This window comes from Sarcophilus harrisii, chromosome 1 (genome assembly GCF_902635505.1).
Source record: "Sarcophilus harrisii chromosome 1, mSarHar1.11, whole genome shotgun sequence".
Lineage (NCBI taxonomy): Eukaryota > Metazoa > Chordata > Mammalia > Dasyuromorphia > Dasyuridae > Sarcophilus > Sarcophilus harrisii.
Window position 1 is genome coordinate 469,848,889 of NC_045426.1, and position 144,179 is coordinate 469,993,067.

Genomic DNA, 144,179 nt, shown 5'->3' on the forward strand with positions numbered 1-144,179 from the left:
GTGATGTGGATGTAGAATATGCTGGATTCTCGTTCTAGTAAGACCCATGATTAATGATTTCTGTGGGGCTCAGGATTGGGGACAATAATCGGGATCCCATCATTCCCCTTAAAGAGCTGACGTACAAATTCATTTGGAAGAGGGACAAGTTTCTGTGATGGAAAAAAGAGAGGAGACCAAGAATGTCAGAATTTTTAAATGCCAACATAGTTAGATCAGGGCCTTGTATGTACCCAACCATATCAAAGGGAAGAGAAAGAAAAAAAAACAAAACAACTCAGCCCTTATCAGGAATCGTGGGACAGCTGTCTAATCTGGTTGTAAGCTGCTTCTATATCCTTAAGAACATGGGCTTATAGTTCAGGTTCAAACAATGTAAGTTTTTCTCACAATCCCCATATTTGCATAAAGTCAAGTACATAATATTTTACTTAGAGGACTCACAATGGAGTATTTTGTCACCAAAATAACATTCCACAATGTTTCATATAGTTATGTGGTCCCTAGGTATCTCTTGTACAATATACAATATGTATCTCCAGGATAACTCTAAAGGGAACATTGCTTTTCTGATTCCAAATCTGGAGGTCCTGACCTAATCTAACACAATCTATACCACTCTTATCATTATCAATACATTTTGTATATCATTCTATTATAAAAACTCAGATGTTCCAGTATCAGTCTAGTATTTAACAGATTTAGTATTGTATTTATAAATCTTCTTGATTATAGAATTTTGCCATGAAAGGAAAAAGAACACATATCATAACAAGGGAAAAAACTCCCTTAGTTCTCTTTGATTCCAGGCATGATTCACATCTGGCAGTCAATCATGTAATCACAGCTTGTTGATGGCAAGGTTTAAGATTAACCAGTTGGGGAATTTTCCTTTTCATCAGGGAAATAGATGTTACCTAGGTTATTCCCTCAACTTTTCCCAGCCATTTTCTACTATTGTCTTTATGACTTTTCTGATAACTATCTCAGTAATCAAAACTCAAATAGTAAATTTACAGTCCCAGGAATTGCCTATTATCTCAAAACCATATGAAAATTAGGAAGTAAAGTAAAAGTAATCAAAACTTATCAGTGACTAAATTGATATTAGTTAATTTTAAATGTGTTATATTGGGATATATACTTGCAAACCAAATTTTTATGAACCTATTTGTAAAAATTCCATTCAATAAAATATTAATATGCCTTTACTTTTCATATGGCTTTGAGATAATAAAGGCATTCAAAGCTCATTAGTGGCTGAATTAGTTGATATGAATTAATATAAAATTTGTTCTTTAAGGACCTATATCATACGAATATGGCAACAGATTTAAAATTTATATAATTATATCTTAATACTTAATCTCCAAAGATAATTCTTTAAAATTGGTCCCCTTATGTAATAAGAACAAATATGAGAAAACCTCATTTTGTGCCTGAGGACATTTAATTATAGATAGCTTAGTATCAGTACAAACAAATATGTTAAACTGAATAGAATCTATCATTAAATCTCTATCTTGCCCAGTTGGCTTAGAATATGTCTCTCTAAGCTTGGGAATCCCTGTTTTAAGAGTGATTCATTTTTATAGCTGGTTTATAATCCTGAAATAGGGAACTAGTGGCAAAGAAGGCTTTGATGATCCCAAACAATCTATCTCAGTTGCCCAGCTGATCTCCGATCTTTCCAAAGATCTCTGATCTTTCCAAAATCATAAACATTAACATGCCAAGAATACAGATGTGTAGTTTCCTGTTGGTAGAGTGCAGTATAGTGGAAAGAGTATTAGGAAACAGAAGAAAGAATTAAGAAGATAGGACCGAAATCTTTCCTCTGATACTTCATACATGAGGAATATGTATGTCACTTCTCTGAATTTCATTTCCCTTTGCTATAACACAAGAACCACATCTGTACATTTAAATGATCATCTAGAGGCAAAATTATTTTTGACCTCTTTCAAACTTAGGGTTCTTAACCTGGAAATCATGTTAAAATATTAAAATAATTTTTTATAACTTTTACAATGTGATAATTGCTATTATGTAGAACCAATGAAATCCATTAGGAAAACCTAGAAAGACATATTTTATCCAAAATAACTAAACAAGCTATAAAATCAAGATTCACCTATGAATCCAACTATAAAATACTTGCAGAAATAAAGAATGACTGTCTTTTGCCTCTTCTTGTTTCCCCAACTCTTCAGCTATACTTGTCATATTGCTGCAGACTTAATAAATGTTTTCTGAATAGAGAAACATTAATTGCTCATTGGCAAGTCAAACTAATATAATAAACAATACTATCTAAATTAATTTCTTTATTCAATGCTGTACCAAATAAACTCCTAAGGAAGTATCTTAAGTAACAATAATAATTAATAAAAATTCATGTAGGGGAACAAAAAATTATTAGAATCTCAATGGCAATAATGAAAAAGGGAAGTAAGAGGGCTGGTTTCAATCAGAACCAGATCTCAAATTATATTACAAAGCAGTAATCATTGGTTAACAAGTGGTCAAGCAGTAATGAAACAAACAGAAACAAACACAGCAGTGCAGTATTTCATAAAACACCAAACCCTCAGTTACTAGTGGTAGGAGGCAATATTTGCTTGCTGAGAAACTACTGAGAAAAATGGAAAGCAGTTTAGCAGAAATGTGGTTTGGACCAATACCATTCACCAAGATATAAAGTTCCAAATGGATATACAACTCAGATATAAAAGATCATGTCGTGAAGTTAAGTGAACAAGTTTTAATTTAGTACTTATGAGGTGCTAGGCATTACATAAACCCTGGGAATACAAATACAGTCAAAATGAATGATAATCCTTGCTCTCAAGGAATTGCATTCTAATTTGAGAAGACAACACATAAAAAGCTGAAAATTAGGAAGGTGGGGAGAATATGTACTGAATATCTTGAATGGAGTTAGAAGACGTGAAGGAAGTGAATATGCTGGTACCTCCTTAGAATAGAGGTTCTAGAGGAACTTAATGGACTGAATTTAGGAATTCAGGAATGAAATAGGAATTTCATATTCCTATGGGATGAAATAGGAATGAAAGCATCTTTTAGGGTAAACTGAAGTCTGCTGGGCATGGTCTTTAGCATTGTAGGGATAATCTTGTTAATAATCTCTGTTCTTAGACACAGAATTTTTTTTCATAATTAGAATTTTTTATTGACAGAACCCATGCCTGGGTAATTTTTTATAACCTTATCCCTTGCACTCACTTCTATTCCAACTATTCCTAACTCCTCCTTCCTTCCACCTCCTCCCTTAGATGGCAAGCAGCCTTGTATATATGTTAAATATTAGACACACAATTTTAAAAATTTTTAAAAAATCGGAACAAGGCATTGTTGTTTCCGGACTAGCTCTTTGGAGGATCTCAGTCAGGTCTTAGAAGAGGTGGGACTCCCATGAATGGCCAAATATGGAGTCCATTTATCCCAAATTCTCTCACCCCTATATAACCTAATGCCCTTATATAACCAAAGCAACACTGCGCATGAGGGACTGTATAAACAACTTGTTATTGTATGTAGATGACTCTTTGCCACTTGGTATCACTCTGCTTTAATTACAACACGGGTTGTCACTTAGGAAGACTGAGATGAGAGCCCTTAGTGGAGATGGGGAGCTGAACCAGACATTGTTAGCAGGTTCTCTCTGGGCTGAAGGCTTTTATTCCTTGCCCAGAGTTCCCCCACTATCTGTGGCCTTTTACATCTCTTTTGTTTTAATTGAAGCAGTTAAATGCTTCAATACTGATTGTTAAATCGATCAGCATGGGAAGAATCATATAACCAAGTAGTAGAAAGAAAGAAAGGAAAAACAACAAAAACAACAAAACAAAAAATGCAAGCACACAATAACAGAAAGAGTAGAAATGCTATGTTGTGGTCCACACACATTTCCCATAGTTCTCTCTCTGGATGTAGCTGATTCTCTTCATTACTGAACAATTGGAACTGGTTTGAATCGTTTGAATAGAGAGCCACATCCATCAGAGTTGATCATCATCATAATCTTCTTGCTGTGTATAATGATTTCCTGGTTCTGCTTACTTCACTTAGCATAAGTTCATGTAAGTTTTCCAGGCCTCTCTGAAATCATCCTGTTGGTCATTTCTTACAGAACAATAGTATTCCATAGCATTCATATACCACAATTTATTTAAACATTCTCCAAATTTTCTAGCCACTACAAAGAGGGTTGCCACAAACATTTTTTGCACATGTGTCCCTTTCCCTTCTTCAAGATCTCTTTAGGATATAAGCCCAGTAAAAACAATGATGGATCAAAGGGTATGCACAGTTTGATAGTTCCAAACTGCTGTCCAGAATGGTTGGACACAGTTCCACCAACAATGTATCAGTGTCCCAGTTTTCCCACATCCCCTCCAATATTTGTCATTATCTTTTCCTGTTATCTTGGCCAATTTGAGAATAGCTTATATTTTCAAGCTTATATCATCAATTTTTTAAAAAATACTCTAAATGATTAATGATTTTAAAAATGCAAAATGAAGTCAAATTTTTTTAATTCAGAAGTATCTAACTGGAAAAGATGACCAAAAAAAATATTGGGAATAAAAGAAAAAGATACAGCAGTACACTGTTGGTAGAGCTATGAACTGATTAATCATTCAAGAAAACAATTTGGAACCAAGTTAGAAAACAATGCATATCCTTTGATCCAACTAGACTTTATTCCCAAGCAGTCAAAGAAAGACAAACGATATTGATCTATATATACAAAAATATTTAAAGCAGATTTTCTTTGTGGTAGCCAAAAATTGGAAACTATTAGGAATAATTAAACAAATTATGGTATATGAATATAATGGAATGTGATAAGAAATGAAAAATTTCACAGGAAATTACAGACCTTTGTGAACTGATAGGGTAAATGGAGTACAACTTTAAAAAAAAAACACAATTTATTTTTTTTTTCTTTTTCTCTCTTTTTTTTTTTTTTTAATTTAATAGCCTTTTATTTACAGGATATATACATGGGTAACTTTACAGCATTAACAATTGCCAAACCTCTTGTTCCAATTTTTCACCTCTTACCCCCCACCCCCACCCCCTCCCCTAAATGGCAGGATGACCAGTAGATGTTAAATATATTAAAATATAACTTAGATACACAATAAGTATACATGACCAAAACATTATTTTGCTGTACAAAAAGAATCAGACTCTGAATTATTGTACAATTAGCTTGTGAAGGAAATCAAAAATGCAGGTGTGCATAAATATAGGGATTGGGAATTCAATGTAATGGTTTTTAGTCATCTCCCAGAGTTCTTTTTCTGGGTATAGCTAGTTCAGTTCATTACTGCTCCATTAGAAATGATTTGGTTGATCTCGTTGCTGAGGATGGCCTGATCCATCAGAACTGGTCATCATCTAGTATTGTTGTTGAAGTATATAATGATCTCCTGGTCCTGCTCATTTCACTTAGCATCAGTTCGTGTAAGTCTCTCCAGGCCTTTCTGAAATCATCCTGTTGGTCATTTCTTACAGAACAGTAATATTCCATAATTTTCATATACCACAATTTATTCAGCCATTCTCCAACTGATGGACATCCATTCAGTTTCCAGTTTCTAGCCACTACAAAAAGGGCTGCCACAAACATTCGTGCACATACAGGTCCCTTTCCCTTCTTTATAATCTCTTTGGGATATAATCCCAGTAGTAACACTGCTGGATCAAAGGGTATGCACAGTTTGATAACTTTTTGAGCATAGTTCCAAACTACTCTCCAAAATGGTTGGATTCGTTCACAACTCCACCAACAATGCATCAATGTCCCAGTTTTCCCACATCCCCTCCAACAATCATCATTATTTTTTCCTGTCATCTTAGCCAATCTGACAGGTGTGTAGTGGTATCTTAGAGTTGTCTTAATTTGCATTTCTCTGATTAATAATGACTTGGAGCATCTTTTCATATGACTAGAAATAGTTTCAATTTCTTCATCTGAGAATTGTCTGTTCATATCCTTTGACCATTTTTCAATTGGAGAATGGCTTGATTTTTTATAAATTAGAGTTAATTCTCTATATATTTTGGAAATGAGGCCTTTATCAGAACCTTTGACTGTAAAAATATTTTCCCAGTTTATTGCTTCCCTTCTAATCTTGTCTGCATTAGTTAAAAAAACCACAATTTATATACTGTTGACAATATAATAGAGAAAAATAACTTTGAAAGAATTTAGAATTTTTTTCAACCCAATGATAAATCGGGAATCTAAAATAATGAAAATTAAACATATCACTTACCTCCTGGGAGAAAGGTATTTGGCTTAAAATACAGATATACATTTTTGGATATGAACAATTTGGCAATATGTCATAAAGCTATGTACAGTGGGCTTTTTAAAATTTGCTTAGGTAGGGAGAAAAAGGGAGATGGTAAGGCATATTTTTCAAATGATATGATATGCTAATTTCAAAATATTTATTTGCTATGCATTGGAATTGCAAACCCTGCTGAGGTGAAAATACTCTGTATTATATTATTGTGCAATATATATAGATAGATAAATATTTCAAGATTCAGAAAGGGCCCCCAAAATATTGGGGGGCACAGACCAATGTCACAAGGTATCTCAAAAGCATTTGCAGGCATGAAACCAGCTTGACCAACTCAAGGGGCAAAATTTATTGTAATTGTAAGACCAATTGAACTAGGTCAAGTTCCAAAAGAATTTAGCAAAGAATCGGGAGCAAGAAGATTTATAGGACAAAATTAGACCAGAGCTTCATATTACTTATTTGCTAATTTTATGGCTTATAGGTAGATTTGAGGGGTGGTCTACTTACTATTGTCTCAGGAATTTGATTTTCACTGACCAACCGTGACAATCAGTAATGTTTGTAGGACTATTCTAAAGCCAGACAATTTTAGAATCATTGACAGACAGGTTGTTAGGATAATAGCACTCTAAGATTGGGAGACTTCAGGATAATTGATTCTAAAGCCAGAAAACTTTAGAATCATTGACAGATTGTTAGAACAGAATCATTCTAAGGTCAGGGGACTTCTATACTTCTATGTTTCCCCTAGAAGCTGTACCTCATCAAAACCACAGTTGAGTGAGCCTGCTATTGATATTGTTATTGATGAAAGGAAAATATTTTGTTTTTTAAAAATTATGTGCACAGGATTTAAAATGGACACATCTGTATTTTAAATTACTGTATTGCTAAGACATACTAAGAGATATATTCAAGGAAGATTTGAGAGGAATAAAACAACCAATTAAAAAAAAAAAAAGGAATGCTTTAAAAAGCTAGGACATGTATTTATATACTATCTTCATGTAGTTCTCTTTTCTGCAAAGCCTAAATTTGTTCTAAGTATTTTGGGACTTTGACTGGGCATGCTGGATTTTGCCCAGACGTCTACGTTTAGTTTGAAGAGTTGCCAATGAGATTCCCCACAAATGGGTGGGGCTGATGGTGAGATGAGTAAGAAAAGGAGTTTCCTAAACTAACTTGTCTAGGGAAATTTTTACCTTCATTGCTGTAAAAGCCTTGAAATAAGGGAGAAAGCTCAAAGGAAATAGGTTCAAATATCAGGTCCCTTTTTTCATTTTCAAATTAGAAAATTTTAAAAATTATGGTCCTAAGTAAAAACTCCAACCAGTGCCAACAATCTTTAGAGAGTTGCTAGAGTACTGAAAGATTTGTCTTGCTTATGGATACACAGAGAATATGGATCCAAAGCAGATCTTGAGCCAGATGTTCTGAAGTCCAAGACTATGCCTCCATCCACTTTGCCTGCCTCCCATAATACTCATCAGAAAAAAATACTTGGTGTACTGACAAATCTGTGTAAATAATGTAAACAAAGCCTCATTTTTTGATCCAATCAGCCTCTCCCATCTGCCTTAAAAACTACCACACCCAAACTTTATTTAGTAGCTGAGTCAAGAACAAAGCAGGTCAGTTGGCTTAGTTGCCACCATAACACCCTAGTTATTTTCATATTTTCTGTTTAACAGCTTACTCACAATAGTTAATTAATAAATATTTATTAAGCGTCTGTTATGTGCCAGACTCTATACTAAGACAGAAAAAGAAGCAGACAACAGTCCTTGCCCTTAAAGAGTTCATAATCTAATAGGTGAGACAAGCAAATAGATTACAAACAAGTTGGTGTAGGTGGTTGGTGGATAGAATGCCAGGTCTGGAGGCAGGAGGACTCATCTTCCCGGAATTCAAATCTGACCAGATATTTCCTGTGTGACCCTAGGCAAGTCATTTACCCCAGTTTGCCTTGGTTCTCTCATTTGTAAAAGGAGCTGGAGAAAGAAATGGGGTCATGAAAAATTAGATGCAACTGGAAAATGATTAGCATAAGGTATACAGGATAATAGAAAATAAAAGAGGGAAGGAATTAGAAAATGCCCTGAGCTGAAAAAGAGTTTCTGGAAAAGCTAGGAGACAATCATCACTGATTGCTGAGGGATGAAACACCCTAACAGTGTTGAGGGGGAAGGGGGGAGTCTACAGGTCAGTCTCACAGGTTTTGCCAAGGAATTTGTAGTCCCAATCTCCAAATTGGCAAAAAATAAAAGGCGGGGGGGAGGGAATGTTATTTTGACAAGGAGAATTCTCAGCTTCCTAGGATCTTGATTAGGAAAATAGCAGAGAATTGAGAGACAGAATACAGCTTTATCCCATCTTCTATCCCTTAAGGCTAAAGACTACATGTTGATTCCATGACCCGAGGCTAAGAGATTAATCTCCAGATGAATTAAGGATGGAGGTTGGTGGTCTCTCCTTGGTGATTTGTGGGGTTTCCCCCAGGGTAAAAGCTAAGGAGTAATCTCCAGGTAAATTAAGGGGGCAACCAAAGCCAGAAGATTCAGAGTATCCCAATTTCTACCCCCCCAAAAAATCAGGGGACCAGAGAGTTCTATTACATCATTTTTATGAAGTAAAATATATAACAAGATTGGAAAAGTAGGAGGGGGCTAAATTATGAATGCTAAATAATGTATTTTATATTTGATTCTGGAGATAATAGGGAATCACTGGAATTTAGGGTTCTGCATATACCATGAAATTCAAAGTTCAGCACATAGTATACAGCTTAATAATATGTCATAAATCAATAAATGGCAATAATGTTGCTATAAATGCTACCTCCCTTAAGTGTTCCCAAATTCCAGGCAAACTAGACTTGGGGAAAGAGTCAGGAGATATGGGTTCTACAACTGACTCTGCTACTAACCTTGGGCACAATATCCTAATCTACCAATGTTATGCCACAGTCTCCTTGAATTGTTTTACCTTAGTTTCCCTGCATTAGTTTCCCTGAATCTCCATTTCTCTGAGTTGGTATGCAACCCCCCTTTTCTGTTTTTTCAGACATCTTGTCTCTAACCAGACACTTTCTTACCTCCCAGTTAGTAAGAATTTAGTTTTCACCCCCCAACATGTCAGAACCGAATTTATGGTCCATCCCTGAAAATTGCTTCCTGCCTTTTTTTCTCTTCTCACTAGAGTCCTATAAAAAAACCTTGGAGTCTCACACTCACTGCTGGATTCTTGGAGACAATAGTCTCATTCAGCCTTGGGGCCAAATCATGAGTCCATTTGGTCCCAGTAAATCTCTCCTTGTCAAATAAAATATTAGAAGCTCTCTACTCTCTTGCCTCAGTTTCTCTGGCATTACACTCAATTTTTATAAGTAAGGGCATGTTGCATCTGTGAGTAGATAAAACTCACATTCAAGTTTATCTCTAAACTAACTCTTACCTCTTTCTGTATAAAGGTTTTTAAGGTATTAATGACTAAATATTAGTAATAAATATTTAAATTTATTAGTAATAAAATATTGGTAATTTGAAGCATTTGCTGCTAGAACACAAAGTCCTTTTAAATAGTTTCTTGTATGCCCCAATGGCTATAAAACTGTGCATACCCTTTAATCTAGCAGTGTCTCTGTTGAGGTTGGGAAGGGATCCCAAATAGCCAGAGGATTTTTACAATCTTTGACAGATAGCCAGAACACACTACCACTGTGCTGTCTTCCCTAAAAGGTATTCCTTCATTTTCCCTCTCAAGCAGTTAGGGACAAAGGGATGGAGATCTTCTGGAGCTGCTACGTGCTGATAAGGGACATCGAGCTGTCTTTGCCTAGTGGGGTCCAGACTGAGGAGGGGAGACATGCAGCAGCAACATTCATAGGGGTGCTGAGTGTCAGAATCAGTTATCTGATGGTATTCAGGGTGAACAAATAGTCTGGAGGAAACAAATCTACCCAGAGGAATGTTAGTTTTATGGAGGTTATGACGAAACTGCGAGGAAGGTGGTGTAGAAGCATTATGAGTAAGTTCACCAAAATAATTTTGGAATGGATATCCTACAATTATTTCTGGCCCATAGTCATAGGTAAAGTGAACCCCTGACCCAAATGTACAGCTAGTACAGGTCACTGAAGTGAGGCTGTTATGGGTCACAGTGACAGTTTCTGTACCTGTGATAGGATCTCTTACCCATATATCCTTATATCTCTTTCTGACAAGAAAACGGGGGATAGTCAGGTTAAAGTTACTTTCCTGGGGAGGTAGCTAATACAAATGGTAGCATCCAGGGTAGAGATGGTGACATTAGGGAATGGGGGCTTTGTAAATGATGCATCAGGTAGCATATGTGGGCTGCCTTGATGCTGAGGGCCCATCCAACAATCCTGAATGCCCCTACTGTTCCCTAGCCTGACTAAGAAGTTATCTCCACACTGGTGGGGACCCAAAGAAAGGCACCACAAGATCTGGAGAGAAAATACTAGCAGCAGAGCTCTCATCCTCCTCACTGTACACCTGGAAAAAGTGGGAAATAACAGGAGAGTGAGGGAGAGAAGGACACAGGGAATTTCATCCTTTATCCAGTATGTTTCCAGTGTTTCCAGTGTAGTTTTAGCTTCTCTATGGATTCACAAGAATATTCAGGAATATCTGAGGAAGAAATAATAGTAGCAGCATTTTAAATTCTAGAAACATGAGTCCAGCTGGGGAAATCTTCAAGTTTGACTGAAATTAGGGTGGTTAGAATAACCTTATATGGTCTTTTCTAATGGGTGACCCAATCCTTTCTAGTCTCTAGGCAGTTTAGTAAGAACTAAACTAAACTTGAGGTAATTGATTTTCTCCACCTTCCCAGAAGAGTCCACCAGTGGAGATAAGTAATCTTAAATACCTCAGTGTCCTGCAAAGAGCTGGGCAGGATAAAAAGAAATTCCCACTGACTAGCCTCTGGGATTAGAAACTGGCCTGAGGATGTTTGAAATCACTCACAGGGGAAAAAGGTATACTCCCTTTTTGTAGTAAAGGCTTGTTCCTGGGACCTATATGAGTGTAATAGGGAGCTGGGGAATTAAAGGTGCCTTGGTCAGAGGCAAATGGGCAGCAGCAACTGCAACTGAATTTGCAAGTCTGTTCCCTTTGGTCTGAAGTAAATCTCCTTTCTGATGTCCTTTGCAAAACATAATAGTAACTCTTTGGGATTCATGAACAGCTTTCAATAGTTCTAGAATTTCCCTTGCATATTTAATAGGAAATTTTTTTGCTGTCAAAAGTACCCTTTCTTTCCATATAGCCCTATAAGTGTGCTATGAAAAGCATATTTGTAGTCTGCATAGATGTTCAATCTTATTCCTTTCCCCAGCTGCAAAGCCCTAGTGAGGGCAATGAGTTCAGTTTTCTGGGCAGAAGTCCCAGGAGTCAGTGGCTTATCTTCCAGGATACTACTGAAGATCACTACAGAATAACCTGCCTTTCTTTCCCCATTTTCAAGAAAATTGGACCCATCTGTAAATGATTCACTATCTGGGTTGTCAAGAGGAATATCCCTCAAGTCAGATTTATTGGAGTAGACAGAATCTAAAACTTTCTCACAATTATGAATAATGTCACCAACTGAGTGTTGTCACAGAGCACAGAGTGGCAGGGTTAGGAATGCAGCATACCAAGAGAATCAAGTTGGGGATGTCTAGAGCAAGAGAGACACTAGCAAACCACTGATGCTCTTTCCAAAATACTTTGAACCTGGGATGGAGGGGGAAGTGCAGAACCTCCAATAGTTGGTCTAGGGTAAGCTTGGAGGCTCCCTCAATTAGAAAGGCTGTGATAGCTAGCTCTAAGGCAGGAGGGTCACCCCCAAAGACATACAGTTTTTTTGAGAAGCAAGGGATCTGGGATAGTTCCCAGAGACAATCCAGACCCTTAGGATCTGTCCCCACCTTCCATCAATGTACAGTGTAAACGAATTAATTTAGGGCTAAGGCTGGGACAAGAGATTAGTTGAGCTTTTAGGGTCTTAACAGACTGATAAGACTGTGAGCTTTTAGACAAAGTTCATAGCCCTGGGGGTCTTTAGTAGTACCCTGGAAGATAAGAATGATCTGGCCAGAAGTTAGGAGGTTTTATGGCTGCAGATCAAGATCAAGATATCATCTACACATTGGCTAGCCAGGACCTGTCCAAATATGTGGGGCTGTCACAGAAGCTCTGACCTACCTCCATATTATGGACATGATTGCCTATGGTAGGGGTTACATTCCCCTGGAGATTGTAAATCTTTATGCAATGGTATGCAAAAAGAAATCATCTTGAAGATCTAAGGTAGAAAATCATTTTGTCTTCTGGCTTCATTGTATTGGGTTCATAGCTTCTACTGACTTTGAATATAGAAATTTGCTTTAAGAGGAAAAAGCAGGGACATGATTATAATGGCACCAAAACAGGTCATTTAGGCTTCAGGCTGAGAGCACATACATGAGAGGATAAAGTATTCTTAGAATTGTTGGACAGCTGATCATGCATTAATAATTCCACCTCATAGCTAGACTCCGGAATAATCATGAGGGAAACAAACAAACAAAACAGAACTGGGAAATTGAATCAGAAGGATCCATCTTAAGCAGAGACTAAGATTGTCTTCCCAATTCATGCCAATATATAAGATGTTTACCTATGACAGTTCAGGAAAGCATCCCTCTGAGTAACTTAGGACATTTTTCTCAAAAGGTGGGTGACTTAATGATGAGGCAATCAAATTCAAAATTCAAAAGAATATCACTTACTGTCCCAAGAGATTTTATCCCTAATAGCAAATTGTACTAATCACAGTTTAGGGCTAGATTTTATGTTTAAACTTATCCTGGTGCAAAGAATCAATCATTAAACAAGTTTATAGATTTTTAGTAACTTAGTAAACATATTCCTTATTATTCTAAATAGGCTTATTTCTCAGAGCTGATGGTCTTGCTTACCCTGATGGTTTCAAGAAAAAGACCCCAGGGAAGGAGCTGAGCTTGCTGTTGCCCACCCCAATTATTTTTAGTGTTTTCATGGGTGTTTTGTTTGATACCTCTCCCCACTCTGTGAAGAGGGAAAAAGCTGTTGCCTACCTCATACTTGGAAGTGAACTGATAAGGCTTTCACTTCATACCTCTTGTTTCACACACAGTAATCACCAATTTTAGGTTTAACATGACAGCAATAACTCCAAATAATTTAGTTGGAAATTTTTCCAATATATAAATATTTTCCCAAAAGGAGATAGAGCTTCCTTATTAGAACTATCTATAAATGTATGTATATACATCTGTATTGTGTAGTAAGCAGTATCAATTTATAGTTCTTAAAGTGAAAAATATTATTTCAGTTACAAACTTCTAAGAAGCAAACACATCCTTATACATAAAAGGGGTAACAAGTCACATGAATATTATAAAATGAAAGACGGCACAAAGAGATTGATTAGGGATATACACAATATCTTAAAAGGCAAATGATTGCTGAATTGAACTATAAATTTACTTTTCAAGTAAATTGGAAGAGCCCTCTGGATAATATGGAAGAAAAAAAATAGGATAAAAGGACATCGATAGATTATGGAAGGGAATATTGACACAAGCATTGTCAATACTAATATAGTACTCCTAAAGTACTATATTGAAATTTTTTTTAAAAATTTTTTTGCCTAGTCAAAGAATATGATCAAATAAACCATTTTCAATTATGGAATATTACTGTTCTGTAAGAAATGACCAACAGGATGATTTCAGAAAGGCCTGGAGAGACTTACACGAACTGATGCTGAGTGAAATGAGCAGGACCAGGAGATCATTATATACTTCAACAACAATACTAGATGATGACCAGTTCTGATGGATGGATCAGGCCATCCTCAGCAACGAGATCAACCAAATCATTTCTAATGGAGCAGTAATGAACTGAACTAGCTATACCCAGAAAAAGAACTCTGGGAGATGACTAAAAACCATTACATTGAATTCCCAATCCCTATATTTATGCACACCTGCATTTTTGATTTCCTTCACAAGCTAATTGTACAATAATTCAGAGTCTGATTCTTTTTGTACAGCAAAATAATGTTTTGGTCATGTATACTTATTGTGTATCTAAGTTATATTTTAATATATTTAACATCTACTGGTCATCCTGCCTAAATGGGGAGGGGGTGGGGGGTAAGAGGTGAAAAATTGGAACAAGAGGTTTGGCAATTGTTAATGCTGTAAAGTTACCCATGTATATATCCTGTAAATAAAAGGCTATTAAATAAAAAAATAAATAAATAAATAAAAAATAAACCATTTTCAGATCAAGAAGTTAAATCCATTTCTAGTCATATGAAAAAAAACCACTGTTGAAAAATGTAAATTAAGACAACTCTGAGGTAGCATTTCACATCTTTCGGATTGGATGACAGGAAAAAATGATAAACATTGGAAGGGATGTGGGAAATCAAGGACACTGATACATTGTTGGAAAATTGTGAATGATGCAACCATTCTGGAAAGCAATTTGGAACTATGCTCAAAGGGCTATCAAACTGCATGCCCTTTGATCCAGCAGTATCTCTAATTGGGCCTGTATCCCAAAGAGAGCATAAAAAAGAAGAAAAAGTTTGTAGCAGCTATTTTGTAGTGGCAAGGAACTGGAAACTGAGTGGATGCCCATCAGTTGGAGAATGACTAAGTTATGGTATATGAATGTAATGGAACATTATTATTCTGTAAGCATGAGCAGCAGGATGATTTCAGAGGCCTGGAGATACATGAACTGAACTAAAGAGTAGAACTAAAAGAACATTGTACACACCAACAATAAGATTATGTGATGATCAATTGTAAGGGAATTGGTTCTTTTAAACAATGGGGTGATTGTGATGTAGACAGCCATTTGTACCCAGAGAGAGGATTATGAGTATTGAATGTATATCACAACATAGTATTTTCACCATTTTTGTTGTTTGGTTGCTTTCTTGTTTTTTCTTATTTTTTCCCCCTCTGATCTGATTTTTCTTGTGCAGAATGATAAATGTGGAAATATGTTTAGAAGAATTGCATATTTAACCTATTTTAGGTTTTTGCTATTTTAGGGGAGGGGGGAAAAGAGAATCTAGGGGAAGGAGAAAGAGAGAAATTTGGAACACAGGATTTTGCAAGGGTGAATGTTGAAAATTATCTTTGCATGTATTTTGAAAAATAAAATTTCCCAAAAATTTTTTCTCAATTTTTAAGGTGTGTATTTTTTGTCCCTCTTAACTAGGTAAGGAATTGTTTGAGTATACTCAACCACACCCAGATACCTACCTCTGCAAAAAAAGGAAGGAATCACATTTTCTCATTTCTTCAGGTACAATTTAGCCATTAAAATAATATATATCCTTCAGTTTTGATTCTTATATTTTTAAATTCTACTAACATTATTGTGATAACTCAAAGTTCTGCATATGCCTTTGTTTTTCATGTTCTTCCTTAAAATCTTTGAGATATTGTTTTTACAACTCTAAAGCATTTTTCCCTTCTCCTCCTCCTCCCCCTCATCCCTTATAAGCAAAAAGTGAAAAAATAAAAATAATGCAAAAGTAACTTGGGAAATTATTCTGACACATGCAGTGTTATATCCATTGTCACCCATCTCTGCAAAAAGGTAAGTGGTTTTTCTTATCTTTTCTTGGGGACCAAGCTATTCCAAAGGTTGTTTATAAAAATTTTCACTTACATGTTTTATAATCATTTTTGTTGTTTTCCTAACTCATTATTTTGCATCTTCAGTTTATACATCTTTCTATGCTTCTGAACAGCATGTCCATTCTCACAGTACTGTAACATTCTGTTAAATTTATGTACCACATTTTTGTTCAGCTATCCCTTAGTTGACAGGCCTCTACTTTTGTTTCTAGTTCTTTGCTACTATAAATTTTCTTTTTCTTTTTTGCTATAAATATTGGATGCATAAGATACTTTCCTTCTGTTCCTATCCTCCCTGTACTATGTATATAGTTGTGAGATCTTTAGGTCAAAGAGTATAAAAAAATTTAATCACTTTCTTGCCATATAATTCCCATACTTTTTTCCAGAGTGTTCCAGAATGTTCCAGAATGATTGCAACAATTTATAGCTTCATAGTGCCATTAGTGTATTTTCTCTTATTCTGGCCTATATTTTTTCACTGGGGAGTGTAAAATTGTCTACTTGACATTTTATTTTATTTTTTTAATTACAAACTATAAAATTATCAGCAAATATACACATTTCCATACAAAAAATTTAAATATTTAAAATATTTAAACAGAGATTGTATTTAAAACTAGTGCATCTACTATGCACAGCTTGTCCCTTTAAAAATACATTAAGTGAAACATGGAGGTATCAGTTTTGGGCTGTAAAATGTTTCAGGGAACAAAAGTTCCATTTCCTTTTCTTATGTAACTATTATAATACTTCTATATTCTCTCCCTCACACCCATAAAAGCCCTCTCAGATAAGTGCATATGTATAAACATGCATGAGTGGCCCAAGAAATGGGGAGATATAGAAAAGGGTGGGAATTCTACTGAATTAACCCATGAGATCAGAAAAGAAATGAAAGGAGTCTTCTATATCATTAAGAAAATTTGGAGGGAAAGATAATGTTTAACAAGTTGTCTCTAGGGTATCCTGTTTGAAATATCCAAAAGGTATTAGTTGATGGGGATCTGAAACTAGTGAGATTGGGACCTGATAAGCAACCTGTAAAAAGCGATAATTAAATCCATGAGTTCACCAAGAGAAAAGAGGACCCTGTCACAGAGCTTGAGAGAACCCACATTTAAGACAAATAATTTGTCAAAGGAGCCTAAGGAGTGGTCAAACCTAGGAGATGTAGGAAAGAGTATCAAGATGAAGAAGGTGGTCAACAATGTTAAATGCAGTACAGATATCAAGGAGACCAAGAAAAGATGACATTTGGCCAAAAAAAAAAAATCATTGTTAACTTTGGAGAATTCAGCATCAATCCAGCATCAAAAGCTGGATTGCAAAGAGTTGAGAAGTAAGAAAAACAAAAACAGGAAGTGAACACAATGGGTATAAGCAGCTTTTTTTGCTGTTAATGTGGAACAAGAAGTAGGTTAATTTATCCATCTCCCAGGTTTCTATGTCATATTATAAGAGAAATTGCTGTTTTATGACTTAGACTGCTTTCTTCTAGAAATTTTAAGAAGAAAGGAGTGATATAGTTGGCTGGGGGGGGGGGGGGGAAACCAACTTAGCACCTATATTCTTTGTTTTTTTTAAATTAGCTATTTTTTTTTTTTTACCTATATTTCTGTAGAATGAATAATTGTTGGGATTTGCTGGTTCCCCTCTTGACCCCTTTTCACCCAAGAAGTATAGAAAATAGATTTACTGCTTTCTAGAACCCCCAAGTTGGAGTGACAAAACGTACTGTGCTTTCTAGAGCCCCCAAGCTGGGGTGTTGTGTGCTTTCTAGAGCCCCCAAGTTGGTGACAATATGTACCGTACGTTTTAGAGCCCCCATGTTGGGGTGGTTAAAACATAACATGTTGGTGGAGGAGTCATGGGGTAAGATTCCCAAGGATGGTTAAAATATGAGTCAGTTTATTCCAAGTTCTAATAGCCTCATATAACCAAAAGAACATTGGGCATGTGCCAAGTATATTCTGCACAAGTGGGACCACATAATCTTGCTATTGTATGCAGTTTGCCACTCAGAAGATGGGAAGTGGAACCAGACATTGTTATCAGGTTTCCTCTGGGCTGAAGGGTCTTATACCTCACACAGAGTTCCCCCACTGTCTGTGGCCCTCTGCAACTGATTATAACATTTACTGAGAATAAATCATAATTTCTTGACCCTCACTTTCAGTTATGAGATTCTATATGAAGAAGAGGATTAGGGTTTGGCCTTCTCATATATACCTATTAAAAATTTACATCAGTGTTATCCTTAAAGAAGACGCTATGTCTGGGTATTGGTTTCCTCATTTATAAAATGAGCTAGTTGAAGCAAATGACTTGTATGTAAGATTACTCTCAGTTCTAATAATCTGACACTACTGAATTACTAATAATGACCATTTTCCTGGAAAATAAATATAGTGTAGTCATTGATTTAAGCAGTCCAAAAAGGAATGTACATTTTATTACAAACACAGCATTCTATAAAAAACCAATTTATCATGCCTGCTGATTTTGCTTATTTTAAACTTGGGAGTGCCTTTTCAAATATGCTTCATATATGGATGGGCTCATTACTTGTTTTACAAGTTAACTTTGGTGTTTCCACAGGTAGAATTTAGTCATTATGCTGAGGGGAAGAAGGATTCTTTTTGTTTTCTTATGCCAGTGCTTAATACAGTATTCTATATATGATAAATTTTTCTTTTGGGTTTTACTATATTAATTGGGGCAGGGCATGAATTATTATCTAAAACAAAGGCATTCGTGAATTTGGAAAAAATGAATTGTAGAGATCATTATTTCTAACTATCCAACTATCCAAAAGTAGACTGGGCTACTTCAGGTACATAGCAAAGTACTTTCCTTAGATGTTGCAGAGAAGATTTTTATTTAGCTTCATGTTAAACTAGATGGCTTCTGAGGTCCTTGCCAACACTGAGATGATGTTCTCAGTGTTCTATGAGCTATCATTTTCAATACCTTTTTTGTTTCATGTAAGCATTTCTTGGACAGAATAGTTCATTTAATTCATAAATTCATTTAAATGCTCTCATCTAAGTGACTTTATTCAAAGTCACACTGCTTAGAATTTTTCCAGGACAGATAATTTTCACAAAAGCCAAATGAATTCCTTTGTTAAGGACTAAGAATGTATATTTGCCCATCCAGGCTAAGACTAAAGAACAAAAATCTTTAAAATTAAATTACTTTTATAATCCAGTCATTAAAGTGATTTTCCTAAAATGATTTTCCAATCATGTGATTACTTTTCCCTCCAGCACCTATTTTCACCCCCTCTCAGTAACCTCTGGAAGCCTTAGTTCCCTCCAGTCTTTTTACAAGAAGATACTGGCTTCCTAGCTGTTCTATGAATAAGATCTTAAGGCTCAGAGAATTTTCTTTGACTGTCCCATTTGTCTGGAATGATCTCTTTCTTCCGCTCCAATTACTGATCTTCTGGAGCTGGAAGTCCCAACTAAAATCTCACTTTTCACAGGAAGCTTTTCCTAACCCTCTTAATTCTGGTGCCCTGTTATTTCCTATTTATTCTACATATAACTTGCTCTGTGTGTGCGTGTGTTTTGCATGTTGTCTCCTTTATTAGAATGTAAACTTCTTGAGGACATAAACCTTTTTGGCTTTTTTTTGATCTTCAATGATTAGCATAGTGCCTGGCACATGGCAAGCACTTGAAAAATGTTTATTTGAAACCATATTCAAGCTTTGTTGTTACAAAAATCTAAGGAGACCTGGAGTTTTAAGAACAGAATAAAAAGTTGCTCAAAATGGGGAATAAGGTTATAGTGGATTATCACTGTGGCCCAGAAGGGAAAAAATTATTTACATTGTTACCAATATGTGGTTCAAAAAGAATAAATAATAGCAGAGATAAAACTAGCCGGGTTTACTAGAAAAAATGTTGAATTTGGAGTCAAGAGAATCTTAGGTTTAATTCTACCTGTCTCTTACTAGTTACCACAAAGAAGTATATATTTAGAATTGTAAGAATTTTCTAAGTCATTAAGTTCAAATCCCCATTTTACAAATAAAGAAATTGTGTCTCACAGAGGTTGTGACTTGTTTGGGATCTCCTAACTATTATCTGAAGTGATTTTAATTCCATCTCCAAGGAATTTTACTAGCTATCCCCCATGTCTATAAAGTTCTCCTTCCTCATTTCTGTCTTTTGGTTTCTTTTAAGACCCAGTTAAAATCCTTTCTACAGGTACCATCCTGATCCTCCTTAATTCTAGTATTTTCTTTCTGCTCATTATCTCCAATTGATCTCCTATATAATTTGTTTGTACAAAGCTTTTTGCATGTTATCTTCCCAGTTGAAGTCAAGGATTGTTTTTTGACTGTCTTTGTATTCCTAGCACTTGGCATACTACCTGTAAGCACAAATGAGCCCTTCCTATTGCCAAGTCCAGTGCCCTAGCACATAAACTTGACTCTCAAGACACTTTGCATTATAGAACTCAAGTCTTTTTGCTTCTTTACAAAATGAATGTTTCTACAGTATTTACCTCACGAAACACTTAACAGTAGAAATAATCCTTTTGACCCTGTTAACTCATTTGTGAAACTCTGTAGGACCTCACTGGTTTGTTCTGATAAGAGAATAGTGATTTAATTGGTGGAAGAGGAATTTTTTGGTGCTATACAGAATTACTTCCTGGGAATAGTTGAATTATGAAAATGTTTAGATAGTGATTAACAACCTACAGTATGAATGTAATAGACATTGAAAAAATAATTAAAAAGATTAATAGTATACCTTCTTTTTACTTCTTTCAAAGAGTAAGTGAAAACACCAAAAAAGACACATCTGGTAACTCAGTGTAGTGATTAACTACAACTAAACTAGTCAACTAGTTTAACTAGATTAACTAGTCAACTAAACAATTTTCTTTTTGATAGTGTGATTCTGAAAACAATATTGCTTCTCAATTCACCAGATTCTTTAATACCTTTAATGAGCTTTGAAAATAACTATTTGTAAGTTATTATCATTAATTATAGCTATATGTGGTATATATTATACCAATAAAGTATAGTAGTTGGAAGCTTTGAAAATATGAGCTTAGTGATTTTATGATGCCATATAGCAATCTCTAAATGACATGACTACATGACCAGTTGTAAGCATTAAAATAGTCACAACACACCATTGTTTCCTAGTAAAATGTAAGGAATTTTTATTGATTCTTTGAAGACATACATTTATAAGCTCTGTATTGTTTAAACATTAGAATGGGTCCAGTAAGAAAACCTGGAATGAAGATTCTTAAGATAGCATTCTTATGTTGAAGGAAAGCACACACCTAGTACTTGGACATTTATGGATTGTTTTTGAACTTGGATCCTTGTCTTGGGTTTGAAAGGACAAATCTGGCATAAACTTTTTTCTTAAACTACACCAGTACTCTTTACAAAGATGCTTAATATTTACTGAACTGAATAATGACATGGTTAACATCTGCAAATTTTCAATGGCTTTCCACTATTAGGTTGAAGACTGATCACACACAATATTCAGTGAATACTGAAGTCAGATGTTTTATCACAGTTGCTGAGCACTTTGGAAGGGTGTACAAAATTATATTTCCTACAGCTGCTAATTTCCAATATATATCCTTTCCCATTCCCCCTCCAAAAGAGCCACTTTTTATAACAAAAAGTACAACAGTTCAGCAAAAAAAACCAAAGAACATATCATTCAAATTTGTTATTATAGACATCCAGGTTTTTTCCACATTTGCAAAGGAAGGAAGGTGCATTTTCATCAACAATTCTGGGAGATAGGTATTATTAATACTTCAGTCAAATGTCTTGACCATGAGCATATAACTAGCAAGTATAAAATATAGGATGTGAACCAAAATCTTCTTTATAAATCCAATATTCTATCTGCTAAAGGAGGGAGGGGAGAGTGCTAAGTGGCAGTTTTATCGAATAGATGTTATTCCAAAAGAACTCATGATCTGCTCATCATTTCCATCTCAATCCAAAAAAAAAAAAAAAAAATCAATTTGTTCTGAATGGCTTCCCATCTATTTCTAACAAAAATCTCTATTTTCTTTAGAAAGCTGAATCAAAGCTTTCTCTATAATCCTAACCTTCATTTCCTGTTATAACCTTTTTTAATCCTTCCTTTCAGTCTTTTCTTCTGCTTTCAAAAGTGGTCTTCCTGATTCTTTGTAGGCTGGCGAGATTTGGAGGCTTAGTGGATGGACTACTTGACTTCAAGTTAGGAAGCGTTCAATTGAACTCAGATCCTTAGCCAGAGTGACTTTATTCAAATCACTTAAAACTACTAGTAAAAAAGGGAATCACAGCACCTACTTCAGAGAGCTCAACCTAGATAATATATGCAAATGCTATTGTTTAGTAGTTTCATTGATTCAAAATATTTAAGCAGTTTGAACACTATCCCATTTATGAAAGATCTGAAGCTGATTATTGAGTACATCAAAAAAAAAAAAAATCTACATTCACTGGGTTTTCCCCTTTTCTGAATTTGATCAGATCTCACACATTATTTCTATCAAATTAAACATAAAAATTGCTCTTTATAGACTTTCATCCAATGCCTTTTCAAGACAGAGGCAAAAATTCTCTTAACTCCTCACCTTCTATGCCCATTTCTTTGCATAATAAGCATATCTAAATAATTTGCAATTATCTTAGCTTTAGCATTGGCATTAAAGATAAAGAGAAAATCTCAACTTTTGATGAGGCTCATCGCTATCTAAGTTTTCATATACTTTCTACGGATGATATAATTATCATTTTATATAATGGCTGAAATCGGCCATTCTTTGTAATTCACACAAGAGTGCCAAGTATGATAGTTACATACAATAGCCTTAGTTATTTTACATGTAGTTTTTAGTGAAGCTTCAAGAAGTGAGAAAAGAGAGGGCTGGACACCAATTTTTTTCCTATCATTTTTTTAGTTTTTAATCTATCATTTTATCAATTAATAGCAGCTCATGCAGTTGCACTGGCCCTGAATAAGCAATGATTAAAAGAGTTAAAAAACAAATACTCAAAGCCAAAAAGACAGCCATAGCTGAAAAATCTTATTTTAAAAGCTGGCAGAACCAAAATTTTTTTAACTTTTAACTTGAATAATCTTAACACTCCAGTGAAAATAGGATACAAAATTCCCTACCAATATTGATTAAAAATAAACATAATATATAAATATATAAAATAATATAATAAAATGTAATAATAATATAATAAAATATATAAAAAATAATATATAAATATATTATTTTTATATATTATTTATATAATATATAAACATATAAAAGAATAAATGTATAATATATATTTAACATTATAAACATAATAAATAATATATATTATCAGAATGGTTCTCTAACCCCTTTCTCCCCACATCTGTCCCCCTCTGCCCATTGCAGACACATATCCACTTGACACCCCACAATGCCATTACAACTGGTTACAGCATCCTTTTGGGAACTGCAAACCAAGCTTTCAAACCTGGTTCTTGCCTTAAAAATAGGGAAAGGGGAAGCTGAATATCCATTCTCACATTCAGGGGGGAAGGGCCACCACCTGTAGGGGTGTGATCAGAGTTTCCTTAAAGCATTTAAGGAAATGCTTAATATAATATAATTATTAATAATATAATATAATATATATTATATATATATTATAACTAGATTTACTATATTACTATTACATATATAACTATAACTAGATTTACTATTTAACTATAACTAGATTTAACTATAACTAGATATAACTAGAAACCTATATGCCCCATAATTAAATATATTGACTGATGGATGATAGAATCACAAAGAGCTGGAAGGTACCCTAATAATTCTGCAATGCAACCTTTCTAACTTAAGAGTAAAATGCAAATTGAAGACTGAAAAAGTTGAGACCTAGTAACTAGTAACTAGTAACGCTAGTACTAAAGAAAAACGACCAAGCATTTCAAAATAGGCTTTCTGACTCCAAATCTGGCTGTTTTTTTCACTATACCAATTCTCGTATACGACCTCACCAAAAACAACAGCCATCTCCGGAAAGCTGCTCTCCTTGTAGCTAAATAAATGATCATCTCCATTTGGAAGTCACTTTTAAGACGAGGCTACTACTCTTTCCAAAAAAACTTCCTTTCGTGTTTAGCCTAGCACTTAATAAATAAAATAAATAAATAAAATAAAAAAATAAAAATAAAAATAAAAAATAAAAATAAAAAAAATAAAAAAATAAAAAAAGTCCGACTTAAGTGGGACTTAGTCCTATGTATTCAATAATTATTAAGACGATGGACACACACTCTTTTAGGTAAGAAATAGTCTCCTAACTTTAAGGACTGCTTGATCTCAGATCTCGTCACAATCCCTTCCTTCAGTTCCTCAGGCCCGAGGCCGTCCTTGCCCCAGGATCAGAGGTGTCTCAGTCCCCAGGTGGTTGAAATCCAGGCAGTGAGATGTCAACTTGCAAGGAGGCCGTGCACTCAGGAGCCAGGGAGTAAAGGTCAGGGCGGCAGAGATCCTCAAGTTAGGACCCCTCCCCCACCGAGGGCTGATCCCCAAAGCAGGAGGGAACAGGCCCATTCCACCGTCCCCATCATGAAGGGCAAATGCATCAGGTAGAAGAACGACCCCGCTATAGGCGTGGCTCAGGCCCCCGCCGCGAGTCTCACAAGCAGCGCCAAGGAGACCGGGGGGTGAAGGGAAACCAGTCGCGTCTCCAAGTCCTACGGTGTTGGGGAGGCGGAGTTATTCCGTTTCGCGTAGGCTCCGCCGACTTCCGGCCATGCGCCGTGACACCTCTAAACCTCTCTGGGTTTCCGATGCTCGTCTCTATGGTGTTACTCACAACTCCCCTCCCCCCATCCTTAGCCCGAGCAGTCCTTTCCCAGGTTGCACCGCGGCGGAAGAGACGGACTCGACAATAACAAACCGAACCCCGGCTGTGGCGGCGACCAGGGCCCACTAGTGCCCCCAACCCGACAAGCCGCCTCAGCCCCGGGGCTCGGAGCAAGCCCCGACTGTGCTGTGTCTCCGTCGCGTTAGTCTCTGACTAGAAGCCGGAGGGCTTGGCAGCGCACCGAAGGCTGTCTTTAGTGGCCTGAACCCCTCCCCGCCCGGAGCCCGGCGGGGCCGGGGGAGACCCGCCGCCGCTCGTGTCGGTTAGCAGCGCCGAATGGGCGGTTTGGAGCCGCCGCCGAAGGAGTAGGCGGCGGCGGAAGATGGTTCCGGGGGCCGCCGGGGCTGCCCGCGGAGGAGGAGGCGCTGCCGCCGGGTAAGAGGGCGACTCTGCCGCCGACCGCCTTCCCCCCTCAGCAAGGCAGCTGCTGCCACCGCCGCCGGGGTTGTCAGTCCCTGAAGCGGAGCACGCCTGGGGCCGGGGTAGGGGGCGCTCGCTGGGGTCCCGAGGTCCTCGCCCGGCAGTCTCCCGGGGGTCTGGATCCCTGGGGTAAGGGGTGGGAATGCTGCTTGGACCCTCTAGCGAGCTCGGGCACCCCGGACCGTACGCTGGCCGCCCTGGAGACAAAAGCGGACAAGTCGCGAATTTTGGGAGGAGCTGGGGCTGTCTGACGCCGTATGGGACGGAGCTGACATTTGGGTTCTCGACGCTGCTCGTGTTGGGGACTCCCCTACCCCCAACTTTGCCGCTCTGAGGAGGCCGGCGAAGTTCAGGGGGAAAGGAACCGATGGCAAGGGAGACCCTCCCTGGTAGGAGGACCTCTCTCCCTTTCCTCCCCTCTGGGCGGAGAACGGATGGAATGGTGTTTTTTTTTTTTTTTTTTTTTTTTCTGTTGGAAATGTAAAGTTGATCAGATGTGGGCTGAATGAAACTCTGGTTGGGCTGTTGAGACAGACAGCCCTGTCTTTGTCCCCTTGGAGTGAGTGAGAGGGTCGGTATAAAGTTACTTCTAGGAATGACTCAGCCTCTCCGCACATTTCCACCTGCCCCCACTAGTGCCTTTTTTTTTTTTTTTTTGAGGGGGGGGGAGAAATTGGAGGGTATTCACGAGTTGTCTCATAGATGCAGACTGTTACATGTGAGAAATTCAAGGATAAAGAATCTCCTTCCACTTTTTTGGGTGACTGTGCAATGTTTGTAGCTTACAGTTTTGTAATCTTTTATTTCCTTTCTTGATTCTTACAAGTGTAGTTACATCACACGAAGTAGGATAGGCCTAGGTATCCGGAGTAATGTGCCTGCTCTTGATAGTCATGCTGCCTCTTGATAAGGGGGAATGTTTTGTTCAATTTGACGGTCTAGTTTGCATTGATTTCATTAAAATGCCTGGCTGTCTATAAGTGCTTCTCCTAATTTCCTCTTTTCTAGTTTTTCACCTGTAGCTAAACTTGCACATTGTTTTCATAAGTAGATACCGAAGGCTGAGATTTAGAAAGGTTTTTTTTTTTTAAATGTAAATTATATTAAGCAGGCTTAAAATTGCTAAAAGACCGATAAGGATTGATGCACCAATCAAATAAATGAACCATTAATGGCCTAAGGATTAGAGATGTTTTTTTCCATTTATTGTAATAGAATAAACATGTATAAGTACCTTCTTTTTGTACCATTCCTCTTGTATATAAACTCGATTTAAACGTTTTGTTTTTTTGGTTTTTGTGTATAATGAATTGGCCTACCTTGTCTTCTAGTAAAGATCTTGAGTAAAGTAGATAATCAGATTCTTTATTGCTTCTGTTAAACATATTAGGGGAAAACAGGTTTATGTTTGTATTTTAGAGATGTTGGAACTCATTATTTAGGGTATTGACTACATTTTCAGTAGTTTTAGCCAGTATATATTTTAAAATCTACAATAGAATTGTTTGATTCTCCAACTATATGTTTAAGCAGTGATTCTCCAACTATATGTTTAAGCAGTATCTTTAAAAATGTAGTATGGAGAAAATTATATACTAAGGGGAAAAAATGGGCTTTGCTAACCAACAAGAAGTCAATGCATGACAGCATTTTGAACTTTTGATTCTGATTTTTTTTTAAGGGCAAGGAACACAAAACCTTTGTTCAACTAAAACTCCACTCCATGACCATGACAAGCTTTGCATTCAGAACTACATTAGAAGTCAGGATCCTGATTAGAATCCATCCCTATCCTGCTACTTAACCTCTTTGGGCCTTAATTTCCTTAATTTCCTTATCTGTAAAATTCAATGGCCCTAAGGCTCTTCTAGGTGCTACAAATCTATGGTGCTATAAACTTGATTGTTGAAATTTGCTATAGACATGTAATAATATCTAGCATTTATAATGCTTTAAGGTTTGAAAACATTATAATTATCTCATTCTATCCTCTCAACAACACTGGGCAATAGGTGTTATTGCTCACATTTAAGAAATGGAAAAATTTAAGCATTTACAAGTTAAATGACTTGCCAAGATCATGAAGTTAAGTGAAACATGATTTGAACTGATTCAGTTGACCAGTGCTTTCTATCCATCCACTGTGACCCTATTTCTTGCTATTTAGAAAATTTTATTCTTAGATAGTAAATTTTTTAAAAAATAGTCATCTTTGAAATTTTGTAAGTTTATAGCAACAAAAGAACTAATATGAGAATAAATAGATGAACAAACATTTAAGGTCTTATTGTTTGCAGTGTTAAGTAAAAACAGTCCTGTCTTCACATTCTAAAGGAGAAGATAACATGTAAATAACTAAATACATAGAAGATAGAATGTAATATTGGGGAGAAAAGCAGCTGGAGGTGGAGGATGCTGACTGGCAAATCCTTCCTTTATGAAGTGGGATTTGAGCTTTTAAAAAGAAAGCTAAGAAAACTTAATCAGAGGAGTCAAGGAAGAACAGTATTTTGGGCAGAAATACTAGTGATTTTGCCATTCTCCAGCTGATTTTACAGATGAGGAAACTGAGGCAGACAGGGTTAAGTGATGAAGTGTAAATTTCTGGCGAGATTGGAACTCCGAGTCTTCATGAAATCATATTGTGCCACCTAGTTGGCCATTTCAGGCCCAGTCAATGTAAAGGCAGGGAGATGGCTTATCTGGAAAAATCTATGTAAATAGAGTGGAGTGGAGAATAGGGTAGAAGACTGGAAAGGAATGAAAGGGATCAATTTGTGAGGGGGGAATTTATGAAAACGATTTTTCAGGTAATAGGGAGCAACTATGGCACATATCTTTACAATAATCATTTGACAGCTAAATGAGGAAGATTAGAAATTTGGTTTGGGAAGAGACTCGAGATAGGGAGACTGACCTAGCAAAAGGCTTTACCTATCTAGTTGGGAAGTTGGCCTACATTTTTATAGTGGTTGTGTGAGTTGAAAGTAGAGAAATTCTATGTAAGTAGAAATGACAAACTTTCCTAATGTGAAGGGAATGAAATGTGTTTGGGAGAATGGTGGTGTCCTGGATAGTGATGAGGAAGTCAAGAATAGGGATTTGTTTTGGGGGAAAATTCAGTTTTAGGGTTTTTGATTCTTTACATCTCCTGTTCATGATTTAGGACTAGAGCTCAAGTGGAGATGTGGTCAAAATATTCTAAATAAACTTTTGACATGCATTGAGAGGTTTGTGGACTATCAGTATTGCAAAGGTGTTTAGATTTTTCAGAAATATTAAGATTAACTCCATTCCATCTGATAATTTGTAATCTAGTTATCAACAAAAAATACTGTTGCATAACACTGTGCTAAATCCTGTAAGGAAAACTAAAGAACCCCTACTTTGAAGGAGAGAAATTGGAGAGAAAAGTGATAAAATGCAAAAGGAGCCCATAATTTGTTGAGGGAGTCAACAAACTAATATATACAGGATAAATAGAAGCTAATTAACAGAGGCAAGGCACTAGAATTCTGAAAGGTTGGGAAAGGCTTCTTATTAAAAAAAAAATTGGGGATTTAGTTGGGACTTAAAGAAAAGCTGGGAAATTAATAAATTAAAATGAAGATTGAGGCCATTCTAGGAATAGGGGACAGCCAGAGAAAATGTTCAGCAAGTAGCTATAGAAAAAGAGGTAGGGGAGATTATTAGGATAGAAAGGACTTTAAATGATTATGGGAATTTTTCATTTCTGTTTTGACTATTTGGAATCCAGGGCCATTCGCCCTGACTAAATCCTGTCCTATGTAACATGAAAATTTATTTAAAGGATTAAATTGTGTTTTGGTTAGAAGCCAGAGGAAGAATTTTAACGGCCCCTGACAGTATATAAAACTTTCTTCATCAGCCTATTTTTGACCCTATGCATAAACATAATAATAAAAGGCACGTTTTTACTTCCATAATTTGTGTTGTGATAATTAATATTTGGCAGCAGTTACCCACCCAGGAACTCGGGAGATTCTCCTGTAAAAGAATGCTAAGTCCATGGTTTTCTATTTGATCTTGGAGGCAATAGGGAGCCACTGGAGTTTATGGGAATTGGGAGATAGGGATGACCTAATTTGGCCTGTGCTTTTGGGAAAGTCATTTTAGTAACTTAATAGAGGCTAGATTGGAGTGGGGAGAGATTTGAGGCAAGCATATCTACCCAGCTATTTTATTGCAATAATCAAGACATTGGTGTAATAGAAACCTTAACATCATAAGCATGATATATATTTTCTCTCATTCTTCAGTTTCATATTGTGTTTCCATACTTCTTTATTTTAATCACTATACTGTATAGTATATATAGTATATATATATATATATAAAATAATCACTATACTGTATAGTATAGTAATATTTGCTTATACTTTGTTTAGCCATCTCCTTGCTTATACTTTGTTTAGCCATCTCCTTGGTATCTACTCCTGAGATAGCTATATATTTTTGTTGTCATTTTTCAGTCAGTTCCAATTTGTTTTTCACATTTTTATTATATGATCTTTAAGAGTGTGTATATATATATATTGTGGATTAAGAATAATTTGAGTGCATTCTACAGGCAGTATTCCGACAACTCTGCTCTATATTCTTGATTTCCTTTAGATACTGACTTTTGAAAGCATCAAAATGTGGATAATAAGGTTCGGTTAAGTTTTTTTCAGTCTATGTCCAATTCTTTGAGACCCTATTTAGGATTTTCTTGGCAAAGATGCTGAAGTAGTTTGTCATTTCCTTCTCCAGACCATTTTACAGATAAAGAAACTTAGGCAGAGAGGGTTTAAGTGACTAGCCCAGGGTCACACCAGATTTAAACTCTGGGACCTGGATCTTTCTGATTCCAGGCCAGGTATTTCTCAACTGGCCACTACCTGTATTTACAATACAATGCAAATGGTGCCTTATTGTTAGAGCTTGTTCTTCCTACTTAAAGAGGACCATGAGATCAGGGAAGTGATGCCATGAGATGCATGTGAAGGAGGGCTGAGCAAGGCCACCTGCCTCACTTTCCCCTCCAGAGCCTTCTGGGTCCAGTGGCCAGATAGAGCTCAAAACAACTGGAGATAGCCCGAATGAAATAAGAGACCTTGGCCTTTTTAAAGTCTTCAACAGGTTTCAGTTTGACTATTGCCGTGTTTAGCTCTGGTGTGAGTTTAAGCCCTAGGCCTACAAATAAGGAGAAAGTGAAAAAGAGAAGAGAGCTAATTGATGGTACTGGGACTAGGCCTTCTTTAAATAGACACTTTAGGAGGAGTTGGCAGAATACAAAGAGTACACTGGTAAGAAAATGAAGAATTGAGAGCGTTTTTGAATAAACTGCTAGATATTATCATTATAATTATTTCTTTTCTTTGCTACCACAAAAAGTATTGATCTGAAATACTTTTTTGTGTGTAGAAGGATTTCACTGACCTTCTGTATACCTGTGGATTTTCTGGAACAAGAGTATGGATAGATATTTTTGTTGCTTTTCAGAGTGCCTTGATCAGTTTATAATCGCACTAAACATTTGTTAGTGTGTCTTTCCAAATTGTTCTAAAACTTATTTTTCCTATTTTTTTGTCATCTTTACCAGTTTGTAAAATGAAACCTCAGAGTTTTGAATTTTATTTTTTTTCTTACTGGCAATTTGGAATATTCTATCTTATGGGTGCCAGTAGTTCACAGTTCTTTTGAGAACTGGCCATTTTGGTTTTTTGGTTTTTTTTTCCATCAGCAAAAATTTCTTATCACTACCATCCCCCATCATTACCCTGTCTCCATTTCTTACAGCAAAATAGTATTTTATGCATTTATATACCATAACTTGTTCATACATTCCTTAATGGAGAGCACTCCCTCACTTAACAAGTCTTCTGTGCTACAAAAAGAACTTTTTATATTTTTGCACATCCTTCAGGTTTGTTTTTCTTAGAACTGATTAATCCTGACTACTAGTTAGTCACCCTGGATTAGGTGGAAATTAAAGAAATGGTCATAATAAAACACTGTGTATCTGAAATATTAAATTCCTGCAAATCTAATGAAAGATGTAGCATAAAAAGCAGTAATAATTTTGGATTGGTATAGACATGATCAGTTGAATACTGATAAATACTTAATAAGTGAATAGTTAAAATCTCAAAGGAATTTAAATTACACAGCAGCTCAAACCTCTTTGGAGATAGAATAGGATAAAGAAAGAACACTGAATTTTGCATCAAAGGATCTTAGTTTGAATTTTGGCTTTATTGTCTTAGATCAGAAAAAAAAAAAAAACTTCCTCTAGACCTTAATTTGAAGGGCTTGCATAGATTTCTATTGCTCTTGTTAGCTTTAAATTCTCTGAGCCTCTTGTGAAGATTGATCTGAAGTCATCAATGCCCTGATTTATAGAATGACAGATTATTTTTACTGATACTTACCTTGAACAATTGACCTGTTAGTCTGATATTTTTGTGTATTGGGGTTTTTTTTATGCCTTTTCCAACTTCTATAAACATAGAAACGAAATACTCCGATTATCACATTACATTAATAGAATCGGTACATTTTTTTTAAAAAAGCGAAATTTGCTTTTTATGTCCTGACTTTAGTAGATGTCAAAGAAGTGACCATTTATATATAACAAAGTAGAACATGGAGGATTGTATATGAAATTGAATATTTCATACTACTAGTTTGTATCTAAAACAAATTCAACATGTTACTTTGAAAATTATTTTGCTTGCCTGTACTTCTTAATGAGTTTAATATAAAAAAGTTTGTTGGCTATTTTTTTCAGAAAGTGGGCACACTTCATCTTAGCATCTCTGGTCAGAGGACCTTCTGGATTGTTGCTTTGATGAAAGTTCAAGTTGATGTTCTTTACAGTGTTAAAATTTGTCAGTGTATAAATTATTTTTGTTCTGTCCACTTCAATCTGTATTATTTCACTCTACCCAAGATTGTCTGACATCATATTTCATTTCATATAGAATTTCCAATACATCATCCACATGCCATATGCTACAATTTATAGTTGTTCCCTGTTTGATAGACACCTCTCCCTTCTCTTTTTACATTTATTTGTATTTTTCTTTTATTTTCTCTCTGGGTATCAGCGCATTAAGCTTTGAACTCTTCCCTTCCATTCATTGTCTTTCCTCTTTATTGCTGTTTCTCCTTATTCCTCACTTCCTTCCTACTGATACTAAGGTACTTTCACCTTAAATTCTTCAGGTTTTGCCTATGTTTACTTGTTGGGTTTAGCCTTTATTTGATTCAATCATAGTAAAGTATCAGGTATCCACTATCATCAGCCCTTTCTCTATTTCATACTTTTACCCCATTTATGAGAATTCTACCTCTTCAAGTATATTCATCATATTCACTTTTTCAGTATGAAACTGTAATTTTCAATTTCCTTCTTCAGTAAATTAAGGTGTTATAGGTTAAGTGGCTAGTTCAGGATCACACATCTAGTAATGTAGTAAAGCCAAATTTGAATTCGGTTTTCCTGTTTCCAGGCCCAGCTCTCTGTCCACTGAGGACAGTTTTATATTCCTTATTTTTCAATTCCTAAAACCCTTAACAAAATCAGTCCATCCCCTTCTTATTTTATTTCTACATTTCTTGTTAAAAATACTAAGGTTCTGAAGGGACATTGTATCTTCTAATAGAATGTCAACCCTTGGTTGTCATACAGTCCTTTCTGAATGCACAAATTTCGCTTTGTAAGTTCCTCTCTAATCTTGTGATTGTATTTCAAGGTTTTTTACTTGGCTCTGATTTTTCATCAAGAATATTTTTAATTCCACTATTTATTCCCTTAAAGGATTTATATATACTGTAAACTTTTATATTTATATTATACATGTATATGTGTGTGTGTGTGTGTATGTATGTATGTATATATATATATATATATATATATATATATATATTTACATGTACTATACACTGTATATATGCTGTATTTATATATGTTGCCAAAAGTCACAGAGGTAGTATCTGAGGCCAGATTTAAATCCAGGAAGTCTTCTTGACTTCAGGCCTGACATACTATATATATATATATATATAGTATATATACATAGTATATATACTATGCCATATAGCTGTCTTTAGGGAATCTTTATCCTTTGATTAATGTGGACATATTACTGCCATAGGAATTGAATCTTATCCTATTATAAATGAAACTAGAAGAAAAAAGGCATTTACAGCAAATGGAAGGGTGATATAAACTTTCCTTAGGTTAAAAAAGGGAGAAGGCAAGGTTTTGTGATATTCCATATTCTTTATCGTCAAAATTTACTGTAGAGAATGCAAAGGCCATTGGTTTGTCTTTTCCATGAAGGTGTTGATTTTGGAGAGGCAATATTGAGTAATATTGGAGAGGCAGTGTTGAGTAAGTAGAAACAAAGCTCAGCAACTATTTGATTCTGGGGGATGAATGAGAATGAAGAATTGAAAATGACTAAAGAACCTGGGCAACTGGAAGAATAGTTATGCCTTGGCAGAAGTAGTGAAATTAGAATAAGGATAAGTTTGGGGGGAAATAATGAATTGTTTGGACATGTTGAATTTGAGCTGTCTATGGGCCATCTAGATTGAGATGTCTAAGAGGTAGTTGGATTTGTGGGTCTCTAGTAAAGGTGAGGAATGAGGATTTTATATATAAATTAAATGTAAAAAATACTTACATAAAGGTAATAGAATCCATGATTTTTTGGGAAAACAAGGAGGGCCCAGGACAGAATCCACTTAGAAAAAGGAGATGGGACATGGGTGATTAATTTGCAATCATTGTACCCAACATGATTCTTCCATCAAGTGTAGACTACCTATTTCCTTCTATTTCTTGAAGGCTATAGTTGATTAAATTAGTAGTTTGTTGATACGTTTCACTATCTTTTTTGAATGTTGTTAATAGTCTTGGTTTTTCTTTTTCATTTTTTGGTTCTTCAGTTAATATTTTCTGTGAATTCCTAATTAGTATAGCAGTTCTTGATTTCCTGATCTTGTGTCATTTCCATTTCCTTTTATTTTCTTTCTTTATGAAATTTGGATAACATAATAGAATCAAGTGCTAGTTCTGCTATAATAATAGAAAAAAAATGCTCTTGAAACATTGGCATATATTGGTTCCATGTTGAGTCTATTTGTTGTCTTTCAAGTTTCATATATAAAGACTCTAGGAGTGATCAGAGAATTTAGCTGATCATGCCAAACTAAAGTCTCATTTTCCCTTCTACTGCTTTTAGCTATGAGGTACTATACTATTTATTATCTCTGTTTTCCTTCCTCAAAAAAAACAGCCAGAGTAGTTGCTTATTATTGCTGTCCTTATTTGCACTTCTGTTAGGTTTTGTTTTTTTCCCCTAAATTTGTGTCAGTTTTATGAGACCCAAAACATGAAAATGCCCAGAAATGAAAAGGGTAAATTCTGTAATTTAATTCAGAAATGAAAAGGTAAAGTCTGTAATTTGTTTGATATTTTATGCATTAAAAACAGTAGTAGTACTTTGATATGTAAATTTAGGAATTACTTGGATGGAACTTTGAATGGAATAAATCACAGTAAGGACAGATAAATAAATTGAAGGATGGGCCAATACACACTGGCTTATCATGTAGCAAGAATGAGGGGCAACAGATGGACAAGCTTCAGTACCTTAAATACAAGGTTGAAAAAATGTTAAGAATTATAAAAAGTAGCATCATGTAATTATATAGAAGAATTGCACAGAATAAGAAATTACAGAGATCCATTAGAATGAATCCATGGAAGAACTGAAGTAAAAGATTGCAGTTTTATATTTATTTAATTTAAAATTTAAAAAATATTTATATTTAATTTAAAATTTAAAAAATATTATTATCTGAATGTTGGTTAATAAGAATCTCAGTCTTGAAATCTTGCCAGATTAACAAAAAAGAATAACTGAAAATGTAGCATTACTGATTAATAATGTTGCTAAAATACAAATGGACAGGAATATAACAAGTACAGTGTTTATTAAGTGCAAGGTAATTCATAGAAAAGAGCACTAATTAAAAATGTTTGATACAAGGGCTAGCTATTTGATGAAGGATTTTAAGAATTTTTAAAGATAAAGAGTGCCATAGGCCAAGAGGACTATGCTAAGAGTAGGATTTAGAGGTTCATCCTACCAACATACCCCTACCTCCCTACCACCATCCATTAAAAGTTGTTGTTAATGGCTCCCCTAAACTTGAACAAATAAAAAATAAGAAACAATTTTGGCAAATTTGGAAAAAAATGGCATGTGTCCAGCAGACCATCAAAATATATAACAATAAATTTCCTTTTCAAGAAACTATATATAATCCAAGTTATATTAATGAATGTCTTTTCTTTGCTTCCCTTTGCATGTGTAAATTTGCATCTAAAACATGGCCAACATAGATTTCTCTCTTGACTGAACCTTGATTTTTGTCTAAAATGAACAATTAATAGCTCTGTATTCTGGATTAGTCGGGCCTTTCTCTTGCTAATCAGTTGAGATAGTAACCAAATCTCAGCTTTGTGCCACCCTCTTCTCTGTTAAAACTTGATTATGCTAGTGAATAAAATGAGGAAAACTGCATACCATGAGGAAGTACTTTAATTTGTGAGAAAGCCAGAGTATAAACCTGGAGGATAGTAATCACATATGGGCCATTAAAATATCTGGGGGGAAAAACATGCCCTGGCCATAGAGAGGAGTACCTTGAATAGATTAAACAAGAAATGCATAATGGAAAAGAGTGGCAAGGATAATTGATATCTCAAGACAGTGAAAGGTCTCACCCAAGAAGTGAATGACCTGAAAATTAAATTAAATTAGCTAGACAGAGTTGCTAAACAGACTACCTAAAAGTCATAGTTCCTGGATATTGTATTTCTTTTTTTCCCCCTCTTTTTGAGGTAATTGGGGTTAAGTGAATTTATCCAGGATCATACAACTAAATAGTTCAAGGAATCATGAAAGAGAAGTACCCAGACGTGTTAGAACATTTGGGCAAAGTGAACATTTAATTTACTGAACATATCCTGAAAGAAACTCCCACACTGCATAGCCACAAATTTGTTTTGTTTTTTTTTTAAGTATGGCAAGTAGCAAGAAAGGAAAAAAAAAATCAAGGATTACATAAAGACTTAGCAGCTATCAGAGTAATGTAGAGGAGAACTTGGAATACAATATTTTAAAAGGAGAAAAGTATGCAGCCAAGAATAACCTATGTGACAAAATTAAATATAGTAGACAAGAAAGGTGTGTGCAGGGGGAGCAGAAAAGACTTTTAATGGAGTAGAAGACTGTCTAAGAATTCTTATTTAAAAGGGCAGAACTGTGCAGGCACCAAGAGAAACACACAAAGGTTCATATAATTATTTAATTCAAAAGAAATGGTGATGACTTGTTTACACACTGATGGCAGGGGAAAAGGGGAAATAAAAATTTCTTCCTGCTGTGCAGGTCATAAATTTTACACAGTTATTTTTTTACTGTTGTGCAGGGAATCTACAGGGTTCTGTGCATCAGTTATTGGTTTATTTTTATTCATTTATTTGTATAATATATAATTAGATTATCATATGTTATATATTATTATATTACATATTATACACAATCATAATTTTATAATACTTATGTATAATTATTATTATTTATTCGGATGTTTGGACTTGTTTAATTGGTCTAGAATTGATACTGCCTATTGTTACTAGTTTTCTGTGTTGGTTTATCTGCTCTTGCTCAAGATTTTTCACTGTTTTCTTCCTCATGAGAACTTTGGTAGTTAAAATTTTTTCCCTATCTCAAATGCTACTTGTGATGGAGAATTCTGGGAGGAAAGGACTGATCTCAGCTGGATTTCAGTCTCCTTTCCTTCAGGCCTGGTAGAGCTATATACATGCTGTTAATACTACCTTTGCCTTGTTTCTTAGGTCTCTGACAAAGAACTACATGCTATCTTTAGGGGGAATAATACTTTTTTCCCCCCTGTACTTTTTTTTTCCTCATAGAAGAGATTGTGTTTTGTTGCTTGTTTCCACAGAATAGTAAGATGAAAGCAAAGATAAAGGAGTGTGCTAACATGGATTGTATATATAGCAGTAGTAAATGAACTATTAAGTGTCCAACTCTACCAGAACACAGCTTATTGTTGATGGGGGTTTTTAGTGATTTCCTTTTTAAGACCTTTAAGATTTTGCCTTTGTTCTCTGTGTCTTAGACCATGGATGTAACTGTAATTGCTTAACTCTTAACCCATAGAGATATTTGAGCAGTTTGAGAAATTAAAATGTTTTAGTTCTTTGTCATGTGACCTGGACATCTCTGATGCATTACAGGTGTCTTTGCTTAAAATTGCTAAAAATTGGAAAATTCTGAACGGATATACTATTTGTTAAGGAACTGTAATGACAAACCTGCCCTCCAGAATTTTCTCCAAAGATATGGGTCTTGGACATATGTGCTTTTTCTTAATAAATGAACCCAAAATATTTTCATTTCTAGGTCACCAGATTTCATTTTGAACAGTAATGTCATTCTGTTGCCAATATCAAGCAAAGGAAGCATACACCAGTTTCTAGTCTCTTACAGTTAAGAAAAGTGGTAGCCCCTTTAACAGTGCCTGAAGGTAAGTGAAAATCTTATTTTTATACTTAGTATTTGACTGGAATATAAATAAATTTCTTGTTTATTTTTAACTTGGAAATCTTTGTGATAGACAATAAATTCAATGATAGAAGGGGCTGCTTTAATTTTCCTTCACATTCCCAGATTGTACACAGTGCCTTGCATTTGAAAATATTTAATAAACATGTGATTTTTTAAATTGTTAAATATTTTATTTGTAATAGAAACATCATTATTATTGTACTTAGAAGAACTAGATTAAGTTTGTCTTCAACCAGTATTATCCCACTTGCAAGGAAACTTTAATTATTAAAAAATTACTTTGTCTTTAAGTATGTTAAATGTCTGAGACCAGATTTGGTCTCAAGATCTATGCTGAGTCACAGCAATCCACTTACTTACTCAGCATAGATCTATAAAACATGAAACTTAGCTATGGTTTGAAGGGAAACCAGGAGATGGAGATGAGGAAATAGCATTTCAGATATGGGAAAATGAATAGATATGTGCATTCTGATATTGGCATGCGAATTTATCAGTATCAGTATCATTGAATGTTTGGAGGAAAGATGGGAAGGGTCAAAGTTAGCTTAAAATGTCAAAAAAAAAAATGAAATTTTTTTGATCCTGGAGATAAGAGAGCTACTGGAGCTCACTCAACAGAAATGTTTATGGTATATGGTAGATAGTCACTTTGTTAAAGTGAAAATTCTGATTTACATGGAAAATAAAGTAACAGTTTGACTCTGGTTGCATGTCTACTCTATCCTAAACATTTGTGTTTAATATTGTGTTTAATATATTACCTTTATGTGTGAAAGCTGACTAATTGTCATAAATGTGTATATCTAGTTACTCTCTAATAAGATGATTTTTCTTAATGAATGTGCTATATATTAAAAATTGGTCCCTGTTTCTGAATTCTTTTTAGTTCTTAAATGACCATATCAGAGTGAGAGACAAACAACTAGAATCCAGAGAAATCATCATGAAGTTATATGTATTTTTGGTCAACACTGGAACTACTCTAACATTTGATACTGAACTTGCAGTGCAAACGTGAGAATATTTTACTGACAGAAATGTGTGTGTGTGTGTGTGTGTGTGCGCGCGCGCGCGTGATTAAAGAAAATGCATATTACGGTAGATTATATATAAATGCTTATTCCCTTCTTTTTACTTCTCCTCAAACTTCCTGCTCCCACCCATTATTGAATAAGACTTCTTGGCAGGTATGAAGCCATTCATTTTGTTTAGCAAATCACATTTTGGTCAAGTATGATAAATTTTGCTTATGGTTTGTGAATGCTTTATTGCTTCAAAAATCTGATTTCATTATAATTTCTTAAAACTTTAAAAGACTGCTTCATGAGTTGCTGCTGGTCAAAAATTTTGAACACCTGCATATATACTGTATCTAGTACAGTATATACATATATATACATGTTGGTAGACACGTCAGGACTCAACCAACTTAAATTTTAAGAATAGCTATACAGAAGATGGAAACAATAGTAGGCATTGGACAATGAATAAAAAATATGAAATGGTTCAGATAGGATTGTGAAACAGGCTAATGATGGCAAGAAAAGGTAAGAATTTTTGTAAAACTATACTAGGGGAACTAAAAGGATCAAAGAAGTGGTTGAAATTGAGATGTCTTGGACATAAATTGAAATGACAGTCATTAAAAATTAGTCCAATTCTTAGTTTCTTTCTATTTTATGTTTTATAATTGGGTGTTATCGGGTATAATAAGAAATTTTTACTTTAGTTTTGTTTGTACAAAAATATAATCAAAAACGATCAATAATGGTCTCTAGTTCTTCTTTGGTCACATTCCTTCCTTCCTCCACAAATCTGAGAGGTTAAACTATCCTATGTTCATCTAATTTGTTTATGGTATCATTCTTTATGTCTAGATCATGAATCCATTTTGACCTTATCTTGGAATACAGTGTTAGATGTGGGTCTATGCCTACTTTTCTGCCATACTAGTTTCCAATTTTCCCAGCAGTTTTTGTCAAATAGTGAATTCCCAAAAAGTGGGACCTTTGGGTTTGTCATATTAGATTGTCATAGTCATTGGCTATTTTGTTCTGTGAATCTATTCCACTGATCAACTTTTCTTAGCCAGTAACAAATGGTTTTGATGACTGCTACTTTATAATATAGTTTTAGATCTGATACAGCTAGGTCACTTTCATTTGCTTTTCTCTTCATTTTGAAATTCTTTGAAATTCTTGACCTTTTGTTCTTCCAGATAAATTTTGTCATTTTTTCTAGTTTAATAAGTTAATTTCATTTTGTAGTAGGTTACAACTTATACCAGACTATATTGAGAATTTACCTTTAGAAAGTAAATCATTTTTTTGTTATTAAATTTAAAAAGATGTCATTAAAAGGAAAGCTTGAATTGTTTACTTGTCTGTGAGTATGTAGTCCCTTGTAATTATTAGAACTTTTATAATTTGAATTTAGCATAAACCACTTAAATTTGTGTATTTTATATATGAAAGATACTCTCATTGAGGCAACTGTGAAATAACTTGCTATCTTTTCTCTTAGTGTGGCAGACCTTAAACATGCAATTCAAAGCAAATATAAGATTGCAATTCACCAGCAGGTACTGGTAGTAAATGGAGGAGAATGTATGGCCTCAGATCGAAGAGTATGCACTTACAGTGCTGGAACAGTAAGTATACACACCTTGTGTGTCTTCTATTATATATACATATTTCATCTGAAGAGGAAACACAGTAGAACCTTAAAATTCTTAAGCTTACATAGATTATTTTGAGGAGATTGGAAGGATTTTTGTTTTTATTTTTTGTGTGAGTGTAGTGAATGTGGAAGAAATATAGCCACAAGAAATACTTTATGAAGTATCCCTATGCTAGTAAATCATTTTGCTATCAGTCTTATAATAATATTTTGAATAACATGTTACTTAATTTTAAAATTATGTTCCTTTTATAATGTAGGACACAAATCCAATTTTTCTGTTTAATAAAGAAATGATCTTATGTGATCGTCCTCCTGCTATTCCCAAAACAACATTTTCAGCAGAAAATGACATGGAATTAAAAGTTGAAGAGTCTCTTATGATGCCTGCAGTTTTCCATACGGTAGCTTCAAGAACACAGCTTGCTGTGGTAAGTTGTACATAATACCTTTTGAACTTCAAATAATTTCAACTTGCTTCCAGCAACATTATTTTATAATATAATTAGAATCTTTTATTAGAGCCTTCACATTAAACACAGATTTTTAGTTTATGAAAATAAAAAAGGAGAAAAAAATACTCAGAACTGATTGTTTCACACTCTTGTCCTTCCCTCTCTCTGGAGAAGAGAGGGTCTCCTTTGGGGTCATATTTATTTTTTGTAATTTTATAACATTCATTTTTGATTATTGTGTCATAGTTTTTGTTTTGTTTTGGTTTAGTTTTTTTTGTTGAGGCAATTGGGGTTAAGGAACTTGCAGCTGTCAAGCAAGTGTCAAGTGTCTAGTCAAATTTGAACTCGGGGCCTCCTGATTTCAGGGCTGTTACTCTATCCACTGCACCACCTAGCTGCCCCATGTGTGTAGTTCTTTTATGTATGTTAACATAGACAAAATGAAGAAGGGAACCCCAAAACTCTTTCTCTTTCTCTCTGACTTTGAGAATGAGCCATGAGCTCCTTGCTGCTCCTTGAAGGAGAAAATCTCCTTCAACCCTGCATCAGTGAGAGACTGCCCCAGGGAATCAGATAAAATGGTTTATCTAGGTGGGGCTGGTTGAGTCCTGAGCTAAAGAATTCCAACCCCATTCAACTGAAAATCTATTCAATTCTGCTCAAATTGGACCCAGTCCATCAAGAGCAACCCCCAGCTTGTAGCCAAGGCTTATAAGAGTCGATCTAAAATCCTCTCTTTGCAGAGGTCCTAACATGCTATGCCAAGGAAACCTCTGCCTGCTGGAATAATACTCTCTTCCAGTGCTACCCTCTCTTTATCCTCACCTATTTCCCTAACAAGACTTTATGCCTCTCTGTCGGGATTTCTCTAAACTTCTCTGTGAGACTTTGCCACCATGGAATTCAAGCTTCCAAAGCAAAGGCTGACTTCCCAAAGTCAATAATAAACCTCTTTTATCAATCTTGGTTTTTGGATTCATAAACTCCTTTATGAAAAATGCTCACCTTAATGGGGTTCCCCAGAACTCCCTACCCATGTGCCAAATCCCAAGGGGTGGAGGGAAGCCAAGCCTCTGCATTTGGTTCCCTGAATCCCGAACCTGCCACTAGATAGATCTCTTCATTTGGTTCCCTGACAGAAGGGAACCCCTAAATCTAAACTTCATCAATTGTACATAGACTTTTTGTTGTGCTTCACTTTATCAGTCCATTTCTTTCCATACTTCTCTGTACTTGTCATATATTCACCACTTTTTACAACACAATATTGCATTACATTCATTTAACACAATCATTTTCTAATTGATGGACATTTAATTTTGTTTCCAGTTCTTTGCTAGCATAAAAAGTGCTGCTTTACAGCATGCCTTATTTTTATCAATATTTTTTTTTATTCCAATCACTTGTTTTCTCTTTTAGATGAACTTGCTATGGAGAGAGCATGATTTCATTTGTTATTTGTTTTTGCTGTGCAACACATAATCTGTCATTTTGTTCCTTTTTAACTTCTTTCAGGAATCATTTAGGAAAAATTTGCTGCTATTCAGTTCTCTCAGAAATCCATTGAGTTCTCTGTTTCATCTGGAATTGGTTTAATTTTATTTAGAGATGTTTGCAGTCATTTAAATCTTTTGGGAGCCTTTTTTCCTTATGGATTTCCCTGTTGATTTATATATTTGAGCTTCAGGCTGCCTTCTTCCTGAGATCTTTGATTTGTTTTATTCTCCCCCCCCTCCTTTTTATTTCCCTGTCTTTCATTTCCTGATGCCTTTCTATTTGATGGATGATCTCCCAGAAGTTGAACCAGACTCTGTGGCTCTTTATTTTACTGTATTGGTTATGTATCTTTCACCAAGGTAAGACTTGCCCCTAGTGTCTTCTGGGGAAGTGGGATTATCTCCATCTGAATCCTTGTCTTACTCCCTTTTCTTTCATGCTTAGTGTCTTTTGATAAGCATGTAAATTAGATTTTAGTGAGGCAGAGTTGTACTCTGATCTAGTTCTCTTTGTTCTTAATTTGCTGGCTAAACATTGCTGCCCTAGGCAGAACATGCTTTTTACCTTTTTCTGCTTCCTCCTCTTTTGAAAGTAGATGGCAGAGTTCAGTTCTACTGTGTCTTCTCATAGAATGGGACAATGAGGGCAGGGACAGGGTATGCTGGAATAGACAGAACAGGCAAGGAAATTAGTATAGCAGAGCACAAGCTACATCTTGCCAGAGTTTGTGGACTCATGACCTCACCACTGTATGCTTTTTGGTGTTTTGACCAATAAAGATAGCTGGAATTTCTCATAAGTTAGTTTTTTTCTTTGATACTTTGTAACCAGCCCTACCATCTTAGTTTGTCTTGTAGAATCTTTTTAAATTAATGACTTTCTTGGTATTTGCCTTCAGTGGATTTCTGGGTCAAAGAATATGGACTAAAGTTACAATAAGTTACTAAAGTGTCTTTAAATAACTGCAAATTGCTTACCCATATAGTTGAACCTGTTTACATCTCCACCAATAATGCATGTGTGACTATATTTTTGAAGTCTTGGGTATTCAGTTGGGCATTATCTGAGAAAACCTGAAATTCCCGCTGGGTATGGAAATCTGCCTCCTTCCTGAAACAAGCTGGGAGGACCTCTGATAGGATAATCTCAGCCTTAAGTGGGACTTAAACTGGGCTTTTGATTATAGTCCTACCCTAGATGGTCTCTGGAACTCCACCTTTACTGTTTCCAGATCTGTTCATACTCTAGATGCTTGCTAACATCTCTGAATTTAGCCTGCTACAGATATGCTCCTTGTAACGGATTTTTTTAAAAGGCTACTCTGGCCTCATGGTATCTTTCTCTTTGTTACAGCTAATTTCTTTGGTAAATGTCCTAACAGCTAATGCTTATTAACACCCTAACTTCCTTTTAGGGTTAGCCCTATAATTCTTTACTTGTCAAGTGTTCTTCTTCCTGTTTACTACTAGGGACTTGTTTTCCCCCTTTTCATTTCTGAAGACAGTATTGGATTGCCTGCTCTTATCCTGATCAATCCCATAACACTAATCATCCTGTACCAGACATTTTGGTGGTTTGGTACAAGGAGAATCTGACTGCACCTCAACCCCTTAATACTGACTATTCGTATCTTTTGCCATTGTTGTCATTATCTTAGTGGGAAGTGTTTTGTATTTTTCTAGCAGTATATTTCAGCTTTCCTTCCTTCCTGAAAAATTCTTTGCTTTTTTTTTTTTCTTCCTTTCTTAATGGTAGGTTACAATCTTGATGACCTTTTATCTGCCAACTCTTAGGTTGGCCTTAAAAACCTTATTTCTGCTTGTCATTAAAGTTGATTTCTAGGAATCTTCTTAACTAGCCTAACTTAATTTTACATGCAAATAATTTATCCGATTTTAGTGTATTTGTTTATCCTTTATTATAATTTAGTATATTCTTTAGTAATAGTATTCTGTTGTTGTTGACAGTGACTACAGATAAAGTGTAGTCACTGGAGGGCTCCTCCATCCCCCAACCCATCCAGTCATATACACAACATGCCACATGCACAGTGGTTAAAAGGGAATGCTTTGTAGTTTTAAATATCTGGGTCTTGACTCTGACACAAGTTTTGTAAACAAGGACAAGTAAACTGAAATACCACAGTGGTGAGAACATCGGACTAGAAATCAGAAAAACCAGAGTTTAAAAAAAGTTTAAAAAAGACAATTACTGTATTATCTTTTGTAAGCTACTTAACTTCTGTCAGCCTCAGTTTCCTCACTGAAATGACAGCACAGAACTAATCCTAAATGCTAATTCTTTGTGAATAGCTGTAGCTTGTGTATAGCTATTTTTAAGTTAAATTTACCCAGATCATTGTCCTGTAACTTAAAATTTTGCATTTTGTTGTTGTGAATAAAGGACTAAATTTTGTCCTTGATTCATAGCACTTTTTTTGCCACTTACATTGCCACTTCATATTTCTAGGCCGTAGCTATTTAATTATAAAGAGGAGACTGAACTAGTTGTCCTTTGAAATCAACATTATATCTTTAGGTCTTATACCATAAGTTAAAGAATTTTTGACTTTTTAATAATTAGATAATTTTATCTCATTCTTATTTATTTCCTTTGTAATCCTATGTATCCCCCTTTTCCCCCCTATGAGTCCATGGTCACAAATGACACATGTGGTTATTAAATAGCCATTAAAAGTTGTCAGTCTTTATATTGAAAGATGTTTTTGCACCTTGATTTCCCTTCATTGAAGAAATGAAATCACAGGTTTGTATATACAAATACACTCAGCCTTTATTTATAGTAAAGCATATTAATAGTTCTATGTGGGCCCATGTATACTTTTTCATTGAAGCATTTGTGAAGAATTAGTCATTTTAGTCTATGCAAAGTCTTAACTGAAAAAAAAAAATAGCCCAAATTTGCTTTTTGTAGTCCTGAGGACTAAGATAATATTCTAGGATTGTGGAATGATTGAATGAGTGAAAGAATAAATGAATGAGTGAAAGACTTATTAAGTTCTTACTATGTGCAAAGCACTGTTTTTAAATACTAAGTAGGATACAAGTAGAAAAATGTCTTTGTTTTTAAGGAGCTCACAAGGCAGATAAAAAGCTACAAATCATATGGAAAAGTCTCTTATACTGGTACACTGGTAATGCAGATAATGCTTTTTGTCATTTGTACTGACAAAATGATAACAGTGTAGTGTTGAACCATTTGGGAATTATAAGGACTGAGGACTATGATAACAAGAACTTTTTTGTGGGGTGGGGCAAGGTCTTCAGTAGTTATGGCTGTGTCACTTGGCAGGAACCCAGGCTGTATCTCTATAAGGTTTGCTTCCCAGAGTAATGACTGGAATTAATTCCCAGAAGTCACTGGTCTAGAAGTATTTCTTTTCTCAAGTCCTGGTTTCACAGTCCTATGCTGTCTGTCAGAATCCTAGGATTCACATGTCTAGAATTAGGAAGGAATGCCAGAGACAATAGTGCCCCCAATACCTTACTGGCACAAGTACTAAGCATTGGAACATGAACTGTAATAACATTCAACTTCAGTGTATATTTTTTGTTGCAGTGTTATTATTTTTAAAATTTTTTATCTTTTTTTTTTTTTTTAAGAGAATTATAGCTTTTAGGGACAGCTAGATGGCATGGTGGATAGCTCATGGCCCTGGAGTCAAATTCAAATTTGGCTTAAACACTTGATACTTAATAGCTGTGTGACTCTGAGCAAGTCACTTAACCCCTAATGCTTTGCGTCTCCCCCTCTCCCCCCCCCCCCCCCAAAAAAAAAAAGGGTGAAAAGCAAACAAAATTAGAATTGTAACTTTGTTTGAAATCTCAGGAGAAACACATTCACAGCTGTTGTAGTTGCCATAAGGGAAATTGTTATTGTCCCTTCCTTCCTAGGATCTTTTGTCATTGCCTTCTCTACTTGAGTAGTATTAGGTTAAAAAAAAGTTATATGCATGGGTAATTTTATAGCATTGACAATTGACAAACCAATTTTTCCCCTCCTTTCCCCTACCCCTTCCCCTAGATGGCAGGATGTGGTCAATACATGTTAAATATGTTAAAGTATAAATTAAATACAAAATAAGTATACATATCCAGTTATTTTGCTGTACAAAAAGAATCGGACTCTGAAAGAGTGTATAATTAGGCTGCGAAGGAAATCAAAAATGCAGGCAGACAAAAATATAGGGATTGGGAATTCTATGTAATGGTTCTTGGTCATCTCCCAGAGTTCTTTCTCTGATTGTAGCTGATTCAGTTCATTACTGCTCCATTGGAATTGATTTGGTTCATCTCATTGCTGAAGATAGCCAGGTCAATCAGAATTAATCATCATATAGTATTGTTGAAGTATATAAGTTCCTGCTCATTTCACTGGGCATCAGTTCATGTAAGTTTCTCCAGGCCTTTCTGAAATGATGTGTTGGTCATTTCTTACCAAACAATAAATATTCCATAATATTCATATACCACAATTTATTCAGCCATTTTCCAATTGATGGGCATCCACTCAGTTTCCAGTTTCTGGCCACTACAAAGAGGGCTGCCACAAACATTCTTGCATATTCAGGTCCCTCTCCCTTTAAGATCTCTTTGGGATATAAACCCAGTAGTAACACTGCTGGATCAAAGGGTATGCACAGTTTGATAACTTTTTGAGCATAGTTTCAAATTGCTCTCTAGAATGGTTGGATGTATTCTCAATTCCACCAACAATGTATCAGTGTCCCTGTTTTTCCCACATCCCCTCCAACATTCCACATTCTTTCCCTGTCATTCTAGCCAATCTGACAGGTAGTGGTATCTCAGAGTTGTCTTAATTTGCATTTCTTTGATTAATGACTTGGAACATCTTTTCATATGGCTAGAAATAGTATAAATTTCTTCATCTGAGAATTATCTGTTTACATAAGGTCATTTTAAAAGTGATTTGATGCAATATTTTTCTTTTTTTTTTCCCCACATAGGAAATGCATGAGGTTGCCAAGAAACTTTGTTCCTTTTGTGAAGGTCTAGTCCATGATGAACACCTGCAACATCAAGGCTGGGCTGCAATAATGGCCAATTTAGAGGATTGTACATTATCCTACCAAAAACTGCTTTCCAAGTTTGAAAGTGCTTATTCAAATTATCTACAGTCCGTAGAAGATATCAAGTTGAAGCTTACACAGTATGTCTACTAATAATAGCCATATTATATGAACTAAATTATAGTTTTGATTTTGTAATTTTTATAATTTAATTACTTTTTATAATTTTTTTACTTTAATTACTTTTTCTTTGAGTTATTAGTTTTTGGGCCAAGTTACATTACTTGGGTGATTGTCTAGATGGTCTGTTTTCAGATATTTTGAGAAAGTTGATGATTAACTATGTATCTATAAAGCGTGAAATTTTTTCCTTACCCTTTTCCTTTTCAACTAAAAGGGAAAAAGTTTTTATTAAAATTTTAATTAAAAAGAAAAGAACTTCCCACTGATTTCAGGATGCACAATGTAATATAAAATTTTTGGGTTTTTTTCTGATAAGAAAAAAGTTCTTCCATAATTGCATATTAAACCATTGAGAATAGAAAGGTAATTACAAAAGAAAGCTTTTCAATTACTACAAATAAATTTTATTAAAAAAATAATTTTTAAACCTGATAGTAACTCATCATGTATATATCAAATAATTTTTAAACCTGTAACTCATATCACATGTATATGTTGATGCTATATCAATATATATTAGTCTATTGTAATATATGTAATTATGTAGTAATCAAGTAGAAATTTCATAAGGAAAATATTTTAAATTGGATGAAGAGGTTACTACTTGGCTAAAATAATTTTTAGCTAAATTGGCTAAAATAATAATTATATTTTGAGCACGGTATTAATCTGGATTTTCATGTAGTAGGTTTGCTTAATGTCACTAGTCTGGTGCATGGAAAATAAGAACCCATTAGTATATTTTACCATTAACAGAATCTTTCACTACCTCAGCCCAGTCCAGATTGCATAATATTTATGCTGCTTATTATTATCCCCATTTTACAAATGAGGAAATTATCATATGATTGTACAACTTAGGTAGTGTTGGACCGTGTACAACAATCAAGTCAAAACCAAATTCTAACTTCAAATCTGTTATTTACAATATTATATACTATACCATACCAATTATTTTTCCATTTTATTAAATCAGAATGTCTATTGCATAAAGACTTATGTGTCATCTGTAGTATCAGTATTCAGTAAATTCACTTAGTAGTTCTTTGAAGTTACTTTAAATTAGTGGGTTTTTTGTTTGTTTTTGAATTTCTTGCTATTGACAGTTTGCTTCTGTTTTAAGTTTAGGAACTGCGGTTTCAGTAATGGCCAAGATTCCACTTTTGGAGTGCCTAACAAGACATAGCTACAGGGAATGTTTGGGAAGACTTGATTCTTCTCCTGAACATGAAGAAAAAGAAATGGAGAACAATGAAACTGAAAAATCATCAGAATTGGTGCTTTATCCTGATATGCCTCGGATGACTAACAAATCATTGTTAGCCTCATATTGCAAGTCAGTGGAACAGTCAGCCCCGGACAACACAGATCCTGAAAGTGGCAAAGAAATTAGGGAATCTTGTCAGAGCACTATCCAGGAGGAAGAAATTTCAGTAGAACATAAAGAGAGTGATTTGCCTTCTTTCAATGTTTCCTTATTAGACTGGATAAATGTTCAAGATAGACCTAATGATGTGGAATCTTTGGTTAGGAAGTGCTTTGATTCTATGAACAGGGTAAGTAATCATTTTGCTAATTGTACATAATCAATTTGTTGCTAATTGCAATCCTACTGCTTGGTTCCAATTATTCCAAATAAACTCCTTTTTTCCTCTGGTAAATCTCAGATTAACTCATTTAATTTAGTATCTGAAATTTTTATGAAGATAAATGAAAATGGGGAAATTTTAAGTTACATAGTACTATTAAAAATTAGTGAGATACACTTTTTCCATATTTAAGTTTTTGATTAAAATGCAATTTTATTTATTTTATTACTGAGGCAATTGGAGGTTTAGTGACTTGTCCAGGGTCACACATCTAGGAAGTGTTAAGTGTTTGAGGCCAGATTTGAAGTCAGGTCCTCTGACTTCAGGGCTGGTGCTCTTGCATTGTGCCACTGGAATTTTTAAACATTTTGTATTTTTCTTGTTATTTCATTTCATTTCTTTCATGTTAAATTCATCAGGTTGTGTTCATTATAAAATGATAAAAAAAGATAAAGCCACAAAACTTTGAAAATTCAGTAAGATTATGAGCAAGTTTCATCATAAAAATATACTGACCTATTATATTTATATTTAATCTCTATAGGCAGAAATAGAGGACTCCATAAAGAAATCCTATAAACATGTCCTATAAACAAGTCCTATAAACATGATTGTAACAAGTGAGGAAAGCTCATTTGAAAAGTCTAGAACTGTTTTTTGTTTTACTTTGATTAGTGCTACTTTGAATTAGTGGTTTGGATCAGTTAAATTTTAGATGGTATGTTTAATCTGATACTATAGATACAGTTTTTTGTCTAGAAGACTGAACTTTTCAAAAATAATTTGAATCTTTGTTCTGAATCTTTGTTTAGTTTTTCTTTGACTCTTTCAGCGTCAACTTATATGTAAATGGATATCATAATGATTGTTTAGCTATCAAGGTTAACAACCATTATTGTACTTTGAAAAGAGAAACGAATTTGAAATCTATCATCATCATCATCATCATCATCAATATGAGATGTCATACTTTGTTTTCAAAGGACTATGGAGGGTTGAAACTCTAACCATTTGATTAGAGAAACTTTAACCATGCCCCAATGCATGAATGCTAAATCCCTTACTGTCTATACTCATTTTTAGTCTCATTCTTTCTCCACAATATACCTTTTTATCCATTCTGTTTTTTGGATCCTTGCCCTGCTATATTGTTAAATGGAATCCCCATTATTCTTTGTTTTATATTCTTTCTATCTACTGGGACTTATGGAAGGTTTTTATTTCTCTTAGTCACCCTAACACACACTAGGTTAGGAAGATTCTTTCTTATTGCCATTTACAGACCCTTCCTCTTCTCCAAGTTCACTTGTATCTTTTTTATATTATCTCTTCAAGATTCTTTTTGGCATGATATACTCATGTCTAGTTTATCCTTCCTGCTTTCCCAAGCAGTTAAGTATAATTGGCTTGTGTTTTCTTTTCTTTCTTCTTTTTATTGAATCCTCTTCCCCCAACATTCACATCCTCTCAGTTCTTCAAGTTTATTTTCCCTCATTTTACCTCATCTCCATTCTCTCATCCCAACTAACTTCCTTGCTTCTACTTTATCATTGTTGAATGCCACTGAATTTTTCATTCCCAAAAAGAAGCATTCCAAAATGTTTCTTCGCTATCCAGGCCTAGCAGGCCTCCTTTGTCTTAACACTCTCTACTATCTCCTTAATATATAAATTCACCTCTTTCTTTATTGAGAAAGTCAAGATCATCTCTTGTCAGTTTTTTTATTTTTCCTGGTCTACCCCTCATCACCTCTTCATTTTTTTCCATTTTTCCATTATCCAAGGAACATGTATTCTTTTTTTTTTTTTTTTTTTTTTTGGCCAAACTAAACTATTCAACTTTTCTGCTTGATTCTATTTTTTTTCCTGCAACTTTGTACCTTTTAATCATTGCCTTAATCCCTCTAATCTTTAAATTCTTTACTGGCTCTTTCCTTGTTTTTTTGGAAACTTTTATTTTATCTTGCCATCCTTTCATGATTTTATCCAAGGTTTCCTATCCAGCTCAATTCCAAAGAAAAATTCTTGGCTATAAAGAATTGTCCAAGCTTGCTGCTTTTACTTTTGTTTTAAACATTCTTTAATATAAGCTTAACCCAAGCCTGATTCCAATTAGGCTTCCAACTCTCTGAGTTCCATTGCTCTCCTGAGACTACTTTCTCCAGGATGTCAAGATTGCCAGATTGAAAGGACTTTCCTCATCTTTTTTGACCTCTCTACAATGTCCTTTTTGATGTTCTTTTGACATCAGTGGTAGTTAAGTATCTATGTCTCAGAGATTTGTCCTGAACTTTTCCCCTACTTTATACTCAATTACAATCTCTCTATATATATGAAAATAAAATCCATTTGCAGCTCTATCTTCCAGGTGTCAGTTCCTTGTTGCCAGCTACCTAATAGACAGTTATACCTGAATGAATATAAAATGTCAAGTATTCTGGTTCTTATTCTTACTATCTGGGAAGAATTAGTTGCTAAAAATAGAAGTGATGGGAACTTTTAGAGGGAAGTGGCTCCTCTTCCCCCCCCCCCCACAAAAAAAAAAGAAAGAAAGATTCTATGGAATTCAAAAGGGAAGATAAATCCAATAAAGGTGAGAAACTTTTAAAAATGAAAACTGAAAATATATCTGGAAACAATTGGTGAAAAGTGACAGTATGCTTCAACCAACTTAGATGTACAAATTATTTGTATAAGTGGTGTAAGGAAAAGCAGGTAATAGAACATTTACATATTAAAGTATGTTATACTCTATGTTATTCACTTCTCCCTCCTTATTGATTACCTGACTACTTTGGGGACATTTACCTTTTAGAATTCTTACCTTGAGCCCCGAGATATCCTGATTGTAGAGTGCTTCTCTTGTTCTACTGAATCTAGGTGGCCTTCAGGCATGCTTTACTCTATCTTGGTCATTTTCTCATTGAACTCCCTTCACTCCTATTCCCTCTCTCCCATTTACTCCTTTCCCCTTCAAGTTTCAGAATCACAATCAAATCAGTGCTGCCATTGGTATTTAAAAGACTGTCTAGACTCTGTGGCTTCCCTGATCCTAAGTTCCTTTCCAGGCTATGTATATTTTGGCTCGTTCCCAATCAAATGTAAGCTTTTTGATCACAAAAATTATTTTACTTGAGCACAAAAAAATTTATTTACTCAGGTACTTACTACATTTCAAATACTTGGCACTTAAATGTCTTTTCAATTCATTTAATAAATTTTATAATGTATTAAATAATCAATAATTAATTATAAATAAATATATAAATATAATAAATAAATAATTATAAAAATAATTAATAATACATTAATACATTCAATTCATTTAATACAACATGATAAGAAAAGTAAAAAGTAGAAGTTATTTTGAGCAAAAAAAGATTGAATTATTATTATTATTGAATGCAATAATATTAGCTGACAGCTAATTACTGCTCTTTGTTAATTTCCTGTTCCTACATTATCCAGCCATGAATAAGGCATTCACTGTGACCAACTCCATATCCCCTATTCTTTAAAAGGGACAAACTCCATTGGTATCCCCTGAAGCTAGGCCCTAGGTCACTACCTCCCTTGCCACTGTGTAATTCTCTGTCTACTGACCATTTTCTGCCTGGACCTGGTATAGCCCATTATGCCAGTCAGCTGTTACTGCTGTGTCCCAGGAATAGAGTGCTGTCTTGGAATGCTGTCATTGCTTCATTGTGCCAGGACAGGACAACTGTCAGTAATGGGGCTTGGAATCTGCTCTCTTGTGCTGAGCCAAGCATTGACCTTCCTGTGCCGGGACCTGGCTCTGCTTCTGTATACAGTGTTGCCACTGACCTGTGCTGTCATTGCCTCCTGTACTTGTTAGGAGCACTTGGGTACTGCTACTGGTATATCCAAACTTTCCTCCTATGCTGGGAGCCAGAAAGTCCATAGATTCACTGTCTCTGTTCCACCATAGTTACAAGAGGTCAAGAACTGCTATGCATAAGTTTATGCCAGAGCTTGAATTCCTATTGATATTCTTCTTGCTGCCGTTTGGCACCTATTGAAAGGACACAGAAAATCCCGACATCTCCGACCAAATCTAGACTACCACCAAAACTAGTTGCCACATATTTGGCATCTTTGCCAATTTGCATATTTGCAATCTTGGTCACACTTGACTTAAAAAAAAAATTGATACATTCTATTTTTATATGGCAAAATTTCTCCCACTGATTTTTTCTGTTCCTCAATAGCCATACCATGTAATTACCCCCCCCCCAAAAAAAAAAAAAAAGTTTTAAAAAGAAAAGGTTAAAAAGAGGAAGAGAGAATCGGGTTTATACATTTATACATCCACTTCCCTATTTCAGACCCTTATCTTTTTTTTAAGTAGTATTTTATTTTTCCAAATACATGCAAAGATAGTTATCAACATTCACTTTTGCAAAACCTTATGTTTTTCTAATTTTTCTCCTTCCCCACCTCTACTCCTTTCTAAGATAGCTAGCAATCCAATATAGGTTAAACGTGCAATTCTTCCAAACATTTCTATATTCATAAGTAAAATCAGATCAAAGAGGGGACACACACACACACACACACACACACCCCAAGGAACAACAGGTAAAACAACAAAAGGTAAAAATACTATGCTTTGATCCACATCTAGTCTCTATAATTCTCTCTGTGGATGTCTATGTCACAAGATGGAATTGCCTTGAATCACATCATTGTCAAGTCCATCACAGTTGATTATCATAATCTTGTAACGGTGTATAGTGTTCTCTTTGTTCTCATTTCATTCAACATCAGTTCATGTAAGTCTTTCCAGGTTTTTCTGAAATCAGCCTGCTCATCATTTCTCATAGAACAATTATATTCATATATTATATCTCATATCTCATAGAACAATTGTATTCATATGTCAATTACTTATTCAGCCAACGGATGGGCATCTACTCAAGTTTCCAGTTCCTTGCCACTACAAAAAGGCGAGCTACAAACATTTTGGCACATGTGGGTGATGCATTTGGGATACAGACCCAGTATAGATAACTGCTGGATCAAAGGGTATACACAGTTTCATAACTTTTTGGTTATAATTCCAAATTGCTCTCCAGAATGGTTGGATTTCACACAACTATATTCGTTTCACTTTACTTTTCACAATATATTTTTTACCTTTTGGATATAGGAAGGAAGCTTCCTAGGAAAGAACTATTACATCAAAAGCAAATGTTTTTAGAAAGATTTCGTCTTCAACTCATCCCTTTCTTGGACTAGACTCATCTTAGAACCTCTAGTTTCATTTAGATCTTAGTTTAACATTTTCCTGCATGCGGCCTTTTATATTCCCCTTAAGTCTCTTGTCCCATCCCCACTTCGCAAAATTATCTTCAGTATACTTTCCTTATACTATCCCTCAGTAGATATAAGGTACTTTAAAGCAAGGATTGTTTAAATTTTTTTTTTTAATCTTTTTGTTTCCCTAATGTCATTCTCCTAGAATATAACAATCAACTACTAATAAGAAATGTTTGATTGATTTATGTTTTTGTATAGATTTTTTTTGGGGGGGGGAGCAGTTTATTTTTATCTTGATCTTCTTATATTTTTTAATGCTTAGTTTTCAATAAGTAAAAAATTTAAAATTTCATTAATCCTGATTTAAAATGATAATGATTCTTAAGAATAATAATTTTGATATCACAAATTACTGCATTTTTTCCATATTGGGACACAATTAGGGATTCTAAAAGATAGAATGCCCTTGAATGTTAGTGATTATTTGCCACAATTCTATTTCTATTCTATATTCTATTTGCCACAATTCTATTAAATGTTTTTGTTTAAGTGACTATCTGTATGTGACATGTTTATGTAAGTGACATGTTTAAGTGACTATCTGTATGTACTCGACTTCATTAAATACAACACTGTTGTAGCCATGATTCCTTCCTTAGCAGAACCAGAGACTAAACTTTTGATTTTCTGGATAGATCATCCTAAATCAGTTGGCACTATTTGAAATCATTCTTAAAACACTTTGTGTGTATGTGTGTATATATACGCGTTAAATCTGCTAATGTGTCAGGTAATGTGCTAAATAAATAGGAGGGATATAAAAAGAATAAAAATAGTCCCTCCTCCAGAGGAATTCAGAATCTAACGGGGAGACTATTTGCAAGCAGAGTTGAAGTGAAAGAGGATTCTAGGTATTGAGGAAAACCAGAGGAAATGCCTGGGTTGTCTTATTTAAGGAACAAGGAAGTCTGTGTCATCTAATTGATGTGCCAGGGAGTAAAGTGTAAAGAAGACTGGAAAGGTAGAAAGAGGCTAGGTTCTGAAGGATTTTGATTTCCAAACAGAACATTTTATATTTGGTCCTAGAGATTGAGTAGAGAGTTTGAGTAGGGTAGTGACATAGTTGGATTTGTGCAGTTTAATGGGAGGATGGAGAGAAACTTAAGCCAGGCTCAACCAGCAGGCTAATGGAATATGAGATGATGAGGGTCTGAACTAGAATGGTAGTGGTGTCAGAGGAGATAAAGAAGTATATTTTGAGAGATGTTACAAAGGTTGTGGCAGCAGATTGGATATGGTGTTGGATGTAGTCTAAGAAAGATGATGAGGACTTGAGATTAACTTCTACATTACCTGCTTGAGGGACTGTGAGAATAGTATTGCTCCCTACAGAAATGGAGAAGATAGGAGGGAGGGGGAAGGTATCGAGGAAAAGATAATGAATTGTTTTGGCCCTAGACATCTAGTTCAATTGTCTGAAAGACAATTGAAGAGGGAGAAGAGGACCCAGGATAGTATTCACCTTTTAAACTGAATATTTGTTAATCAATTTCTGATTTTTTTTCCTCTTTTAAAAAGTAAATATTTGTAAAATTCTTTATCTCCATTTTATTTTTAAATTAAATAAATTAGTAATTACTTTTAAAAATTAAATTCCATTTACCATTTTTTTTTGCTTTTCTCCTGTTAATGACAATTTTTGTTTTAAAAAATTTTTAACAATTGATTTTATTTTTAAATTGTCCTCATTTCAAAATTTGTCTACTACCCCATCCATACAGAGAGCCATGTGTTGTAATAAAGAATAAAATATAAGGAGTTGGGGAGAGTAGGAAAAAAGTTTGATAAAACTAATATATGAATCTGAGAGTATATGTCATATTTTTTTCTGAGGCTAATCTTAGTCATTATAATTAGTAACAGCATTTATTTTTCCATTTTACCTTCTTCCTCTTTACCTTATTGTCTTGTGTTTTCTTGGTTTTCAGAACATTTCATATGTCTTTCCCATGCTGTTCTATGTTCTTTATGTTCATATCTTATAGGGCAATAATATTCCATTATGAGGATGGGCCATAATTCATTTAGCTGTTACTCAATGATATCTTTTATTTCTTGTTTGTTACTTCAAAAAGTTCTAATATAAATATTTCCCCAACATTATACTTTTATCATGAGCTATAATTGTAACAATGCCTACTTTCTAGGTCAAAATAGATACTTTTGGGCATAGTTAGTAATTTACAGTTGCAGAAGAATGTTTTTTAAAAGTTTTAGTCATTCTGGTATATATTTAATTTTAATTAATGAGCTCCAGAAGGTTTTGGGAATGAAACACAATTGTATGGCATATCAAAGTTAATAAAGAGACATCATTTAATTTTTAAGTGAAGTCTTTCTATCCTCTACTACTTGTAGTGCTGCCTCAAGTAGAAGTGTCATTTGAAAATTTTTAATTTTTAATTCTTGTGATAACATAGCTTAGTGGTGACAGAAGTAACAGTCAGCTTTAGAATCGGGTCTGTTTTTTAGAAACCTTAACTTTTGTATTTATTATTCAAACTAAATTGATTTGAATTTATGATGCATTGCTATTTTTAATTCCTTTGTAATCATTTGGACTTAGTATTTTAGAGCTGATTTAAGGAAGTGAATTTAAGCAGTATTGCACAGCATCCTGGGTTTATATTAATTACATTTTGAGTGTATATAGTAAAATATTAATCATTTGTTCCTAATGATGAATGTTTTGGCAGTGAAAATGATCTATTTCTTATTTATGATTTAAGACTATGTTTTGATACATAATTTTTGATGTTCATTTCTGGTATATGGAATATGGTACAATATGTCATATAAAAGCATTAAAGACCCAGTTACTAGAGAACATGCTCTAAATCATTCCTAAAGAAATGTAAATTAAATATTGAATAAAATGATAGCTTCCCCTCCCCTCTCCTCTCTTCCTCTCCCCTGCTCCTCTCTCTCCCCTCCCCTCTTTTCTTGGCAGTTGGGGTTAAGTGACTTGCCCAGAGTCTCACAGCTAGGAAGTTTTAAGTGTCTGAGGCCAGATTTGAATTCAGGTCCTCCTGACTTCAGAGCTGGTGCTTTGTCCACTATGCCATGTGCCCCAATAGCTGCATTTCAGTTGGTAATGGCTACATAAACTGTTATGATTATGATGTTATGCGATGTATGAAATGATGAGCTGGTTGATATAGAACAAACATGGAGTGACTTAAGATCTATGAAAAAAGATGCTATGTATCTATAGAGAAACAGATGACAAGTGGAAATTTGCATCGTGTGGTCTTACATAAATGTATGTGTGTATGTTTATAAATATGAATATATAAATATTCTCATTTTAGATCTTAAAGTAGGATATATAACATAGGTTTTTGTGAATAGAAATTTACTGGTTTATGTTGAATGTTATGTTCCAATATGATCATGGAAATGTTCCTTATGTCCTCATTTTGTATTTAAGTTCAAAATAAATTTAAGTCTTTTTTTTTTTAATAGTATAGGAATGCATGTGAATTACTTCCTTAAATACTTCAAAAAGTCATTGAAGTATTTCTTTGCCCTTGTCTTTTAGCTTGATCCAAGATTCATTCAGCCCTTTTTGGTAGAGTGTCGACAAACTGTTGCCAAACTGGATAATCAGAACATGAAAGCCATTAAAGGACTTGAAGACAGGCTTTATGCACTGGACCAGATGATAGCTAGCTGCAGCCGATTGGTAAATGAACAAAAAGAACTTGCTCAGGTAATTAAGGTTCCTCTTACTAGAAAAGAAAACTTAAAATTGTTCTATATAGCATCTATTCGCCATCATCAAAAAACATTATATATATGTGATTGTTATTGAATCCTTATAATAATGAATTAAAGTAAATATAAGATCAGTATAAAAATAGTGGTTTAAAACTAATTGCAAATGAGGATAAATTTGTTGAAGAAAGCTAGGATAGGTTTTGGTAATCTATAAAGGTTTTAGTATTACATTAGAGTTTCATGATTAGATTTATAATGGAAATCTATTTAACCTTAAGGTGATCAGTCATTTTTTTGTATTGTTGCCAATTGTCAATTTTAGAAAATATTTAGAAAATATTAAACCTTCACATGGTGAATTCACACGGTGAATATAGAATGGGCTTTGGGGTGTCAGTAAAACCTTGTCTCTTGACCTACTCCTGACACTTAGAAATAGTGTAACCCCGGGCAAATCGGCTCTCTAAAATGCATTGGTAGAGGAAGTTTTTATAGTGGGATATGATGAGAAGAAGAAAAGATAGACCATAGTAGACCATTGATTCACTTTCTCAACAATTAGAAATACCTCAGGAGAGTAGGGTATCATATCATTCATAAATCATTCCCCTCTCAGAGCAAATAATAGATTTATAGGAGAGATATACATTTTAAGTTAGCAATTGGTTTAGTGATCTGAGGGATTTGAACTACTTCAGTCAACCAAATGGCATTTAATTGTCTATTTTGTGCAAGATATTATCATAGGTAGTTTCTGCCCTCAAGAAACTTGCATTTTATCAGGGGAGCATGTATAAGTGTAAAGGTAGGATTTTTTCATGAGAAAGGATGGAAACAAGCATTTATTTAACACTTAAAATGGAACACTGTGCTAGACACTTAATGGATATTCTCATCTGATCCTCACAATTTTTGAGAGGAAGATACTATTATTTTCATTTTACAGTTAAGGAAACTAAGGCAGATCAAGGTTAAGTGAATTGCCCAAGGTCACAAAGCTATAAGATGTCTGAGAGTGAATTCAAAATCTTCCAGCCAAATGATCTTTACATTGTGCTGTGCCACATTTATAAAAGTTGCATATAGCTAGCTGTTCCCAAGTTGAAATTTGAAGGAAACTAGTATTTTACAACATGATGAGGGAAGAATGCATTATAGGCACCGGGAAAACCTCAGATACCAAGATAGGAGATGAAGTGTCATTTTTGATGAATAATAAGGCCTGTTTGAATTGAAGGAGATAAATATATATAGGTGGAAGGGTAGATTAGATGCAAATTATGAAAGGGTCTAACTACTAGAGGAGTTTGTTTGATCCTACCAGTAATGGAGAATCACTATAGTTGAGCTGTGAAGTGTTTTAAGTAAATCACCCCCTTAGTTATATGTTGAATAAAAACTACTGGTGAAAAATTCTGATGAAAGATGATGAGGTCCTGATGAAAGATGATGAGGTCCTGATAAGGAAGTAGATGATAGAATTGACAAGATATGAAATATTTTTTTTCCTGAGGAAATTGGTTAAGTGACGTGCCCAGGGTCACATAGCCAGGAAGTGTTAAGTGTCTAAGGCAAGACTTGGAACTCGGGACCTCCTGACTTCAGGGCTGGTGCTCTATCCACCACACCAACTAATTGCCCTTAAAATGTGAAAACTTAATGGATATATAAATTCCCCAGTTTGATATTAGAAGGATAACAACTAAAAATAACTAGAAACTCACAGGGAAAGTCTCATAGAGGGCCTAAGACAAATGAGCAAATGTGATCTTCTTAAATTATTTGGTAGAATGAAAGCTTTATTAATTGTTAGACTTTGGTCTAACAATTTGGTACACTACAATGTGCTAATCTTTGCCATTTAAGTTTATGATTATACTTAAAACACTCATTTTACACATTATTTTGATTCTTTTTAAAATGAAGAGATTAGGTTCAAATTAGAAAATTCCAGAAGTTCATTTATAATTTTACAATTAATCTGATTTATTCAACAGTATCTTGTCTAAAGTTTAATTGAGTCTATTTTTGTGGTTTTTAATTGTATTTGTGGGTGTATGTGTATATTTTCCTTTCTCAAAAAATAAGATCAGATTTTCTAATAAGGACATGAGTGTCTTGAATCTGAACAAAAAGATCCACATCAATTCATGAATGCAGGAGAATATAAACTCCTTTGAGGGTAGGGATTGGTTTGTTTTCACCTTCAGCACCTAACAACAGAACTTGATAAATATAAATATTAATGAGTACTTGATAAATTAAAATCAAATCCTATTCTAATAAATATTTTAATTGAAATGTATATCTTTTTAATGTAGTTTTTAAAGATTTTGTTTTGAAATTAATATTAATATTAATTATAAATATTAATATTAATGAAGAAATTATTGAAATTAATATTTTAAGTATTTGTTGACTGTTTTATTAAACTTTTAATTTTAATATGTGGACATATAAATGACACATTTTATTTTTAAAGGGATTTTTAGCTAATCAGAAGAGAGCTGAAAACTTGAAAGATACTTCTGTGCTACCTGATTTGTGCCTGAGTCATGCAAATCAGTTGATGATTATGTTGAATAATCATAGAAAACTGTTGGATATTAAACAGAAATGTACCACTGCCAAACAAGAACTTGCAAATAATCTACAAGTCAGATTGAAGTAAGTGATTTCTAGTGTATTTATAATTACAAAATTTTATTTAATAATATATTGTCATATAAATTGATTAACCTAGAACAAAAATGAAGTTGGGTTTTCTTGGCACTGAATTTTTTAATATCTATTTGTAAATTTAATGAGAAAGTATTTCTGGATAGTAGATAGTATGTGGCTTTTTAATCTATCATCTGCTCACATTTACTATTTATCCATAGGTGGTGTTGCTTTGTTATGCTTCATGCTGACAAAGAAGGAGAGAAGCTACAAGCTTTGCTCCGCCTTGTAACAGAGCTGCTAGAACGGGTCAAGATTGTAGAAGCTCTTAGTACAGTACCACAGATGTACTGCTTAGCTGTTGTTGAAGTTGTAAGAAGAAAAATGTTCATAAAACACTACAGGGAGGTAAGCAGGTTAGAATACATGTAAATATTTGTATGTGCTTGCTTGCACACACATAAATGGGACTTGAGGAACTGATGGGCTACATTAATGTTTGTTTTTTTTAATAGTGGGCTGGTGCTTTAATCAATGATGGAAAGCATTTATATGAAGCTGAAAAGTCAAAAAGGGAATCTTTTGGAAAATTGTTTAGTAAGTATTCTTTTGTAGCTTTTGTATTTTATTTAAATACTGCTTTAATGCACTTATATGTTCAAGGATTCACAAAATGTTTCATGTGCACCAGGTTTACAAAATAAGGGGTTAATATTTGATTTGCTTCATATAGAACTTGATACTTCTGTTACTGGAAAATATTGTGGAAGATGTTCATTTACAAAATTTTATAATTGATTCCTTTTAGCATACATAATTTTATATATGAATTATTGAAATAAATATTCCTTTGAAGTTCCTTTTAAAAGTCGTAACTTTTATATTAATATTATTTTTGGGCAACGGGACTAGGTGCACTCTTTAAAATGATAATTATGGGAAGGGTACTTAGGAAGGTCATATCCTTCATCAGTACATAACATTGCCAAAAAGTAACCTCTGGGTAGACGGTTGTAGAGGTCTAATTCACAAAACTATTCTTTAAGCACTAACTAATGTAAGCTGTTACGGATCTAATAACTAACATAAGCCATTATGGATATATTTTGCCTTTTCCTTTTTTATTCCTTCTCTTGTAATTGTATTGTTATTCTCTTCATACAGGGAAATCTTTTTTAAGAAATCGTCTGTTTAGGGGACTTGACTCCTGGCCTCCTTCTTTTTGTGTATGTATGCATTTTCTTAAACATTAGTAAATTTTACATGTTTAACTAAATTTTTGAAAATATTAGGTATTTTGAAAGAACCTGATGTGGAAATTGTCAGTAAATTTATGTGGCAGCTTTTAAAATAATCCCCATAAGCAAAATAAACTTGGTGCTCAGAGTTTTTTCATTTAGGGTAATCTTTTGGTCTTTTAAATTGCATACCCGGAATACTTTTTTTGCGAGCATATATGTATATTTGTGTATGTGCATATATCCATATACTGTGTGTGTGTGTGTGTATGTATATGTGATACACGTATATAAAACAATTTAGGTGTGTGTATATATATATATATATATATATGTGGTATAAAAATAAGTTAAACAAGGTTTAATAAGTTAAATAAGTTAAACAAGACAAATTGAGAAAATATACGTTTTCTATAGCCTCTAATAGTGTCGCTTTGTTGATCAGATATTGCTTCATAATCCTTTGTCACCATATACCACTGATAAGGCCATTTTAAAATATTGTAATATATTATTGTATATATATTGTAATATATTATTGTATATATGTAATTACAAGATCAAAATTAGCTGAGACTCGGTGACTATTTAGAATTAACAGAAAATTGAACTCTTCCCAAGATTTAGTGTCTTGACAACTTAATTTGATCACATTGAAAGCAATCATGTGTATTTACTTCTGCCTTTTAATTTTGTTATCTTTATTCTATGCCCAATTACATTTTTATGTAAATTTCTTATCCTCAGACTCGAAAGCCTCGTAAGTTTGATGGTGAACTTCCAGACATTTCTTTAACTGATTTGAAGTTTCTGCAGTCTTTCTGTCCTTCAGAAGTACAACCATTACTCAGGTAAAATGGCATTGCTCTTTTAGATGTGATCTTCATTTGTTTACATTATGACACTGAATCAGGTTCTAGTTAGTGAAATATTTTAGAAGATATTGTAAGAAAAAGAAAAGCTGGATCAGTGTCTTTTTTTTTTTTTTTTTTTTTTTTTTTTTTAGTAGAATCCAGTGAATTTCACTGGAGGAATGTTAGTAGAATCCAGTGAATTTCACTGGAGGAATGTTAAGTATCTTGTGTAGGTGAAGGGGCAGGTCAATTCTCCAAGAAATAAAACGAATTATTGAAACAGTGGTCTGTCCTTAAAGACCTTTTAAGTTCAGGAGATAAGCACTTTCTTTGGTATGTTTTAATACTTGATTCCTGATACATCAAAAAAAGTTTTTTAAAGTATTTCATTGTAATTATGTCATAATATTACCAGGAATTCAAAATAAAAATCTCTATTTCCACCCAGGGTTCCATTACTTTGTGATTTTGAACCTCTACACCAGCATGTACTCGCGCTACATAATTTAGTGAAAGCAGCACAAAGTTTGGATGAAATGTCACAGACCATTACAGATCTACTGAGTGAACAAAAGGTAGGGTTTTTTTATTTGCATATTTGTAGGTAAGCATTAAGACTATGCTTTTTAATCCAATTCTGCTTTTCTTTTCCTTTTTTTACTTCAAGGCTTCCATGAGTCAGACATCCCCACAATCAGTTACTACCCCAAGGATGGAAAGTACAACAGGAATTACAACTACTACCTCACCTAGAACTCCTCCTCCACTTAATATTCAGGATCCCCCATGTCCTCCAGTGTGTCCATTAGAAGAATTGTCTCCAGATAGCATTGACGCTCATACATTTGATTTTGAGACAATTCCTCACCCAAATATTGAACAAACCCTTCATCAAGAATCTTTAGATTTAGACTCTTTAGCTGAAAGCCCTGAATCTGATTTTATGTCAGCAGTGAATGAATTTGTAATAGAAGAAAATCTTACATCTCCTAATCCCATAAGTGATCCACAAAGTCCAGAAATGATGGTAGAATCACTCTATTCTTCAGTCATCAATGCAATAGACAGCAGACGCATGCAGGATACAAACATATGTGGTAAAGAAGATGCAGGAGACCATTCTTCTCTAAATGTTCAAATGGAAAAATGTAGAGCTGTTGCCCAAGAATCACAGTTTAATTTACAAAACATAAAAGAAGATCTCTGTCACTTCAGAACACTTGTGCATAAAGAACAGTGTGATTTCTCTAATTCTTTAAAATGTACAGCTGTAGAAATACGAAATATCATTGAAAAAGTAAAATGTTCTCTGGAAATAACACTAAATGAAAAACATCAGAAAGAACTGCAGTCTTTAAAAAATGAATATGAAGCTAAACTCGATGCATTAATAAGTGATAGTGAAGAAAATGAAAAAAAGATTAAAAAATTAAAAGGAGATTTAGTAGGTCTTGAAGAGGTTTTACAAAATAAAGATAATGAGTTTGCTTTGGTTAAGAATGAAAAAGAAGCTGTTCTTTGCCTGCAGAATGAAAAAGATCAGAAACTGTTAGAGATGGAACATGCAATGAAGAACCAAAATTTTGAAATTAAAGAACTGAAGCAGTCACGAGAAATTGTGTTGGAAGACTTAAAAAAGCTCCATGTTGAGAATGAAGAAAGATTACATCTCCTTAGGGCAGAACTTCAGAGTTTGGAACAGAGTCACCTGAAAGAATTAGAAGATACTCTTCAAGACAAGCACACACAGGAATTTGAAAAAGTTTTGAATGACCACAAGGTTTCTTTAGAGAAATTAAAAAAGGAAAATCAACAAAGGCTTGATCAGATACAAGAATCCCATGCAATAGTTGTCCAAGAAAAGGAACAACAGTTGCAGGATTTAAAAGTTAAAGTTTCTGATTTGTCTGACCTGAGGTGCAAGTTAGAAGTTGAGCTTGCTTTGAAAGAAGCAGAAACTGATGAAATGAAAATATTATTAGAAGAAAGCAAAGCCCAACAGCAAGAAACTTTAAAAATCCTCATTGAAAAAGAAACAGAAAATTTGAAATCAGAGATAAGTAAGTTAAACCAGAAGATTCTAGATAATAATGAGGACTACCAAATAGGTTTAGCAGAGCTGAAAACTCTAATGACTGTTGAAAAAGATCAGTGCATTTCAGAGTTAGTCAGTAGACATGAAGAGGAATCAAATTTAATGAGAACTGAACTAAATAAGGTAACATCTTTACATCAGCAAGGTTTTGAAATTGAAACTAAATTGAAAGAACAAGTAATGGAATTGCAGAGTAAGTTGGAGTTGCAATCGAGTATTCTTGAAAAGCAAAACAATGAAAGAATGACCCAACAACAAGAAAAATATGAAGCTATCATCCACAAACTTGAAGAAGACAAAGAAAAAATAATTATGAGTCAAGGAGAAGACAGAGAACAACTCATTCAGAAGCTTAATTGTGAAAAAGAGGAAGCTGTTCAAGTTGCCCTTAAAGAATTTGAATTGCAGAGAGATACTGTTGAAAAAGAACTATTGCAAAAAATTAAACATCTTGAGAGTCAAATAACCAAAAGGTAAGAATTCAGTTGCCTGAAAGCATTTATAATTGAAAATAATAGAATTGTATTTCACCTCTTATATAAAATTATTTTTTTAATATATAATCATGTGCCCTAAACATGTTAATTGTAAAATTGAATGTGTGGATTTTAACATTATTTAAAAAAAAATTGTATTTGGGCTGATATTTTGAATCGTACTCTGTATAATAGATTAAATGAAATGGACCTTTTGTGTGCACATATGTGCTTGTGTACATGTGATTGAAATCACAAGTTAATTTTCAAAAATATAGTTTTTCATAAATGGTTTTTAAAGGTTAGCATTTCTGAGAAGTTTGATATTGTAATTTTCCAGAATTTTCTTCTCAGGTTGCTTTGAGGAAAATGTTGGGAAGAATCATTTGGTTGTATAGGTCAAAATCTGTGTTTTAACTATGCATATATTTATTGCTGCCTAGTCATTAAAGGACTTAATAATTTTGAGCAAAAATGCAATAACTATTTAGGAAGTTTACTGCAGTTATCAGTCAGTTCACAAGCTTTATGTAGCATAGCAAATCAACAACAATAATTAATATTTATATTATATATATAATTATATTTATGTAGTTCTTTAAAGTTATCAAAGAGCTTTGCATAACATTTATGTTATCTATTGATATCTATTGAATTATTTATCTATTGAATCTATGCAGTGAGGCTCTTTTTGTTAAAAAAAATTTTTGCTTTTTGTTTATACATAACTGTGTCTACCCCTGAGTTATAGCATCAGGTATATTATTTTAGAGTTTTAGGGCTTAGCCTAATTATAGTATAAAGAGAGAATTTTTGGTGGTTAGTTACAAGGACTATATCTGTGCAAGTTAAAACTGCCAAAAACTGTGGCTCTGTTCTCAAAAGACCTGAAAACTATTGCCTTAGCCAATATCATTCTGCAATAACATCACAGATAATGCCGCTTTATAACTTTATAACTTAAAGTCCTATGGTCACCTTTCTGTTTACAACTGTTTCCATGGAACCTGCTATGTCTTCTAATGTTGTTTTACCCAATAACATATTTTAATGGAACCTGTTAATGATGTTAGGCAAGCTGTGCCTTTACTTTGAAATATAATCATATAATAGTCATGATATAATTATGCTATCGGTCATAGCTATAAGAAATGTATAAAAATTTATACTTAATATTTACTTTTATATGTGTATAATATATAGATGTTTGTACTTAATAGAAATAATAAATCATTTGTTTGTAGAGGAACTATAATATATGATAGTGGCTGAGCAGCTTCTCATGATGTCTTCAAAGTTGTGTTTAAAAGAATGTTTATTTGCCATTGTGTATGGTTAGTATTGTTCCATATTCATTTACTTATTACTGCATTTTCTTTAATGCTGCATTTCAGCCAAATTCAACCTGTTTATAAATGCCAAAATTTTCCTTGTGATACTAGAAAATAAGGTCTAAACAATCAAAATAATATGATGGATGTTTTTAAACATCGCGGAAGTGGTTAGAGGGAAAAACGAGGTGACTTTTCAGTCTAGTATGTCTTGTTCACAAAAGCATGCACATTTTAAAATTTGTACCTTTAAGATACTGTGTCAATCATAAATTATTATTTCTGTTTTGAGTGTTATTAATAAATCATAAAATCCATTTTTATGAAGTTGTGATTAAAAGGCTATTGTAATTTTATTGTAGACTGAAACCTAATTAGTTACCAAAAGGGAATTATTTACCAAAATCTTTTTTTTTAACTGAAAGTTAATAGGGAAAGAACATTTTATATGTAGAAAATTTCACATTCCTGAAAAATGTGCTGCTTTCAGTTTAGATGCCCATGTGTATCGAATTGATTTAAAAATGATAACTAAGACTGAAACAATGTATATTTGTTTTTTGTTTTTTCAAAAATGAATTTTAGACCATATTATTTAGGGAAATTTAAGATTATCATAGAAACTTAGGTTTTTAAAAAGATCTTTTGAAAATTGAAAGTCAGAAGACGTGAGTTTGAAGTCAGAATTTTTGAGTCAGAAGACGTGAATTAATTAAACCTTCTAGCTCTTACTACTTATAAACTTATATATACTTATATAATATATATATATATATATATATATAATATATAATATCACTTAATCCTGAGGAGGTTTCACTTTCCTCATCTTTAAAACTAATGGTTTGAATTGGATGCCTTTCAAAGTTTTATGTAGCTATTATGTGATCCTGGGCAGTTTGAATTTTGAAAGAAGATAATGAGGATTTTCTTGTTTTTATTATTATTATTATTATTATTATTTTTTTTTTTTTGCAAGTGAGTTGTGATTAAGTTATGGGATTATAAAAGTGATGATAAAGAGGATTTTCAAGAGTAAGAACTGAACTAAGCTGGTGCTGTTGGAGTCACTTTTTTAAAAAGGCTGCACCTGGCCCTTTTCCTTCATTCTTATTCCTTGGTCCACAATATTCTCCTCTGTAACTACAGCCAGATTTTGTCCATGTTGAAATTGCCTGAAAACTTTGATTTTGAGACATTTCTTTTAATGTATTAACTTCTGTGTGGGATCAATAACTAGATGTTTGATCAAATTAATTCTGAGAATAGGTCAGGAGATAGAAATGAAATAAGAGCTTTGAGACAGTGTTGTAAAATGAATAGATCTCTTGTTGAAGTCAGGAAGATGTAGGTTCAAATTTTGTCAAATAGACAAATAGACTTTTGTCAAATAGATTCTTTCTTAGTTCTTTAGTAAACTTCGTCTGCAAAAGAAAAATTGGACTCGATCATTTCTGTCTCTTTTCCATTTCTAGATATGATTTATGACTAATTGTGATTAAAAATTCTATGTAGGATTATAAGATATAGTCACACCTCAGTCATTTCTATGACTTCCTTTTTTATTTCCATTTACATTCTTTTGGTTGTAGTAGAAACGCGTTTTCGTGTTTTGTTTTTTCAAGAATGAAAATGGCAGTTTTGGTGGATAATGAGAATTGGATTTCCACTAAAACTCCTTTTTTATTCTTTTGAAACGTACTCAATAACTTAACCATGATAGAAGCTTACATTAGTCTAGTTCTTCAATTTTTACAAAGACCTTTTATACATACATAATTTTCATGGTCCCTATGATAAAAGACATAAATAAATAAGAACTTCTATATAAGAATCAGCATAATCTGAATAAGAGTAATTATATTACAGTTCTATGTCAAATTTAGTTCAAGAGTTTAAGATAAGTAGGGATATATGAAGGTAGTTCAGTTTCTCTTTAGAATACTAGAAGTATACTTAGCAGACTGTCTTTACTCTGAGATTTCAAAGAACACTGATGACAGCATATTGAAACCTACTTCATTTTCCAGAGGTTTTTGTTGTTTTGGCTAAAAAAAAGATAATGAAGATCATATGGACAATCTTAAAAATTAGTGTAAGAACTGTTGTACTAAAGTAAATAAAAATGATTGACATGATGTACAGTGAAGTTTTAGCCATCATACTTTTCCAAAAAAAGTATGTTTCCTTTATTTTCTTGGGTTTTATTTTAAATTGTACTTAAAACAGTTTTAAGTTGGTAACATTTACATTTCATCTAGAGGTCTAAACAGTTTGGTCATAGCATAATTTATTATTTGTTTGCCTCTTATATTTTTGGTGTTTTATGAATGATACTTAACTGCATGTTTAAAATGTGAAGAATTGTATGGTAGGTATTACAAAAAATTACAAAAACAAGTCATTCTCCCTCTTTCAATCCCAAATCCCATCTTCCTAATTTTCCTATTACTGGTATCATCAGGATATCTACCTTTTCAGTTAGTTCCCTGGGCTCACAGCTTAGGTACTATCCTGGACTTGTTGCACTTTCTCATTCCATATCCAATCTATTGCCACCTTGTCTACATTTTACCAGGACTCCATTCTGGATCCTCCTTTCTTTTTTTATTTTATTTTACTTGGTGATTGTATTAGCTAGCTTCCATGGATTCAGTTATTACTATGCTGATGATTCTTTTAACTAACCCTAACCTTTCTGCTGACCTCTATTATTGAATCTATAACTGCCTATTAGACAGCTCAAACTAGATACACTGTAACTATCTTAAATTCAGCATGATCAAAATTGTTAAGGTCTGTCAGTTTTGTCATTGTAACAATGCTTTGTTTCCTCTGACATTGCCATTGTCCTAATGTAGAGCCTCCATCACCCCATTCCTAGACTATTGCAGAATCTTATGGTTGAACTGCCTTTTCTAAGTCCTTCACCACTCCAACCCATTCTCTACTCGGCTATTACAATTACCTTCCCAAAGTATACATCTGACCATGTTACCCTCCCCCTGCTAAATAAACTGTAGTGGCTCCCTGTTACCTCCAAGCTCAAGCAATCTTTTGAAATTTAAAGCCCTTGACAACATGGACTAGAGCTCTGCCTTTCCAGTCTTTTAATACTTTTACTCCATTTTTTCTTTAATTCAGTCACATTGATTGTTCATCAAGATGCTGTGTTTCCTAACTCTCATGCCTAGAATCTTTTTTGCCTGGCTTCCTTCAAGTACAACTAAAATCATACCTTTTACAAGAAAAATTTTATGATCCTTCTTAATTTTATCTTCCTTTTGGGCATCTCGAGTTTATTTAGATAGATTTTTTTATATGTACAAATAGACTGCTTAAGAATTATCTTTTTTTTTCTTTTTTTGTATCCCTAGTGCTTAATTAACAACCAGATACATAGTAAATACATAATAAAATGTTTAGAATTGGAGAGCTATATTTAAATTTACATATTATTTTATTTATAAATTATAAAGAATGAACAATGAAATGTAGGTACATTACATAGTTAATGTCTAAAAATAAGATTTCCCATTTCATGTAGTCTTTTGACATAATTTCCTCCCCACAACCATGGGGAGTATTATGGCCATCTTATAGATGAAGAAACTCTAATTTACATAGGGTTAAATGAACATAAAACCATCTGCCACTTCCACTGTTGTATTCTGCCATTCCAGTCTCTCAGTAAATGCAATTTTCTTACCTTTGTTTATTACTTGCCAGTAGGAAGAGGAAGTATAGCTAGCAACAGTAGCCATAGAGACTTTACTATACAACATTGACTTTTAAGTGCTGTCATTACTATTTTTTCCTGCTTAGAAATATTACTAGGTCATCCCCACTCCCTAAAATGAAACCCTCAAGGGAAAACAAAAAGTATTAAGAATCTGAATTATGTAAAGGTCCTGTTTGTGTCTTACATACATGCTTCTTAGCTTCCATTAGGTATTATGTATTAGTACAAAAATACTTCAGAACAAGTAGGTGATTTTTTTGTGTTTTGTTTCTTAAAACAACAGATTTTTTTTTTTAACATTATGCTTTCTATACATTTGAAAAGCCATTTGCACATACTTAATTCATGAACTTCATCCATTTTCATGTGAGTTGTTGGACCTGATCATAGATAGGCAAACCATATCAGTTTAAAAGAAGGCTTATAAATTGATGTAAGAAAGCAAGAGAATTTTGCATCGGCTTGTTCTTCTATAAAATTGGAATAATGGCACTTATCTCCTAGTGTTTTTTTGAGGATAAAGTGAAATATTTGTAAATCACTTTAAAAAGTAAAATAGTAATGGTAGTGTATTGAAAATAGATAATAAAAATTGGAAACCTCTCTTGTTCCAGAAAGATAAAGTAAAATTTGATCATGGAGTTACCACTTATTGGTGATGGCATTTTCTTGGTTTAATATGATTATCAGGGAGATCAGTTTTTCTGTTGGTTTGATCAATAGGATAGAACTCAGCACCAATAGGTAGAAGTGGAAAGATAGACAGATATTGATTGGCAAAAATCAGTAGAGTTTTCTAAAATTGGAATGACTACCTTGTGATGAGATAGTGAGTTCATTTTCACAGAAAGGCACGGGCTGCCTTTTTTAGCTAAGCATGTTCTAAAAACCATGTTTCAGGATCGAAGGTAATTTAAAAATTTTTTGTCCTTTTTTCTGTGAGTTAAATATTGCCACAAGCTATGCTCTCTTAACTACAGTGATACTGTATTAACTCATACTACATACTTGCAGTTCCTTTTTGTGAAACATAGGAAGCCAAACTTCAGATAACTATATTCTAACTCAGGCATTACTATTTTGAGGGGGAAAATATATCATCCTTCTTGTTTAGTTGCTAAACTACATTAAAATCATTTGGTATTTAAAAAGGAATTTCAATAATTTAATAGCTTGTTCTTAATATTATATTCACTTAAGTCCTCCCATTGAGTATACCAGTGAAGATTCATCAAGTTTAGTTGCTGAACTTCAAGAAAAACTTCAGGAAGAAAAGGCCAAGTTTTTAGAACAACTTGAAGAACAAGAAAAAAGAAAGAATGAAGAAATGCAAAATGTTAGAACATCTTTGATTGCAGAACAACAGGTAAATTTTCTTTTCTTGGGAATTTACAAAGGGTAAACAGCATCAGGACTTAGTCTTATTTGTCTATGTAGCCTATGTTCTCTAAAAGTGGCAATGGTAATATTCAGGAGATCTAATTGGGGAAATCTTTAGACCGTGTGATACTGGATCTTTCTTGAAAGATCTACCCAAAAAATGGATTTTAATACATTCATGACCTCTTAAGTACACCCACCCAACATTCTATGGTATGGTGAAGTTTTTATGATTTTCCTGGAAATGTCACATTTTAAGTATGGATTGTTTCATTCTTTATACATATCTCCCCATTTAACAAAATTCCTAATACATTTTTTTTGGCTGAACCAATTGGGGTTAAGTGACTTGCCCAGGGTCACACAGCTAGGAAGTATTAAGTGTCTGAGGCCAGATTTGAACTCGGGTCCTTCTGACTTTAGGGCTGATGCTCCACTTAGTTTATCAAGTGGATAACTTGATCCTCACATAATAATTCTTAGTAGATAATTGAGTTCTGATTAAAAACTTTGGACAGGAGTTATGCAATTCAAGAACTTATTTAAACTCTGAGTTTTTTAAAAGATGAGTTTTAACTAATTAATTTCTTAAGGCCCAGCCAATTTTGAAATTCTAAATTAGTTAGCAACTTTTTTTTTTAAATTTCTACTATTTTGGGGCAGCAAGGTGGCACAGTGGATAGAGCACCAGCCCTGAAGTCAGGAGGACCTCAGACACAACACTTCCTAGTTGTGTAACTGGGCAAGTCACTTAACCCCAATGGCCTCAGTAAAAAAAAAAAATTCTATTGCTTTTTACTAGTATTGGGGGATAAAAGGGGAGCAGAGTAGATAATGAAGTAAAGGTAGAGTGGTGTTCTACTTTATAGATAACTATAGTTACACCTTTTATATTGCAGTTGTTAGGGGCAGGTAAGCCCTTTCCATCTGAAAAATCCATGTAAAATGTCTTGGGCTTCACACCAGTAAAATGTCTGGCTTTTTTTTTTTTTTATGGGATGTTTTTAGTACTGTTTTATAAAATTTGGGTTCATGTATGATATCATATGCATATACTATTTTTCTGAGTTTCCTGTGTCATTTGCTGGCTTTTGCATATTGTCTGTGGCTTCTGCAAAATTGTCATTTATTATTGCTCGCAATGGGAAAGGATAACTGTTCTTTTCTATTCTAGAAAATACACTGGACTTTCACCTTGTTGATCTAATTTCAGGTCCTACAAATATGACTTATTGTGCAACAGTGACATGTACCAAAAGTTGCCGCTACTATGAGAAGTGAGGACAAAAACAGGGTCCCCTTTTGTAGCCTTCCAGTTTGACAGTCACTTTCTTTGTTCCTTAGATTCCTCAGTCTGTAAAACATTTAACCTCCTTAGCTTACCAGACTTTTCTAAAGAATTAAAGCACTGTGTATATATAAGCTATTGACTAATATCTGAATCAACATAAATGCAGTAGTAATAAATAACATTTATATAGAACTTATTGTGTGCCAGGCACTGCGCTAAGTGCTTTAGTCATTTCATACCCACATCAGATCTTTTATATTTATATAAGAAGAGACATAGCCTGTTGGAAAAAAATCTGATTCTTGTCATTGAAATAGAACACTCACATTTGCATCATAGTTTTCACAGCTTTAGCAAATTTCAAAAGGAATTTACCATTTTTATTTGATATTAATTACCAAATAAGAAAATTCTCAATTGGATCGAGGATGTCATCAGTTTGACTAATTCTTCCAGGAAATCCATCAGTGCCTGTTCATTCTTTGTACCGCTTTTCCATGATGTTGCACGAGTTTGCCCATAGGAGTTGGAGTCCACCCTTATTGGAGGCCTTCTTTGCATTTTTGTGGAGCATTTTGAACTGTATATTTGTGATTTCTTTCCCTTACTATTTAATTAGTCCATTATTTCTTGCATTTATTTCTCTGATAATCTTTTTATATCTCTTCTTTACCCCACCTGCTTACATCTACAATGTGCATTTTCATTGCCCTCTGAAATACTCATTCCCTGTCCTATTAAAAAATGATGTTCCATGTCTTTCAGGCATACATCAGTAGAATGTAATTAAAGTGTACCTTTCTTTCTAAGAGAAACTTTCCTGAAGGCAATTCAGCTCACTATTACTCATCTGTTAAATCCTAGGCCCAAATTGGTCATCTATAAAATATATCCCAGATATGCTGATCTACAATAAACATTCTATGTGTACTTGATTTTTCTTAATGTAGTTTAGGACATTCTACAATATTCCTAGGCAATATGGCACCAGTACACTATTATATGCAAACAGGACTCTCTGGAGTACCTTTATGTCTATAGAGAACACAGTTTGAATTCTTGCATTATATCCCCTTCTTTCTTCACAATGATGAAAATCTTGGGGGAGCACATTTCCCTTTTTTATGCCTTTATTTATATGACCAGAGAGCTATTAAGTGCTGTCATTTCTGTTGTTAGATCTTAGCAATGAATCTTGAATGATTCTATATGAATAGAATATACTTTATTGGAAGAGAGCCTTTTCTTAGATTTTTTTTTCATTTTCACCTTTTTTTTTTCTTAATCATAGGCACTTTGGAGCCTTTCAATTGCAAATTGGCAGATATGTACTCTTGTAGATTATTGCTTAAGAAAGCCAGTTTGTTTTCACTGAAGATGAGTAGTTGAGTTTTGTAAGGTTTTTGTATATCTGTTAAAGCATGTAGCTCTGTATAAATAAGGGCCAATCCAATTGCTTTTTTTTCCCTTTTTGCCATTTTTATTTCCTATGATTATACTTGATAGAAAATTAAATCTTGCAAATCTTTTCATTTTTCTTTTTGTTGTCTTTCTATTATCATTCTGAAGCACCCTACAGATAATTTTGTTCTTTCTAGGCTTTCTTTAAACTGCTTTTATGCTTCACTGTTTTAGTTTGAGTAAATAGAGAAACATGAAAAGCATTTATTAGGTACTACTCATTGCTGTGTAAACACAAGGGATACTGTACCTACCTATTGTGAGCTTTATTCTAATAGGAGAGACAGCATAGTAGTAGTCAAGGAAGGAAATTATATTGGGAAGTCACAGAGATAGAGAATGGAACAAAACATGGACAGGTTCTATTGACTGGCCTTTCCCAAAGGCAGTAGAAGTGTTGGTTTGATTACTATGCTGAGCAAGAGATAAAAGTAGAAGGCATGGGGTTATAGTGACAGAATATGACCAGATGAAGAGGAGGAAGTTTTGGTCCCAGAGAATGCCAAGGAGAATGAGCTACTAATGCAGATAATCGCCCATTATTCTATTTTGTCCAATTTTGTGAGTTTATATTCTGACTTAGTATTATTTTTGTCCATCATTTCTCTGTTTAGCAAGTTAAGTGAAATGTTTGCTCAATAGGTTCTTTTTGTTGTCTTGTTATTTCAGTTGATTTCATTTAAAGAGTGAACTTAGATAAACAGTTGTTATGGTCAGTATTGGTGAAATTTCCGTTGCCCTTCATTATAATTACTTGTTCAAATATTCCACTATTGCATTGTTCTAATTATATGATTATTTTATTTTATTCTTCCAGCATTTTGTTTTTAATTGTGATATTGGCTCTGAGAAGTCAGTGACCTAATAGTATAAATACTAATAGTATAAAAACAGTTCATTCAGGTGTTTCTCCCACATCAGTTAAATTTTTCCTGTGTGCTAAAATATAATCAGTTTCATTTTTGAGGTGCCCTATGATACTTACCATGAGTGTTGAATAGTAATTATTTTCAAGAAGTAGTATTCATGATGTAGAGGCTTCTTCCTTCTTTGATCTTTGTCATTCTTCCTTCACCGAAGCTCTTTCACCATTTTGACCTGTTCTCACTTTTGTATTTTGTATTATTGAATATCAATATATGTTAATTTGTTAATTAGTTGTTAATAGTGGTTTTCTTTATATCCTCTATAACCAATAGTGGTATATAAGATGTAATTATTTTCATTGTTATCTTTTAAAAAATTTTTCAAATACTCATGTTCTCTAATATAAAATAACTAAATTTCCCTAAAATGAGATGGGTTTTATTGTCATTGTTTACACAGTAAATCTAATTCTTTGAACTCTTCTCTGCCTCTTCAAAGAGTTTGTTAGCTGTGTTTTTTTCTCATTTTGTTTTATGAGTCACACGATTGATGTGCTTCAGCTCCTCTATACATTTGTTTGCTCTCATATTGCTTAGATCTCATATTTAGAATATAAGCAACCAAGGTAAAAGCTATAGACCATCTTAAAAACTTTATAATTCTTAGTGTCTTTTGCTACTCTATTCTATTATTTTGCCTTAATTTATACATTTATGATGCTTGATTTTTGAAGACCATGTCAGTGGTCCATAAGCTCTGACAGGTTCTATCTTGATGAAAAGGTTTTTGAGTATGGCCATAGCAACAAACTTAGTCTGCTTTCTGAGCATGTACAAGCTCATCTTGGGTAGATAGGCTAGGCAATGTCTACTTATATTTCCTCAGTGATGGTGGCATTATTGTGGAAAAGACGGAATAGCAGGAACTACCAAATATTTTGAAGTATAATTAACAATGAGTTTAATACCAAGACATCATTGAATTAAGTTTCTACCATTTATTTTTCCTGGCACTTTTTTGTAAATATAATTGGCAATTTTTCAAAACTATTATGTTAATTTTCTGCCTTTTGTGTCTAGGACTGTTAATTTCAAGTCTTTTTTTCCCTAATCCTAGACAAATTTTAACACTGTTCTAACAAGAGAAAAAATGAAGAAAGAAAATATAATAAATGATCTTAGTGACAAATTGAAAAATACAATGCAACAACAAGAACGAGATAAAGGTTAGTTCGTTTTATTCTAATAGAATATTTTAGATCACTTCTACAGTGATTTTTTGGTTTAAATTTAGAGAAAATTTTGAAATACAATAAATATTAGTTTGTTAATTCTTGTTTGTTATTCTTTATGTTCAGATTTAATTGAATCCCTTTCTGAAGATCGAGCTCGTTTGCTTGAGGAGAAGAAAAAACTTGAAGAAGAAGTAAATAAATTGCGTAGTAGCAGTTTTGTTCCTCCACCATATTTAGCAACAGCCCCTGAACTTTGTGGTGCTTGTGCACCTGAACTCCCTGGTGAAACAGACAGATTAGCCTCAGAAATGGCAGATGAAGGAAGAACTGATTCAGCAATGGAAACAAGCATGATGTCTGTACAGTGAGTGTTCATCTGTGTGTGTATATCCTCCCAACATGGCTAACCAGACCTTTGCAAAGAATTATCTTAGGGCATAGTGTGTAATAAGGAAAGAGTTTTTTAAGTTAAAAAAGAAAAGATTATATTTTAAAATAAAGATTGTAAAATAATTACAAGCTCAGTTATAATTGAATATTAGGGCAACTTCAATGCAGGAGACACAAGAGTTAACATTAACACTGTAAGACACATTGAAGTTAACTGGGACTGGGAATATTGACGTTAACCTCTCATCTTTCTTGGCATTCTATTTAGTAGAGAGTCTATTACACACAAATCATATTTAAGCTATAAAAACTTATTCTTAAAAGGACATAATTGTGTAAAGTAAAGAGCCCTTTTGTCATGTGAACAAAACGTTATTTATATATTACTTGAAAAATTACAAAATCCTTTCCGCATAATAGCTCTGTGAGTTAATATATAGGTAGTATTATGCCTATTTTAAAGAAAAAAATCCTAAGCTCAAAGAAGAGGAATGACTGCACTTTCTTTAGATATCTGAAGACTGTGTCCTTAGCATCTATATTACTTTTATTCCTATTTTATGTTTTGTCAGCTTGGATATATGATTCTTTACTGCTTCCTCCTTAATGTTTAAATAATTTGCTAGAATTCTTAAAGAAACAAAAGTGATGAACATTTCCCCTTTATTTCTAAGGTGTTGATTTTCTTGATAAGGTCTTTTATTTACAAGTAGTTTTTTCTTGGTTTCTGATGGCAGTATGTAATTTGTTTCCAATAGTAGATATATGCTGGGAAACTTCTCACTTTGTCAGTGTTTCTTCCTTTATCATTGCTTTTGCCTTCCATCTTCAGATAAGTTGTGTTTTCTGGCTTATCTTCAGATCCTTGTGATGTTTTTACACACACACCCCCTCCTTTTTTTTTTTCCCAAGAAAGATTTCATTCTGCATGTTGATGTGGAAAGTAAAAAAAGTATTCCTTAGAGCCTTTACTTCCTGAAATGAGGCTAGGATTTTTTTCCTTTTTTTTTTCTTAATATTATAATTGAACAATGTAATTGATTTCCTTTATTTTATTTTATTCTGAGAAAGTATCCATAAGCTTCCTTATTTTTTTAGCTGTGTTTTTCAATCTGGATCAGGATCACACTGATTTTTGGTATTACTGAAAACTGCTAACTTACTGAACTTGCTACGCTTGAATATTTCTAGTTCTTTTTTAGAAAAAACTGATAATTCCTACTACTCTTTTTGTATTTGTGAAGTGATTATTTTTAAACAATTGCAAAATTTTATTGAATTTTCATCTTATTTGATTCAGTCCAAATCCTTAAACCTGTGAGAATCATTTTGAATCTTGACTTTGTGTCACAGTATGACAGCTTTTCTTCTCAATTTGAGCATGCCTTCTCTGCCTTTATCCAAGTTTTTAAGAAAATTAGTAAAGGTGGTCAGTCAGTTTCCTTTAAGAAGCAAGAAATGTTTTTTTGCCTCTTTGAGTCTTCAGTGGTAACATGGTAGACATGTTAAAAATGTTTATTGGCTGAATGATTTGTATTTCTAGTGCCTAGAGCATAACAGCTTAATAATATTTGTTTATTAATTGACATTTTATCAAATTCTTCATTAAAATCTTGTTATATTTTGAACAGGAAGGTACTCTAGAGGCCATCTATTCCAATTACAGAAAAACTGAAACTTCAAAGGATTAAATGATATGTCCAATAGATGGAAGACAAAATGTATGTCTTGGTTTTGAATCTATCAAACCAAGACATACATTTTGTCTTCCATGAACTGAAAGCCATTATTATTCATGTTCACTCTTTATTGTTTTATTCATTTGTTTCATCCTTAGTGGATATTCTTGTTTAGCTTACTGTTCTGACCCAGCCACAATAGAGAAGCATGGATACATACATAACGTATATACATACATATACATAGAAAGAATTAACTGGAATACTATAGTTGTTGAAACTGAATTCATGTTAGTGCTTTTTATATACCAAACATTGTCATTCAAAAGGAAGGAAAAAAATAACATAAATGTTATCAGGGTATTCAACTAGTATTAATATCTAACCCCTTAAATTTCAGGGGTCAATAGTCTTCATTTTGTCATTAAATTTTAAGCTGTAAACATTGGTAGCCTATTCTCAACATAGTATATGTGATAGTAAAAATTTTCTAAATGTCATAAGAAATTTGTGAATCATTGAGCACTGCATAAGTTTTATCAGGATTTGGAAAAATATTTGATACTCTTGTTCTCTATTTTTAAATATTGTGTCAGAGTGTGTCAGAGAGAAAATTTAAAAACCTTCATTTGAAGTTAATATATTAAGAAACTAAAAGATTTTAGAGACGGCAGTTGAAGATAACACTTTTTGAAAGAATTGAAAATTTGAAAGACCAGAATAATTTTTTCATAAATTCCTTTTTTTTTTCTCAGTGAAAATATTCACATGTTGTCTGAAGAAAAACAAAGGATAATGCTGTTAGAAAGAGTAAGTAACTTGCTTTTTTTAATTGTTAAATTAATTATGTTCACTTTGGGATATACTTGGGTATTCATTAACCTATTTTATTCCATGAATATATTTTAATTCTAAAGAATCTATCCATCTTCTTTGCATTTAGAATTTAATGTTTCATTGTTTTTTTAAGTGTCTAGTTAACATTTTGAGGAATCCTGTTTCTTATTAGAGAATAAATGACTTAACAATTACTTTTGAATGACAGTTGCAGTATTGGAGAATGAAATCTGAAATCTTTACATATCTGCTATTTAGTAGTAATTATCTTCTATTAACTTTTTAGGAAATGTAACGTGTTTTTTGTTTTTTTTTTTCCCTTTCCCTGCACTAAGGGTTAAATTACTTGTCTACAACTAGGAAGTGTTACAGGAAGTGTTAGGCTGGATTTGAACTCAAGCCCTTCTAACTCTAGGGAGTGGTGCTCTATCTACTCTGCCATTTGGCTGCCCCTGAATAAACACTTTTTTAAATGAAAAAAATTTATCTTAGTTGGGTTAAAAATATAAAATGAGGACAGTAGTATTTTTGGCAACACGATTTTACAATTAATCCATTTCAAATAGGAATAAATTTAAGTGTTTGAGTAGAATCTTAAAGGTTGGCAATTCTTTTTCATTTTCAGCTGTGACCAAGGGATCAGTTACATACATATTATAGTTTTTATATTTCGGTAAGCAGATGTGTAACTTTTACAATATTAATAAGGAAATTCTTTGTCCATAGATCAATCATCATTCCTTAATTGAATAAACATTTTTAATTTCTATCAAATTAGCAAATATTTTCAAATAGAGCTTAAATGAGTATGTCTATAATTGCTTCGTTTTCAGATAAGTTCAGAGCATTTTGAATTGATTTGTTGGAAAATATCAGTACATAGAGCTATCCTAAAGGACAACTGTTAGGCTTTACTATTATTTTTTTTACTTAATTCAGCATTCTCAAAGAAATGCTATTTGGTTTTTCAAGTGATTTTTATCATTTGGATTGATTATGATTTAAGTACAGAAAAGAAGTTTTTCATTTGTTTTGCAGACTTTGCAGTTAAAAGAAGAAGAAAACAAGCGGTTAAATCAGAGACTAGTAAGTATTTATTACTTATGTTGTTATCTCTAAAAGTGTCATTTTTCTTTTGTTTTTTCCATACAAAAAGAGACTATCAGCACTATATCTATTTTTGAGTCTTTCACAGTTGATTATCTTTACAATATTGGTGTTACTATGTCCAGTATTTTCCTGTGCTGTATGAATGGTGAAAATATACTGTAAAAATATGTAGTCTATAGTCAAAGAATCTAGATTCAAATTCCAGCTCTTTTGCTTACTATCTGCATCATGTTGGACAAATCATCAGTCATATACCACGGTTTAAGCTATCATCCAATTGATGGGCAGCTCTTCAGTTTTTAATTCTTTGCCAATATCTTTACCACAAACAGATCTTTTTCCCCTTTTTTTTTTTTTTTTTTCAATCTCTTTGCGAAACGAAACAATAGCATTTCTGGGTCAGAAGGTATATACAGTTTTATAATCAATGACTTTTTGGGCTTTCTAATTTCTAATAAAATAACACATAGTAGAATGGTGGCTAGGACCAAATATTTTAGTTGGAAAGGTTAGTGAGCCAATCTGTAGAAGAATAGATTTAGGTACTCTTTCCAGTAGTTGATTATGGTTCCAGACCTGGAAAAATGGAGAAAGTGGAAGGTACATAAAACCAGCAAGCAAATAGCCAAGGAATGAAGTGAAAGATATCTAGTTAAACCTAAATTTAGTATCTCACCATGACAACTACATATCAAGATAATGAGGATGGAAAGATTAAGATCTTGTGGAAAATATTTCTTGTTCAGGAAGCATTGTAAGGAGATGACTGGGAAGTAATTTAATATAAAATATACAATTATTATCAAAAAAAAAAAAGTGAACTTACATCTGGAGGAATTCCAGTCTTCCTGGAGAAAGGGGCATATAGGGTTAGAGTTTTAGCTGGGTTTTAAAAGAAAACAATATTTACAAAGTTGTAGAGATAGTATGTTCTAAGCATTGAGGATAATGAATTTGAATGCTTGATAGGAGAACAATAGTTCAGTTTTCTTAAAATTTTTTAGAAGTGTTGTGATATGCTTTGAGTGGAGTAAGGTATAGCCAATGTGAATAAATTTTGGACCCTTAAGTACTGAAATATGAATAGGGTGATGTCAACTTGTCACTAATATTACATTGTAATGTTAAGTCATATACACATAAATATACACACACCCATGTGTGTATCTATGTATGTATGTGTACATATATATTTGTGTATACATAAGATTTTTATCAAGCCCACAATTTGTTTTTTCTAAAGCATTGTACCTATCATAATTGGTAGTAGAATAGAGCCATATATATAAACACTTATACATACATATGTTGTGTATATATATGTTTATATTGATATTATAAAGAGAAATTCGCATGTTCCTGATTCCTTCATTTTTAAATTTAATCATTAAACTATTTGTGTATGTATATGTATAATTTCAAACCTTTTTTAAAATTTATATTAAGTAATTTCCGATAGAATACTACTTGTGATTAATAAATATCAATAGAGAGATCCAGGATGATTTGTCCAACCTAATGCAGATAGTAACAAGAGAGCTGGAATTTGAATCCAGATTCTTTGACTACAGAGACTACATATTTTTCCAGTATATTTTCACCATTCATATAGCCTATTTCTAAAGTACTTCAACAATAGTTTCTTTAAAAGCATTTTTTTTGTGATTTAAAGTGAAATTTTAGCTTAGTTTTCATTTAAACTTTCACAAATTCCAAATTGAAAGGCTCTAAGATGCATGATAATAATTTTCATTTCTTGTATCCCAACTTATATTTAAAATCTTAGATGTATTAAAACTTAAATAATATTGTAATATTAAGTAATATCGTAATATTTTAAGTTTTAATACATCTGAGTATTTTACTATGCCTTATACAGTGTCTGCATTTTTCCAAGTGCTTTATGTTTAACAGAAACGATTAGAAAATCCCCATTTTATTTCATGAGAAAAGAGAAGCCAGGAAAGGTTAGGTGACTTGCCCAAGATCACATTGTTTAAAAGGGTCTGAAACAACATTTATTTTATTTTATTTTTATTTTTTTAATTTTTATTTAATAGCCTTTTATTTACAGGTTATATGCATGGGTAACTTTACAGCATTAACAATTGCCAAACCTCTTATGAAACAATATTTAAAATGAGGTTTTCCCAATTCCAAATCCAGTGCTCTGCCCATTATGCTATGTCTAGTGTTTACTGTATTTATAATTACAATATCCAAATTGTTTTAAAGTCCCAAATCTTGAAGCTCACCAATGAAATTTATTTGCAAAGGAGGACAATGAGAATCATTAACGATCACTTAGTCTTTTTTTATTTTACAAATAAGGAAGTAAATTGATTACCCCACTGTCACATAGCATTCTTACTCTGTAGACACTGAATAAGAGAAAGACTAAAAATAGCCATGTTTGATTAAGGCAAGAGACAACATGATATTAATTCATGAGCTTTGTAAACCTATACTGCAATGTCACTTAGAAATATGTATATTCCTAAGACATAGATCTATTTTTTTGCATTTATATTATGTGTGCACATCAGTACATGTTTTGATCATTAAACCAGATAAAATGTTTATTTCACAATTTTAGATTAACCTCACATAAATATTTCTCATAAAACAAGCTTTTGTTAGTTGAATTCCATAATTTCTACACTCCCTCACTACCACTGCAGAATTTGTAGGTCCTTTGCTTCCACCATTTCGAATTGCATGTTTGCCAAGGTTAATCTCTCTATATATTTGCACAAACTTATTCATTTAACATAAATTAAAGAACAAACTAAATTATAGATCTTCATTTAGTTTTTAGTTCAATTATGTTTAAATAAAAATAAGTTTCACCTCAGCAAAAACTTAATAAAATTATTGAACATAACCATACTAACATTCAGTGACTAAGGAAAGTATTTTGAATGTTTTATCAAGCCTTTTTCATGCTTTTGAGTGATACTTGAATCGTCAAGATAAATGTAATTATCAAATCAAATAAAAAACATTTTAGATATTTTAATCTAAATTTGTTTCTGTTTAGGTACATAAACTATTTAAGGATAATAAACTGTTTGAAGATCATCTCATTTTATATGCTTTACTACTTGTTCAATTTTTTTTTTCCAGATGTCTCAAAGCATGTCTTCAGTTTCTTCAAGGCATTCTGAAAAAATAGCTATTAGAGAGTAAGTATTTACTTTACTTTTGGGAGATTTTTATGTATGTAACCTGTTAGCAAGTAAAATCTCTTAAAAGTGCTAACTTGTTAGAAAAGTCATAGAATTTCAAATTAGAGGAGACTTGAAAAGATATTTAGTCCAAGTTATTGCCTCTGCTATTCAAAAAGTGATTATCCAGCTTTGCTTTTTAAGATAATATGATTTATAAATCACTGTGTTTAGTCAAGTCATCCAAAATAGATAAGTTGTACTTTCTTCCACTTCTTTTCCTAAGCAACACTTTTTATACCTAGATTGTATCACTTTGATAACTTTTCTTTCCCACCATTTGTATATATCTGGGATAAAATATTTTAAAAGGGGAGAGGGAAGTTTTACTGGCACTTTGTTTTATGGAAAGGTCAAATTATAGTGAACTGCTAATGGATCCATAATAATCAGTAAAACTACCAAACGTTTTTAAAAGTTGATTTTTAAAATACCATGTTTACTTATAGATAATAGGTAGGGATAAAATATCAGAAAAATGTTTGCAAAATTACACCATTTTTCTCAGAATCAAATAATTTAAGTGGACTTTTGAGGATATATTTAGTCATATTTGAGGATATATTTACTTACGTGATTTGCTACAATGGAAAGAATATTAGATTTATAGTCAGAGTATTTGGACTCAAATATGATTCCTCCTAGTGATTATAAAGCATTAGACAAGTCATTCCACTTCTATAGATCCTACTTTGTTGATCTCTTAAATACAATTAAATGAGTGTTAAAAATCTTAAATTAAAAAAAGTTTAAAAGTCTTAAAATTAAAATCTTAATCTCTAGGTGACTCAATAGATAACAGCTCTATACCTGAAGTTAGGAAGACTTGAGTTCAAATCTACACTCAAGACACTTAATAGCTGTGTGACCCTGATACTACTCCAGTATCCTAGTCAAGAAAATCTCATTCACAGTATGGTCCATAGTATCCCGAAGTGTCAAGAAGAACTGAATAACAGCAAAAATTTATCTTCAGATCTAAAAATTAGTTAAACTTTCACAATGTGGTTATAAACCACTATCAAGTATAGTAAAACTCTACTACTTTTATTTAGTTTTCAGGTTGGAGATTTGGTTCTCATTATCTTGGATGAACGTCATGACAATTATGTATTATTTACTGTTAGCCCAACTTTATACTTCCTGCATTCAGAGTCTCTTACTGCATTGGACCTCAAACCAGGTGAGTGTGGTAAGTGTCTCATTTTAAACTAAAATATGATGCTTAATTATCAGCAATTATCAGTTTCTGTTTAATTAAAGACAGTCACTTTTTTTTAGAATTGTTAGAGATCTAAAAGTCCCAGAATTTAGTATGCTAATTCAGTGTAGTACAAATATTTACCCCCCAAAAAAATGTCTTGCTTAATAAATCTGTGTTCAAAATAAACAGCTGACAAATATTCTTGAAAGTGTATTATGCCAAGATACTGCCAAACACTGAGATGTCCTTTAGGAAACTTGTCAAATTCAATCTTCAAAGAAAAATATGAAGTAAAAGAAGCCTAGAAATTAGGAATTATAAACCATGAATTCTTGTCCTACCTTGGACTCTGTGTAATCCTGAATATGTTATTTAACTTTTCTGGGCACCAATTTTTCTCAGCTATAAAATGAGAAATAATATGAAAAAATATCATAACTGTTTAGAATACTGTAGTGTATTGTTTGACAGTTTTTAACAGTTGTGATACTATTTTGTAAATTTTAACCAGCATATTTGATTAACTGAAACATAGTCAATTCAGGTCTTAATTTCAGTGTTACTTCTTAATGTAGAGGTAACTGTATTCTTAAAAGCCTGTGCCAGTCAACCTTAATTATCTAACAAATGAGAGAGGCCTCAAATACAGATAAGTTACCCGATTCAGCCTTGTACGTACATAAAAATGACTCCCACAGAATGAGACTGCTTTTGCACAACCGTTACCTCCCTGAGGTTATGGTCTTCTTCGAAAACGAAGGAAAAGCAGTCATATATATTATACATTCTAAGAATTATACATGCTATACCCCATTTTGTTTTTATGAACTTAACATACACTAAATAGATGAGCATTTCCAAATACATATAATAGAATAGAAAAAAAGGATTACTCACAAAACTTCAAGTCTCATAATGTGCTTTTAAATAAGTAAGCATATATAAAATAATTCCAGCATGTGAGTTTTGAAGGTATCCTGGTTGTTTTCCTTTGTCTGTAATGTATAAATGTAAAATCGTATAAATGTAAAATCGTGTAACTGCTTTTTCCCAGGTAGTAAAATTGAGAAAATAGTCATTAAGTTTTTTATATTCATAGCCTCCTATCTGGCTACTCAGGAGTCACTCCTCTGGTATTTAATGTAGTCCATAACGGTCTAAGGTTCGAAGAACTTCTAATCTTTCCTTGAAGATTTCCAGTCCACTGTAGTATCATGGATAGATCTGGACTATCCTAGTAGATAGACTGGAAGACTTGGGTTGAAATTCTGTCCAAGGATTTCATTCTTGTACTCAACTTAAAATCTATTCTAAAAGCTCAGTCTGTCTGGAAGTGCTGCCTATTTTCCTACAATATTCTCAGCTCCACTTTGTTGACTGAGGCGACAGGCTCATAGAGGCTATTTGAATCTGCCTCTATGGTATTTAGCAACAAGTAATTCTACAACTACTTGATACCTGGGCAAGTCAGGTTGAGAAAGTACTGACTAGCATTAATACAAGGAATTTTTTCACTTGGTATTTACACCAATGAAATTTCAAATGCAGTCGCTACCCTTATTCTAGGCCATTATTTTCAGCTTCCATGTAGTATAACTTAAGTTGGTAGGTAGCCACAAAGATCAATCCAGAGAGCTCTATTCCTCCATTAAGCAGAAGTTTAGAGAAATGAAGGAGTCCACTTCTGAGTCCATTGGACTTTTAGTCTAGATTTTTCAATTTAACTTCCAGGCATGAATTAGAAAAAAAAAAAAACTGGGGCAATAGAAAGGGGAGATCTATATACTAACTATCTATGGGCAAATAACTTCACTTCTTAGGGGGCCTCCTTCTTTAAAACGAGATTTAGACTAATGATCTTTTCAGTTTGCTACCTTAACCTTGTATACATTTTACAGATAAAATATGAAGAGATAAATAAATTCTATTTTAAATATCTCCTCCTTGGGTTAGTGAGTTATCTAATGAAATATGCATTATGGGGATGCATTATTGTGCTGAAATACACTAGCTGTAAAAAGAAAGTTTATTATTTAATTTATAATGTGAATATCTGTTCTTTTGTTTTTTATACTTTAAAGATGGTGGGGAAGAGCATTCCACTTGTTAAGATTAGGTGGAGTAGTGATCATCAGAACCATTAAATTTCACAGAATTTGATAATTGAAACGGACTTCAGTAAATATCCTAATTTAGCTTATACAGCAAAGGAAAATTCTTCACCATAACATACCCAGCAGTAGGGACCTCAACATTGTTCTAGGTAGCCCATTCTGCTTTAGGACAGCTTTTTAATTATCAGGAAATTTTTCATGAGAGCAAGCCCAAACTTGCCTCTTAGCAACTTCTATTTACTTTTTCTTGTTTTGTTCTCTAGGACCAAGGATCAAGTGGGGTGGTGGTGGAGGGAATGTAATTATCCTTCTGTATAACAACCCTTCATAATAGTCAAGTGTTCTTGTTCCTAAAGTTGTTCATTCATCTAACAAGTTAGTGCCCCTGTCACTGTCGTCCATCACTTACTCAAAAAAGTGGTAGCTTTGAGAATTGAGGAGAGTTCTTCCATTTCCTTTCATTCTGCCCTTCTCCATTTAATTTGGACCTTTCTACTGTAAAAATATTTTATTTGCTGCACCTGGTAATCTGACTGGCTCTTGTCTATTTTTTTCCCCAGATAAAATCTTGGTTAGTCAGTAGGTGGCACTCTTATGCCATTGTGGAATTCTTCGATGTAGGTTTTCAGACCCTTCTATATTGATTTTAAAATATTGCATATTCCATTCAAGTTCTGCCTTTCTAGGAGAGGTGGTAGTCATTAAAAGCATTGTCCGCAAGTATTTTTCTTGTTTCATGTTATAAATTAATAATTTAAGAATTTTAATTTTTTTTCTTTTTAAAGAACAAGTGTTATAAAAGTGCTTTATAGGAGATCTTATTTTTAAAATGAAATTAATGCTATAACTTATTAGCTTCAGGTACATCTAGAAGACCGTGGGTACTTGGAAAAGTAATGGAAAAGGAATATTGTCAAGCCAAAAAGGTAAAACAAAATATAGGATGTGTTATAAAAAGCATAGAGTTGGTAAAGAAAATGCTTTATGTAAAAATTGTAATAGTCACTTCCTATCCAGTGAAACCCAAGAAAATAAATCCTTTGACTGTAATTCTAATTAATCCTAGCAAATAATCTTAATAGGTATGTACTATTTACCATAAGTAGGATAGACAGATAAGCAATTCTGATACCTCTTGAAAAATTATTTCTTGTTTTGTTCCTATTGAGTCAGTAGTTTATAAAGAGTAGCTCCATAAATTAATGGTAATCAGAAGGGAGCTCTGTTTTGGTACAGAAATATTTTCCTATTTGTCTATCAAACTTCCTTAGTGAAGATGCAGGAAAATTATTTCATGATTTAAAATAAACCAGGTTTATTGTCAATAATTTATAATTGGTATGCATGTATATGTCTCTTTCGGTCTCTCTCACATATCTAGGAAGTGTTAAATGTCTGAGGCCAGATTTGAACTCGGGTCCTCTTGACTTCAGGGCTGGTGCTGTCTCTACTGTGCCACCTAGCTACCCCCATATGTCTCATTTTTAATAGCATCATTCATTCTATTGTTGCTACTGAAGACTCACTCTAATTCTCTGTAATTACTACAGGACTAGTAGTACTATACAGTCCTTCAATTACATGTAGAAGTATTGTCTTACCTTAGCTTCAATAAGCAACAAGTAACATGATAAAATATTTCTTCTCTCTCTTTTAGGCACAAAACAGATTTAAAGTTCCTTTGGGTACCAAATTTTACAGAGTTAAAGCTGTGCCGTGGAACAAGAAAGTTTAACTCTCACAGGAAATTCATTTCATTTTGTCATATTTTCTCTACCTTGTCCTACAGTGTTCATCCATCACTCCAAAAATAGGCCATCTTTTTTATACAGAAGTCAATATGACAATATACTTCATTGATGTACAACATTTATTTTTTAACAAATTACATTTTAGAAACAAGAAATTCATCATATCCCTTGGCTGAATTACAGTTTTTTACCCAGATGACTCTAGAAATGCGGACCAAATTAGTTCATTTTCTCAAAGGGCATATCCTATACATTGTGGCTTACAAATTAGCCATATTAATTGCCTGTTAAATATACATTAGCTCGAACTTAGATGTTAACTGTTACCATTATTACCAGCATTTGTCCTTTTGTGAAATCGTTATCAGGATACTTGCTCTCTTTAACACATTCTTTATAATATATATAAATTCTTCAAAACTATTTAAAAGAGGAGTGTCATTGCATGCAGATAATCATATAATTTTCTTCAACATGAGTTTGCCTCTGTAGATAACTACCACAACTTGTTTCATTATTTTTTTAAATGCCCTTTGATGTTTCAAGAAAGAAAAAAAAAAAACCCTACAATTGGATTGACTGATTTTAAGATCAGCCACAGGTAATCAGCAATCTTCAAAGCACTTTCGATGGATTGATCATATAGATTCTGAAGGGAAGAATCTGTGCCATTGACAGTTTTAAATGTAAGCACATGAACCTTCCCAATAACACAGAAGTCTTGTATTAATCTATTTAGAAAAATCATATTGATGAAATTGTAATTCATGGTTGAGTTCAGGAAAAAAAAAACACTCATTGTACATTAACCATATGAAAGTCATTTAAGTAACAAATTATTGTATTGTAAAAGACATGTAGAATTTTAAAACAATAAAGATTTGAACCTGTAAATGTGTGTGCCTTTTAAAGAAAATGGTAAGTTTTTTAATAAATTTGAGTGAATGCTAGAGAGCGTGACAAGATTTTTCTGTATCATAGCACAGAAAGACATCTGTTACAGAAATGGTATTCTTTATTTTACAGGATAAAGCAGTGTTTTCCCAAGAAATAGAAATGAATCGTGGCAAACTCCCTTTTCTCAAAACAGCAACTGTTAAGCAAAGGCATTTCAATGAGTTATTGAGTTAGAGAGGATAGTATTTCGGTAATGTTGCTATAGGACAATAATGAAGTTACTCATTTGCATAAAATATTTAACAGTATTTCTTCACAAAAGAGTTGAATGTTTTTTTTTTTTAAGATGTGTGTCTAATAGAACAGAAAGTAAATGGAATGAATACAACAGTGTAAAAAAATCCTGAGTTTGACAACATTAATAAATGAATGAATGATTTGAAATGTTTCTATTCAATCTGTCCATGACTTTTTAGTACAAAAGAAATAGCTCACAAATGGTTTTATAATGCATCTGTTTTCATCTGAGAAATAGATTTTTCTCCTTAAGGCAAAGCAAAGCACAAAAATAAACTAAATTTGATTGCAGTTGTGAAAAGTTACCAGACAGGCAGTTGCAGTGTCACATAGACATATCTCGAAAGAATAAGATATTCATAGTTGGTGGTGTGGTACTAAAGTTTGTTAGTTTGGCAACAGACCCATGTTTTTAATGTTAGTGAGTTAGCCTTTTAATGTTTAATTTCTTCCCAGTTAACCGCAGAAAATTGTTAACAAAGTTCATCAGTTTTGCTGGTGTCACATTAAGTTGAAAATTTGAATTTTCTTCCTTTGGATTAATGAAAGAATACTTGTTGAGTGTTCAGTGTACTGTAGACTGTAGTGCATTCCACACATTTTTTATCCTGTATAGTTCTAGATTGAAATTTTATATCACTTGTTACATGCAAAGCACTGTTGGTAATACCCATATAAATTACAGTTTAGATCCTGAGAATTTATTTCAAAACAAATTATTTAAAATTTACAAAGCACAACTTTATTTAAATTTAAAGAATCCTAATCACCCGAGATGAATTGGGTTGGTTTCACTAAAAGCACATGTTTGACCTATTTCAGATGGCTTACTGTCTTGAGGTAAGGGAAGTTAAAGTAGAGAGAAAAAATTTGGAACACGCAATCTTGCAAAAATGAATGTTAAACTATCAAGGAAAAATGTTTAGGAAAGAGAATGTGGAATATTATGATTGAAGTAATGTTAATTTCTGTTTGCAAGTAATATAATAAACATTCATCTCCACAGTGAAAGACAAAATTTGTTAGCTGTTTCCTATTGAGGTATACAGGTAGATCTAATCTCTTTTTTACAAATGAAGGTAATATCTCTGTTGGAGTGTCTCACCCAAAATGAAATAAGTAAGACAAACCGCTAGCATTCCTGTCACATCAGACTGCCTTTGAATCCCCAGCAGTGAAATTAAATGACTTCTTTAGTTGCCAACAATTTAAATTATGGACAAGAGAGAAGGGGGATGGAGGGATAGAAATGAATGGGAAATAGCCTGGAAAATGATATAATTATCACTACCAACTGCAACTACTCAAGTTCACTCCTAATCTGTTGTGATCTGATCTCAAAATTAGTCTGTAATGGTGGGAGTTATAAATCATTTTTTAAGCCTGCATTTGTGTCAAAGAAAAATAACCATACATAATATTCTCTAAATTTGAAAGATTTATGAGTGCCACAAGAATCTGTCATTTTGGCAACATAGGGAAATCTGGAGTGGAAAAGTCTTTCCAACAATGCAGTCCAAAAAGATGTAGCTAATAAAATGGAGCTGTCAGTCACATAAAAGATTAAATGACTTGTCCAAGGAGACACAGTTGATTTCAGATGAGATTTATATCCAAGTAATCCTAAAATCTGAAGCCTGCACTCTTACTGCCTGCATAGAAAACATTTGTAAAGTACTTATTTTTGAAACACGTTTTCAGACAAAGAGGCTCCAAAATATCTGGAATGGAATAAGCATTTATATGCCCCCTTTTCTGTGCCAACAAATACTAAATTTGATCCTCACAATAATCCTGCAAAATAAATGCTGTTGTTCTATATTAAAAGTGAGGAAATTGAGGCAGACAGAGGTAAGGCACTTTTCTGGAATTAGTGTCTTGAAATCTAATTTGAACCAAGTCCTTCCCAACTACGGATCCAGCTCTGTCCATTGTGCCAATTAGACTTCTCTGCTTTAGCTTAATTACGTTAGTTTAGGGGACTGCGTGAAGAATGGAACAATTGAAGTTCTTCAATTTTCAATGAGAATAAACTAATGAAAAAATCTTTTCGGTAATTTTAGGTTAAGGGAGAGTATTTCTGTGATGTCAAGATACTTCTCATTTAGGGGCATGGAGTATAAGGGCATTGCTTTCATATGCCAAATTCAGCAAAGCTCAAACCTTTCATATTACTATTGAGAATTTACAAAACTTGGGAATTTAATGATCCTCCCCTCGATAATTGGCTAATGTGAAGTTCCTTTTAGAAATTGTAACTCATTTTCCTGAAATGTATTTCTTCTACTGACCAGTATTTCAATGTTAACATGGCCAACAATTCTGTATATCTTACCTCAGTCACTTCACAAAGTCCCGTGGGACTTTTATTTCTTCTTAAAATGAAGGTAGTTGTATTGAAGTTGAAGTTAGATCCGTGTTTTCTTCAATTTATGTTGGTGGAACTGATTTTTTTTGCACCCGTGTACATTACAGTTTTATTGTCTTTTAGCTTAGTGCTCTAGCCTTTCAAGATCCTTTTGGTTCTTAATTTTATCATCCATTATTTTACTTTTCCACCCCCAGCTTTTCTATCTTTATCGTAGTCACAAATAAAAATGCTGACTCTTATACAGTCGCATATAGTTCTATATAGGATACTCCACTAGAGACCTTTATCTAGATTGACACCAATTTTAAAAATCTTGATTTCAGATGTAACTTCATCTGATTGTATCATAATTGATATCTTTCCCATCTTCACAAGAATATATGAAATAATTCAAACGTTTTGCTAAAACGTAAGGAAATTGGGTCCATGGCATTTTCATCTAGTTTAGGAAATCTGTTAACAAAGGAAATAAGGTTAGTCTGACTTGACTATATCAAGTTATGCTGGCTCACTGTAACTGCTACTTTCTAGATATTTGTTGTCCCTCCCATAAGTAATTTGTTTTAGAATTGTCCCAGTAATTGAAATCCACCTCACTGACCTATTATTATAGAGTCCATTTCCCTTTCTTGAAAAGTTAGACATTTACCCTTTTGTATAAGACATATACCCTTGTGTATAAGCTCTCTTCTTTTATAGTATAAAGGCCATTTTTACAGAGAAAACTAATAGAACAAGGATTGTGCATCTTTGCTTTCTGTTATGTTTTCCTTGTCCCATGTACTCCTGAGCAAAGTCCTATCCCTTCTTTGATTATCTCCTAGTGCACCTGAAAAACAAAGTAAGGCAAAACAAAAACAAAATAAAAAAAAAATGTTTCTTTCTCTAGGTTTTGCTTATCTGGACATTAGCATTTATATCTTTTTTTTTTTTTTTTTTTTTTTTTTTTTTTTTTTACAAAAGACTGTCACATTCTTGCATTCATCTTTGACCTGGCTTTATTTCCAGTTTCTATACATTTATAAATTTAGCTTGGTGTGTTCCCTGGATATCCACATCTTATTTTCCTTTCTCATTTGGAATTTTTTCCCCTTTTTAATCATTTGAATTTCATTCCTTACCATCCCTCTTTCCCCTGATGTCTTTAAAAATTCTTAAAATCTAGGATTCATCTCAAACCGTGCCCAAATTTCTTTAACCATATGCCCCAGTTTGGGTGTTATACCCAAAGCTTGCCATTCCACTTCAGCTACCAGTTACTGTCTATTCATGAAAAAGGGATGCAGAATAAAATTTGCCATTGTTGATTCCTTCATCTTTTAAAAATTTTTTATTTTAATGTCATATTTTTAAAATTATGTTTAAAGTCGGTTTTCAGTATTAATTTTTGTAGCATTTTGAGTTCCAAACTTTTTTAGCTCTCCCCTCTGCAAGGTAGCAAACACTTTGATATAGGTTGTACATGTATAATTATTTTAAATTTTAACATATTGGCCATGTTGGGAAAGAAGAATCAGTACAAAAGGGGAAAATCATGAGAAAAACCCCCAACCAGTTAGATTTTCCATTTAAGTCCGAGATAACCATTGAAATTTAATCTGCATTCTTGCCTTCAGACTTCTAGTTCCTTTTGATTCTACCCCTTACAACTAACTTTGGACAGTTGTGTGTAGACAGTGGAAGCCATGGAGTTTACTATTGGTTCTTTTTTTGAATTTGGTCTCCTGTGAATTTCTGAGTATCTCAATTGTTATTTTTCCTTATTGCTAGAATATCTAACTTAAGGAAAATACATAATTTATTTTTAGTTCAAATTCCTTAAATTAGACTTGAATGACAACTGTCCAATATATGTCCAAGAATGTCATCCCAATATTATAAGTAACCTTTTGTTTAAACGATTCTGCTTTTTTAAAGCAGTAAGTAGAATTTGGATCAGTGTCAGAACCTGGACTTCCTAAAATTTCTCCCATTTTTTTTTTCAAATTTTTTCTCAAATTCAACCTTCAACTACTTCACTAATCTAAATCCCTCCTACTCAACTTCTTTCTTTTGGATACAAATGCCTTCTCTTTAAGTTGAAAGGGGGAAAAATCATTTAATCTATTTATGAAGTGGTCAGTTTAGACCTTTAACCAAAAATTCAATAAGCAAAATGAATGCTGAGATCTCTGAAGCAACAGTCCTGCATTGTGATTCCGTTATGTGATTACTGGAAAACACTGCAAGCTCTGTTAATTCAGAATCATTAACCTGTCCCTAAAGGAACTCATAACTCTTCCCTAAAAGTTACAAAAACATTAATGTAGGAATATATTTCATAGAGATCAGTTTTCACATTATAACATTATAGCATTATAACAGCTGTGAGTCTGGTTAAAGTCCTTATCACAGTTCTGATGAATTTTTTTTCTAATTAACTTTCTAGAAGTCATGAACAAAAAGCAAGGAGACAGGAGCAGAGTAAAGGTGATTCCAGGGAAATGGACATTAAAAAAAAGCAAAATCCGCACTAAACAGAAGGCCATCAAAAGACCAGAATGTGGACAGGGACACATTCTATCAGTTGCTCAGGCTTCCAACCTAGGTGTTCTCATCCATTCCTAATTCTATCTCTTACTCCCTTATCCAATCTGTTGGCAAAGACCTGTCATTGTTTTTTTTGTAACATTTATATGTGCCTCCTCTCTTATAGTGCCTTGGTGCAACCCCACATGTCTAGATTAATGTCATAATTGACTGGTCAGCTTTCCAAAAGTTTCCCACTCTTCCCACTCCAGACCATCTTTCGTTTAGCCTAGAGCTAAATTTTATTAAAGTACAAGTATGATTGTCACTTTTCTACACAAACTCCTGTGGCTCCCTATCACCTTTGGGATTAAATTTAAAAAATCCTCTGACATGTAAAACTTCATAGCATAAATCTTATATTTTCAGTCTTATGATATCCCTCCCATTAATCCTTCACTCATATACTCAGAATCAGTGACATTAGCCTCTGCTGTTTCTGGAACAAACAGGGGCTACCTTTTGTCTTTTTTCCTATCCCCAGTTCTTAGAACGGTGCCTGACACATAGTAGGTACTTAATAAGTGCATATAGATTGAGTGATTTGACTGATCAAAATCTGTGATGCTCACATAGGTAAGTCATGCAATCAGTAGAGGATCTGGACCTTTAGGTTTAACAGATCAATAATGCAAACACTATTTTCCATGTTATTCAAAAGTTGAAGAAGTAATATCTAGAAATAGTGGATTCTCTGTCTCTGTCAGTGATGTTTTGAAATTGTTGGGATTCCTGTATAAAGATTAGATGAGATGCTATTCTGAAGTTTCAGCTATTCTGAAGCTCTGTCTAATTGGGAATAAATAATAATAATAATAAAATGACAGGGAAGTTGGTGAAATGTCAAGGACAACAAAAAGCACTCTTTTTGTTTATCAGGAGGGAAAGGAGAAGATATTGATGAGTTGGGAAGAAGAAAGCAACTAGGATAGTGAAAGACCTTGAGTTTATGACGTAAGAAAATCAGTTGAACATGAAGACATGTTTCACCAGGGTAAGGAGCCACTAGTTGGTGCTGGATAGAGAACCAGAATGAATTTTATGGGTCCAAGTAGGGATATAGTCAGACTAGATGCTAAGGACCCCTCCAATCTGGGTTATTCTAGCAGATATTTACCAGCTGGTTTTCTGTATGTGTGTGAAGGAGAAAGAGGTACTCACAACAAACTTTTAAGTTTATTCTGCATTAATGTTTCCTCCACCACTTTAAGTCTAGACATTCTATAAGCCCCCCACCTCCCTCCGAAAAAATTAAGTCCTGATTTGTAGTATTTGCCAGATTTCTGAGGTGTAAATACTCACATTGAGAATTTACTGATATGATTCATCTCCAGCACAGCCCTATTTCCAAACTATTGTGTGAGTTTATTTCTTACTCAAGGTCATGCAATAGTAAATTTCAGAAGAAATTAAAATTCAAGTTTCTCACTCAAAAACTAGTGTGCTTTCCATGACACCTTGTCACCATTACCTTCATATCCACCAAACATTATTATTTTATTGTTAAAAATCTTAAACTGAAACATTTTGCTTTATGGAAAAAACTGGGAAGACTTACATGAGTTGATGGAGAATGAATTTAGCAGATCCATAAGAACATGCTACATAATAATAATATTGAACAATTGTGAATGATTTAATTATTCTTGTCAATACATTGATCCAACACATTCCCACAGGACTCATGATGAAAATTCCTATCTGCCTGCAGAGGAACTGATGGATACAAATGCAGATGAAGCATGCTAATTTTTTTGTTGTTCAAGTTTTTTTTTCCCCCCCACAAAATGACGAACATGGAAATGTTTTGTATGATTACACATGCGTATCAGATTGCTTAATTACCTTAGGGTGGGGGGAAAGAAGAGAGAGAATTTGGAACTCAATTTTCCCCAAAAATGGATGTTAAAAATTGTTTTTACATGTAATTGGAGGGAAATGAAATATTAAAAAAAAAAAACATTCTGGTTTAGCCAAAATTTAAAAAAAAACCAAAAAACTTGTCATGCTGTTTATAATCTTTATGTATATGTAAAATGTAGATTCTTTTTTTTTTAATTTTTATTTAATAGCCTTTTATTTACAGGATATAAACATGGGTAACTTTACAGCATTAACAATTGCCAAACCTCTTGTTCCAATTTTTCACCTCTTACCCCCCCCACCCCCACCCCCTCTCCTAGATGGCAGGATGACCAATAGATGTTAAATATATTAAAATATAAATTAGATACATAATAAGTATACCCGACCAAAACGTTATTTTGCTGTAGAAAAAGAATCATACTCTGAAATATTGTACAATTAGCTTGTGAAGGAAATCAAAAATGCAGGTGTGCATAAATATAGGGATTGGGAATTCAATGTAATGGTTTTTAGTCATCTCCCAGAGTTCTTTTTCTGGGCATAGCTAGTTCAGTTCATTACTGCTCCATTAGAAATGATTTGGTTGATCTCGTTGCTGAGGATGGCCTGGTCCATCAGAACTGGTCATCATATAGTATTGTTGTTGAAGTATATAATGATCTCCTGGTCCTGCTCATTTCACTCAGCATCAGTTCATGTAAGTCTGTCCAGGCCTTTCTGAAATTATCCTGTTGGTCATTTCTTACAGAACAGTAATATTCCATAATTTTTATATACCACAATTTATTCAACCATTCTCCAACTGATGGACATCCATTCAGTTTCCAGTTTTTAGCCACTACAAAAAGGGCTGCCACAAACATTCGTGCACATACAGGTCCCTTTCCCTTCTTTATAATCTCTTTGGGATATAATCCCAGTAGTAACACTGCTGGATCAAAGGGTATGCACAGTTTGATAACTTTTTGAGCATAGTTCCAAACTACTCTCCAAAATGGTTGGATTCGTTCACAACTCCACCAACAATGCATCAATGTCCCAGTTTTCCTGCATCCCCTCCAACAATCATCATTATTTTTTCCTGTCATCTTAGCCAATCTGACAGGTGTGTAGTGGTATAAAATGTAGATTCTTAACAAATTCTTAACATGGTGACAATGAGTTTGAGTAGTCAGCTTTAAATTATGTTATTTACATATTTGCTAGATGGCTCAGACATAATGATGGGGAATGTGTCCATCTCTTTGTTTTATATACTTCCTCAAATAAAAAGTCATAGTTGTTGTGACTTTAGAAGTAGCATGGCTAGATAATAAAAACTCCAATCTTGAGGTTCTAGTTCCAACTATGTAAATAACAGAGTGACCTAGTAAATGCCTTAAGCTCATTTGAAAGATAAGGATAATAATGTTTGTAGCATCAATCCTATGGAGCATTCTTAAATGCACTTTGTAATCTTAACATACTTTTTAAGGATGAGATGATTCTTATAAGCAGCCTTAGTATAAAAGGAAAGTTAGTAAACATTCTCAATTCGTCAGAATACCAGATAAATCTTCATAAAAATCTTTGGATATTATGATAATCCCAAATCCCTCCTTTGCAATTTCTGGGAAAACCTCACTGTATTCCAATCTCAATCCCTGGATTCTTTAGGTATTGTTAACAATAGACAATTGACACATTTCCTGTTCAAGTTCTGAATGGCATTCAAATGCTGGGATTTTTTTTTTTAATGTTTAAATTTTTAAAAATGTTTATTGATATTTTTTCTTTCTTTTTTTTTTTTTTAAGAAAATCATTATCAATTCTCAATGATTCTTGCTCCTCTCCCTCTGTAGATCTCTCCCCTTGTAAAAAAAAAAAAAAAGTACAGTTAAGTGAAGTAAAGCAACAAATTGATCATTTCTGACAATATATGCTACCTTGTGTACCTACAGTCCATCATTTCTCTACTAAAAAGCAGGAGGCATACTTCACTTGACTGAAATTATAATTGATCATTTCATTAATTAGAGTCCTAAAGGATTATTTTCCTATATTATCAGCATCACTTCAGAATGATCTTTCCAGTTCCATTCATCTAGTGATCAACAATGCTTCTTATGAAAACATTCAGTTGCATAATCTTTGAAACTATAATGCCCTTATTCATTCAGTATCCTCAAAGCATGCTGATAAAAATTATAGTAATGATTAATTTATGTTTTATTCATTGTGGTACTGATATTGCATGGTTAGTGGAGTTTCATTCCCTTTGTAATTTTGTTGTAGAATTGGTGTAAACAGAAGTTTGATTGACCATCTCAATCTTAGAATAAAAATCCAGGCATTCACATTCTAGACCATAAATTTATTTTACTTAAAAAAGGGTAATGCCTCTACTGACTACCACATGAGTAACTTGTTCCTGCAATCTATCAATAGTTTGCTAAACCACCTGAAACTTCTGTGTACTACTATCATTGAACACCAACTCACCAGTCTTTCAGCTATCGCTGTATATATGAGGATCCCATTTATAAATCAGTGTATTCATATTTTAAAAAAACCTATATTTATTTGACTAATTAAAAATGATATTCTAGATATCTAAGAAACAAGCACATAGCCATTAACTTACTCATTTATGACAACACATTTATATAGCAGCTGTGAGCCCTTTTTACCTTCCATGAACAGCTGAATTTTGTAAACACTCCCAATTCAATGCTATTTTTTGAATCATCTTTTCCCATGAATAGATGGATAGGGAATGATTAGTCTTTTTCCCTCCTTTTATGGGAGTTTTTGGCATGTCGATTATCTCCTTTTATAGTACTTTGTATGTGTGAACATATTCATTTAAATAAACTAAATTACTCAATGTCTGAATCTGGAGACATCTTGGGCCCAACTATTATACATGTGTTTTTAAAACATTTATTTCAGCTTCCTACTCTTAAAAATTCCAGTACCAATAATTTACACATACACACTCCACCCCCAACACTTTGCTGGTGTTATGAAAAGAACACTCAATTTGGAATAGGAAAGACCATAGCTTTGCTATTATCTCTATGATCATGGCCAAATAAGTCCCTTGTCTTCAGTTTCCTCCTCCATTAAATAAAAGGATTGAACTATTATGTGTATATATTTATATGTTTCACATATATATGTATATATATATATATAAAACATTTATAATGTTTCTGTTATATTGTAAAAGGAAAATTCTTATGAGCCCTTCCAGTTTACCAACTTCTTATAAGACATTTTGAACTTGATGTCCCATAGAAATATCAAACTCAACATTTCAAAAGCAGAATTCATCATTTTCCTCCCAAACCTACATTTCCTTTTGGCTTCCTTATATTTTGAGAATACTACCATCCCATCAGTCACATTTATCCATAATCTCAGAGTTCTCTTTAATTCTCCAATCTCCTTCAGTTCACATATGCAAACATTTTCCAAGATTTGCTGATTCTATCACTATAACATTTCTTGAAAATGTCTTCTCTCTAATCGTGTTTTTCATTCTCATTGTGACATCTATTCCATCCACCCTTCATTACAACTTCAATGGCTGGACTTCTCTCCCTCTCCTTCCTCAACTTTATGGGAGAAAAAATTCATTTCTATACTATTTTCTACTCTGGAATCCCTTGCCCTCTTGTCCTACCATTACTCATGCTTAGCTAAATTCCAATGCTTGGTTACTCTCACCAACTTCCTCTTTTAATTCTATTCATGTGTTATATGAATGGTACTAAAAAAAAAAAAAAAACCCATCAAATTGTATTTACTAGTTCAACTGCAAAATTGTGTTATTTAATCTCAATTGGGGTCTCCAGGGCAGTAAGTCAATCATTGTGTTCCTCCCTAGTTGATTCATTATCCCACTGCCCACAACAGCAATTCTAAACCTCTCCTCTAGCCTCATTTAGTATTCCTTCACCTCACTCTCTCAGCCAAGGACCTTGCTTCATATTTCACACACAAATATATATATATATATATTATTGAGACTGTTTGTCAAGACTTCTCCCCTCTTTCTCATTTCATCTCATTCAGGTATCTTTTTGCATTCTAATGTTAGGAGATGGTAAGTCTTCTTGCCTAAGTCAACTCCTCTACATATGTCTGTATTCTCACCCCTTCACAACATCTCCAGTAGCTTGCCCCTACTATTATACCCACTCAATCTTTAATCTACTGCCACCTACTGCTTACTTCCTTGTTGTCTCTATAAGTGTCCATGTATCTTCAGTCATTAAAGAAACTCCTCTTTAGATTATCCATCTATGCTGGTTATTACTCTACATCTCTTCCTTAACATGACTTTTTTTTTTTTTTTTTTTTTTTTTTTTTTTGCTAAGGTAATTGGGATTAAGTAACTTGCTCAGGGTCACATAACTAGGAAGTGTTAACTGTCTGAGGTCACATTTGAACTCAGGTCCTTCTGACTTCGGGGCTGGTGCTCTTAAGATGACTTTTTTTTTTTTAAACTGTCTATAGTAGATAGTAGATGCTTCTACTTCCTCTACTTCCACTCCCTTCTAAACCCTTTGTAATACACAATCAAACATAATTATTCAACTGAAATACTTTCCTTCAAAATTGACAGTGATCTCTTAATTTCTAAATCTAAAGGCTTTTGCTTAAGGCTGATATCTCCTGAAGTCTGCAGCTTTTGACAATTCTGATCTCCTCATCAAGTTTTCATAACACTAAGACCCCCTTCTCACTTAAGTTTCAGTTTCACATCACTAACTGCCTTTTGGATATTTAAAGGTGGATGTCGGCATAAGAATTTCAAATTCAATATTTCCCAAACAGAAATCATTATCTTTCCTGTCCAAAAAATCTTTTCCAAAGTCAAGAATACTGCCTTGATGGTAGAACCAAGATAGCAGAGAGTAGACAGAACATTGCCTAAACTCTTCCTGGCTTCCCTCAGAATCAACATTAGAGCAAACCTCTAAACAAATTTAGGAGTGATGAAACCCACAAACATTCAGAGTGTAATAATTTTTCAGTTTTAAATATCTTGGAAGAATTTCAGGAAAGGTCTGTATCAACTGGGCAGGGGAGAATGTGGCCCAGTGCAGATGCTTTGCAGACAAACTGGGTTTAGGGAATCTAGTGGGAAGCTCTTAACCATAATACAGCAACATTGATTACTTTGTCCTGGTTCAGAAGGCCAGATCAGCAGATTAGTTGGGATTCCTCCAACATAACCATAGATGGCAAATTGTGAGCTCCTGTGAACCCCATCTTTTTGTTTTGTTTTGTTTGCTGAGGCAATTGGGGTTAAGTGACTTGCCCAGGGTAACACAGCCAGGAAGTGTTAAGTGTCTGAGGTCAGATTTGAACTCAGGTCCTCCTGACTTCAGGGCTGGTGCTCTATCCACTGCACCATCTAGCTGCCCGTGAACCCCATCTTGAGAGGTGGAAATTGGCCAGGTCACTCAGTGCAGTGGTGAAGCCTGCAGCACCTGCTTTAGCACAATCAGTGAATAACCCCCTTCTGCACTGCAGTGGAAGCTCAGGACAGTTTGCCCCGTGCTCTAAAAATAGACCTCAATCTTTAAAATTGAGCAAAAAAGCAAAAAAGGGCTCTGAGCATAGAAAGCTGCTAATGAGACAGGGAAGACCAGAAAACAAACCCAGAAGATGACAGTAAATGCAAAATGCTTGCAGATGAAGCTCCAAAAAGAGATAGTGAACTGGTCTCCAATTCAAAAGGCTTTCTTAAAAGAGTTCAACAAGAATCTAAAAAGAGATATAGAAGAAAAATGAGCAAAAGAACTGAGAGCATTGAAGGAGAGTTATGGGGGGTAGGAGTGGGGAAGTCAGCACATTGGAAAAGGAACACAATGAGACATCAAGAATCAGTAAAAAAAAAAAAAAATCCAAAAATAGAAGAGAATGTAAAATACTTCATTGATATTCCAATATTTCTTATTGGGGAAAAAAAAAAACTGACCTGGAAAATAGAGCCAGGAGAGAGAATCTAAGAATTATTGGACTATCTGAAAGTCATGATGAAAAGTCTGGACAACATCTTTTAAGAAGTCATCAAGGAAAACTGCCCTGATATGCTAGAATCAGAGGGTAAAATAGTCATTGAAAGAATCTACTGAGACCTCAAAATGAAAACTCCCAGGATATTATAAATTATAGAATTATCAGAATTAATTAGAGAATTTTGAAATCAAGGAGAAAATACTTAAAGCAGCCAGAAAGAAACAATTCATATTTCAAGGAACCATAATCAGGATTACCCAAGACCTAGTTACTTCTGCATTAAAGGATTGGAAGGCCTGAAATATAATATTCCAGAAGGTAAAGGAGCTTGGACTGCAACCACCCAACAAAATTAAGCATTATTTTTCAAGGGAAAAGATGGGCATTCAATGAAATAGAGGATTTTCAGTTATTTCTGATGAAAAGACCAGAGCTGAACAAAAAATTGATCTCAAAATATAACTCAAGAGAAACATAAAAAGATAAACAGAAGGAAAAAAAAGTACATTTTAAAGGTTAAAATTTTTACAACCCTATGTGGGAAGAAGATACATGCAACTTCTTAACTGTATCATTTTCAGTGCAATTATAGTTATTTTGACTTTAATATGATATTATAAAAAAGAAAGTAGAGGTGGAAAAGGAATGAATTGTTCTAAGAGGAAAAGGGGAGATAAAATGTGGTAAATTATGCCTCATGAAGAGGGAAGAAGCACAAAAGACCTATTATAGTTGAGGAAAAGGGAAGGAACCTTAATCTTATCAGATTTGACTCAAAGTAGGATAACATACGTATTTAATTTGTTATAGAAATTTTGTATCACTCTATAGAGTAGTAAAAGGTGAAAGGGAAAAGGAAAGGGGAGGCTAATAGAAGGGAGGGCAAAAATAAAAGAAGAAAGGGATAAGAAAGAGAGGGACCTGAAAAAAGGGAGGACAGATTTAGGGAGACAGTGAACATAAGCAATACGCTGGTGAGGAGGGAAAGAGTGAAAGGAGAGAAAAAATATATAACTTAGAAAAAATAGGATGGCAGAAAATATAGAATTAGTAATCTTAATTGTGAACATGAATAGGATGAACTCTCTCATAAAACAGAAGTGGATAGCAGACTGGATTAAAAGTCAGATTCCTGAAATATGTTGTTTACAAAATACACATTTGAAGCATAGAGATGCATACACAATAAACGTAAAAGGCTGGAACAGGATCTATTATGTTTCAGCTGAAGTTAAAAAAAAAAAAAGCAAGGGTAGTGATCGTAAGCTCAGATCAAGCGAAAACAAAAATAAATCTAATTAAAAGACATAAGGAAGGAAACTACATCTTGCTAAAGAGACCACAGATAATGAAGAAATATCAATACTAAACGTTTATGTACCAAGTGGAATAGCATCCAAATTCTTGAGTTACAAGAAGAAATAGGCAGCTAAACTATACTAGTGGGGAATCTCAACCTCCCTCTTTCAGAACAAGATAAATCTAACCACAAAATAAACAAAAAAGAAGAAGACAACATAACAAAACTTATAGAATGCAGCCAAAGCAATTCTTAGAGGAAATTTTATAATAGTACTATCTATGACATCCTTCCAGGCTTTTGAGGTATATAAGGATATTTGCTGCTACTGCTAGGACTCAGACTATGAGGTTTATGTAGCAGTTTATTCTGCTGCTCTTTTTTTGGGGGGGGGAGGGCTCAGTATTCTCTCCTGACAATGTTTGCTATACTTTTATTATTCCTGATGCCTTTTCCCCTAGTTTCAACATTTGGCTAATAAGCCAATCTGGGCCATTTATTCAGTAAATATCTGAATATCCCTCTGAAAGGTTCTATATCACTCATTCTTCTCCAGATTAAAGCAACATGTTACGTGATAGCATAGGATTTGGTGATAACTATTTTCCTTATTTGATCCATCTCTTTTATTTTCTAGTTCCTGTTTAGTTATGATGTTCAATATGGTGTAGGTTGTTGAGGTGTGATCCTAGTATAAATAGCAGCTCCTTACCAGGAAAAATGTTATGTGCATTGTGGGATTTCCAAGAAGACATTTTGACTAAATCGCCTATAATGGGATTTGATACATAGCCAGGTAGTTTAGGATGGAATTATCAGCATGGAAGATCCTGAGAACTTGCTTTGAGACTGAAAAACTGAAAAATGCCCAGATATTTTGTGTTGACTCATTAAATGGCAGTGAGAAGTTTTTCTCAATTGGATTTTTAGCCAAAACTGTCTGAATCTTTTAAAATGGCCTAACAAGAATATTTCATACTTTTTCTTAAAGGTCATTCATAGGAGATCATACTTTGTGGTAAAGGAGGAAGGTCTTATAGTCTCTCTTCTCCCCTTCCTCCACTTTTGTTGTGGTTTCTCCAAGAGGACCATGACATCAGGAAAGTGATGCCATAATTTGCAAGTGAATTTGATTTAGGTGAGGGAGAGCCATACAAAGTCACCAGCCTCTCTCTCTCTCCTCTCCAACCCCCAAACATGTGGTTCTGAAAAAAAATTGCCTCAGAGTTTTTGATCTTTTTCTTTTTCCTTTTTTGTTCTAAGTATTGAAAGTAACACCACGTTTATGGAATGGGGATTCAGGAATACAGAAATTCTTATGGTGTGTTATCCAATCATATAGTGAATCACTAGGCTGCAAGGATTAGGGATGTTAGTTTAGCAGAGCTTTGGACTTGAACTTGTAGGATCAATGCTATGTAGAAAATGAACTACATTGTAAACTTAACTAATTCCCAACTTGACCCAGAGACTGATGTAATGTGTGAGAATTAGGGTCTTAAAGTATTGGGTGATGGTGGTGAGAATGTGTTTGTCCTTGGTCCTGGGAGTTAAAGAACTGGGGGTGAGGTAAAATTTAACAGGTCTGGCGCTCAGAGAGGGGCCAGCAAACTGTTACAATCTATTATGAATAGTTATAAACAGATACACTTGAAATTGTTATGTGTAGATGCCCTGAATTCAACTGAAACAAGGACACATCCCGAGTAAAGGCAATCTTAGGTTAACATTACTTTATTATGAGATGTAAGTAAATACAATGGAAAGCATTACTATATTCACTGTGTTTCTCCGGGGACCCAAAACTTAATAAATATGTGTCATTAAAAGGAATGAGAATAATCTATTCTAAAAACTCTTTAGGTAGCAACATTCTGATTTAACAAGGAATAAACTTCCCCATTTTTCCTAAACACCCAGCCATTAAGGAATCTTGGTCTGATAGATGGCTGCTGTTAACATGAGCACTTGAGGCACTGCATTACAAAGACATGATGTAATAACTAACAAAACAAAAGAGGACTGGACAAAACATTCAAAGTAGTGAACACATTGAAACTAATTTAGACTAAACAAGTAACTCTTCTGCTAGATAAAGGCATAGGAATATAAAGAGAGCAGCCAAGAACATTTATTATGCATTACTTGTTTTATTTGATATGATCAAATCATATTCTGATCCCTTTATATATTTCATATTATTTTCTCCAGATAGTCATGTCTGGTATAGCACCAAGAAAGTCTTTGAACTATAAATCTCAGGTTGTATTTTCTACTTTTTCCACAATTTGTCTATAATGCCTATTCACAAATGCTCAATTAAGGTTGACACCTGGAAATCAAAACATTTTAACTCATCCTGGGATAAAGAGTTCATGAACAAATTTAATATTAAACGAAAGTAGCTAGATTCACAAAGTTACACAAGCCAAATTGCCAAAGGATGAGGAATATGATGTGATGACAAGATTAAGTAGTTTTTTCTAAGAGATATAGAAGAACTGACTATAACTACTCTCTGAAAGATAGTTTAACTCAAAATGGAAAGGCTTGTGAACAGATTGTGGGAGGAAGGGGAATGTTAATCCATTAAACAGATAAAAATACAGAATTGTCTTATATTCTGTGTTGTTTCCTTATAATTTTGTATTACTTGTAGAGGAGTGTCATAAAAGGAGACAGATAAAGAAATCGAGAATTTTGAAGAACCTGAGAAGATACTCTAAATTATTACAACATATATAATAGTATTTCAAATATTCATTGCAAAGAATAACACAAGGAAGGATGATGAAAAATATGTTGGCAAATATACTTAGATATCAAGAAACCCCTTTATCTTCCCCAAAGTACAATCTGATCCAGTGACACTAGCTTCCAGGCTATTCCACAGATGAGATTCTCCATTTCTGCTCTGGGCATTTTCTTTGGCTGTTCCCCTCATTCAGGAACATTCTTCTCCTCCACTCTGACTACAGATCTCTCTGGCTTTAAGTTCCAAATAAAATCCCATCTTCTACAGGAAGTTTTCTTTAATCCCTCTTAATTCCAGTGTATTTTCTCAATTATTTAATTTTTATTCTGTAAAAAATTTGTGTGTGTATATAGGTATGTGTGTATAAACAGAGATAGACATATTTGTTTATCTATCTATCTATCTATCTATCCATCTATCTATCTATCTATCTATCTATCTTTCTTTCTTTCTATCTATCATCTGCTGTCTACCATCATCTAGTAGGGTTGTCTGCCCAACACTTAGCACAATGTCTAGCACATAGTAGACAATAAATATTTATCAACTGACTGATTTGGAAAAAAATTATTATTAGGAAGTCCTTTTGTGGGAATGGTGGAAAACTGTGTGGGGGTGTGTGGAATTATGAACATCTTCTACTAATAAGGCACTTCATAAACATGCTAAATAATTTAGGTTGTACAGTATGTAGAACATGGGCCTATATACTGTATAATTTAGCTTCCTTGGACATGGATTAAAATCTAATCTCCAACACTCACTAACTAACTGTATGATCCTAGACAAGTCACTTAACCTCTCTCTGGCTAGTTTCCAAATTTGTAAAATGGGTATAATTATAGTACCTATCTCTGAGAGCTGTTTTGAGGATTAAATTAGTTAAAAATTATAAAGCACTTAGCACAGGGTTTGGAAGATGATGTGTACTATATAAATGTTAGTTATTACTAATATTGTTGACAAATTTCTGAAAAGTATGTCATACTTATTCATCTTATATTTTCTACATCATTATTTTACAGGTACCTTATATTTTGTAACATAGTGTAGAGGAAATAAGTGTCAGAAGATCTTGGTTTAACTTCTTTCTAGGAAGTGATACTTAGGCACCAAATAAAATAGAACTTAATTTATAATATTTAATACTATAAAATAGTAACTCAATAAAAATAGGAATAATTTCCTCATCCTTTTATTGCTATATTTGTATATGTTTAATCACAGTTTCTTCCTGTATAAGAACCTACCTTTTTAATACTAGTATTCTTCTGGAGAAACCATATGACTATGAACTATAGAATATTAGCCTCTTTGAGGAATCAAAATTTCAGACTACCTAAAGGCCAATGGAGAAACATGGGGGAGGGGGAGATGAAAAAGTAGATTGTAGCTTATTTCCAGCAATGCCATGTTCAACAGGTAAGAAAATGGGATGAGTATTGGATTTGGCATGTAAGAACTTGGGTTCAAATTCTGCCTTTACTATTTACCACTAGTGTGCTCTTATAGAGGTTACTTTAACTCTCTAGACCTTGATCACCTCTTAGGTAGACCTCTGAGGTCCCACTCAGCATTAAATTTATGATAGCTTGCTCAATGACTTTCTATTCAAGGAGCACAGGGAGAAAGATCCTTATGTCAACCTTATAATACTATGAATGGTTTTCCTTCTTTGACTATTACTACTCCCTTAACAAAGATTAAAAATATATCTTTTTTTCACCCTATCACCATGAAATTGCTGTACTTGGCTTAAATTAATTTTTTTCCAGGGGTGCAGGTAGATTTAAGAAATGAGGTTCAATAATTTTAAGAAAACATTTAATAATGAGAGTAATCATTGGAGAATTGAATCATGCATTCATTTAATACCAGTTTAGCAAAGTGAATTAGGGAAAAGGTGACTAATACATCAGGAGATATTTTAGACTTGTCAGTTTGTGAACAAGATATAGATGGAATTTCCACTCATAAAAGCATCATGACCAAGTGCATTTGAATATTTCTACCAGTAGCTAATGTTTCCATTGCATTTCATTTTAGATTGTACTTCCCATATTAAGATTATTGAAAATATTATATTATACATATAGAGAATTTGTTTGGGCAGGTAGATTTTTACATGCAAATAGTCATTACATACACATGTATATAGAGACATGTTACATTTCACACACATATTGTAAACCTATGTGTATTCACACATGAATACAGATAAAATACAAAGAAATTAAAATAATGTAGATATACTTTTTAAAAATGCACATTGTTAAGAAATACAGATGTGAAAAAGACAAATCTTTTTCAGCCTCCTAAGAGCACAAATGAATTGATAAGTTGAGTCTAATATTCACATTCACAGGCAATTAAAAGAAAACTTGGATAATATTAAATAGAAGCTCCTTATAACGTTTTATATAAAAGTTTGTATTTCATTCTCTTGTGGATTTTTGGTTTGGGATGTTTTTTATCTCATTTGATTATTTTAAGGATTTCCTTCCTTCCTTCTTTCCTTCCCTCCTTCCTTCCCTCCTTTTTTCTTCCCTCCTTCCTTTTCTTCCTTCCCTCCCTCCTTCTTTCCTTACTTCTCTCCTTCCCTCTCTGCTTCCCTCCTTTCCATCCCTCCTTCCTCCTTCTGTCCTTCCTTCATTCCTTCTTTCCTTCCTCCTTCCTCCCTCCTTCTTCCTTCCTTCCTTTATTCCTTTTCTCCTTCCTTCCCTCCCTCCCTGCTTCTTCCCTTTTCTCCTTACCTCATTCCTCCCTCCTTCCCTCGCTTTCTTCTTCTTCCCTCTCTCCTTCACTTCTTTCTTCCTTCTTTCCTTCCTCCTTGCTCTTATAGTTCAGTGTGTGTGTGTGTGTGTGTGTGTGTGTGTGTGTGTGTGTAGGATAATAACTACAATATCACTATGAAATAATAAGTGCTTTGGAGATTCTCTTTTTTTTAAATTAAAGCTTTTTATTTTTCAAAATATACATGTGATCAATTCTTCAACATTAGCCCTTGCAAAACACTGTGTACCATTTTCCACCCTCCCCCCAAGCCCTACCCTAGATGGCAAGTAGTCCAATATATGGTAAGCATAGTAGAAATATATGTTAAATCCAATATATACATACCTATTTATACTATTATCATGCCACACAAGAGAAAAAGTGAAGCAAAATAAAATGCAAGCAAACAACAAAAAAGAGTGGAAATGCTATGTTGTGAACCACTCAGTTCCTGCAGTCCTCTCTCTGTAGATAGCTCTCTTCGTCAATGAACAATTGGAACTGTTTTGAATGATCTCATTACTGAAGAGAGCCATGTCCATCAGAACTGATCATCATATGATCTTGTTGCCGTGTATAATTATCTCCTGGTTCTGCTCATTTCACTTAATATCAGTTCATGTAAGTCTCTCCAGGCCTCTCTGAAATCATTCTGTTGGTCATTTCTTAGAGAACAATAATATTCCATAGCATCCATTTATCATAATTTATTCAGCCATTCTCCAATTGATGCTCATCCAGTCAGTTTCCAGTTTCTTGCCACTACAAAAAGAGCTGCCACAAACATTTTTGTATATATGGTATCTCTTTGAGATATAAGCCCAGTAGAAACACTGCTGGATCAAAGGATAATGCACAGTTTGATGACTTTTTGAGCATAGTTCCAAGTTGTTCTCCAGAATGGTTGGATCCATTCACAGTTCCACCAACTGTGTATTAGTGTCCCAGTTTTCCCACATTCCCTCCAACATTCATTATCTTTTCCTGTAATTTTAGCCAATCTGACAGGTGTATATCTCAGAGTTGTCTTAATTTGCATTTCTCTGATCAATAGTGATTTAGAGCACCTTTTCAGTTTCTTCATCTGAAAATTATCTGTTCATATCCTTTGACCATTTATCAATTGGAGAATGACTTGAATTCTTATAAATTTGAGTCAATTCTCTATATATTTTAGAAATGAAGTCTTTATCAGAACCTTTGAATATAAAAATGTTTTCCCAATTTATTGCTTCCCTTCTAATCTTATCTGCATTAGCTTTATTTCTATAAAAATTTTTAACTTTATATAATCAAAATTATCTATTTTGTGATTAATATGATCTTCAGTTCTTCTTTGGTCACAAATTTCTTCCTCCTCCACAGATCTGAGAGGTAAACTATTCTATGTTCTTCTAATTTGTTTATAATATTATTCTTTACGAATAGATCATGAATCCATTAGACCTTATCTTGGTATACGGTGTTAGGTGTGGGTCAATGCTTAATTTTGTGCCATACTAGTTTCCAATTTTCCTAGCAGTTTTTGTTAAATAGTGAGTTCTTATCCCAAAAGCTGGGGCCTTTGAGTTTGTCAAACACTAGATTGTTATAGTCATTGACTATTTTGTCCTCTGAACATAACCTATTCCATGGATCAACTATTCTATTTCTTAACCATGGTGTTGATGACTGCTGCTTTACAGCTAGGCTACCTTCATTTGCATTTTTTTCATTAATTCCCTTGAAATTCTTGATCTTTTGTTCTTCTAGATGAATTTTGTTATAATTTTTTTCTAGGTCAGTAAAATAGTTTCTTAGAAGTTTAATTGGTATAGCACTGCTTAGGAGATTTTCAAAACCAAGTTCTACTTGAAGAGGAAGATCATTATTGAGTAGGAAAATCAGAGGAGGCTTTATGGAGCAAGTGACATTTATCTTTAACTTTAAAGGAGTGGCAAAATTCAAAATAGGAACACTATGACAGATATCAATAATAAACAGCATGAACAAAGGCAAAGAGGTAGGAAAAGAAATCCTGTGTTCAGTGGCCCAAGAACATCCTTTAGCTTAGCCAGAATATAAAGGGAAGGAATAAGATAAGCTAAAGTTGGAGATGCACCATGGCACTGAGTTTTGGCAGGCCTTGAATTCAAGACCAGTGAATTTGAACATTATTTAGTAAGGACAAAAAATTGACTGGGAGTGGAGTGCCAGAAAAACTTTGGAGATACCTAAACATTTCATTTTCTTCTATCTGCTCTTGTGACTGTAAGCAAAATTATCATCTGAATCCTATGGTTAGCAGAATTAAAATTGATATTAGTGGACATGATATGAACATTTTTTCTATTATATCTATAATTTAAATTATCAAACTTCAAGAGTTGAAAAACAACACTATGGATGAGAAGCCTGCATAAATGTTACACATTTTCGTTCATGGCATATCCATCAGTATAGGCATATTCTTCTTAGGGTAATATAAGAACAGAGAACACTTCTTAAGTATTTCCCTATCGTACTTAGGCTAGTGTTTTGTATGCATTTCTCATTCAACACATTTTTCTCTAATACTACCTACAGATAGCTCCATTGACCCCCACTCACTTGGAGCTGGTCCTATCTTTCTCCTGCACTTCAGAGATACTCCACAAAGTGGCACCAACAGAGTGTTTAAGTAATCACAATGCTTTATCAAGGGGAGGCACACATAGAAGCTATCTCTTTGTATTTTTGTGTGCTCTCTCTCTCTCTCTCTCTCTCTCTCTCTCTCTCTCTCTCTCTGTCTCATCTCAAAATGAAACAAAGCAAAACCCCAAATTATTCTTTGATAATACAAAAGCAAAGATTCTTTCACCTTTTCATGAAAAAAATAAATGCTTAAACATACAGTTATTCAGCCGTATTAATGGATTTGTATTTCAGCGCGAATTTCTGTTAGATATAAAACAAAGTCTGGGTTCCTCTTCAAGAGATGCAATAGAAACAAAAATTTTGTTTGTTTGCTTTTTATCAATAACTTGGTTCAAATATTCAGATAATACAAAGTTAGAAGGGATAGCTAACAAACTGATGATAAAAATCAGGACAGAAAAGATCTTAAAGGACTAGACCTTCAGTTTGAATCTAAGGTAGAACTAAGTAAAGTACTACACTTAGACTAAAAAAGTTGCCTCCACAAATATATGATCGGGGAGCAAAAGTTTATCTTAAAAGTTATAGAGATTTTAATAAATTTCAGGTTCAATATGAGTCAAAATTGTGATATGACAGCTAAGTAAGTGAATGTATTCTTAGTCTACATTAAAAGAGACATGGTGTATGGGATGTTAAGGTACAGAATGTTGTAGAAAATATAGAGCCAGCCTTGGAGTCAGGCTGATGTGACTTCAAATTGTGCTTCTGATATATACTGGCTAAACCTTATCTTATCACTTAACCTTATAGGAGGACCTCAAAGAGCTCTGTAAGATTCTAAGTTTTAGACTAGTTGTTGATCTGCATTGGTGAAAGGAGCTTTCTAAGGACTCCTAACATAGAAGACATCGTAAAAGATGTACTATAGGTATAGAATGTGACTAGAAAAATGTTGAGAGACATTGTTTCTGGGTAATTAATAATTTTATTAATCATGCTAGCATATAATTAATAAAACTATTTAGTTACACTTTGAAATGCCAAAGACCCCTCATAGAACCCGCTCAATACTAATATGCCCTTGGATATTCCTGAGGATGGCAATCAATTTTGACTAGTTAACAAATACGAAAGAATGAATATTATAATGAGAGATGGACCTGGAGGACAGGACTTTGATTATATCATTTACTTCCATAGTGTCCCCAGGCTTGGGCAATCTAGACAAAGGATCAGTCCCTCCCTCCCCCACCCCAGCTTGTCAGAGTAAAACACAGAGGATGGTAACTCACCTTAGATTAAATTATTTTAAGATTTTCTAGTTGGATGTGGCAACAATTTCACCCAAGAACAGAAAGATACTTATCCTGTAGATTAGAGCAATCTCATCTATCAACAATGCCCTTCAGAGACTGAACAACCTACAGACTTCTGAAAATATATTGATCCTAATTCAATAATTGGCTATTAATAAGAGAGAAATAATCATTTCTCTCAAGAATGAGAGAATTTTCTTAGGCATTCTTAGGTGTGGCCAGTGTGTTGATTTGTTGAGTTTATATATACAAGTTTGAGTCAAAGGAAGGCTTTTACTTTGGACATGGATGTGTACGTGTGTGTGTGTGTGTGTGTGTGTGTGTGAGAGAGAGAGAGACAGAGACAGAGACAGAGACAGAGACAGACAGAGAGGCAGAGACAGACAGACAGAGACAAAGAGAAAGAGAGAGAGAGGAGACATTTTAAAAAATCAATATATTTTAAAAATTCATCAAAGGAAAAAAGTACAGGGGACACAAATAAAGAAATTTTGTTATTGTTAGATGCGTCAGTCATGTCTGATATATATGCATGTATATATATATATATAATGTATATAACATTTTCTTGATCATATTTCCTATTCTTCATATCTTGATATGTTTGTGCTTGAGCATGATTGTTAACTTCACAATAAAAAAGCAAAATGAATTGGGACCAGACAGGCAATATTGAAAATGCTTTGCATAATCCACCAAGAATGGCACATTTTTGTCATTTTCAAAAGACTAGGCTCTTACTGGCCAGATCTTCCCCATTGCATTCTTATAAAATGTTTCATACTTTTCTTGTGGAAAATATATAGAGACATGGGGCTCACTTGTAGTACAATTAGATAGATTTAGAGTTGGTTGAACAGCTGGACTCAAAAGAGTAGTCATCAATTTTTGATGTCAGCTTGGAAGGAGGTCATCAATGGAGTGCATGGTATAGGATGTAGGAAAGAGAGTATTACATCTGTACCAATTAGCATTTTCATCAACAACTTAGATGTGTGCATAGCTGGCCTGTTTATCATATTGAATGTTTAGAGGGATAGCCTACATACTAACACATTGCATAATAGAATTCAAAAAGATCTTAATAGAATCTAATTAAATTGAATCTAATTAAATGCAATAAATTGAAAGGAGAAAAAAATGTAAATTATACCTGGGTTCAGGTAAAACATATATACAAATACAAAATGGAGGAGTCCCAATTAACAGTTTATTTGAAAAAAAAAAAGCTGAGTTTTTAATAAACTGAAAACTCATTATCAGTCAAGAGAGTGATATGGCAGTTGTTGATGCCCTTAAGATATTTAAAATAAACAAACCTCTCTTAAAGATGAAAGTTCCAATATTTTTTGCATATCTGGAGTTTTGTGTGCAGTTCTATATACCATAATTTGAGGAGGAACACTGACACGTTGGAAAGAGACAAAACAATATGGAGACATGAGGATCAGTTAGAAAAATTTGGGATGGTTAGCCTGGAGAAGAGAAGAAACATACATTCCCTCATAATCATCAAGTACATGAAGAGCTGGAAGCAGTTAGGTATCATAGTGGATAGAGTATACAACTTACAGTCAGGGAAACTCAACTTCATGAGTTTCAGTTGTCCTCAGACACTAGATGTGTAACTTCACCCTGTTTGCCTTAGTTTTCTCATATGTAAAGTAAACCAGAAAAGGAAATGGCAAACCATTCCAGTAACTTTGCCAAGAAAACCCCAAAGAAGGTCAGACATGATTGACATGATTGAACAACAATAACCCTTGAAGAGCTATTATTTAGAAGAGAAATTAGACTGATTTTGTTTGTCAGCAGGTAGAACCAGGAACAGTGGGTAAAAAGTTTCAAAATTGTCAATTTAGCTTCATATCAGGAAAAACTTCCTAATAATTAGAGATAAAAGTGGAATGGCTTGTCTTAGGAGTGAGTGAGACTCCTTTTATTGGAAGTCTTCAGGCCAAAAGTAGATGACCAAGAGGTATAATGTAATTGGGCTCTTTGTGGGTATGGGTTAGAATAGATTAATGTTGAGACTCCTTTTAATTCTGAATTTCTGTGACTATGTTAATTTTATGTAAGAAATGTGTCTTGTCAAATATTGGAAGGGGTTAAAAAAAGAAGATTGAGAAGGCCTTAAAAATAATCTTTTGCTGTTGAGAGTTAGGACTTGTCTACCTTAGAAATGAACTTACAATGTTTTTTCTAGGTACATGATATCTATAGTTGACTTTTACTTAATAAATTTCATATGAATAAAAATCTAGATGATTCAGATTGGGTCTACATGTGTATTTGTTTTGGTCAATTTGAGGAATCAGTAAATTCAAATTTGGGGAATAATAATTCAAATTAATTCTTTTGACCTACCTTAAGCCCCTGCTATTACAGATCATATGAATTTTTCTCTCCTCTAAATCTTATTGTACTACAAAAAAGAACACCTGTCTTTCATTCCTGTTAGGAATTATCAATAAGCACCAGGAACTTGTGTTCTTCTGAATTACCCATGCTATCTAGTCTCTAGAGTGGAATTCTAGAAATATTCAGAATTTTTAAGAGATTCTTTTAAGAGATATTTATTGATTTATTTGAATAAGTTGACAGATTAATGACATCTTTAGGGTCTTTGCTTCATATATCGAATATTGCTGTTCCCACAAGATTAAAATGAGTTTCAGAGGATTTTAGATTCAGGACTTTTTGAAGGGTACTTCAGAGAAATTACTTGGGATTGAGCACAGCATAGTAAAAGATTTGGACTCAGGGACTTGGGTTAGAATCTGATTCCTACATTTAATACATGAGTGACTTTTGTCAAGGTACTTAACTTCTCTTTGCCTAAGTTTCTTCATGAGTAGAATACCTTTTTTTTTTTTTAAGTCCCTTCCATATCTGCCAGTGTCCAACATCATAGGCAAGAGAAGAGAAACAGCTTCACTAGTTAAAATCCTGGCCAATTAAGTTTTCTATGAGTCAGGAAATGGGAGAGGTCTCCTTCATAGTCAAGTGTCCAGATACTGATTTTCCATTAAGTTTTTCTAGGACCTAAAAGACCACACACACACATACACAAAAGAAAGAAATATAGAAAGAAAGATGGAGAAATTTATGATTAATTCCACATTGCCACTGCTAATAATTACAGTACAAATATAACTTTTTTTTTCTATTTGAAAACTATAAACATTGGAAAATATTTTCCAGAATAAAACTTGGTCATGCATTTTGAATTTGAAGAAAATTCCAGACATGTGAAATAATGGCAGATCCCAAGAAGTGTCAGATGTATGAAATAGTGACAGTAATAGCATAATGAACCTGTGTAATGCTAAAAAACTGTGGTGTTGGATGAAGAATATCATAACTCTCTAGGCTAAAATCAAAGAAGCATTTATAAAACCAGCCTGATGGTTGATTCATATATTGTTCTGATATATTGAAAATTTCCTCCAAACTTGACCTTTATTTTCTAGCCTCATCCTTTTGCTAACATTATTCCCTTTTCCTGGTAAATGAGCCTTTTTCTCTTCCTTCTCATCTTCCCTCCTTTGTTTCTAACTGAGGAATATTTGAAGGAAATGGGGTGTTTACATTGGAAAAGAGAAAACTAAGGAATAATAACTGTTCAAATAATTAAGGGTTTTTATGTAGAGGAAAATTTTATATCTTCTAAGTAGCTAGCTCTAAAGTGCAGAATTAGTACAAAGGATTCTCAAACTCTGGCAGGTTTTTTTTTTTTTAATGATTTTATCAATGGAGAAAATTCCTAATGATGAAAACATTCTCTCTATCCATGAATATTAGCACATACTCTGCAATAATTTTAGAAGTTGCTTCTAATTTCTATAGGAGATTATAAGGAAGCAGATTTAAGATGAAGAAAAGAAAAAATTTTTTATCTAAACTCATTATCAAAATGTTTTGTTATATAGTAAGTTTCCTGTCTCTGGAGATAGCCACACAGAAAACCTTGTGAAGTCTTAACAGATATTGCAGAAGAGATTCATACAACAGATTATGAATTGTCTTGATTCCTGGGGTGTCTTTCGACTTTAAGATTCAGATTTATATTAATATCATCATCCCTTAACTGTTCCCTGTCTCAGGCTCCAAGATCTTTCACTGTGTTTTGATAAGTGATTTGGAATTTAGGACATATGAGTTGAGGAAGATTGAATTTTATAGGGTATTTGCTTCATGGTGGAAGAAAAATAGAGCCTTGAAGAAAATGCAAAGATTTGCTAGTGAGAAGAGTTTTGTTTGTTTGTTGTTTTTTTTAAGCATCTGCAGTTTTCCATAAGATAAAACAACTGGATTAGACAATTTATTTTTTATAAGTTTTTATTGATATTTTCTGTTTCTTCCCATAGTTTTCTTAAGTATCTCCCATTCCTTTCCTTCCCAGAGATCCATCCCACATGCCATATAGTCATTTCTTTTGAGAAGTAAAAAAAAAAAAAAGTCAGTATCTTATTAATATATTGAAAAACTCTGGATACAAGTTCAATGCATACCTGGGGACCTCCCCTCACCACAAAGGGAAAAAGTTTAGTTTATCTTGCTGCATCTTTTCATTTGAGCACTGCTTGATCTTTATAATTTTGTTGCACTTTTTTTGATGTATAGTCAATCTTTCCATTTATATTGTTGCAGCTACTGTATATATTGTTTTTTTGACTGCTTACTTCACTGTATTAGTTCATATAACTCTTGTCATGGTTTTCTGAATTTATCACATACATTTTTTTATAGCACAGTAATATTCTGTTTCATTCAAGTGCCACAATTTGTTTAGCCATTCCCAAATCTGTCTATTTTCTTTTCTATTCACAAAAAATGAAAATATAAATATTCTGGAGCATAGGTACATCAACTTTTTTCTTATTAGAGCTTCCTTTGGGGTATAAATGCAGTAATAAAATAGCTGGCTTGTATGAAATGGGCATCTTAATCATGTTACTTGTATAATTCCAGATTACTTTTCTAAATGCTTGCACTATTTCACAGCTCCATCAACAATGTATTATTGGTTATCTTTTTACAAACCTTCCAGCATTGAATGTCTCTATTTTTTGTCACTTTTGTTAATTTATAGAGTATAGATTGTTTTGATTTGGATTTCTCTTAAAATTAGTAATATGGAGCATTTTTTTCATATGACCATGACTGTTTTGCAGTTCTATGGGGTTTGTTTTTGTTTTTGAAAACTATTTGTTCCTATCCTTTGACAATTTATCTTTTGGGAAAGGACTCTTAATCTTTAATTGTTTATGGGTCTTAGATATCAAGCCCTTCTCACAGAAATTTGATACAAAGATATTTCTTCCCTTTGATCACTTCTTCTTTTATGTTATATTTTAATGTTGTTTATGAAAAAGGACTTCAGTTTCAAATAATCAAAATTATCTATTTTAATCTTTATAATTTCTTCTATATCTTATTTGGTTAAGAATATATCTTTCACATCTGTGAAGGGCTAGATAGTTTGTTAGTTTTTTTCTATATTTAAATCCTATGAGCTTCTGAAAGAAGGCATATTAAAGCAAATTCTAATCTACCTTTACTGTTGGAGGTGAAATTCAAAATTCTTGTTACTTCACTATTTCCCTCTCTCTCAAAACAGGGCAGCTACACATACAAAGAATGTAAGGTAGGGTCTAGAGAATATCATTCTAGTTTCCAGTGTGGAAACTTCTTTTGGTATTGCAATGAGTAACTTAAATTAATTAAAGTTTTAGAGAGTTCTCTGAGGCCACTGAAAGAATTGTCCATGATCACACATAGTGGATTCAGAGGCATAGCCTGAACTCAAGGTCTGCTTAAGCTAGCTAATCATCCACTACAATTCTGGGTATAGGAGAGAGATTGGACTTGTGATTTCACTACTTAGGGAACTCCCAAGAGAGGAAATAGTAATAATAAGCATTTATAAAGTGCTTTAAAGTTAAAAAATGATTAATAAATATCACCTCATTTGATCTTTACAACAACCCTATGAGATAGGTACTATTATCCCCATTTACAGATGAAGAAACTGAGAGTCAGAGAGGTAAAATGTTTTTTTTTCAGTGTTATACAGTAGTAAATATCTAAGAATTTGAACTTGCATCTTCCTGATTCTAGGTCCAAAGCTCTCTTCTTCTTCTTCTTCTTCTTCTTCTTCTTCTTCTTCTTCTTCTTCTTCTTCTTCTTCTTCTTCTTCTTCTTCTTCTTCTTCTTCTTCTTCTTCTTCTTCTTCCAAATTCTAGTCTAATTGTTTAGATTTTAGAGCACTGAGAAATTAAAGAACTTGCCCAGGACCACTATGTAGCGACTTGAACCAAGATTTTCCTGATTTGAAGGTATCTCATGCTGCTCTCCTTTTACTCCACCTTTAAAAGGACTTAATTCTCTTTTAAGTCCTCTTCCAGAATTTGACAATGAAATACCTCCTCTTTCAGTTCCCATCTTACCAAGTCCCTACTTACAATCTGTACACCATTAATAATTTATGTAGAACAGTCTTTTCATTCAAAGCCCCAGTCTTCCTTCATTAAATGTTTCCTCTGGACTTCTGATCAAACCTTTCCCATATTCCCACTCTGTACTTACTGTGATTATTGCCTATTGACTAAATATAAACAGTACTGGTAGGACCCAGTCAGGCTACCCACTGGAAATCTCACAATTCCAAGATTCATATGTATCTCTCTCTACATTTCCAGTGAAAAAGCACAGAGAGGTAGCTTGATAGATTTAATAATATTTCCAGGATCTAGTGAAATCTAGATCAGTCTGAGCTGTATGGATTGTTGTCATAGCTATTTAAGAGTTTCAGGAAACCCTCTTTTAACAAGCATCAAGTTCTCTTTCAAAAGTTTAAAGTATTAGCACTTAGGCAAACCTTACACAGAGAGGATTGAGTAAATGATTTACATTCCATGCCTGTTAAGCAGTGTCTTAAGAATGCTGGCTGACTCTATCCTAACTGAGATGTTAGGGCTGTCTCATTTGTTTTCTATCTTTGGAAATCTCATATTGTATGTTTACTTTCAAAACTCCTCCTGTCTCATTGAATCCCTGTTTAAAATTGGCTGCCACCTTACCCAAAGAACTATCTGGGGCAGGGGGAGGGAGAGTAGAGTGAAGGTTTGATCTGGTTTGTGTCTGTGGATTGCAATGTCATATGTCATAACATAAAGGAGTCTGAGAAAATGGAAGTTATGGTCCTAGAGATAAATTCCAGGGTGGCCTACCGTTTGGTCTTGGATAGCAAAGGCATCCTTTTTCGCCATTAACAACCATATTAGTATAGTGCATCACTTCACAAATGACTTTCACAATCATCTCATGACAACACTGGAAGAGTGGGTAAAGACAGGAATTATCTTCATTTTACTAATAAAAAACTTTGGGGCAGAAGGTTAAGTTACTCATTTATGGTCACAAAAATAATATACAGCAGACTTGGGACTATAACTGAATACTTCTAGTTATGAGTCCTTAGTCCTTTTCATAAGAATCTAAATGATGCTTTCTTTATGAATTAAGAACACCAGATTGAAAGAAACATTCGTTTTATATTTTAAGTGAATCCCAAATGTAAATTTATGCTTTAAACACATTGTTTATATCCTTTATATATATATATATATATATTTAAAGCATTTGATAACATTTGAGGCAAGATTAAAGTATCTTTCTTTCTACACTAGAAACAGAATAATAGAAATTTCTTAGAGGCATCCTTCAGAGTGAATAGAGCAACAGGAGTCAGGACTAGAGTAAGAGAGACTCAAGTTCAAATCCAGCCTCAGACACACATTAGCTATGTGATTAGTCACTTAATTCTGCTTGCCTCAGTTCCTCATCTGTAAAATGAACTAGAGAAGGAAATCACAAGCCAGTCTAGTATTTTTGCCAAGAAAACCCCAAATGAGGTCATGAAGGATTGTACATAACTGAGCTACAACAACAATCTGATATAGTTCTTCCTTCTGATGGGGTGAAAATGTATTCCCTTTAATCTGTGAAAGAATCACTCTGAAATTATGTCCCCTTTGACCTGTAAAGGAGGGAGATTCAGGGTGTCCTGATTCCAATAACTCTGGAAAGAAACATACTTTCCAAACAAACTTGTTCTAAGATAAATGGCTTCTTTCAACTGGAAATCTTGGGCAAATCACCCCCCACTGATCTTTTGGGTAGCCGGATCTTCAGAAATTTCATTCATTTGGAGATCTGGGCCTGATATTGAGTGGCTTGAAACTCCAAGATAAGTATCTAAGCTTGGGGGCATTGATTCTCTTTTCAACTGGAAACCTTGGCCTCAGACTTCTATAAAGGACAATTCTAAATTCATATTTTTGCAGAAGTCCAAAGTAGGAATTATGTTTTGCCAAGGGACCTCTCCTCTTGGAACAGCTGCCTATCAGGACTCCTGCCCATTGTGAAGAGACCTTCTTTTCAGTGATAATCTTTTGCTATTTCTCTGCCAGGACCTCTTGCCACTTAGAAGTCTGTCTTCCTAGCAAAGTTGACTTCTCAGTGCCAATAAACTTCCCTTTTGTCATTCAAACTTTTCAGGTTAGTAAATTCTTTTCACAGTGTACTTGTGCCTCTGACCAAAGAGAAGATTCATATACCTCAATTCTCTACCACTAGACAGCATCACTTCCTTAGGAAGTAAGTAGGTCAATCTCTATCAAGAACTAAATATCTGAGATAGAGGCATTTTTGATTGTTCCTTTCCAGCCTCCCTTCCCAATATTCCTAGAAAATCTGAGAGATTCTTTTGACTGATAAAATTCACCCATGGTAGTATTCCTGTGGATGTCTCCCCTAAATATTGTAACCATTATTATATACCTTCTTAGACACTCTGAAGCAATCATAAGATTATCATATCTAAAGAGCGTTGTAAGGGACTTTAGAGGTCACATAATAAAATTCTTCATTTATAATTGAGGTAACTGAAGTTCAGACAGCTTAAGTGAAGTTGCCCAAAATCATGCAAATGATAAGTGATAGAACTGCAATTCAAACCTCAGTCTTATTATTCCAAAGCTAGCACTCTTTTCACTATTCCAATCTTTAGTGTGTTTTTATAACTTCCTTCATCACAGTTTAGTGTTTTTATGCAAATCAAGAACCCATTTAATAACAATAGCTAACATTTATTTAAAACATTAGGATTTATAAAGTGGTTTACAAACATTTCATTTTATCCCCTCAACTCCCCTACAAAACAGGTACTATGTTACTCTATTTTACAATTAGGGAAACTGAGGTAAACAGATATTAAGTGACTTGCTTAGGATGAAGTAACTGGCAAGTGAGATTAGATTTGAACTCAGACTTTCTTGACTTCAGGTACAATGCTCTTCAGCTGTGTCATCTAACTACCTTGCAGTTCACCAACCCTATAAGAATCGAGAAGGTGTTTCCTTAACACACTCTCACATTAGAGTTTCTTGCTCAATAAACTAAAGCCTGACTTATGACTTGAAAAGGCGTCCTCCTGAGAGTCCATTACTTCAAATGCAGAAAATATGGTCTTCAAGGGATGATCCTACATAAGCTTTCAAATTCTTCTTGTGTTAGACAGTCTCATATATTGATAATAATAATAAATATAACTTTATTTTCTAAATATATACAATATATAATATATATATACAAATTTCAACATTTATTTTTGTAAAACTTTTTGTTCCAAATTTTTCTCCTTCCCTAGACAACAATTAATCCAATATATGTTAAACTGTGAAATTCTTCTATACATATTTCCACAGTATCATGCTATACAAGAAAAATTAGATCAAAAAAGAAAAAAATAAGAAAGAAAAAAAGAGCAAGCAAACAACAATAAAAAAGGTGAAAATACTATTGTGTGATCTGCCTTCAATCTCCTTTGTATGCATAAGGCTCTCTCCGTTAAAAATCTATTGGAATCACCCTGAATCACCTCATTGTTGAAAAGAATTATATCCATCAGAATTGATTGTTGCATAATTTTGTTGTTGTTGTGTACAATGTTCTCTTGTTTTTGATCACTTCACTTAGCATCAGTTCCTGTTAGTCTTTCCAGGACTTTGTGAATTCATCCTGCTGATCATTTTTTATAAAACAATAGTATTTCATAATATTCATATACCATAACTTATTCAGCCATTTCGCAACTGATGGACATTCATTCAGTTTCCAGTTCCTTGGCACTACAAAAAGGGCTGCCACAAACATTTTTGCACATGTGTGTCCTTTTCTATTTTTTATGATCTCTTTGAGATACAGACCCAATAGAATCTCATGACATTTTTCTATGCCTCTCAGGCAAAGAAAAGTTATGGGGAATTTTTTTCTTTTTTTACTTTATGGGCCCATTGCTTCAGCTTAGAAAAGATAGGACAGTATACCTAAGATGGCTTTTGTACTAGTATAGGAAGCCAAATCCCCATTTACAAACACTTAGTTCACAGAGGAAAGTTTCATTCAAAGCTCAAAAGAAACAAAAAAGAGCTTCCAACAGAACTTTTGGAAATAAAAAATCTTCCAAAGGGCCACCCTTTCCCCAAGACATTGAATGAATTAACATATGCAAAGTGCTTTGCAAACCTTAAAGCACTATAGAAATGCTAGATATTATCATACATTATGTTTATATTTGGTCAGTTACAGTCATAACTAGGGAGGGCTCTGCACAAGTTCTCTTTCCTTTAAGTTCTCAGTGGTCAGACTAAGGAACTATTGGCCTTTCAAGTTTCAGCTAAAACCCTATCTTTTTCCAGAAGCCTTTTCCAGATTCCCTTAATGCTTGTGTCTTCCATCTGAGAATGCTTCCAATTTATCCTGTATATATCTTCTTTGTATTTAGTTATTGCTATGGTGTCTCCATCATTGGATTAAAGGCAGAGACCATTTTGACTTTCTTTGTATCCTGAGTAATTTAGCACAGAGCCTGGCACATTTTGTTATTGTTCACTTGTTTCAGACCTTTCTGACTTTCTGTGATCCAATCTGGGTTTTCTTGGCAAAGATACTAGAATGCTTTGCCATTTCTTTTTCCAGCTCACTTTATAGATGGGGAAACTGAGGCAAACAGGGTTAAGTAACTTGCCCAGGACCACACAGCTAGTAAGTGTTTGAGGTTAGACTTGAACTCAAGTCTTTCTGATTCTAGGCCCAGCACTCTCTCCACTGTGTCAACTAGCTGTGCCCTCCTGGCACATAGGAGATGCTTATTGGTTTGCCTGATTGATTATTAAATGTTTATTGATTGAACTTGATTTGACTGGCTATTGTCTTTTACTACTATATCTTCTGATCAGTCTCATAGCTTCGCCAGAAAATATAATCTTGCTGCTCTCTATATTTTAGTATCCTAATCCCTGACACCAGGTTCAGGTGTAATATCTACAAAATTGAACATCTTTCTCCCTCAGACATCTGGGAAAGAGTATATTCCACTCCTTCCTAACCCTGTGAAAGAGTATATTCCCTCCTTCCTCACCTTTTCAGGAGCCATTAAAGCACTTTCTCTTTTAAATTCTAAACAATATCTGTAGAAACTGGCTTAGTTTATTAAGCTCAACCTTGGTGATTATCAATCACATCTAAATCAGAAGAGTTAGATCTCGGAAGCTATATATTTTCCAGAGTTTCCTGTAAGGAATCTCTGGGAAGCAGGGATTGAATGGTGTGGGGGAAAGAGGAACAGACTCCATTAATTAGCTACATATAATACAAATATCTGCCTCTCCTTTGCATTAAGTAGAAAAGTTGTTAATTCACTTATTTTAATTATTTCTGGGCCTCAGTTCCTTATGCTATTATATGACTCAATGTCACCATATCTCTGCAAGATAGTAGGAAAAAGCACATCAGGCTTTGGGTATAGCTCTGGTGATTGTGAGGGACCAGATAATCCCAAAGGAATATAGATTTTAAGAGATCCATGGACTTTGCTAAAAAAAAAAAGGGGGGGGGTTGTCATATCTTTATTTCAAAAAATTGTTCTTTTGCAATCCTATGTATTTTATTTTATACATTTTAAAATACCATTCTGAATAGAGGTCATTAGGGTTCTGCCCCAAATTCTAAGACACATAAAAGATGAATTACTATATGTTCTAGATTGTTTTCTTGGAAGGCAGGGATGTGATGTGCTGCTCATTTTTGTCTCTTCTTCAATACTTAGAAGTGTCCTAATGTTAGCTGAATTGAATTAAAAACTAACAAGTTAGGTGGTCTCCTTATAAGTTTGATTGAAAGCCCAAATATTTAATTATATATCTCTGTTAGTAAAAACTTGGGGGAAAAAAGATGTAAGATTGAAAACACATAAATTGCATAGAATCCAATACAAGGTTTCATGCAATTGGTTTGATAATGTTGGGAAAAGAACCCAGAGAAAATTCAGGGGTAATTTTTTGGAGGATTGTTGTTGTTTTACTTTGTTTTTTTTTTTTTTTTAATACAGCACCATATCAAAACCCAGAAAAACTTAAATTAATTTTATTATACCCAGAAATTAACAGCACCTACATTTTTTTTTATGTTTGTGTTAGGGAACCTCAAAAATTCTTATTTTTGTAGTATGATGCAAAACAAATGAAAAGGCATTTAGTCTTCAATTGATCTACTTGGGAATAACAGATTATCACTGCCCATCTGCTCAGCTAATATATATCTGGATATGTTTCCTAGTGGCAGAAGGTGAGACTAGGCAAAAATCTCACTATTTCCCTTGTATGGTCCCAATGAAGACAATCATAATTGTCTTACTAAAGTAATGGTGGGGATTCAATCACTGGTAATCAAGTTTATGATATTCTACTTTATTTCTTCAACTTAACACCCAGGAGCAGAGGTAATGAAAATTGTAATTGCCTTAGTAGTTATGAGCCAAAAAAACAAGAAAGCTTGTTTCCTCAAGATTATATAATAGTTAAATTATATTTATATAGGAATACTGAGCTCCTAACCCCCAACAAATTCTGCCATCTCTTCTCTCCGTTCTAAGAAAGAACTACTTTAAAAAAACACACACATACATAAACCACCAAATTGGCAAGAAATCATCCAGATTTTAGTCATATAATCTATATTGCATATAACAAAAATGCTATCAATTATCTAGTTTTACAATGAATAGATTTTTCATTTATCACAATCAAAGGATTTACAAATTTACAAATTATTTCTGTGTGAAGAATTTAGACTTCATAAGAGTTTCAAGTCATATTAATGACACATTGCTTAAGTCATCCTTATAACCATTTTAAAAGATATTATTCATTTTATTTTTTAAAAAATACAGATGAGTCATACTAGTTATCAAAATGGATTTTGTGCCCTCACCTAATTTGTTGATATAGCTTTCTGGGAGCTGGTTTGAGATGATATTAATAATAATAATAACTAGAATTTAAATAGTGTTTTAAAGTTTGCACAATATTTTATATGGTATTGCCAGGATCTTCATAGCAACTCTATGAGGTATTACTATTGTATGACTATTATTATTTTCCCCATTTTACAAATAAGGAACCTAACAGTAGGAGAGACCAGGGTCACAAAGATAGTAACTGAGGGAGGATTCAAATATAGGTTTTGTTAACTCGTACTCTGTAATTTTATCCACTATACCACCTAGCTGCTAGATTTGGTGATGTGAACATGAACATTTCGTTTATCCTCATATTCTTAATCAAACTCTGAAAAGGTATCAATAAAAGTTGTATAGCTAATTTGCCATAAGGATGTTTTGAGAAATAGGTAATTTCTCAGTGAATTGCTTAAAGTTTTACTCATCAATTTGATACAGAATTACTCCTCAAGTCTTCTTAGAGCCAAAAACACAGATGCTCTCTGAACAAGATATAATTTGTGATATCAGTTGGATTGCTGAGGTTGGGAGATGACTGATTTTAGAGACAAGTGGAATGGGGCATCGGCAGTTTTTTCCAAACATGCAAAGGCTTGTTGACGATTATCCCTGAAAGCAATACTTCTGTATATCTCCTCCCTTTCTCTGCTAAACCCCTTGAAAAAGTCTTCTATACTCATCAATTCTTTCTCTCCTCTCCTTCCTTCCTCCCTCCTTCCCTTTCTCCCTCCCTTCCTTCCTTCCTTCATTTGTTCCTTCATTCCTTGCTCCCTTCCTTTCCTTTCTTCTTTCCTTCCTTCCTTTCCTCCTTCTTTCCTTCTTTTATTCCTTCCTTCCTTTCTTCCTTCTTTCCTCCCTTTCTTCTTCTCTTCCTCTCTTTTTTTCCTCTCTCTTTCCTCTCCCTCCCCTTTTTCTTTTTTTCTTTCTTGTTCTACAATATAAATTACTAGGGGAAAAATTGATCCCAACCTCAAAGAATCATTCCCTATTGAAGTACCTTGGGGTAATTCACTTGAATTACAAATAAACAGGTTATCTTCTGGAAAGTGCAGTCAAATATGATATTTGCTTTGAGCTTGGTTATTACAGCAAATTTCATAGGAGGATGTTTTCTAAATAAATATCAGTCATAGATACTGACAGGAAACTTTAATAAGAAAGAGCCATTTACTGGATGTTGATAAGAACAGAGAATTTTCTTTTAACCTGGAAAACATGAAAAAACAAATGATGCCTATTTAAATCTAATATTGGCTAATTCCCTTGTGTTTTCTACTTTATTTTATGTTGGATCAATTTTGTTATGTAAAAAAATTCATTTCTTAAATAATCTTGGCTAAGAGACTTGTTTCTGATATTTGTATCCTGATAACGTTTTAGTTATTATGCTAAATCCTCATTATCAACTGAAAGAAGACTAAATGCAAAAACAAAAAAACAAAATAGAAATAAAAGGCCACATATCAACAATGTCTTTTTCTAAAAGTCAGAAAGATTATGGAAATAACATCTGTTAAGATTTGGGGCTCCAGGATAAAGACTTGAATTTAAGTAATTTCTTGAATTGTTCTCCTTTACTAAATGATATCTCATTTTGGTATATATAAAGGTAACTCAGGGTTCCAAGTGGCTATTACTGGGACAGCACAAATTTTGGCAAATAAGAAAAGTAATATGAGTGTGGTGAAGAGCTTATGGGGATCAGTATAACTAGTTTCAGAGCGGCACTTCAGAGAGTAATGTATTTTTCAGGCACATCCACATTCAAAAACAGTCAACCAAGGCATAGGAGGGCTGCAAACACTTAAATCCAACTCACTTGCATGTCACGATACTTCTTGATGTCATGGTCCTCTTTGAGAATGAAGGACAAGCAACAACAATAGCTACAACAGCCCCTGAAGTAACTAAATAGTCTTCACCAGTGGTCTTTAAACTGTTGATTGTATTTCCCATCACTAAAAAATACATATAACACATATATTTTATTTATAAATTACATACATGTACTACTGTAATAATGATTTTATGTATTGTAAAACATGTAAAAATAGAAATAAAAAAGGATGAAATAGAAGTAAAATAATTGCTAGCTAATTGCTGTTGATATCATGCTTTCTGCATGCCAAGCATTATATTAAAGATTTTAATATTTTATTTAATTTGATCTTTACAACAATCCTGGGACGTATTATTATTATCTCCATTTTACAGATGAAGAAACTAAGTCAGGTTGATATTAGGTAACTTGTCTAGGGTCACAAAGTTGATGGGTATAAGTGTGTACAAGGCCAGATTTGAACTCAGATCTTCCTGACTTCAGATCCAGCACTCTAGCTGGACCTGGTCAGGTCCAAATTGACTGTACAGCCAATCTTCACTGGATTCAGTAGAGAACCACTCTGATTTATTAAATAGGGGAATGGCATGGTGAGACTTGTCTTTTAGGAAAATTAATGCTGCATTGGAAATGGAAGAAATTCAAGGCAGGACAACCAATTAACAGACTATCATAATAGTCCAGGCAATAGGTGTTGAAAGACTGAACTAGGGTGGTGGGGGAAAAGAGAACATATTCAAGAGTTGTAGAGGAAGAAGGAACAAGATCTGGCAACTGATTTGGAGTCAGGAAAGTCAGGTAGAGTGAAAAGTTATGAACTTAAGTGACTAGAAAAATGCTGTTCCCCTCAATGATAGTAGGGAAATTTGGAAGAAGAATGATTTTGAAATAAAGAGAATATAATAAGTTGTTTGATATAGATTTCAACCTATCCATGCTTGTTCACTCAGTGTAACTAATTGTGCCCCACTGAAAATGAAAGAGGGGCAATAAGTAGTTTATTTTTATCACTCCCTCTGAACACAGAACATAGTACCCAGTGCTTGCTTTGGTTATAAGGGAGAGGGGATGGAGATTTTTTTTTCTTCTTGATAGTATTTTATTTTTCCAAATGCATGTAAAGACAGTTTTCAATATACATTTTTATAAGATTTTGAGTCCCAATTTTTTTCTCTCTCCTCTTACTCCCATCAAGGTAGCAAGCAATCTGATATGTTACACATGTACAATCATTTTTAACACATTTCCATATTTTTCATATTGTGAAAGAAAAATCAGGACGAAAGGGGGAAAATGAGAAAGAAAAAGCAAACAAAGAAGTAAAGGAGGTGAAAATAGTCTGCTTTGATCCACATTCAGTCTATATAGTTCTCTTTTTGTATACAGATGGAATTTTCCATTCCATATCTTTTGGAATTGTCTTGGATCATTGCATTGCTGAGAAAAGCTAAGCCTATCACAGTTGATCATCACATAATCTTGCTGTTACTGTGTATAATGTCCTCCTGGTTCTGCTCACTTCACTGAGAATTAGTTCATGCAAGTCTTTTCATGCTTCTCTGAAATCAACCTGCTCATTATTTCTTATAGAACAATAATATTCCATTACATTCATATACCATAATTTATTCAGCCATTCCCCAATTAATGGGCATACACTCAATTTTCAATTCTTGCCACTACAAAAAGAGCTGCTACAAAATTTTTGCACATATGGATCTTTTTTCCTATTTTATGATCTCTTTGGGATATAGACCTAGTTGTGACCCTGCTAGATCAAAGGGTATGTACAGTTTTATGACTCTTTGGGCATAGCTCTAAATTGCTTTCCAGAATCATTGGATCATTTCACAATTAGGGTTAAAGAATTTTGTTCATGTTGCTGTAATGGCTGTCTAGGTTGGAGTTAAATTTCAAATTCCCTAAGGGGCTAATGATCCATATGGTAAGTAAATGTTGAGTGAAGGGTATGGTTGAGCTGGAGACAAGCACATGCTTAGCTACTCAGGATGGCACCCATCTTTTGTCCCTTTTACTATTGTTTCTCTTCTCTCTCTCTCTCTCTCTCTCTCTCTCTCTCTCTCTCTCTCTCATTCTCTCTTTCCCCTCCCCCCCACCCCCATCCCTTGGGATTATGTCATGAGCTCCTAGGGTTTCACAGCCACATTTTGATGACCACTGCTCTGGACCAGCAATTTATCAGCTACATTAGCTTGGCAGGTTAATGTGATACATTAATTTAACTGAAAGGTTAAGTAGTTTGAAATAGATGGAGGATTTTGAATCTCAAATTATTGTCCTAATCATGGCATGTTGTAGGTACTTAATGAATACTTGCTTGATGATAAAGAATTTTAAAGATTCCTTTAAGAGCTTTAAGAATGACATGGCTAAAGTAACAACCAAGTGGTTATTTAATGATATTATTTTAGTTTGACAAAAGAAGAATGGTTAAAAGAAAAGTTAATGGAAAGAGAATAGTCTCAGGTAAATGACCTCAAATGAAGTTAAGCTTTTAATTGTATTATTGTGGAGAAGCAGACAGTGGTAGGATTTGTCAAGGCTGAGAAAGGAAAGCTTGTGAGATATGTAACAGAAGTACTTTAAATAGTATAAAATATGCACTAAAGGAAATTAAGATAACTAAATTATACTTTTAAAATCCATTTGGAGAGATTTGGATTAAATATTCATTTTAATCTACTGCAGAAACACATGACTATTAGTAAAGATATATTTTCTTTTTTATCCTCAAAGGATTTTTTTTCCATATTTAAGACAATTTAAGAAGACTAAAGGGGAAAAATTATGTGTATTTTATAATAGGCTTTGCAGGCATGACATTTGGGAGATTTTTCTTGCAGGATTACTGGTTTATTCAACTCTAACAGGCCAGTTCGAGTCAAGGATTAACTCATGTACTCTGAAACATGGCATAAATTTACAAAAAATGAATCACCAAGACACTAACATCTTTAAATGTTATGAACTTTAAAGTCAATTACAATTCCTAGATATATAACTCACATTACATTTGTCATAATTTTGATTATAGTCAAACTTTTATTTTTCTCTTTTTGTATTGTATAATATTCTTCTATAAAATGTATTGTTCTCTGGGAGCAGGTTTCTTGGGGGGCTTCTGGGAGCATCCTTTCTTTCAATTCAGTAATCACCCCAAATGCAGCCAGGGATTAAAATCCAAATCCTTTATTGTCTCTTTCCAAGTATTGTCTCCTTTCCTGGGGCCTAGTTAGCTTTCTTAGAGGCCTTCTGTAGTCTTGGTTCCAAGAGCTTGAGCTCTGGCTTCTGAATCTCCAGGACTGACTCCTGGTTGAGGCTTCTACTTTATATATGCTCTCTTAAAGGTGTGAATCTTGTAGAACTCTAGTAAGTACTAAGTACATGTACTGAATTAGAGAACTGTTAAATACCATGCTAAATAATCATTGTTTCTGTCAATTCCATTGACTTAGCACCTTGTTTCAAGTTCTGGCCCATAACAGTATTGTTTTGTTAAAAACCCATATTCAAGAAAGGGCAAAAAATGATCTGTTTTGTTAATTGCCCCCAAATCATCTTTCTCATTTCTTCAATTACATTAAAACAATGTTTCATCTTTATCAAAGCAGAAAATACCATTTCCCTCCCTGGGAAATCCAGAAACATTTATAATCTTAGTGTCTCCTTTACATTTTGAAAAATTCTCTTTGATAGAACATTTTGTCTTGGTCCATACTTATGTTTCCACTAGTCTTTTGACTATGATATTGGATACAAATATATGGGATGATCTAAGAACAAAATAGGAATTTAAAAGTCAATTGTTTTCTTTCTGCAAAGTATTGACATTATACTATCTACCACATTACTTTCCTTTGCTTATTTTAAAAAATCTAAATATAATATTAAAAATATTTTTATTCTTAGGATAAGTCATTTCATTTCTCAGATACTCTTTTCATAGGTTCATACTATACTTTTGTCTTCTTCCTTGGTTATGTGCTTTTGCTTTCATCTTTGATATACCTGAATTTTTTTCTCCAAATAATATAGCAAAAATAGCAAGTGCCTTCTCTTAACTTGTTTAGAATATAAAACAGACAAACGTGAATTGTCAAAATGTCAATTAGGTCTGTTGTTCAAATTTGAGATTATTAGAGAACTATTTTAGCTCTTTATAATTTATGTGAGGGGAAAGATGACTTTTGTTTGGGACACATTGTGTTAAATATTTATGTAAGACATCCAGTTTGAGACAATTAATAGAATAGGCAGATGGAGATTAGGAGAGAGATTAGGACTGGATAAGTAAATTTAAGAATCATCTGTATAGAGATAATAATTGAATACATGGGAAGTGGCAAAATTTATGAATGTATTATTAGAATATTACAATCAGAAAAGTTACAAAAAACAAATTACAAACAGAAGAAGAAGACAATGCATAATTTCATCGTGAACAGTGTAATGTTCCTGAAGGTCCTTTGGATGGACCTTGGTCTCAATAGGATAGACACCATGAGAATCTTTATTGTCTCCTTCATAGTCTCTCTCCTTTACAATCTGTGTCTGTCACAGTCTGAACCAGTCTTGATCTTAGTGGAGGAGTGCAGGAGGCAGGAGAGCCACCAGGAGGCTGGTCAAAAGATGGAGTGTCTCCTTTCCAGTCCTCTCAGCCCTTAAATACTTTATGATTACATCATTACAGCATACTGATTATGTATGAACTAGAGAACCATTACATCACCATGCTAAGCACTAAGTATATATATACTAAAGATTCCACTGAGTTAACACCTTGTTGTATCAAGTATACCTCTCCAAAATTCCAGCCCTCTACAGAACAGATTATGTCTGATGAAAATCATTTACACTTTTGGTAGTGGATTAAGGTAATGAGATAGAATAGTATACCTTAATTTCAGGGAAATGACAAAATCTCACCCTATTAGCTCTATGAATAAGATAGATACATTCTAGATAATTGTATAGTTAAATGGATTTGAAACTTTTCCAAAACTTCCATTTTAAGGAGGAGGTTTGGGTTCATCATGTCTCCATTTTTCTCTAGGCTGCATTTGTAATTCAACTCCATAGGACTTTGTTTACTATAACCCCTTGCCAGGTTCTTTGCTCTTCTCTTCCCTCCCTCTCCTTGTGGGTAATCTTCCCTCTTTAGAATATAAGCTTTTTGAGGACGGGGAGTATTTTTCTTTTTGCTTATATTTCCAGCACATAGCTGTAGTGCCTGACAAATAGTAAATGTTTAATAAATGCTTGTTTATTGACTGACCCAAAAAATTGAAGAGAAAAAAAAAGAAGCTGACTTCTATTTATAGTGTGATGAGGTAGGGAATAAGGTATGTCCCATCATTCAGATAAAGAAACAAAAGCTCATAGAACCTGTGATCACACAATTAATGTCTCAGGAGAACTTTGAATCGACGTCTTCTAACTATAACTTGAGTTCTCTGTCTACAATGTCATGCTGCTTACCTTTCAAATTACTCAATGTCAAATTGGAGGATACTTTTAATGAGAGTTATTTCATTGGCCCTGCATTATTTAAGGTCTTATCAATGGATTAGATAATTGCACATATGCCATATTAGTATTAAGTATTGGATGATCTGAGAGGTCTAGCTTATACATTTGAAAATGAAAACAAGTTGGTAAAAGAATTTAACAGGCAAGAAACAAAGCAAGAAGAAATCAAATAAATAAATTCTTATATTTTGGATAAAAAAACTCATTTCAAGAAGATAAGTAGTTTCAGAAGGAAGTACATATAAGCAGGACAGTTTTGAAAGTAACTTGGTATTTGTTGTATACATTTTTTTTTAAAGTAAATGATATGAAATGGAGATATGAGGTTTTATGTAGTACTTTTTTTGGGGGGGGGCTACTTTGTGTATGGAAAGGCTCTGTTAGAATAAAAATTTTAAATAAATTTGTACACAAAATTTAAAATAATCTACTTCATTAGTATGAGATAGTTGAGTCATTATAGCAATTTGTTTGAAAAAGTCTTGGGGATTTGATGAATTATAAATTCAATCTGATTTAATTGTGATATATCAACCAAGAAAGTTAGTGAAATCTTTGGCTGGCTATAAGGAGAGGCAAAGTCTCCAAGGGGAGATAACAGTCCCATTGTATTCTGCCTTGGTCAGATTTCACATGAAGCATCGTGTTTAATTCTGAATGCTTTATTTTAGAAAGGGCAATTATAAAGTGAATAATATTCAGGGGAAGGTGACAGGCCTCAAGATCATGATACAGGAAGTTGTTTGGAGAACATGAGGATGGTTAATTTAGAGAAAAGAAGATATAGGAGAGATTTCATAACTGTTCTTCAAGTATTTGAAGGGCGATTGGATTAGACTGCAGAGACAAATTCAGTTTGATGTAATGAAAACTTTTTAGTAAATTTAGAGCAATCCAAAACCAAAGTAGGCTGTCCCAAGAAGTAATGAATCTTGTACCTTAGAGCTTTCCAACCAATTGCTGGAAAACTATTTGATAAGAATTTTGTAGAGGGGATAGTTTGGACTAGATTGCCTTTGAATTCCTTTCTAATTCAGATTTTGTGATACTGAAAGACATAATGTTATATCCATAATCACTTTGTATTCACTTTTCTGGTTTTGAATCTTTGTTGAATATGGCTGAACAAAGGTATCCAGCATACTCCAGGAGCCAGGGAGAATAAGCTTTAACTATATCAGCTTCCAAATTAATCAAGTTTGAATCTAGGGATACCTAATCTCCTATTTAATTAAAGCAAATTATATATGGATCTGGAAACTGCAGCTCTTAAATCTGGTGGAGAGGAAGCATTTTGTAGCTATCATGCAATGAAAATTTGCAACTAAACTTTCTAGATTTTAAATCTTTTAAAAATATTTTGTATACTAATCTATGTTATTTACATATCATAGCAGCAAAAAAAAATTCTAGATATCTTACAGATCTAAAGTTGTTTTTTTACATTAAAATTAGGCTAATGTAGAAGTTCATATTTTCCATGCTTTCTTACAGTAGACCTGGGAAATTAAGTCGCTACTGCCACCTGTCAGTGAACAGAAGACATACCCTAGGTTGACTTGATTCAAATTTATACTTGTGTGCATGCATATATACTTGTATATATTTTTTAAAATAGCATTTTGTGTGATTAGAGAAACAATAAATGGTAATTTGATTATCCTACTTTGTTATCAATGAATCAACAAAAGTTTATTAATCACTTTTTGTGGTCCTATGACTGGGCTAAGAAGATTATATGGCTGTAGGCAGATATTGATAGAATAAATAGATAGATCTCATATGTATAGATATAGATAATGATGGTATAGATATAGAACATGGGACTTGATACAAGAAGATTACCATTGAGTGAATGAAATAAAATTCATATGCACACAAACAAAATTTAGGAATTTAGAGCTAAAGTGTTTGCCATTGATTAGAATATGAGTTTTAAGATAAGTGAGAACAGTATGAGTTGGTCCTATTAGAGAGAATAAAGCTTGAGATGTGGCTTTAGGACTCATCTGTATAGATGGACATAGCAATTAAGGTGTGAGAATGGATGAGGAAAGTGAAGAGTCAAAAGTGGACTAGAGCTTTTGAGGACACCCTCAGTGAGCAGGAAGAATGAGGCAAACTGAGAAAAGGAAACAGAGGGATGATAACTACACAGAAAAATAATTAACCCTATTTTTTAAAGGCTATATACAGATGGAGGAAACAAGACCATGTAACTGAGAAGGATCACTTGCTCTAAGTCCCAGAAAATGCTAAGTTTTGCAATGAATGCCAAAGAAACAAACAAAAAAGCCTTTTAAAAAGTATTAATTAAATCAAGAGGGACATTTTAAAAAAGAGGACTACTGAATAGTCAAAAAGGACAACGAATGGGAGATATTCCTACTCAATTTCCATTTTGTTGATTTCTTTTACAATGGGAATGAGCTACAAAATAGGAAACATACTGTCAAACAAAAATAGTTTAAAAGTCATTACAACATAACTTCAGATTCCCCAAAGTTCCTTTTCTAAATTTCTTCTCCTCTCAAGTCTTTCATAATACCACTAGCTTCCCTACCTCGTCTTAACTCATGCTTTACGAAAAAATGCAAGCTCCTTTTTTGCTACCTACAAACTTGCCCAAGTCTTTTTCATGCTCATCATTTGACTTTATCATCTCCTCAAGCTATTGTATTGTATCTCCCCTCACCTTTGCTGCCAAACTGTCTATACTTATTCCCTCTATTCATTTCCATTTAATTTTCAACCCTTCCAATCTGGTTTCTACTAGTTGGTTGAAACTGTTCCCCTCCAGTTCACCATTATTGATAAAGCCAAAGACTTTCTCAGCCTATGTCCATTTTTGCAATACTTAACATTATTGAAAACACCCTACTTTGTATATAGTTTTATCCCTAGTTTTTTGTGACATTGCTCTCATTCTACTTGTTAGATAGTTCCTTTTTAGTATCTTTTGCCAATTTATTATCCCATACCCTAATCAGGTCTCTGTTCTAGACTTCCTTTTTTATCTATTTATATTCTTTCAATGGTTTCATGTGCTTCCAATGGACTCAGTTATCATTTATCTGAAGATTACATTATATATATGTATATATATATATATACACACACACATACATACATGCACACACACATATATACATATACAAACATATATAATATACATAACATAAAATATATAGTAATATATCCATTCAGCCTTCATCAGGACTGGCATATCAGGAACTCAGTATAAGCTTGTTGCCTGATAAATTGAACATAAGGGACATCTCATTGATATGGTTCATCTCATGGGTTTGAGAAGGACAAGGTATTTATAAAACAGGCAAATGTAATTGCTGAGCTGCTGGTGATGATTTTTTTTTTAATTGTAGAGAACGGGGAAGATGTTTGTTGTCATTGTTTGTCCTTCATTCTCAAAGAGGACTATGACATCAGGGAGGTGATCCATGACATGCTAGTGAATTGGATTTAAGTGAGGGAGGGCTGTGAAAAGTCACCTGCCTCACTTTCATGTCCAGAGCCATCTGAGTCCAGTGATATAGATCATAATGGCTGGAGATGGCCTTGGATGCAATAGGAGACCCAAGCCTTTTAAAGCTAAAGTATTTTGTTTGACTGAGGCAATGCCCAATCAGTGATTAAAACTAAGAAATGAGACAGAGAATGATTTTTTATACTTAGTATACACTTACACAAATATTATATATGCATATATATATATATACCTATATATTTACATATATACATACAGATAGATCTCAATCTGGGAGGGGAAGATCTTCAGGTTTCTGTCCCAACAAACAGGAAAAATTGCTATTTAGGCTAAGCCAATCAGGGACCAAACAATGACCAAGTGGGACTTGGCCTGGAGCCTTTTTTTGGTCAATTAATGAGAGCCAGAGTGATTTGAATTTAAAGTCAATCACCAGATACCTTTAGAAGTTTTAACAATGAAAATTTATATTTCTTTATGCAAAATACCCATAGGTAAGAGTAGGGATACCCTTTGTAGATAGAGGGAAGGGAAAGGGGGAAAAAGAAAAGGAAAAGAAAGAAAGAAAAAGAAAAGGAAAGAAAAAGAAAGAAAAGAAAAGAAATGAAAAAAGCAAAAGGAAAAGAAGTTACATTGCCCAGCTTTCAAGGGTTCTCCTTTATCTATTGAATAGAGTCTAAATTCATTGGCCTGATATTTATATTCCCAGCCTATCTTTCCAACCTTATCAGATTATTTCCTTTCACCTCCTTCTATGGTCCAATCAAACTAAATTATTCATTGTTTTCAACATTCTCAAAACTGTCTCACTTCTATGACTTTGCTTATATTATTCCTTCTCATCAAAATTCCCTCCTCCATTCCATCTCAGCAACTTTACCAGTTGAAAACTTATATATCCATTGAGGCTTAGTTCAAATTGTACTCTGTACCTCAACCAGAAGACTTCACTGGTCAGACAACAAGCATTTATTAAGTGCTTGCTATGTTCCAAGCTTTATGATAAATCCAGGGAATACAAATTCAGCAGAAAGAAAATTAATCCCTGCTCTCAAGGAGTTTGCATTCTAATAAGGAAAGGATTAAACACAAAAAAAAGAAATAGAAAAATGTGAGAAGGAAAGTTATGATAGAGAAAGTTCAAAGTGAAGCTTGGAAAGGAATGAAAGCATGGTTGGTCTGATCATATTACCTAAAGTTTTTAGGAGCAGCCATCTAATTAAAGGCCCTGGTGTCTGTTGGAGGTACTTCCAAAGTATAAATTCCAGTGCTGGAATGAACTTCTTGATGAGCTACAACAAATCACAAAAGCAGAGAGTCATCCAAAATGAAATGAATTCATGGAAACCATTTCCAGATAAGCAGCAAAGCTTTATTGTGACACTTCAATAATCAGGTGAAGTTGGCTAATGAACTTGAAAAGTACAAAGGAGAAGGTGAGACCTTTTATGAGAAAGGTCCCAAATTAAGATGCGTTAAGTATGCTAATTGTGTACATCAGTAAATCAACTGTTGGTCCTGGTCCTCCTGTTTATACAAGATAGCCTTGTGAGTTGATATCTATAGTTTAATCTCCAAATTCTATAAGGTAATAGTGGGCATCAGTACAGGATAGCTCTGTCTGTACAAGATAATCCTACAGGGTCAACTTATTCCTCACTAGGGTTCACTTAGGTACTGGGTTGCTACCAGGGACATAGTCTTTTGCTGGAGTCCATTCACCCTATCATTTTTATTTCTAGGGAGTGGTAGAAAAGACGCAGAGTGCAACCTGGAGAGAAATGATTAACTCACTAGAAGTACTTTCTGCTTTTTTCTGATCTCTTACAACCAACCCTTTGTATGTCTCTGATACATTCTATGTAGTATCTTAGTTATTTGTAATATATTTTATCTCTCTTTGTAAACTCCAAGATGTAGGACAGGAGAGATCTCATATTATTATTCATTTCTATATTCTCATTTGTGCATATCACATCTCACAGGAAGCATTAAGTAAATATTTATTGAATACATAATATTAAAGTCTTTTAGCCTTGACTTATTTGCCAAACTTTAGTATTATGTTTCCATTTATTTTTATCCTCCTTCTATAATTATTACAATTTTTTTTCACCAAAAGCAGTTCATAAGAACTGCTTATGACTTAGTTCCATTTCTTTTATTATCTCCAAATGAGATATTTGTGAAGCACTTGCCACATAGTGTTGAGGAACATGGTAGTCTATCTATCTATCTATCTATCTATCTATCTATACTTATCCCCTGTTTACTTCCTTGACATCTTGGTTCAAAAATATGAAGTCATCTTTCTTTTCTCTTACTCCTTCCCTCTTTCCTGCCTCCCCTATTTTGCCAATCAAGAACTTTTGTCTTTTTTTCTGACATTTGCCATTTCCTTAACATCCCATTTCAACCACTGAAGTTATAGCCCTTATTGTATCAGCCCATTCTTAGCAATATATTTGAATTAGCCAATGTACTCTAATTATTGACATTGTCAATTAATGATAATCATTTATAGTTATAGGCAAAACCAACATCTCTATTTTACTTAAGTAAATAGAAAGTAATTCATTTATGATTAGTTAAGTATTGAAGTCAAAAGTAGAATTAAGATTAAGCTACATTAATTTTATAATTCATTTAAATTATCTTACTTTTGGTGAAATGATTTTAATCTTTTAATAATATTCCTGGATGAGTTAAGATAAAGCAATAAACTACCTAATTATTTTTACATAGTATGTAGAAAGAGGACGGAACAATGTTGACAGAAATTAGGAAACCTACACTGACTCTGCCTAGAAACTTTCAAGCAAGTAATTTTTAGGTATCTTAGTGTACATATGTGAAAAGTTGAGAATGAATATTTATTTTTATTCCCTTTTCAATGCTAATGTCACAAGGAAAAATGGACAAAATATCATGCATTTGTTTTGTTGAAGTTCCCTTTAGGGAAAGTGAAATTTAAATGATTTTTAAAATCTATTGTGACTGCCTATTTCCAAAATTCATAATAGACATTAGAAACCATATACTATATATTAGAAATTTTGATTTTTATTAAGAAACACTAGATAGCAGCAGAACTTACATGCTCCTGGTCATAAATTCTTAGGGCTGAAAGGGTCCTAGTTATATCTATACCTGAAGCAGGAAACCCCCTTCCTTATAACTTGGTACATCAATTAAGCCAATTGATTAATTCAGTGTTATGTGCTATTTACCTTTTGCTCTATGACTTTCTCACTATTAAGACTGATTTCAGATGACAGCTTTTATCAAATTAACTTTATAGCCCTTTAAGTATAATAACTACATGCCTAATAAAAATATGGCCTATTTCATATTACATAAATAACATCCAAGCTTAAACTGAAATTCACACATTATCCTTTGGCAGAACTAGTAATAGAAGTAAAAACTCTTTTCTTTGGAATATTTAAAGAAGATAAACATTTGCAATTTATCTTGGAATCAGGGGATGCATTGATTTATTCATTTGAGGTGCCTCCCCTCATAATCAGAGATACTTTCTAATTTTTAAATATACATATGTTAAATTTATTTCATTTTTATTTTGTAAAAAATGCTGAATTTGTAGATAAAACTCAAATTCTGGGATTAATATTAATTATTTTCATTAGAAATATTAACCTATGTAAATAACAGATATAAAATAATTTATTCACATCAATAATGGGCTAGGAATTATATGTATTTTTTTAAAAAGCAACCCAGTAATTCTTAAAGTTTTCAAGGGTTTTGTCAATGATAGGTTTAAAATAATTTTTAAAATGTTTGCATTTTGTTTATTGTTTATTTTTATTTTATTAACACTGTATAATAAAAAAGAAGGTTGAACATGAAATTGCAAATTTCTTTTAAATATATAATAAAATTATCATGTAAATTTTTTTCTTTTCTTCCCTCTCACCCTAAAAGTAGCTACCATTAGACACAGATGTGTGTGTATGTATATATATATATATATATATATATATACACATTCCATACATATTTCTATTTATCAGTTCTTTTTCTATGTGCAGATTGCATCTTTTTTTATACATCCTTTGTAGTTTTGTGAAATCAACAAACCACTATTTCCCCATTCATTCTATGATTTATTTATCATGTATGAAAAAATAGTTTTATACTTGTAAGACCTCTCAATTTGAACATATTAAACAATAAAAATCAATCCTTTCTTTGAACTCTTTTAATTTTAATTCTCTGTGCTACACATTTTGATAATTAAGTATATGCTATCAGATTGTTCTGTATCACATGTATGTTTTATCTCCCTAATGTGAGAGTACAAATTCCTTTAAGAAGGAACTTAGCCATAGTTTTCCTTCCCTTTCTTTTTTCCCTTCTTTTCCTTCTCCTTTTTCTTCTTCTCCTTCCTTTCTCTTTCATTTTCTTTCCTTTCTCTTTCCCTTCTTCCTTTCCTCTCCATGACCTTTTAAGATGAGAAACAAAAGTCAGAAAATATATCATTATTTAGCAGCCTTAAAATGTGACCTTTTTTGCTTCATCTAACTGCATCACTTAAACGGTATTACGTCATCCATTTACTAATAAACTTAGTAAAGAAGACATATTAGATTACCTAGAGGAATACCATATTAAAAACTAGAGGAAATTTTTGAATAGCAATACTTAAGGACAGAAAAAAATTCAAAATGAATTTTTATTTAACCTCAATCTAGAACTGAAACTGGAGAAAGAAGGGAGCTCAAAACTAGCTACTTAATCTAATCCTATAATTTTACAACTGAGGAAACTAAGTCAAAAGGAAATTAAGGTTTCAGGTCACATAGGTAAGTAGTATCATATTTGAACCCAGATCCTTTGCCTTCATAGCCTATGTTCTCTGTAGTATTTCATGCTACTACAATTCGCAAGATGGTCTGAGAGTAGTCACAGAATCAGAGGTCCTCAGTTTAGGACTAGCTAATGATTTCTTTAATTAAAAGGAATCTAGGTTATCTCAAGTAATTACACACTAATAAGGGAAATATTGGTTTTGGATGTAGCCTATTCTACTTTGGGATAGATTTAAGGTTCTTGGAAAGTTTCTCAATCAAACTGGGTAATTGAAAGAGGCCATGCTGATTGATGATAGAGCAATTAAACTTTGGTTTAAACTTGAAAGGAATCTCAGATATTATTTCTAGGTTACTAGTATTTGATCAGAAGCTCCTCTAAAATTCCCCCAACAAGTAACCATCAATCTTTGTTTGAGGACATGCAGTGTATGAACTGAGGCATTCTGTTTAGTTTTGAACTATTCTTAAATATTATAAAAGTTGTTTTATATTATCATAGATATAGATTTTAATGCAGTCAAGAGGGGGAAGGGGGAGCAAGAAGAATGGGAGGGAAAATCAAGCTTTTTTATACAACCTTGTCAAATTTAAAATAAATATATGTATTTCTTTAAAAAGCCAAACTGTACATTGTATTTTACAATTTCTTAAACTATGCTTTTTTATTCTTTCTTTATTAAAATGATGTCTTAGTTGATATTTGTTAGGTTTAATTCCTCTGTAACTATGCTGTATGCTACCTTTAGAGTGTGATTCTAGATTGGTATAGAGAATGTTGGTACTA

The 144,179-nt window shown here is 33.6% G+C and overlaps 1 protein-coding gene across 2 annotated transcripts; it reads left to right on the forward strand.

Moving 5' to 3' along the window:
• The first annotated feature begins 24,910 nt into the window (after positions 1-24,910).
• Positions 24,911-90,411, forward strand: RB1CC1 (RB1 inducible coiled-coil 1). 2 transcript variants are annotated; one of them, XM_031946402.1, is made up of 24 exons: positions 24,911-25,335; positions 37,896-38,019; positions 38,950-39,077; positions 40,587-40,713; positions 41,003-41,173; positions 47,682-47,884; positions 49,051-49,483; positions 58,397-58,567; positions 61,058-61,242; positions 61,458-61,644; positions 61,752-61,833; positions 62,401-62,462; positions 63,222-63,325; positions 63,777-63,903; positions 63,996-65,896; positions 72,173-72,338; positions 77,088-77,196; positions 77,329-77,569; positions 80,030-80,084; positions 81,150-81,197; positions 84,348-84,406; positions 85,504-85,640; positions 88,622-88,692; positions 89,424-90,411. In XM_031946402.1, the coding sequence occupies exons 3-24, from the start codon at positions 39,007-39,009 to the stop codon at positions 89,499-89,501; spliced, it is 4,788 nt and encodes a 1,595-aa protein (XP_031802262.1). In that variant the 5' UTR covers positions 24,911-25,335; positions 37,896-38,019; positions 38,950-39,006; the 3' UTR covers positions 89,502-90,411. The 2 variants fall into 2 exon arrangements, with proteins under 2 accessions (XP_031802262.1, XP_031802263.1); XM_031946403.1 differs by having other exon boundaries at positions 85,504-85,631.
• The last annotated feature ends 53,768 nt before the right edge of the window (positions 90,412-144,179 follow it).

Excerpts from the sequence above, each read along its gene's own strand:
- RB1CC1 (XM_031946402.1), top strand. The coding sequence starts at position 39,007 with ATGAAGTTATATGTATTTTTGGTCAACACTGGAACTACTCTAACATTT. Across the intron at positions 47,885-49,050 it reads ATCAAGTTGAAGCTTACACA|TTTAGGAACTGCGGTTTCAG; the intron begins GTATGTCTACTA and ends TTCTGTTTTAAG. Across the intron at positions 49,484-58,396 it reads GCTTTGATTCTATGAACAGG|CTTGATCCAAGATTCATTCA; the intron begins GTAAGTAATCAT and ends CTTGTCTTTTAG.